The sequence below is a fragment of the Cupressus sempervirens genome, chromosome 8 (genome assembly GCF_028749045.1).
Source record: "Cupressus sempervirens isolate cs-2001-9-10 chromosome 8, ASM2874904v1, whole genome shotgun sequence".
NCBI classification, from domain to species: Eukaryota; Viridiplantae; Streptophyta; class Pinopsida; order Cupressales; family Cupressaceae; genus Cupressus; species Cupressus sempervirens.
Genome location: NC_143125.1, coordinates 502,857,443 through 503,001,621, shown reverse-complemented (window position 1 = coordinate 503,001,621; position 144,179 = coordinate 502,857,443). Strand labels below are relative to the sequence as shown.

At 34.4% G+C, this 144,179-nt stretch overlaps 2 protein-coding genes across 2 annotated transcripts; one reads left to right on the top strand and one right to left on the bottom strand.

Moving 5' to 3' along the window:
- Nucleotides 1–38,997: 38,997 nt before the first annotated feature.
- LOC149543394 (uncharacterized) lies at nt 38,998–128,283 on the bottom strand. Its single transcript, XM_089795798.1, has 8 exons — nt 126,103–128,283; nt 82,735–82,841; nt 81,936–81,991; nt 81,553–81,774; nt 39,969–40,175; nt 39,784–39,837; nt 39,550–39,645; nt 38,998–39,431 (listed from the first exon to the last, which is right to left on the bottom strand). The coding sequence occupies exons 1-8, from the start codon at nt 128,184–128,186 to the stop codon at nt 39,186–39,188; spliced, it is 3,072 nt and encodes a 1,023-aa protein (XP_089651924.1). The 5' UTR covers nt 128,187–128,283; the 3' UTR covers nt 38,998–39,185.
- LOC149543395 (uncharacterized) lies at nt 108,903–109,619 on the top strand. The gene is made up of 2 exons (XM_089798188.1): nt 108,903–108,986; nt 109,094–109,619. The coding sequence occupies exons 1-2, from the start codon at nt 108,906–108,908 to the stop codon at nt 109,478–109,480; spliced, it is 468 nt and encodes a 155-aa protein (XP_089654314.1). The 5' UTR covers nt 108,903–108,905; the 3' UTR covers nt 109,481–109,619.
- Nucleotides 128,284–144,179: the final 15,896 nt, after the last annotated feature.

Below are 144,179 nucleotides of genomic sequence, written 5' to 3'. Positions count from 1 at the left end.
CCATCCTTCTTATTTTCACATAGGATTCCTTTTTACCTCTTAACAATGCCTCATACTCTTTTATGTTCTCTTTAATTATTCTCTTCTCAACTTTCTCTTTGCTAACTTGCAGTCTTCATCAAGCCAAGAGTGTGATGGAAAGGTAATTTTCACTTCTTTCTGGGGTTTGGTTCTTTTACATTTTTCTAATTCTTTATGTATTAGAGGAACTAAGGTATTTTTTTTAAAAATTTTTTGTTCAATGTGTGAAACTTCTCTTTTGTGAATCCAAATCAACCTTTTAAGAGATTCATCAAATATTTTTTGACTTTCTTGGTTGATTATAATTTTGCCATGTAAGAATCCTTCCTTTATTTTAAAGTGGGTTTCTTCTCCTTGCTTCTCCTTTGAGTAAAAGGTCAATTTTTTAAAATATGGATTGTGATTTGACCTTATCTCTATAGGATATTCTCTTATCTGTATCTCTTTTATTCTCTTCATGTGATATTGAGAGCATAACACATAGTCAACAAACTTTTCCCATTATACATTTTACGAGTGATGCATCCTAAATTTGGCCACACTTTCATACCATTACATATTACCATATTATATGATCTACATAAGCCCTATAATTTTCCCCCATAATAGTTGTAATTTCCTTTGTTGTCCCCTAATGCCCTTTTCCAAAACAAATTGTTCTCTACTTCTAACCATAATGGGTCACTTCTTTCGTTGTAATTTCTTTTCAAATATGAGATTAATTATTTGTTTTTTTAGCATTAAAATCACCAATTATTAGAAATTCTCCTATTGTAATAAAAATAGAGATATCATCTTTCAGCAATATGTAAGGATCATCTCAATCTGGGTTCTACTTGTTATATGTTTTGTATCCCTTCAAGGCAAAGTAGCAAGATATCACTCTTATCCCAGCCTTATTTTCTTTGATTTTTAGTCATAAGTATTGTTTGTGTGGGTCTCTTTCTCTATACTTATACATCTAAACTGAGTCTCTTCAATTAAAATAGTGATTCCACCATGTACTTTTCCACTATCAATTCTTTCATTCCAAACTAAAAAATAATTATATCCGTCAAACTTTGACACTTTGCATCCGTCATGTTCATGCATCTCCATGAGCAAGATAAATTCTTTACCTTTATCTATTGGCCCTAAACTAGGTCCTGTTCTCCATGAGTGACCTCTACATCTCTACCTTTAGCTATGGGCCCTAAAGCAAGTCCTCTTCTCCAAGTCCCTAAAGGAACACTCATCCAACAATCACACTTATCTAAGCTTGTACATTAACATTAAATTATAACGTCTTTTATTTTACATAGTTTAACTAAACAATTTAACTTTTAAAATAATTTTTGCCCATCAATTTATACAATACAAATGTTATATTTTGAATAAATAAACAAATTTCAAGAATTCTTTACTTATAATTCATAAAAAAACAATAACTTATAATTATGACGACTCTCTTTAGACTACAACCAAGTTTATGACTCTATATAGACAATTCTTTTGACTTACATTAGACATGTATTTTGAATTAAATTTATTATCATTAACATAGAAATTGTTTACCAATAACATTAAAATTATTGTTACTAAGGGGTATGTGCAAGATCATGGTGGGTCAAACTATACCCTTAAGTGGTAGTGTAAAATCAAAAAATCAAGTTTATGTCAACTTGATGTGCAATTTTGAAGTAGTTATGAAGTGTATATTAAAAATTTGTAAGAATAAAATCTATATGAAATTGAATGTCGTTTCTAAAAGTTGGCCATTCTTCAAATGGAAAATAGGAACAATGAAAGGAAATATTTCTGGTTGATGCAAGATTGTCAAAGTACCCAAGATGCTCCTGCATCACTTGATATTTGAAACTCTCCACTAGACTAGTGGGTATCCTTTCTCTTTGATTTATTTCCTTCTAGAAACCTTTGAAGTATTCCCACAACATGAAATTTCCTTTTCCTTCCAACTTCTTGTAGAGTGCACATATCTATACAATGACTAGTTGCTCTTTACTCCATTTGTAGAGTTGGGATCCAGGAAAGTATCCTCTAAGGTAGAAGAACATGCATACATGTATTAATTCAACCTTAGGGTTTGATCCCTATGATAATTTATAATATTTCTTGTATTCTCCATTATCTACCTATGTATACATCCACATATGTCAATTTGAGACTTGTTATGAATAGTTTGAACTACCCTAAATGTTGTGTTACTATGGATATGATTCTCCTTGCCTATATGGAACATCTTGTACCCACTACCATAACCAAAAACCTTATTTATGGGTCTTGGATCTCATTCATTTGGCATCATATTCCATCTTGGGTTGGCTTTCCTCTAGTGATTATATTTTCTTGCTTCGTTGATATGACTTCCATAGATAGTTCAATGTTAAATGCACTGAAACTAGTTACCCTTTCTATTAGTTCCTTTGTAATCTTATCTATAGTGTTTCCAACCAAATGTATTGTTCATGAATTTAACTTAGAACAACCTTACCCATTCTTCGTGGAAGAATTGGGTGTGTCTACTACTCGACTCAACATGGAATTTTCTAGATCTTAGTGTTCATCTTTCAATACTCCATTAGAGAAGATTGAACTATACAACTCTTGTATCTCCTTGCCACTTATGTCCTAAATTTCAACTTCTAGGTACATACTTAAATCTTCTATAAGAAAAATATCATCATGAAGTGATGACAATCTAGTTTCGTCTTCCACTTCCCTTTTTCTATGATAGTCTCATACTCTGGATGATCACTTTATCAATTATCAATCAGATTGACCTTGTTGATTTCTTCTGCCAATTTTCTTTCTTAACTCTTTGAGTATACATTATGCACAATTGTGAAGGATTCTTCTTTTAGATATTACTCTAGCAAGTTCATCTTTGAGCTCTTAGAATTTAGTAGTATGAAAGCACGAGTGATTTCAATAGTACAAAGTATCAAATGATTTATAATTCATATATTTATGTCTTGGAATTGTAATGTTAGTGTTACAATGGTTAGAAAAATATTTACCTACCACAAGGCATATATCATTGATGCTCTTGACCTATCTGCAAACTTAGTTTTTCATCCTTTGATCTTCCATCAATAGGTTGTGCTAGCTTATAGCCTTAGCATATTTTATTCTCACTATTAGTCTATCAATTTCATTATGGGATAACTTTATGAATAATCCCTTTATCTTCTAACCCCTTTAAACTTCATGATCTTAGTCTATTTATAAAGTCTCACCACTGACTGGCGAGTTGGTGACATCATTTGGATTTGGTTCATCAACCACTTCACTCGTCTTTGCCCACTTGGTGGAAAAGTCCTTCCCATCTATTCACAATCTTATTCCTTTCTTTCCTGATTGGGGATTTAATGTCTGGTCTTCTACTGATTATTTAGTCTCTTGCACGATGGCCAATCTTGTGATAGATGTAAAAGATTATTTAGATACCTTTCCATGTTTGGTGTTATTCCTTGGGTTCATCCTTAATCTATAGTGCATCACAAGATGACCATTATTTCCAAAGGTTATTAAATAAATGAGAGGAGGGATTGAATCATTTATGACTAGCTAGCCTATAGGCCTTGAAACACTTTAAAATCTTAGATCACTAGATCAGTAAACATATTAAACATTCAACTTAATCTTTCTATTAAACTATTAAATTCATATACTAAAAATTAGAGTAATCTTTCTATATAAACCAAGTTGAAAAAATAAACAATAATCATGAAATGAACATGCAACACAATAAGCATCCAGACAATTTAACACTAGTATTTAATGTGGAAGCCTTGTTAAGAGAAAAACCACTTAGGATTGGTAACCCACAACATTTTTCTCTATTAGGAGCCAACTTTTTTAAAGGTTGCATACACATTGTTAATGTGACCTTGTTAGAAGATTTACACCAAAGATCATCTAGACCTTATCACTCCTAAAATATCTATAGAGCAGCCTTCTCTAAAAGACTTATAGATATTCAACAAAATTTCACCAGACAATAGATTTACGAATAAGACTTGTTAGGTCCACTTAGTTAAAAGATTTTATACTACAATGGTTAGAGAGTAATAGTGAAATGACATGTTTAGGATAACACTAACTTTTCTTTCTTAGATATCTATTTCACTCATCTTCTATCCTCTATTCATTCTATTTCTTTCTTCTCATCCCTTCTATTTGATCCACTCAATTACATATCAACTTAGCACTTCTCTTGTTTTATCTTCACAATGTAGTTCTGCTTGATTATCTTATAGCTATAAAATATTCTTCTTTAACTTAATAAAAAACAATAAACAATGTGTTCATCCCTTGAATAAAGAGCTTTTCGCTTCTTAATCATAGTCATATGACCTTTACCTAGCTTAGATTTCATTGAATCTAGCCACTCAGATATCACAACTTCACCTTGAACTTTGAGCTTTAATTCAAATCATAAAATCTCCTTCATCAGATCTTCTTTGAATTTCTCTAGTCATAACTAATTTCATCTTTATCTTCAAAACTTCTCAGAAAATCTTAATTTTCATCAAATATCAGCCTTAGATTAATTCATTTTCAAAGTGCTCTTTCTTTCCCTTTCTCAGTTAACATTACACTTCACTTGATCAATACTATGCTCAGTTAACATTGTTCTTCCTTCATTTACTTTGCATGCACTCAGTGACAACTATAGTAGCTCGATTGATAATAGTATTCTTCATTCATTGACCAAACTATCTTTCTTATACATGATCTCAACACTTAATCAAATCATGTAAAACAATCAGACCAACATTATACTATTAGAATCTAACTCATTCAAGTGCCCATTGAATACCATAAAATTATTAACACTTACATCATCATTATACTTTCTTTATATCCTCTTCATCAATAAAATGATATCATACTTTACTAAATTAATATAATGTCTAATCAATTATTCTTGACATCAATGACAACATAACAATTGATATGACTCTTCCATACACATTAACAACATTATCAATTGGGGATAACAATATCCCCCTTTGGCATTGATGGAAACACATTATTACATATCATGTTACATTATGAAATAATATACCATCAGATATGAACACATCTTCATATCTCTGACTTGACTTCATTCATGTACTCTACTCTACATCAGGTTCTCTTTCTTGGTCTACAACATTCTTATGCTCCCTCTTTGGATATGATTCTCCATTCAACAACAACTTCAACTCATTCTCCACTCTGACTTCAGTAATCAACATCATACAACATTAATCTTCCTTTATTACTTTTCATATCTTCCCCCTTTGTTTCATAGCTATACGTCTACTCCTTTTTCTAATTCACTCCCCCTTTACTCAAATATCTCTCTTTTGTTTCATATACATCATCTCCTTTATTTTTATTCTCCCCCTTTGACAACAATGCCAAACGTAACTATAAGCTTTAATGATAAACTTATAAAACCTTGTAGTTATACCATATACCTTTCATGTACTATTATATCTACTTCATTACAAACATTTTCGTAACTCTAGGACTATTCCTAAAGAGTGAACTCACACATCAACTCCATTAAGATATTCTAATCATATATGAATTGATGCAACATGCATCCTCACTTAGTGAATCTTGGATAGGGGAAGGACCCCTAAATTACCTCTCAGATACTTAAGAGAATCCTGAGGAAATAGCTTTATGAATATATCTACATTCTTCTCCTTGGACTTCACATACTCCAATCTGACTTATTTTTTCTTGAACTTGATCATTGAAGTAGTGATACTTGATAGACATTTGCTTGATCTCTGCATGCATCATAGGGTTCTTTGATATGTTAATAACACTTGTATTGTCACAATAGATAGTAATAGGTTCAGTGACTTCCTCTTGCATACCTTCCAAAAGCTGTTTGATCCATACAATATTTGAACATCTAATTGCAGCAAAAAACTACTCAACTTCAGTAGTAGACTAAGAAATACAACTTTGTTTCCTTCTTAACCAAGTGACCAATCTTTCTCCTAAAAATAATGTTCCTCCAATAGTACTCTTTATGTCACCAACATTTCTTACCCAGTTAGCATCAATATAGACTCTTAGCTCAAAAATCACTGTCTTTCTTTTACCATAAGCCATAATCTTTTGTCTATTTCAAATATCATAATATTCCCTTTAATACAATTAGATGAGTCTCCTTTAGATTGGCTGAAAGTCTTGCAACTATCCTAGTTGCATGTGCAATATCAAGTATATTGTGAACTACATACAACAACTTTCCAATCATTGATTTATATTGTGTCTCATTCACTTCAATCAAGCTTTCCTCCTTAGATAATTTACATCCAATGAGTCAACTAGTCTTGACTCATCCATATCAAATGTTTTCAATATCTCATTTATATTTTCAGACCAAGTCACATTTATTCCTCCTTTTATTTGATGAACTTGTAAACCAAAGAATAATTTTATCTCACCAAATATAGACATTTCAAATTATTTTCTCATCTGATTAGAAAATGACTTGCACAAAAAATCACTACCACCAAATATTATATCATCAAAAAATATTTCTACAATCAAGACCTTATCTTCATTTTCACTTTTTAAGAATGGGTTACTATTATCACTTGTTCTAACAAAACCAATTTTGATCAAATATGAATGCAATCTTTCATACCATGCTCTCAATTCTTTCTTCATTCCATATAGGGCCTTGTTCATTTTTTATACCAAGCATTTCTAATTAGGCTCCATAAATCCTTCAGATTGTTCAATATAGACCTCTTACTCTAGAATTTCATTAAAAAATTTAGACTTAACATCCATTTGATAGACTTTGAATCTTTCTTAAGTTCTATATGCCAATAGTGTTCTCACTTATTAAAATCTTGCAACAAGTGCAAAGGTCTCCCCATTGTCAATTCCTTCTTCTTGTGTGTAACCTTTACAAACAAGTTTGGCCTTGTTCCTCACAAATTCTCTATTCTCATTCAACTTTTTCTTGAATATCCATATAGTTCCAATTACATTCTTGTCTCTAGGTCTTAGTACTAGTGCCTAGGTATTGTTCTTTTCAATCTATAATATCTCCTCATTCATAACATTTATTTATTCATCATTCTGGAGTGCATCTCTTACAATTCTAGGCTCAAATCTAGTAATCAAATTGTTGGAAATGTAAGAGGAGCAACTGAGAGGGGAGGGGTGAATCAGTTACCACAAAAAAAAATCCAAGTCCCTTAGATGTCAACACAAACTTTTACTTAACAAACCAAATTCTTCTTCTGCTCAGTTAGAACAAAATATTTACTGTAATTTGGTTAACAAAGCAATTCTAATATATTAATGTCTGTTAACCTTTAGTAACTTACTTGAAGAAACATAAATCATAAAGAAAATAACATGAACACATGAGACACCAAGATTTAACTTGGAAACCCAATTTGGAAAAAACACCAATGCAACTAGTAGTCACAAATTTTTCACTCTTCTAAAGTGAGCCCTATTAGGAGCGAACCTTGTTAGGAGCGAACCCTGTCAAAGGTTACAAAACATATGGTTAAGTATGACCTTGTTAGAGGTCTTTAGACACTTCAATTTAGAAATGCCACCTTATTAGAGGATTTACAAAATTAATGTTAAGACAACTCTATTAAGAGATTTCTTTATTGCTACAATTGTTAGAGAGTAAAAATGATTGACCTAATTTTTGAAGCAACTAACTTTGTAGATTCATATCACTATTATGACTTGACCTTTGGATCCTTCTTGATTAGAATATTTTTTGCAACTCAATCTTCAAACTTGGATGCTCTATCCTTACTCAGATATCCTTCTCATTTTTCTTCTCTCATCTTTTTCCTATTACTTCTTTCTCAATCCACAACTTGATCTTGCATATATATGATACTTAATGTCAAGTCCTCTTGAATAACCTTCCATATAAATATTTAACATCTATTTAGTTGACTTGTATTAATCAAATAATTAACAAAATTAATCTACTACCAGTTGATTAACACTGGACTGAACACTCAATTAATACAAAACTTCCTTTGTTGACTAACCAAACTTGGTTAATACTATCTGCTTCGATGATGATCGACCAAGTTTGATTAACCTTGAATTTTGCCTGACTGATATTACAATCTCCTTTGGTGCCCAACTAAGCTCAAGTTACATTAATTGTGCTTGACCAAAGCTTGAAATTTGTGTAACATTAATGACAATATAAATTGGATAACTGTATTCAACACAAACATGTACCATGTCTTAACTTCTCATCATAACTCCAACACTCTTGTTTCCAATTATTTGATCTTGTGAATGATTCCTTCTGACATATTTTGCTAAAATAGGCTAGGTTCTATGTTCTCCAACATTATCATCACTTAGTTGAGGCTCAAAATTCTACTCAAGTTTCTCTATCTATGGCTTTGGTAATTTAGGTAGTTGCTTGGTTACTCTTTGTTGTTGCTCGGTGTACCATTGAAATGACTTGAACAAGTGCATGAGCACAGTATTAGGTGCATCATCTTGTACATAGACAAATATATTGTAGTCTTCAGGCTTTTTATTTCTCTCCTCATTGTTATTATTTGGAAACTCATCAATTCTTACATTTTCACTTTCAACCATAATGTCAATCACATTATTCAAACATTTGTATTCAATTATCCTAGTAGGGTAATCTAGGAATATACCTTCATCTCCTTTTGAATCAAACTTTTCATTTCTTATGTATTTATGAATATAACACCTATTGCCAGATAGTTTGAAATAACTTATATTTGGTGTATTACCACACCGTAGTTCATATGGTGTCTTGTTTCTTTCTTTCTTCTACTAAACTTGGTTGAGAGTGTAAACTACAATGCTTATATATTCTCTCAAGAATATTTGTACAACTCCCTTTTCAATCAACAACATTCTAGCACAATCAACAATAGAATTGTTCCTCCTTTTTGCAATACCATTATGTTATGGTGTTCTAGGTGTAGACAATTGCTTTTTAATTCCATGTTCAATACAATAGTAAGTAATTTCATTAGACATGAACTTACCACCTCAATTAGATCTCAAATATTTTGATTGTTTATTGGTTTCTTTCTCCACTCTTTCCTTGCACTACTTGAACATTTGAAATGCATCATATTTAACTTTTAGAAATATCATAGACATCATCCATGAAAAATCATCAAAAAATAGAATAAGTATCTATCACAGTAATAATTTTCAACTTTAATTGGACCACAAAGATTGGTATAAACCAAATCCATGTAATATCATTAGATGAATGTGACTTGCTTGATAAACTTGACTTAGTCATCTTACCAAGTTGACATTCTTTACACATAGCATTATTAAGTTTATGCAAGTTTGGTAACCCTCTTACTTTGTTCTTTCTACTCACTTTAACCATATTATCAAATTTCACATGAAAAATTATCTTATGTCACAACCATACATCTTCAACTATAGAAAACAAGTATATACTTATAGTAGAATTCAAATAAGATAAGTTACCTCTTGTTTATTCTCTAATTCAAATCAATTTTCCATCAACATCAAAGATTTTCACCTGATTAACTATCAATTCAGTGTCTCCCTTCACATTCAACAATTTGATCCGATTATGTCTGTCTTCCTATAAACCTAACAACAAAGCTTTATATTTGGTAGTGATATTTGTAGTTTTAAAATCTTATTTAAAAGAAAATGGGATACAAGTTCTAGTGGGGATATTAGTACCACTCCTACTCCTAAAACTAAGCTAGATGAACTCCCATTGAATTCCATATTCGATAACCCTTTTTTCTCTTGAACTAGGGTTGTAGGTTCATGAGTTGTTCGTAAAAAAATAACACAATTCCCAAACTAACATTTTTCATACAATAGTTGGGCTCTTGGATCATCAAAGAGAAATATGGTATGATAGCTTCGGACTAGTCCATCTTAAATTATCCTCCTATGTTGTTATAGAAAGATCTATTGAATAATGCCTTCCAAAGGTTTTTTAAGGATGAGTCCTAGAGCTTTAGCAATAGAAGCAAGCATCATATTTTTTGATCCTCCTAAGTTTATTATGCAATTGCTCAATTTCCTACCATTTTTAGCAAAGACACATAGAATGGATTAAGTTTACAATCCCCCCATTCGCTTTTGGTACATATGAATCTTTAGGATTTTTTGGTTATTCAAAAGAGTTGTTAGTAAAAAAATAAGGGTTTGATTAGGCAAGGAGTTTACTTCAAAATGGTTACTTTGAGACATGGAAGTAGCTTCAGCTTTAACATATTTGACCAATTTTTCTAATTTATTGGGATTTGATTTTAGGTATTTGGTAGTTGATATGGTTACAATAGATGTCTTACAAAATTTGATAATATCAAATGTGAAAGAAGGAGAAATTGCTATATTTCCTTGTTGAAATTTGGCATCCACCATTTTTGCATTAGAAGCAGAAATTATCTTTGCCTATTATTTCCTTTTAGGTGTCACATTTGGTGAGCTAGTGCTAGCTGAAATTTTTGGAGTCCTATAGAATCTAGTCAGTATGATGTAGGCATGGTCATTTAGAGTAGCTAGAATATCTCTCCTTTTTTCAGAACCTAACTCATGTTCCAAAAAGAATGGACCATGAATCCCATCACTTTCTAGATTCTCTTCTTCTCTATGAGCCTCCTCGAGTTGGTTCTTTGTGGAACTCAATTGTAAATATCTCCATCATGATCAGTAGTGAAGTGGAAAGAACACATAACCTCTTTGCCTGGTCAAGGGTGGATATTTTTCCCATGATGTGAATTTTATTGTCTATGACCCACATGTTGATAAGGAGTTTGGTAAGGAGAAGTAGATTCTCATTTTCTTTTTATAATAATCATGTTATTCACTAGTCTCTAGACAACAAGATTTGCGACAACTATTGATGAGACACTTGGCATCTAACATCCTGTTTCTACATATCAATGGTAATAAATACATCTTCAAGAATAGTAGTTGACCTCTGTGGTGCTACTAAATCTTGAACCCCATCTTTTCTAAGGTGAAAACAAATATCAGGAAGCATCACATTAAAAAAGAAGCCTTTCTAATTCTCACCATTTGGTCCTTGATGTCACATGGATCTTTTCTAAGGTTTTGTTAAATCTTGACACAAACTCCCTCGTTGGTTCTTGTATCTCCTTTTTTAACTATGTTAATTGGAGCATCAAAGTATGTTCATGGCATGGTGACTTGAACCTAGCTTTGAATACTGTAACCATCTCATTCCAAGTGGTTATGGATGCCTAAGGAAGGTTATGAAACCACTCAGCTGCAGGATTAGTAAGAGTTTGAACCAAAAGTTGAACCACCACACCTTCTGTGGGGACATCCAATATTCCACAAGATAAATGTTAGGTGTTCATTTGATCTTCAGTTATTATCTTACCATTGTTATTAAACTTTGGAAATACATCTTGAGCTCCCTTTGGTAGAGCCCCATGATTTTCTCCTAGGTTCAACTTGGGCCTCTTGTCTATCCCTAAGGATTAAGAACCATATTTGGTAACACAAAGTTCAAGGGTTGTATGTTTATATAGAGGGGTGCAAATATTATTGGTGTTGTCAATTCTTGTACTATTATTGAAGTGTGAGCAATCAAAGGTGGGGAAGAAGGTATACAAATTGATTTTATCCTCTTATTCCTCTTAAAAGTGTGATCAAGAGAGAAATTCAGACTTACTACAACTTCAAAATAGTTTTGTGTAACCCCTTGGTACCTCTTAATTCTAGTGTACTTTGGTTTGGCCAGCTTATCACATAGTTATTGAGTTTAGTTTCTTGCAGGGTTCTAAGCAATTCTATTAACAACTTCTCTTTTGTGAACAATTAGAATTCCTCTCAATCTTTCACCTATGTCTTCCTCTTCTTGAATGACTATCAATACTTGTTGATATTTTTGACTTCTCCTTCGTCATTCCTAAAATACCAAGTTCAAATCTAATATTAGGTCTTCTCGTGTATCATGCAATCCTAAATTAGGCTGCAATATAGGAAATTCAATGTCATGTGGTGGAACCATAGTTAATCATCATAAGAAATTTTAAAAGAGACTAGGCCATAAATTATTTGACTCCCCAATAGAGTCGCTGAAAAATCTATTGGAAATTTTTTTTTCTTCTCACAAATATTCTTTTCAATTGACCCTATAGCCCTTTGAAGATGATATGAGTTCATTATAGTAGGGTAAGCATATGTTTATTGCTTCCCTCTAAATTACATAAGGTACAACTCTCTTATTGGATTTATAATGAATCTCTATTCTAAAAAAACACATATATTTTAACTAAAAAGTACAAAGGCAACCTTAGATTTTCTTAGATAAGTGACTTCAATAAATACATTCTTAAACTAATCATAAGAACTTAGAGAAAGAACAAAGCTTTTGAGGCTCTCATGGAAATCATTAAAATGCATTAATAAAATAGGACAATTGAATATTAACCATGAACACATTCAAAATGGCAAGATAGCTCAGCATATGAAATCAAATATTCTCAAAATAATATCCCACTCATCAACATGAACAAAAAAGATTCATATCATAGCACTATCTTCTATTATTAACAAAGTTCAAAAGGCTAAGATAATTTCATTCATAACATGTAGATTGTATCAAATTCAACTTGTCTCGGAAAAATAGAGCAAAAACTACTAGTTCCAAAAATGAAATGGTCTTTTCCTCAATATCTACTTCTAACCCTTACTGTGTTTAGTTCATCATAGATATAGTTTTAGATTGTCAGGATATCTTCTTGAAAACTCGACCTCCTTGTGATAGTTAAGACAATTATAAAAACTAACAATGTATGGAGGACACCTATCCCAAGAGTTTACACATATCAAAAAATATAAAACATAGCCAAATTAAATGGGTGAATCACCCCCTACTTCTTTAGTTTGACTGTCCTCTCCAATGGTCCCACGTGTCAACTTCTAGATCTAGAATGTGTTCACCAATTCTTGAATGACACATGTACTTTGATTTTTCAAGGTTAGGATCCTCATCTTCCACTTGTCCTTGTCACATCTCATCTTTAGAATTTGGTGCACATAATTGGATAGGTGAGTTATACACAAACTCAACATTGACTCTGCCTATCCAACCTTAGTAAAATCTGCTATTATAAGGTGTATCTCTACCTTGATCACTTTCATGATGTCTTCAAAGGTATTGACAATTGTTTCCTAATCTAGAGTTCCTTTTTCATACTGTGTCAAACCTACTGGGTTGGAAATTTTCACATCTTTAATTAGATTATCATGCATATCTTTGATTTCACTTTCATAGTTTTGATCTTAACCAATTGAAGAAGAACATATATAGAGCATTTTCACTCCACATTTTTCTTCAGGACATAAAGCATTCTTGTATCCACTATCTTTAGGCGCTTCTTTGCTAGAAACTTAGCAGTTCCATACTCTTCTATTTTAGAAATATGAGTGACTATTGCTTTCCACTTAGCCTTATCTACCTCCCTGAGTGGTATTTGGGTTTGAACTTCTCCAAGAAAAGCCCTTGCATCATTGAAAACCACAATAGATTCCTAAACAAACTTCACCCCATCTTTAGTAATTTCATCAATATAATTATCCATTGCGGTAGCCATAGTTTTTCCTCTTTTTAGTTGGCTCAACATTTTTTTTCTATGGGGAGAATTGGGATCAAAGATTTGGGATTCCTACACCAGGGGTGATGCTCCAAATCCACCAAATGAATCTATGTATTCAAAAATGGTATAGATAATATGTTTAAGTTCATTTTTCTCTTTGTCATCTTTATATGATTGAACCAACATGTTCTGAGTATATTGTTCTAACTAGTGCTCTTCAGTCTCTCTGTTGAGCACCCCTAAATCCACTCTAGTTATTTCAAAGTCACTAGCACTTAAATGAATAGAATCTCCTTTTGGTTTTTAATGGGCAATTTTAGTAGTTACCTCCCCTGTTTTCGAGTCAGTAATCATCCTAGCAACTTTCTTGGTTCTCTTAGTCCTAGAAGTTTTAACAATGTACTTATTCACAACATCCTTGATAGGAATAGATGTTGGTACTAGACTACACTTTTTATTATTATGGAGTTAGATAACCATTTGGTACTGCTTCTGAGGTTTCTTTCATTGTTGTATATTTAACAAGGGTGACCATAGTGTCAATCACCTATGAAACTGTATCCATGGCCCCTTAAACTTAGAGTTTGTCGTCCATGGAAGTGGTGTCCTATTATATTTCTTGGTCTAAGTCCATATTGATGGAGTCCTAGGTTGTCATTCCCACTCACTTTCTAACCTTAGTGTGAGATTGGGTTCTATGGAAAATGGGTGGGTTGCAGGTTTTTTCATGGCTTGTCCCACCCGAACCTTATTTTACACCTGCATGATCAATCAAGATAACTTTATTAGCTATAGGGGAAGGTTGTGAACCTTTTTTATTTATTCTTTTGACTGTGTTTTGGGTGCTTTTTCCTTTCTCTTTTGTTTTAGCCAAGCACTTGTGCGCTCAACAATAGGCTTGATTCTTTGAGTGATATCAACCGTTCATCCTTTATCCAATCTTTAATAGGTAAAGTCACTTATTTATGGTTCAAATGCTCTAATTCAAAACCTTTTGAACTATCCTCTTGCAACCCATGTATATTGATTTTTTATTGGAAAAAATACAATTTGAGATAGTGAGAATCTTGAATGATCCCTTTTATCAATTTTTGTCTCATTGAGGCAATCTTCCCAAAAATATTCAAAGTGAGGTGAAGATGTTATTTATCCTTATAGTTCCAAGGTTTTCCTTGCGAACCCTTAATATCAAATCCTTCTCTTTCCTTATAAAACTTAAAATTAAAAGTACACTAATCACAACCAATGTTGATTGCATCTTTCACCAATTTCCATGAGAGCTTGCCTACTTTAACAACAAAAACAATTTCCCATTTTTCCTTAGGAAGGTATCTATTTACTACAAAAGTTAGTTATCTACATACTTATGCTAGTAATAAATAATCTATAGAATACCTAGGTAGTCTTGTAGGTTCCTCATTAAAAATCCCTACTCTAATGTAGGTGAACTTGGGAAATTGAATATATACACTACCGTAGGTTGAAACCAATTGATGGGCTTCAAGGGACATCCTTTATGCTTACATACCAATGAACCGAAGACAAAATTTTCTCACGAACCACACCATTTACCCTTCTATAATTAGAACACAATATTTTCTCAACAAGGAGCAGTACTCATAGATGACAATGTCACAGGTCTAGGGTTCATGGGGAATTGCTATCAAATTTTGTATACAAGGTAAACAATACATCAAGTAAGATGGCATGAAAAATTGCTTCTTGATTGTTTGAGTAAGCTTTAGTTGTTCCCTCAATGAACCAGGGATTAACTCTCTATAGTCCATATATTTGTTTCTATCCAATATGATTTCTATATAGCCATATATCCAATCTTCAAATAGGTAAGCTTTGGATGACCCCTTAACCTTATGCAAGAGCACCGCAAAATCATGTATATGGGGTTTCATTTGATCTTTGTTTAAACTTATGGGTAGACACAAACCTCCCTTATAAAATTCCTTTTCCCAAGTCCTAACTATGACACTACGATTTTTCTCAGGAGCTTCATTAAACATGGCTAGGGATTAGCTAGGCGTGTAATCTAATAAGGTCTCATTGGGAATTTGGAAAATAGACGTGATAGTTTCCCAATTTACCCAAAGAAAAACAATACCATCATTCCCCCTAATACATTTGGATCTAATGTAATGATGCCTTAAACATTACAAAATTAGTTTAGGGCTTATAACTACTAGTGGAAAAGTTGCAGCCAACAATAAACCACTATAAATAATTTTATCAAAATAAAGTTTATCTACCAGATCACACAACTTGGTCAAAATGTCTTCTACATCTACTCCCTTTAGGTTTTTATCTGTAATCAAGGTCTCTTTACACATCATATTGTAACCATTACCAAATGAATGTAGTGATGACATCATGAATTTTTAATAGAAAATCAACAATAATATGCAACTTCTATACAAAGATAACTGTAGGAAAAAATTAGTAAGTAGGGTTGTAGAGAAATTACCTTGAATTAGCCAAAAAAGCTAAAAGAAAAACCCCTTTGAACCTTTGTATCTCACCTCTTCCATTTCCAATTTTGAAATTTTGCAAGCTTTCATCTTGAAAATGAGGCTTTCAAACTAAAAAGATAATTAATAGAAAATCTCAAGGTTGGAGAGGAAAGATTCACATGTCGTGAAGTTCAATGGATTTGACAACTTACGGCTAGTGAAATAAATAATTGTATTTTTACTTTATGTTTCCTTACTTTGTAACAATTCACCTGCACATGAGAAGCTCCTTTTCTCACTTAAATCACCTGACATGCATTTTACCACTCAAATTAACGATTACCCTTAAATGTTGGCACTACAAAAAATGTTCAATTTTTCATGAGATTCTTGCACATCATAACATTTTGTCACACATTTCTTGAGTTTTCAGCCACTTCACCTTATGGTTATGTCATACATGTCAATCTAGCTTGGATTACGGAGTCCACCACCATTAACAATTTGTAAAATGCTTGTACCACTCGACTCGTTTGAACCATTTTAAACTTGGTTCAAGATGGCTCAAATAGTTTAAAGAAGATTCTACTCAAAATACCAAGGACTTGATGTTCAGGGGGAAAGGGGAGACACTTTAATAGGGTTGTAGATCTCCTCTTTTCCAAACCACTTAGCCATTCAAATACGTATGAAAGGGAAAGTGGGAAATTTCCAAATATGATTCCACTTATGATCCAAATTAGATTAGCTAGAACCCAAAGACAGAAGAGTGCTAGTGCTAAATTTCAATTATAAAGGGGAATGAAACACAAGGAAATGTATTCTTTGGCCCTTAATAGGATAATGTGAATTGAAATTAAACCAATTTCTTAAATAATGTAAATCTAGATGCTATGTGTGTACAATAAGCCCAATTAAGATATAGATCTAGGTTAAAGATATGAAAGAAAACAAGATATGAAAGACTCACCTTGAAATGTGTAGAGGAAGATGCATTTTAGCTCTTAAAGTCACATATCTAAACCTCTTTCTGAATATTTGACCATGGATCTTGCAATGAAACGTTGAAAGGAACAAAACCCAAAAATCTCTCAGCAAAAGGGCACTAAAGGACTAGGTCTACTTGGAAGGACGTTCTATAACCCATTTGACATAGTTTGATGACTTTGTAACAAAATATTCCAAAAAGCTCCCGAAGAGTAGGTTCCCAATATGTAAGCTTTGAGAGTTATCCTGCAAATAAACACAAAAAAGAAGGGTTTTTGTGGTTGGGTTGGATGAGGGCTTGCCTTGGTCAAGCCCTAGCTTAAGGAATTAATCATAAATTGAAATATAATTAGTAAGGGAAATGCTTGCATGTAGTAGATTTCAATAATATCAAATGAAAGATACAATTACCTTTGAAGATACAATTGACTTTAATATATGACCAAGTATGTAGACGTAATAGCCTTGACTTAAAGAAACCATAAATAATCAAAGAAGACAAAACCTCACGAAAGGAAATGTATGTGACATGCCATGGATGGATAATGGAAAATCTTGAATGGATTAGAATGACAGATCTTCTCCTTACAACCAAACTCTACTAATACCTTAAAGGAGGAAGCTTGATGCAAGAAGGAGATGCTTAGACTTGAATTCTTGAAGAAGAATGCCTTGATTACTTTCTTTTGGAAGTCTTGGCTTTTAAATATGAGTTAATGTGAGAGAGATATATGAAAATGAAGCCCTAAACCTCCTTTTATACTAGTTTTTGGGCATGAAAACAACTCTGGGCAATGGAGGTGTTAATTAAACTAATTGGTAAACTCGAGGACTTATGGGCCCCAAACTATCAACGTAGTCTAAACCAGGTCAACCTAGGTTGACCTCATCCTAGAGGTCAAAACAAGAAGGCCTTAGAAAGGCTTATAGAGATTTGTAGGTGAAACTGAAAGATAATGAGTTGATCAAGAGATATGGTCAAAAGGGTAGCAAAGAATCACCTAGAAGACCATGTTGAAAAGTGAGAGATGATGAAGAAGAGTGAAATGAAAGAGACAATGAGAAAAAGAAACCAAAACCATGATAAGGATGGATAAAAGGTCTCAAAATGAAGTGTGTCCATTTTAAGATGGTACACTTGGTACAAAAAGAATTGACTAAACTTAAAGATAAGACTCGACAAAGACTGAGAATGAGAACTAACTAACCCAAAATTATTGTGAGATCAAGGATCAGATGAGTGGTTCCAAACCATGAATTTTATTAACACTATGAAGAAAATATAAAGGTGACTACTAATAATAGGGCTAACAATATCCTACAATCCATGTGAAATTTAAGTTGCATGTATCTCTCAATTACCCCATAGGGGCTCTAACTCCTTTTCTTATGTTTAATTGATGTGAAATTTTCCTTCTCTAATCATTTACTACATTTTGTTGGTTATTTTAGAAAATATTTCTTGAATGATTCTCATTTCTATTAATCCCATTATAATTTCAATCTTTATATAGCTCATTTCCTCTATTTGGGTGATGTCTCCAATGACCATTAGTCTCTTCCCTTTATCTCTTTTATATAAAGGATTTCTATGTGAACTATTGAAAATAAACTCTTTATTTTTATGAGGAGGGCTATATTTTAATGACTTACTAGCTTCTTGGTTCTTGTTTTTATCATATTTTTTTTGGAGTAATGATCTCATGTCTTTTTACGCCAATCCTCTCCAATATCTCACTAGGTATTCATCTCAAGGCCTTCACTTCTTTTGTGGGAGAGATGCTACATAGTATTTGAAAGGTTGCATTCAATTGATGAGCATCTTTTTGATCCTCCTCATCACCTTCTTTTCACACTACATCTTCAACATTGTAACTCTCTATCTAGTTTTCATCATTAAGTGTTCTCATGTTAAATAATGCATCACTCCCCCCCCCCCCCCTCTCTCTCTCTCTCTCTCTCTCTCTCTCAAGTTTTGTCACTTGTTTTCTCACCTATATCCTATGAATGACATGCCTGAGGATTGATTCTTCTTGAAACTATTTCTCTACTTAGGACTCCACTCCAAATACTCCTCACCTATGTGGAGAGATCTTCTTCCCCAGATAAAATCCACAAAGAAATGCCTAAAATTCTCCTTTCTTTCAATACGACGAACTTGATCATTCATAAGACAAACATTTCACATAGAGTCACCACCTCTATCCAAGGAAAGATATTGTTTATTGGATATTTTGGGCTCATCCTTCCAACAAAAAATAATTTGAATAAATATTCTCTTTTGAATAAATCTAGGTAAAATTCTGAAATGTTTTATGAATTGTTCCCTAGTGGAGTCACCAATCTGTTGGTCACTCAATTGTTGGTTGAAATCCTATGAGCTTGCCAGTCAATCTTGGGATGTTCAACACAATTTGGCCAATGAATGAGTTTGATCCTTAGAGAATAAAATACCCTTACTCTTTAGGCCGTATAAAACCTAGGCGGGTGTACCTTCAATATGATCAATGCTTGCTAATGCAAGCTACTCAAATGATACTCTTCAAAATGGAAAGTAATCTTTCAAGGAGAAACCAAAACTAAAAATTAGATACTTTTGAAAAATTCTTGAGAATTTTTAGAATGCTTGTGAAGTATGCAAGATGGATATAGTACTGAATATCATCTTATCTGATTGGAAATGGAGTCCAATTCAAAACAAGTTGTGAACATGAGACTGTTTGGGGACAAACACACTACCATCAATCACATTAGAGAACACTAGTTAATTATTTTTAACTTCAATTTATAAAGACCAATTAAATAAAGCATACACATGCATATGAACTTTGATAATCAAGGGTTTGCACCAATTTCAATCTATCAACAATAATATGAATCCAGGATTGAAATCACAAAGGCCAATTATGAAGACCAATTCCTTCTTTGGAATAGAAAGCAAAAAAAAAAAAGTATGATTGGGCTGTGACTGGTTGTAATACTTATTTGAAAACTATAAACAACTTTTATCTTTTGGAGTAGTATCTATATGTTTATCTATATCATTGTTATGTCTTCTATTATCTATCTATCAAAGATCTTGGTACCCCTTCTTATAGAAAATAAAATGGTGCACAAAGATTTAGACCTTTGAAAAAATGTAACCAATTCTAAACTTATTTCAATTAGTCACTAATATTTATAATTATAAACAAAAAAAAAAAAACCCGATGAGGGCTAAAGTTTTCACATCATTTCAATAATTTCATCAACGTGTTTATTTCCCTACAAGTCTTGAAACTCTGCCAATAGCTATTGAACCTCAACTTTGTCTTCCTCAAGCTCCAACTCATGGAAAACACTGGTGAAGTTGGTGTAGCTTGCCCTTGATTCCCAAGTGGTAGCATATATGCCGTGAAGAATTTCCAATTCATACTCCTACTCTAGTGTAGGGTCTATCTGCATGACTAGTTTTGACTCTTCCTCCACTCAATGCTCCTAGATTGGAAGTCTCATCATTTCCAGATCAAATACTATGAACACAAAATGAAAACTATCCAACTTTTGTCTCAAAATATTTATTGTGATACTAAACTAGCTTGATTTCATAATATAACAGGCACATTTAACCATCCTTTAGTTTGAATATCACTTAAAAATATTGGTTATGGTTCCTCATTCATTTATCCCTTTAAATTTTTCACATCCATTAAATTATTTAATTTGAGTTGTACTTCCCAAGATAGATCACCACTTCTCATCATCTTGCACACTTCTCCCACCATGGGTTCCAAAAAATGTGATCAACGCTTCATGCATTTCATGATTTTTTCCAATTTAAAACTCTATCTAATGATCCTCTGTGATTCCATGAAATGTTTCCATTTTGGAACCTTTCTTGGTCATACCCTATGAAATTGTGATTTCAAAGGACCCCCATTGTCTCTTGTGAAATCACATAAAAATTTCTATTTCACTATACCTTGTTCATGTCTCATGCAAATTTTTGAAAATTTCCATCTTCGCTTAGTCATTGTCTTCTTGTTTGTGAAATGGAAATTTTTTGTTGTTTCTCTTGGCAATCAAATTTACCCTTCCTAAAATGTGAAAAAACCCTTTTTATGGCAATTTTCATGAAAATTTTGGAGGCTTCATCACAATGTGAGGGGATTTTGATGTATAGAAAATGCCATAATTTGTGGTGTCTTGAATGTACCTCAAGAAATATTTGGTTTCTTTCCAATGACTCTTAGGTGGTGAGAGACAAGGCCAACCATAAATGAAAGATCATAAAGTGGGTGTGCTAGGTACAAAAACTGTCAACCAACTACCTATATAATATAAAATCAACTAAAGGTGTAGCACAAGTGGAGGACAAAACAACACCTAAATGAAATGGTGTGGGTACATGATTGCAATCAAGCATTCACAATCACCGAAGCATATCAAGAGTATGCTTCTCCAGGAGTACTAAAATCCTACTATATATTGAATAACTTTTAGGCCCAAAAAATAGTGCAAAAAATCAAGATCTTTCATCTCAAACTGCTCCATCAAATCTCTCAAACACACTAAAGCATAGAGGATGAGCTACCTATATAAATAATGATATCATCAGCATATAGCACAAGTATCAAAAGATCGGCCCCATTATGTTGAATGTACACTATATGATTAGAATGATAGTGTGTGACATGTGAAACTAATAAAAATGAGTCCATCTTCCCATACCAAGATTGGGGGGCTGATTTGAGACCATATAATCATCACCAAACTCTACAAACCAAAGACTAGTCCTATAGAAAACCTTGAGGTTGTTCCATTCATGTAGGTCTCCATGCAAGAAGATGCTCTTTACATCCATCTAAAACATTATCCATCCCTTAGAAGCTACAAGAGAGAACACAAGACAACTATACTTTCTCTTGGTAATAGGAGAAAAGGTCTCAGAGTAATCAATGCACTCCATGTAAGAATTTTTTTTTGCAAAAAGATATGCCTTATGAATCAAACCATCTATAGAAAACTTGGTAAGGTACATCCACTCGCATCAAAGAAATTTTCTTCCTCTTGGAAGAGGACAAAGATCCCAAGTGTGAATCTTCATCAAAGAATAATATTCCTCATCCATGGCTCTATCCCACTCAAGGTGACTTTTTTGCCTCTAATTTTTTTTAGGATCATCTAAAAATGGTTGAGTCAAAATCACCTACCTCAAAAATAACATGGGCCCACTTGAGAAAATGTTAAATATCTAGTCAAGGTAGTGAAGGAGGGACATCATTAGTATCATCCTCAAAAGATATGTAAACTCAAAAGGTGAAGAGGAAGTACTTGGCGGTGAGGGAGAAATTGGTGATGGAGATTCATCTACATGGATAACGCTAATCAAACTAGACATCTTTTTTATAGAAGACCTCTCTAGAATCAGGATCACACAACATGTATGCCTTCAAATCCTTACAATAGCCAAAAAATATGAGTAGTTATTTCTTCCTCTCCATGGCTTTTCTTTGAACATCTTGAATAAATACCCAAGTTTCACTACCAAAAACTCGTAGTGTAGAAATAATAGGCTTAACATGAGTCCAAGCCTCCTCTAGAGTCATATATTGAAATAACTTGTGAGGCATTAGATCATGAATGTAATTGGAACAATTAACTACCTTAACCTAGAATAAAGAATCCATAGCTTAAGATTGTGCCAAAAAAATAGCCATCTCTTGTAAGATTTTGTTGTTTCTCTCAACAACAACCTTTTCCTAAGGGGTATGAGGAACTAAAAGTTGATATTGTAAACCATGCTGAATACAAAAGTCTCTAAAATCCTCATTCACATATTCCCTTCATTGTTCATGCATATCCACTTGATAGAAAGACCAAATTGCTTCTCCAAAAATGTTTTAAGGACTCGATATGAATCGAAGACATCAGACTTGTACTTCAAAAAGTACACCCACATGCATCTCAAAAATTCATCTATGAAAGTGAACACATAGTGGGCCCCAAGAAAGGAGTGGCACTTGACATAAGATTATTTTGCATCAACACCAAGGGTGTCTTAGCATAGGAGGCTCTACTTGTAGGAAAAGGATCTTAGTGGTGTTCAACAAGAATGCATCCTTCACAAACACCATCAATACAGGGTTATGTGGAATCTCAATCACTAGTTCCTATGTACTCATATGTTGTAGATATTTGTAGTTGACATGGCCAAAACTCTCATACCAAATCTTGATCATTGTATCTACAAGTGTAATAAGAGAAAAATGTGAAGTGTTTGTACTCTCAAAGCCATTAAATATGTATAAGAGAGTCTTAGAATCAACACTCCTAATAGCCACAACCAAATCAAGAGCATGGAGATCTCGAATAACACATCATGTAGAAATAACTCAATTGTTTTACCAGACCTAGAATGGAAATTTTGATAAAGGGAAAGGGGGTTCATAGAAATTTCAACAAACAAAAGAACATCTTGAAGAGAACCACCATCCAATGAAATGGTACCAAAACCTATAAATAAAAGCTTTTTTAAGTTACCAACTGTAATCTATGAAGTATCACTATCGGCAAGTGAGATGAACAAATAATGTGAGTTTCATCTAATGCAAAGCACCATAATCAATAATCTATCTAGAACTAGAATCAGAAAAGAAATTTTATGTTGATGCATGGCTTCCTCTAAAGCCTCTAATTGTTTCCAACATGTAGAAGATGGATATCCTTCCCTTTCACATTAATTACAAGGATCACCTGTGAACTTCTTAGCCTTCAAGGAAGACTCATCAGACTTAGAAGATTTTCCTTATTTTAGATTGATTTTTTTTGAGTTTGATTATTAAGGTGGCTTAGAGGAAATCTCATTCCCAATTGAATGTTCTCTGGGCTTTGGTTTTTTCTTTTTCTTCTCTTTTGATGTTTGAGAAACCAATGCTTGGTTCTTTGATTTCGTTAGAGATTCCAATTGTATACGATTAGCCTACTCTATAGTCAACAGATCACAAAAAAACCTCAAATGTAGGCATGGTAAATCTAGGACCCAAGGCATCCATAGTAGAATGGAAAGTGGATGATAATATCTGATAGTTCCCATGAAGCTTTGACAAAATCAAGTATATAAAATTTGCATCAATTTTATGCTTTGCACAACCTTGTAGTAGTGATCCTTTTTGTTTGAATTATATCATAATATCCTCAATTAAGGGAAAGAAATCAGATACAAGTAAATTGAGTTTAGCCTCAATCTCAAGTGCTCTAAATTCATTAATGGTACCAAATAAATCATTGAACTCGCTCCATATTCACGAGCACTATTACACCCATCAAGATGAAACAAGTTTTTTGAAGCATATAAGGAAACCAAACCCATAGCCTTATTCATCTTATTTCCATGTTGCATAACCTCAAATGACCATGTTAATACTAATTGAATCACATCTAAACATAGCCAAAAACCCTTAGATCTGAGAATTTGAGTATTGATGGTTTTCTATGTATGGTAGTTGTGACGTCTAAGAAGTTCAATAGAAGAAGTGTTTTTGCAGTGTTTAGAGTGGTTTAGTGAAATTTTAATGTGCAAAAGTTTTGGTTTTATAAAGTAAATGACATAAAGAAAGAAAAAAATTCCCCCACAATTGGATAAAGAGGAAAAAAAATTTAGATTGAATCTTGTGTAGTTGATTAATATTCTAAGAAAAATTAAAAAGTGACTTGAAAAGTGCACAAGAAGAGACTTTCAATGCCTATTTGAGATCAAAAAGTAGAGAAAAATTGAGACAAATATGACCTCCAGAGTGAAAAAAATCATATGAATTTGATTGCATAAAAAGGTCACCAAACTACAATATTTTTCAAAAACTCTTGTACCATCTCAACAGGCTTGGAACCAACTTTCCAACTATATCTCATTTACAAAAAATCTAAGCTAAACACCTAAAATATGCCCATTTGAATGAAGGTTGATCTAAAAGGCTCAAGCATGAGGTTTCAAGCCCACAAGGGCTAAGGATCTTCATCCCCTAGTCATATGGATGTCAAGGGGACTAGCAATTAGGTCCTTGGATTGGAGCCTGATCATCAATGTGAACCAATGTGACTATTGCAGTTGTTGTTAAAATCCTCAAGGGCTAATAGGCTAGGTTGAGGTCACTTTTCTGACTAAAATCTTGGTAGATGGGGCTTAACCCCCGACGACTCCCTAGAAACACTTGGTTGGTGCTCAAGTCATGCCTGGGTGGTGCTTTTCTTGTATGGAAGGTTGGCACCAATGTTGACTTGGGCAGTGTGATGGTGGTTGTTGGGCCTGTAGAAGGCGACACCTTTTTAAAGTAGGGTTCACTTTTTTTTAAAAGTAAATTTTTAATATTTTTTTAAATTTTTGACCTTGAAAAATGTGCTCTAGGCCATATGGCCTTAGGGAAAAAATCTTGCCTCTGAGGTTGATTGTGGCCAAAAAGGACAACTTTAATATGAAAATAAGGGATTTCAGGTGCTACAAACTCAACAATGAGCTATGTTAATTTGAGCCCAAAGTCCAAAAAAAAGGTTACCTCCAAATCCAACAAAAGCATTCTTAAAACATTGATCTACCTTGATCAAATCCCTATGACCTTGAATTCTTTAAAAATCAAAACAAGGTTTATAAAGTCAAAGATTTGATACTACGTAGAAGTTGTCAAACCAACTTCGTAAAGCTAAGATCACTTGCATGCAAAGAGAATGTGTTAGGGGAAAGAATGGAGTAAACACATAAGAGTTTGAGCTATAAATATATTGGAGAGATTATATTATGAGAGAATAGAATGATCAAATATAAAATGGATTAGTCATTTAAAAAGGAGACCATGCAACCTAAAAGAAACCATAATAGGTAAATATTTAATAATTAATATAACCATTTGATATCACGAATGCATAAAATAGAAATATTAAGATGGAAGTAAATATAATAAACATGATTAAGTTAAAAGTTTACTCTAGTAATTTCTAGTACAATCCAATTTCATCCACAATTCCTCATAGCCGAAGTTATTAACATTAATTTTGAGTTGGAGTGGAGAATTTGGATATTCAAAATACATTTCCTTTGCACATTGTACATCAAAATATTTAGAATTGCAAGATTCAATATCCATTAAATGAATGACATAAGTCCATTTGTAATAACTAGCATATTACATATAAAATCTAGTGAAGATCACAATTAGGAAGGAACCTTGAAGTCATTTCATGATCTTACATTGAAAGCTTAGCATGAGAGATGAAGTTATATCAAGAGAGGATTGAGTAGTTGATGTTTCATCTCAAAACATTAGGTATTTGATTGTGCATGTTGTAGTGGGACAAAACTCACATCGATAGAAATTGGTGCTAGAAGGAGGGTTGACTTGAAATTTGTTCTTGAAACAACTTAGAAAATTGGAAGTGTTGTAGGCATACATGTCTTCCATTTTCATGCCAAAAAAAACCACCAAAAAGGAGAGTGTGAACAAAGTTCATTTCTAGAAATTCTAACAAGTGATCTTTCAACTTGTATTTGAGATAGGTGATATCTTAAAGTGAAAACTTGAAAAATTAAAATAGAAAAGTTGTCTCAATGGATAGGGAGGTCGATGTTCTCCCTATTTGGTTTGAGTTGAACAAATGATAACATCCATTATATTTTAATCAACTTACAACATTAAGTCAATGTCACAGAGAATGAGGAAATACATTGTTTGATATTTATTTTGAGGGTGGACTTGGTATTACAAGGAATAATTTATTTTTCAGAAGTGTATGGGTTTGCAATGATTGTTAATTCTAAAGTGGGGAATTTTGAGTTTAAAGAGGATATTGTTAGAGCCCAATAAGTGTATATGAAGGTAACACTCCTTGCAGTGAAATATCCTTTCGCATTCAAAATCATTCTACCCATCTTGTCAAGACACCATTGACTTGATCAAGTTTCAAATGAGTTGGTATGAGGAAATATTAGTGGGGGTGGAAAGGATTTCTTCTAGCTTCTAAGTTGGATGTCGAATGAAGGTGGTAGTCATCACTCGTGTTGGGAACCAAAAGTTGAAGAAAGAAATCAATAACATCAAGGCAACATTGATGAGCATAATGACAATGCTAATCAAGAGGAAGAACTTTTATGCATCACATCTTAAGAATGTGTTGAACATAAAATAAAGGAAGCAATTAGTTTCATCCAAGGAAGAAAAGACATCGAAGACAAAGGCCAACATCATGAAAAGCTATGAGATCACCAAAAGTTTGAAGTAAAAATCCTTGATTAAATTTCAATCATGATTCAAGTCGAGGTGTTAAAGGATGAATTGCAAGAAATTTTAAGCACCCTTGGGGATGGAACCAATGAAGTAAATGTGTTAGACAATAAAGTTAAGATATCATAAGTGAATCCAAGTACAAAGAGAGATTTGATAGGGGATTTGCAAATGCCATCACCACTATGTTCTTTGGGGAGGTGCTAAAGGATATCATCAAGGAAGTTGATTCATTGCCAAAGTATTTTATGATAATAAACTAACTGCAAGTGGCATGATTCACCATCAGCCTCAACCCCCAAAGATTTTCCCACTCGAGACTAAATTAGATCAACTTGTAAGGATGTTTGACATTAATCGTCCTTCTAATTTCAAGGATTTATAGTTTGATGAGATTCTACATGAAGAATTGTGAGATGTTCCTAAAGATAAATCCACATGCAACCCTATGGTAGAAGAAGATGGAGAATAGCTTGGGATGATACTATAGTGGGAATTTGAATTGACCAACTCAGGGAGGTATTTGAAGGAGAACTAATGAAGGATTTTTTAATTTTTGAGGATGCACTTAGTGAGACTTACAAGGGTGCATGATTTAAGATACACAAGGAAAAGCCACCTAGGGCAGTATTCTCAAGATTGATCTTGCCTTGACTACCCATAATTTCAATCTTGATGCCACTAGGAGGACATGTCATTAATTGTGTCTTCCTAAAGCCATGGATAACCAATGCGGGTTTGGACAAGATTCTTCATTCGAATCACACAAGGTTGTTTCTTTCCCTAGTTTTTCTCTTGAAACTTTTGAAATCTATCATTTTGATTAGGGAGGTTTAGGAATGAAAACTTGTTTGTGGATTCATCATGGACCAAATGAACCTCCTCAAGTGTTGATCTTGCACGGTATATTTCATGAATTTGAATGTGAGGTGATACAATTTAGTTTCAAGTACAAGGCTAAAAATGTCAAACTAACAACCATCACAAAAGTCTTGCTTCTCTTGAACATCCTGAGAAATCATGTTAGATCAAGTGTATATATAAGTCTAGTCAGTGTCATCCCTTTCAAAGTCTTGTACATAGTTAGAATAAATTTTTCTTGAAACACTTGGTTCAAGAGGGTGAGAGTAGGCTTCCTTTTTGTTGGTTAGTTAATTATCTTAGAAGCCGAGAAATTATTTTTCCTTGAGCTATTTGACTTGAGATTTGTTTAGAGGGTGAGTCTTCTTTAGAGAGTTAGTTGTAGGTTTGCCTTGGGTCATTTGATCCAAGTAGTGGTTTTCTTTAATTGTTTAGTTTTCTTTAGTTCAATTTGTTTGTTTAGCTTGGGTTGAAGGGATCCCAATTTGTGGGAAGGGTGATGTCTAATGCAACACACTTCCACATTCTCTTGGTAGATTTTTTCAATTTATTTCTTAAATACCTCTTGCGAGGATACCTTGAATTGGAAATTGCTCCCAATAGTCATTCCTTTGAAAAGGGTTTGTATTAAATCAAGTCTTTCAATTACAATGTTTTTTACTCACACTTAATTTGTTTGAGTTATTCAAAAATTTTCAAAGTGAAGTTGTGATGAGTGAAAATCATACACCTGCTTTAGCACCACTATGGTTATCAAAACCCTCTGCAAGCTTCACTGCATGTAAGCCAAAATAAAAGATGAAAAAGAAAAAAGAAAAAAGAATGTTAAAAGAAAAAGAAAAGAAATAAAATGAAAATGAAATGTTTGGCTCTAGGTGTGTGGATGTCTCTACTGGTATCAATAAAAATCACTTAAGGAATAGCAATGTTCATGGTTGACCATAGCAATAACCTTGTCGGGGCTATGGAATGCCTAATTGGTAACAAGGCTCTAGCCAAGATGCTTTTGGAGTAATAAAAATAGCTATATCCAATGGCTATACAAATCTTTCTAGGTTCTTGTCGAGCAGGGATTAAACACTTGCACACACATGAGTAATTGAAGATTAAGATTCTTAGCGCAATTCATGTTTCCTCCCATCTTCAAGATAATTCATAGACATTAGATAGGTCAAAAAAGGATTTACCAAAAGGTTTTTGATTCTAAGTAAGTTCTATTCTTGAAATGTTTAGGAACATTTCTTTGGGTGAGTGTTAGATGTTGTGAGGTTTTCATAACATTTCCACATTACAAATGGGGACCCCCTCTTTTCACTGATAGGCTTAGGTGTTAAAGTGAGTATGAGAACAATATGGTGCAAGAGGCTATGTTTGGTTAAAAGTCTACATTTTTGGAAAGATTCAACACTAAGTTGGGTTTTAGATGGTTATGTTTAGTTTATGATTTGAGAAAACCGGCTAAGTGTCTAACTGGAGAAAAATTGTAGAATTTGTCTAAGTCTTGGAGATGGAACAAAGTTGAAGTTGAACTAGGAAGAGCTAAAATTTGGCTAAAGTATAAAATTTTGAGTTGAGCCTCTCCTTCGTTCCCATCTTGTCTCATTATTAAGTTGAGCCTTCTCTTCATTACCACCTTGCCTCATCTGTGAGTCAAGCCTCTCTTTGTTCCCATCTTGTCTCATCTTTGAGTTAAGTCTCTTCTTCATTCTCATCTTGTCCCATCTTTGAGATGAGACTTGCCTTCTTTCCCCTCAAATTTTGTCTCGTCTTTGAGCTGGGGCTTTTTCCTTACCATGAAATTTGTGTCTCATCTCATGGTTGTGCATTTTTATTTGAAATTGTTGTCTCATCCCAAGCCTTTGAGTTGGAACCCAGTCTTAGAACAATGAGCCTTGAAATTTGAGATGGAATGTTTGTGCATCTAGGGGTGATCTTTCTAGATGTCAGTGGGTCCAAAATTCTAGGTAAAAGAACCATGGAAAATAATGTATGAGAATAGGGATTAACATTAGAATTTTCCATTACAAGATAAATATTTAATGTAATTAAACCTTGAATTTAGCTTTGGATTAAATATTTCTAATGATAGTTGGGATAGAGATTAATTCCAAATAAGGTAAGGCCCACTTTGCATCAATTTTAAAAAGTGGAATTAAAATTTTAAAAAAAAATTGCGGAGAGAAAATGATGAAATTTTAAAATAAAATGAAAATGGGTGGTTAAATAGAGATGAGATTAAATATACCTTGATTTTTCAAAATATGGATTGATTTTAAATATGAATTAATTAATTCATCCATTGTTGCATTGAAATTTATCCAAATGAAATCATTTTTAAAAACATGAGAAATTGAAATTAATAGAACATAAATCATAAATGGTAATAAATTCAAAATTTTCCAATAAAATTTGCATTACCCCATCAAAATTATTTTTATTGGAAATTAAAAAATTGCAAGTTTGTGATGCTTTCTAAGTCTTATTGCAATTATCATTTAAAATGTTACAATTATTCACATGTGGTTATTTTCCTTGCAGGATAAACAAAGATGAGGTGGCATCCATATCTTCAATCAATATAAATATGTCAAGTGTCACATGGAGACGATTTGTTGAGATGATGTGGAGGCTCATATAATGAGAAAGAAGAGGATAAGGGACACCTTTCCGAAGATGATGAGGTGGTGTTGTCTACAATGGGCTCTCTTCTCATTGGTCCATGTGTCATTCATCCTTATCCAATGATTATGGATTTGATTTTTCTTAGTGACCCATGAAGGTGATGTAATCTTTCTATTTACCCACATGGTGGTGCTTGATTTTAATTGGGCGAGCATTTAATATTTGTAGTAGAAGGTTATGGAAATTCTAATTAGTGCTTATGTTGATTAATCTTGTCCCTTGACTTCAAATTGATCTTGGTCATTCATTGTAATTGAGCCCTCTATATAAAGGAATGCTCCTCTCATTTGTAAAGGTTAGTAGTTGAACTATTGCCAAAGTACTATCAAAATTGTTCTTTGTTCATTGCTAGTCTTCATGGTGAATATACATGATCATTTTGGAGTATTGCATGGTTTTTTGCATCTCTCACTTAGATTAAGATTTATTTTCAAAGTAGTTTGTTGAATGAAAGTATTTGTATATGTTCACTTGTTTGATTCGATACAAACTAGGCCGCTATCGTCTTGTTGATCGTAGCAGTACCTTGTGTGGTGAGCTAGTGATTGGTACTCAAATTCTATTAATATTCAATCATTAGTTTGCATCCATTTTATGGGATTGAAGAGGAGATATTGATATGAAAATAGTTTGAGTTCTGCTTAGAAGCTTGCACTAGGTAGGTGGAGTCGTTGATTAAGCTACATCCGGTAGAGTCCAAGTTCATCCATGCATCCTAGAATTCATATTTAGCAGAAGAATTAATCCAAGTTATTAAGCCCGATTTTGAGTTGGAGTTAAAATTTTGGAAAGTCAAAAATATATTTTTTGAATATTGTGAAGCCAAATCTTTTGAAGTGTAAGAGTTGACATCCATTGAATAAATAAATTTAGTCCCTTTGTGATAACAAAGATATCACATTATAAAACTAAGTGAAGTCCACGATTAAGAAGGAACCTTGAAGTCAATTCATGATCTTACATTACAAGATTAGCATAAGAGATGGCCTTATATGAAGAGAGGATTGAGTAGTTGATGTTTCATCTCAAAATATTAGGTATTTGATTATACATGTTGCAATGGAAAAAAACTCACATCAACAGGGACATTTTTTTTCCTAAAACTACTGACCTACATTATTTTGGCAATCTTGTAGATAGTGCACCAAATTGCATAATCAAAGTATTTAAAATATAAGATCGGCAGATATAGACAAAAAGATTTGACAAGTATTGAAAATTTCATTGAGAATCATAATTTAGGATTTTCAAGCCTTACAGAGTGATTTTTTAGTATCAAACTTTTAAATTATTTATTTGAAAAGATGGTTGAAGATATTTGATCCCAACATGCTAGTCATCACAAGATTATGTCGCAAACAATTGCTTGGGCCAATATTAATTTCTATAAGTCAAGATGGTCAACACTATAAAGTAGAACATTTAAAACACTTAATGTAGAATAAATTATTCGTAAATGAAACAATAATACAAACAAACAAAATTGTATTTTTAGAACAAAAAAAACCCAATCAATGGAGTTCACATATGTAGAAGAAAGTATTCATAAATGGAACAAAAATACAAACAAACAAAATTTGTATTTTTTGAACAAAAATCCAGTGAATGGAATTCACAATGGGTTAGCCAACACAATCAAAATCAACTACTAGGAAACTCTAAAAAAGTGGTATCTAATGCATGATGGACTAGGCCAAGAAATGACAAAATCTCTTGCATAGAACTCATAAATAAATGATAATAAACATGAATTCAAAAGGGATGTGTATCATATACAGTGAAAATTTCCAGATTCTCTTTACAGTTGCATACAAATCATTCAAAAACTTTAGAAACCACTATGAAAACTTCTTAAATGGTTTATTTTTTGCCACAAACCTAAGAAGCTCTAGGAGTCAAAAGTATTGAAAATGTTGAAGTAATAGCCTTGCCCCTCGAGAGGAATTTCATGAAGCCTTTGAAACATAGAAATATTTCAAAATCCCAAAAAAGGGTTGGGTTATGTTGTACACATGCCTCATTTCAAATAGGGACCCTCAATCTTTTGCTTGGTTGCCTCACTTTTTTCTTGGTTGTTTAGCAGTTTCATGAGATTAATCTTAGTTTTGCAATGATTTTGAGGTCTTAGATGCTAGTAAGGCATGGAATTTGGGCAATGTACAGATGCAAGCCAAATTCTCATTTGTGAGTAAGGGTCTTCAAGTGAGTGAGGAATTTCAATGATTAAACCATAATTCAAACACTTCAAGGATGTTCAACTCCCTTGAGTGGTTTGTACAACTAATCATGAGATGTCCAACCTACACAATGGAGTTGCATGAGTGAATTGCCAAGGTCTACTCTTTGTCTTGATCAAATTTCTCCAAGTGTAGGTCAAGTTTGGTGAAAATTTCCAATTAGTTGCTCACTTACATTTTACATTGTGAACAAAAATCCAAACAAGGTGAGAATTTTTGTCTAGCTTTGAGTGGACTTCTCAATAATTTTGAAGGTCATAAGATTAGTGTGTGAGAAAATCCTAATTTCCAATCTGAATTTGGATAAGGCCATGTCAAAATTGGATCAAGCTGCTAATTTCTACCCAACTTCATAAGAATTCCTAACACTAGGTGGAAACCAACCTGGACTTTATGTAAACTCCTAAAGCATGCCTCATCTTTTGAACTTCTCTTGGAGTGATGATTGCAAGCATTATGTCCTTGCCCTAACCACTACCTTATTTCCAATCTTGCATTGCAATCCTAAGATGACTTATTTCTGACTTCCCTACAAGAATTTCTTCACACTTGGTGGAATTTTCGATCTACTCCCAAGCAAGAAAATTAACAAACATGCAAATTCTTATTTGTACTTGAAGTGCAAACCCAAAACAAGATGGAAACCTTGAGATTTTAGTATTAATTTCTAGTACTCACCAATTTTTTTAACTGACTTTAGTGTGAATTCCTAAGGAAGGTCAAAAATCTAACCTCCCTTGGAATAAAATTCCTAAGAGAGGTTGAAAATTTGACCTTCCTTAGGATAAAATACTGTGTATAATGAAATATGCCCATCATACAAATTCCCAAATGCATGAGGAAATCCCATTTGCAAGTCAATGAAAAGGTTTAAGGGAGGGTGAAATCAAGTTATGTCAAGTTAATGAAATTTCCAAACTCAAGATGCAATTTAGCTTGATCACCATCCATTTGCCCAAACAAATATCAATACTTTCAAACAAGGGTGCAAATTCCAAGTTGAATGTCAAGGTAGAAATCAAAGAACAAGGTGAAAGATTTGACCTTTTCAAACACTTGGCAAGATTTTGGGATTGACCTTAACATAATTCTTAAGGTTAGAAATCAACCTCCCTAAGGGCAAAAGCCTAAGCACCTCAAGAAATTCACCCAACAATAAGTCAAAATTCAAACAATTAAAGAAAATTTGATTCAGTTAGAGAATTGGCAATGCATTTCCAAGTTTGATACAAGCCAATATCCTAAGCAAGAGTAAAAATCTGATGTCTCTTAGGATTCAATTAAAAAGCCTTTAGAAGAAAATTGCTTGCATTTAAGGGGTAAATTTAGGTTGCAAGGGAAGTTGGCCTATAGGAGAAAGTACACAAACTGCAAATAAATGGAGTTTGTAACCAACTTGGCCCTCCTTTACCCTCCTAAAAACAAGTTTATTTGAAAGGAGGCATATAAATGAGGATTCAACTCCCCAACTCAACCAAAACTTAATGTAAACAATGAGAAAATCAAGTGCACGAGAGATTTAAGGGATGCAAAAATCAAAATTGAAAGTGGAAGTTGAGTTTTTGACATCTAAGAAGGATTGAGATTGCAAGTTGGAGAGTACAAATTACACTTTATGAAAACACTTTTTTTCAAAATTTCAATCAGGACTGAGATTAAAGTTGACTATTCAATGTACAATCCTAATTGAACTAATGATTTGTTGGTTGTGCTTCAATGAGAAATTTGGTCTTTTAAACTAACAAAATCAAAATTCAAATCAAGGATAAAGATTGTTTTGGTTTAATGTCAATCTAATGGTAGCATTTAGATTGTGAGGATGTGAAATTTCATCCAAGTGCAACTTCAATGCAAAGTTGCAATCATATTATTCAGAAAGGAGGTTTATCATAAGAACATCTTAATTTTGTTCACATTCATTATCATAAACTTAGCACATGTGTTTTCTTTTGTTTGGCAAGGAACGATGCATGATGGTAAATTGGAGGTGATCACTGAAGGTGATGCTCAAGCGAGTGCACAGATGAGGGGAAGCTTGAAGATCAAATTTGACAGAGGAAGTTCCAAGTAATGTAGGATTTGCAAGTGAAGATGTCATGGGGACAAGCATTTCATGTGCAAGGATGATTACAACATAAAGGTCAACATGGAAACATCAACAAAGCAGTTGCAAGTCATTCATCAAGCAAGTGAAGAGATTGGTTGGAAATTATAAGTGCAAGTACAATAGCTTAAGTCATCAACTTAATGATATTGAAGGAATGATTATGAAATCCCTTGTTTGTACCTTGCCTTCTGAAATAACTTGGTGTTAATCAAGAAAACGTCATTGATATGATGTTCAATGTTACATATCCAAATTTGTTGGAAACCTCAACCAAGGGTGATGATTATTGCAAATATACACATTTCATGGAATAAAGGAAAAATCAAGGTCAAGGTATCAAGACGAGCATTTTCAAGAACATTTCAATGAGAAGATTTCCAAAATGAGGATTGAAAAGTGGAGTTGAAATAAAGTTTACAATATAAGTATGTTGAGGTAGTGCCTACTCGTCTTCAACCAATCAAAGGGTTCCAACTTCACATGTCCAAGTTCATCCAATGAAAATCATTCACAAGGGGCATGTGGAATACATTTATTGTATTCGCTCATCGAATTTTCTCATTGTCCATCCTCAAAGGGATATGTATCCAAAGAAACATAATTTTTTCATTGCTTAGTATATAATGCTTGTAAGTGGTTGTTAAGGAAAACCCTAATTGGGGTTTATTTTAAATAATTTGGATTATTGATATTGGATTAATTTGAGTCGTCCATTGTACTTGAAGCCTCTATATAAGGCTTGCTCATTTTATTTGTAAGAGATTATTGGAGACACTATAGCTGAGATACTGCCAAATTAATTGCAGATTCTTTGTTGTTTCATGGTGAATACTTGTGTTAATTTGGAGTGTTGCATGGTTTCCTACTACTCACTTAGATATATTTTTCTTACCTTGACTAGAATTTTTTTTGTTTAGGTAGTTGAGTAGATGATGAAAGATATTAGTGTCGATTTATGGTGAAACTTATGTTTCATACCTTTCGATACTTCTTGATGGCAAGTAATAATGTTAAGTTGAACTCATTGCAAAGTACTTAACTTCACTTGCTTCATGTTCATTGATTCATATGCTTTATTTTCTTATTTTCCATCCTAAAAAGGTTGTGTCCAAAGCAACGTAATTATTTTAATGGTCAACATATAATGGTTGTAAGTGGTAGTTAAGAAAAAGTCTAATTAGGGTTATTTTAAATAATGTGGATCATTGATCTTGGATCAATATGAGTCATCCATTGTACTTGAAGCCTCTATATAAGGCTTGAACTTTTCATTTGTAAGAGATTACTGGAGAAACTATCGTTGAGATACTACCAAAGTGGTTGTAGATTTATTGTTGTTTTGTGGTTAATAATTGTGTTATTTTGGACTGTTACATCATTTCCTACTTCTCACTTATATAGGATTTGCTTACCTTGAGTAGCAAAGTAGCTTTTTAAAGTAGTTGAATAGATAATGGAAGATATTATTGTTGACTTATGGTGAAACTTATGTTTCATACACTTTGGTACTTATTGATTGGAAGTAATAGTGTTAAGTTAGGTTGAACTCATTAGAAAGCCCTTAACTTCAATTGCTTCATGTTTGTTGATTTGTATGCTTTTTGGTTTTGATGTGCACAAATGATTTGAAAATCATCTGCGTGTCCTTAGAAGATAACACCTTCCTTTGCATAGTTGTTTAAGTTGGCAAAGAAAGAATTGAGAAGTTTTACCTCATCATCAATAGTCTCTTGCATCGATAGAGTTAGAGATAGAGGGTTAGCTTAGATTCCTCAACCCAATCCTTTTGCATTTTATTTTAAAATTCTCATTGCTAATAGTTGAAGCACTTGCATTGCCAAATCATTTGTCATTTGAAAAGTTAATAAATGTCCATGAATGAATAGCGTAAGTCCCTTTGTGATTACCAACAAATCACCTCATAAAATTGAGTTGTGTACAACAGTAAGTTGCAAGTACACATTATAAACTGTGTTAGTTGGGGATGCATCCCTGGCCTAGAAACCCTCTTCCCTATACCAGAAACATTTCAGGGACTTGGGGATGGCTAAGGGATGTCCCCACCCTGTCTCCCTTTTCTAAAAATTAGGAGGAAACGTCCCAGAAACTTGGGGGCTTCAATAATTTTTTTTGGGGATGTATGAACGTTAAGGGGGCAGTAGGAAACAACTTGGAAGTTTCTGATTTTATAGAAAACATCAATACTTATAAATATTTTTCTTTTATAAAACATTTTCTTTTTCAATTTTAAAGTGGGCCCCTCCTTCCAAGTTCACCCTAATATGCTTATTAATGTTTGGTAGTTTGGGACCCTCTGATTAGTATTTGACAACGTTACTTTAAAAATCATGGAATTAATATTGTTGGTACAGTCACGTTGCACACTCAAAATTATATAGCAAATTGTTTGCAAGGTGCTATGAAAGTCTGAAAAGTGCATTATAAACCTAGAACATGCATCCTTATGTCATTGTTTGGCAATACATCAATGCTCGGATTTGAGTCCTTTGTGGAAGATATGGTGAATATTGGAAGTTGCAACAAGATACCATCTTACTGTGACAAACCTATATCATGATCATAAATGAATAGAGGACCTTTTTGTATTAATATCAATCCACTTAAAATGAATTGGTAGTGTAATTTTAGAATTTAATGATAGTACCATGTTTCAATTTGAAAGGTGGGTTATTGCTCTTGTTGCTATTGAAAATGAATTCTAATTATGTTCTTAGGTATATTTCAAAATTTTATGTTATTATTTTAATATTGAATGCACATCAACAATAATTCTAAATCATGAATGCATTAAGCATATTGAGCATTGTGTTTGATTATTGAGGTTCTATGAAGTTTAAAATTTAAATGACATGTTTATCCAAGTCTTGATATGAATGTAATGTATGTATGCAAATTTTCTTTATGTTTATATTTTCCCTATACTTATATAGCCTTCCCCGTTTGCCATCCCCCATCCCCAACATTGGCAAAAACAATTGCTGTCCGTCCCTATCTTGGAAACTCAGGGGAACATAGATTATAAACTTTGGGTTTACTTCACTTACCACATTATCTTTTACGGTGTTTAACATTTGTTGTTTCTTGTTCAAGACAGGTTTGAACAATTCTATCCTGCACATTGGAGTGCTCACAAGACTCACATCAACAATTTCTTGTCTGGTATTTGAAGATTTCAAGTCTTGATGGATAGTGTGATCCTTACAGCTGTTGGGTCTAACAAGAATAAACAGTATACCTCCAAGAAAGATTTGTTCTCAAAATATGCAGGTCGGAGGAGATAGAAACTTGATTAGTGATTCATTTAACATTCATTTAATGATAACCATAGATCATAGCTGTAAAATTAGTGAATACTGCCTAGATAAGACTTTCACCAGCTTATTTATGTTTTCACCAACTTATTTATGTTGCATTAAATGTTATGTTGGGAAAGAGAGAGACTGATCTTTGCAATAAAGAATTCCAAAAAAATCATGGAAATCATACAGATGATGTCATCCTTCTTTCAGGACCAACTTAAAAAATCTATTCAGCTCTTCATGGAAATTTAATTGATTACTTAAATGGAGGCCTATTACAAAAAAAAATGCATTGTGTTCTGCGAAGAAATTTGAAAGATTTGAATTTCAAATTTTCCATAAAACTGGATTACTGTGTCGTAACAAGATTCTTGTTTCGATGATTCTATATTATGTACAGAAATCTATCAGGATAGTAAAGAAACCTAACTTTCCACTTCAATATAAAGATCAAATACATTAATTTATACAACACTTGTACAGTTTCACCTATAATGTAATGCCATAACTACAAAAACAAAACATCCATATATCTTAAGCCAAAATAACTACAAAAGAAAAATATAGCTGAGTCCAACCATAGCATAAAGGAACAGCTATAATGTCAACAATGGAAAATTAGTTAGAACAAATGAAAAGGCTGTTGCTCTGAATAACAAAAGAAACATCACGGTAAACAACTTGAGAAGCTGCAACATCAGCTGTAACAAGAATCAGACCATTTGAGTGCTGTAATTCAGCATACACGTGAGAAACATAAGCCTCAAACTTTCTAGGATTAATCTCCCCAATGTTCATAATTAATCCCAAGAAGAACTCACAAGAAATTGTTTCAATAGCTGGACTTGTGCAGAAAACCAGGACCTGTAGATAAAGTTATGAACATTAACTCAAGAAAATAAGCAATCAACCTAGTTTAGATGAAACTTTAACAAAATGTGATACTGGATTCCCTTCATCACACTTAAAAACCACATTTTACCTTGTGATCAGTCTTCCGAGTGATATCCTCCTTAAGTTCATCATTGAACACATTGGAAAGGTCTTCATATGAGATATCAATGCACCTCTGTACAATCTGATTGCACAGTCAAAACAAGTAGAGAAAACACATACATAAGATCTCTACAAGAATAAATAGCATATCTCAAGGGAAGAAATACAAAAGACTACAGAATAAACTTCTCAAGGACAACCTGGCAGAGGCTTATCCAACCGTGTTAATAAAAGAATGATATCTTCGTAAAACAATCTGAGATATTTGACGAACCTGCCAATGTTACACCATGAACCTTAAATTAATGGCGAAATGGATTATATTCAGGTACAAGGATTTAAAGATTGTTACACTGAAGCATCTCAAATGACTGGCGTTTCCATACATTCAAATTAAAAACCAACCTCCTGACGAACTGTAGCTGAAAAAATGAGTGACTGCCTCTGTCTTGGAACAACATCTATTATCTTGTGAAGGTCCTCATTAAACTCCAGGTTTAACAACCAATCGGCTTCATCAAGGACAAGTAATTCCAATCCCATTAAACGGTTCGAAAAGGCTGGTCCATTGTCAATATGTTCCAGTAGCCTCCTAGGTGTAGCTACTATGATCTGAATGATACAAGCAAACAGTTAACAGTAAACACATTACCAGCAAATTTTAATGCCTGTTTTTTTTTAAAGGTAGAATCACAAACATCTTAACAGTGGGAAGCTTAGATTTTACATAAACATAAGCATTTTCCAATGGCACTGTTATACACATATTTCAAAAATTACTCTCTTTTGAGATCAAGAGATTCAGCAGCCTTGTTTTAGAAATCACTTTTGTATATGATGATATTAGGGTATTACAAAAGTCTGCAATGAACTCAACTGCAAAGAACACACTGTGCGCACTTGTATGGGTGTGTGCGCGCATTTGCGCATTTGCAGGTGCATCCATGTGTGTGCACCCACACATGTACACACTGTGTGTGTACATGTGTACATATGTATTTATGACGTGTATATGTGCTTGGCATTTGAGATCATTGCAAAATTTCATAATACCTAAATATCACTGTGTACAAATTAATGTCTTGAACAAGAAATGTATATTACATAGTAAAAAATATAAAGAATTATGTATAAAAGGAACAATCTGAGGTAAATATACTATTTCCTGTAAACACTGTATCTCTATATTCAACATCAATATAACAGACAATTTTGTATTTTCTCTATAAATTATATTTTGAACTTCATCCATTGTCTCTATCCATCGTTAGATGAAGACCACAAATGGAAAGCAAAAGGCTGAACAAATATTATCCAACACCATCTGTAACACAATTCATAGCATCCATATATAATTTAAACATTGCTTGCCAAACTGTGAAGCCTCTCACATTTATCATGGTATTATCCATAGACCAAGGCAACAAACAAAATAATGTCCCAGATATCTAAGATTCTTCTAACATGCCAAATGAAGATACACATTACCCATGTGCATCATGTTGTGGTTGTTGATTTTATAACAGTAATGAAGATAAGCAGCAAAACAAAATAATGGACAATAAGACACAGCAAATACCCTGTAAAAACCCTCCAGCTTGAGGGAGACAAACCCAGCCATAAATATATCACTTATATATATAAAGAAAGAGCAGAAGACTGAATTGCAATTTAGCCAACACTAGGCTGAACTGAAGCAATAATAATAGCACCTCACTCTGGATATGAATATGCAGACGATCAAGAAATATCAATCTATGTATACATGTGAATGCCTTCTTGAAAAATATAAAATTTGTCTTGAGGGGTCAGCCTCTTACATGCAAAGATGACGTTACAAAGTAAGGTGTCATCTATGATGATTTGGCTTCAATAAAATATTATTTGAAATGAAGCGTCACTGCACATGAGTTGGCCATATAATTTATTTATTTATTTCAAATTTAGGGGAGAATGATAACTCCCACCACTATAACATCAACATTCCCTCTTAGCTAGGGAGGTATTTTTCCAAATATCCATGTCATGGAGTCTCTCAACATGACACCCACAATGGGTATACCCATTTGTTGAAAAGAGTTTATCACAGATTCTCTCATGTGATAATGTCATGAAGTCACTCGACATCCACCATGACACTTGTGTGTGGAAAGAAGCATGTGCACAAGAGCTCATCACGGAGTCACTCAACGTGATGTCGTCATGGAATTTCTAAACATGACGTCCACCATGGCTAGTTCCGTGAGTGGAAAGGGTAACATCACTTAGAGGGATTTCACCTCATATTTCTTCATCTCAAAGAAATATGCAATTTAGCAAGTAGGAAGGATTATTGATGCAGAGACTCCCTCTCAGCAAGGAAAACATAAAATTTGGGCAAGAAGACCCTGTATTTTGTCAGGATTTGTTTGTCTACAGAACAATACACAAAGATTTGTACATAATAATCATTGGGCAAGACCAAGCTCCCATCCCTTGGCTCCACCATCATCCTCACTAAGAAAACATCGGTGCTGCAAAGATTCCAACCAAATTGATGGTGTAAACATTCCAACCAAATAGGCAGTGCAAACATTCTAACCAAATAGATGGTGAAAACATTCCAACCAAACTTGCGGCTTGTTCTTCCTAACATTCCATTAAGAATTATGAATTTCAAAGAGGCGAAGTTCAATGTAACTTCAAGCCTTTTGAATAGAAGGATGTGATGCAATAACAAAAGTAGTGCTCATCACGGTCCACCAATTAGGCAAAATTGGAATCAAAGGCTCAAAAATTAATTCAAATGGTGCGAGCAATATCCTAGGAACAATGTCATACTTGGAAACCAAGTGACAGAATTTGCCCGACCAATTTTCATGGCCAAGTGCTTCCCCAAGCCTTAAATCTCCCACCAAAGGAGAACTGAAAGTAAAGCAAAACAGAGAGATGTGGCACACCTTCTACCTCTTTCCTAGGAGCTAGAGAATGGCCAAAGTTGCAACTGCACCTCCTATGTAATGACCCACAAAGATAATAGCCTCCTTGTTTCTATACAAAACTGCATACATCTGAGCTACAAAATCTGAATATAGAAAGATTGCAGGAATCGATTGAAGCCTACATCATAAACCATGGTCGGCCTATCATCATTACCCTTGAGGCAGCCAGAGAAAACATTGGTTTCATTTTGGATAATGCACTCTCTATCTTTCATCTTTGATTAGCATATCTTGTATATTGAAAAAAGGGAAACTCACATATACCACACCAACTACAAACTCTGGTAGGCTAGGCAAATCTAACTCCATACATAGAAACCTTGGGACTTTCCTTGTATTTAGTGGACATTTGAGTTATGGGAATATGATCAAATTTGCACACTTTAAGTACACAATTTTAATCAAAAGTCAAACAAATTAAAAAATGGGAATGTTCGTGGAAGCTACACCAAACCTAGCTCTAATAACTATTAATTTAATACAAGTAATGAAGATAAGAAACAAAGTAAAATAATCAATAAGACACAACAAATACCATAGGAAAACCTTTTAACATGAGGGAGAGAAACCCAGCCATAAAAATATCACTTATATATAAAGAAAGAGCAGAAGACTAAATTAAAATTTAGCCAACACTAGGCTGAACTGAAGCAATAATAATACCTCATGTAGAACACAATTACACTACCAAGAGAGGGGGAGGGGAGTGAATTGGAAGTATACAAACTTTTCAAATTGGATTAGTTGACTATCTCAACTTAGGAATTAAACCAAAAAAACAATAAACAAATAAACAACTATGCAACTCAAGCAACACAGTATGTGATGTGGAAACCCAATATGGGAGAGAACCATCAAGACAATGACTACTAGGATCCACTGCCCTAATCCAACCACACAACATTTGTTTAGTAACAACTTTCAAGGGCTTCAACCCTTAGGAGTCTTCAAACCCCAGTTCAAGAGCAACAACTCTTCAATTTGAGCATCTATCCAGTTACATTCAATAGCAACAACTCTTCACATTTTGAGAAACAACTCAATCAATCTGGAAATCAATCTTGTTACAGTTGAATGTGAAAGCTCTGAGAGTCACATTACAATTTCAAGTCAGAAACTGTCATTGAAGTTGTAAAATTGAAAAAGAACCTTGAGGAGAATAACATCAACTTGAATAACAGTCTCAAATTTGAAAAGAGCTCTGAAATTCTAATAGGTATCACTGATAGTCAAAGACCATCCACGAGCAAGACAGGAGTAGGTTATGAAGGGGAAGTAAACAATCAAGATGGTGCATTCAAAGGCTTTGTCAAGGAAGGGAGTTATATGGCAGATTCATTCACAAAATTTAAAGGAGTTGGACTTAAAAAGGATTATAGAAAGCAAGGATATAAGCCTAGTTTTTATGGATATTGCTACTTATGCAACTATTTTGGTCATTGCTAGCATGAATGTTGATAATATTCCTATGGGGGAGTATACTAGCATTGCTGAAGCATTTGGGAGATTGTTAGCATGACTATATGTTGCATTCATGATAGTGTTTGTCATTGATGTCAACATACTAGTTATTCTGTGCAGACTGAGAGAGCAGCAAACAAAGATTGAGATTGTGAGTTTTGAGGATTAAAGATGAGGTCAAACGCAATTAAGGATATGTTCTACAGATTGACTTGATGATGTGGTTAAGTGCGCATACAAAAAGTTGAAGATTGGTGACAGTTATTCGAGATTTTCTGAATACTGTATACAAACAGAGTTCCTGAGAAGCGGTTTCTGGGAATTGGATTATATCTCCTAACAAGAATAGAATCTAGTTAAGCGTAGTTAGATAAAGGTAGAAGACATCACAATGATGACAAGGTTAAGCGTGTGAAGTTCAAGGTTGCACGTGTGAAGATTTCTAAAGGCTGTTAGCCGACAGTGTTATGTAATTATGAAAAGATGTAATGTAACATGTATTGTATTATCTTCATGTGGTCCTATTGTAATTGTAAATTGAGAAAGCCTCAAGGCCAACTCAATAAATTAATTTGAAGACTTGGTATAAACGAAAGTTAGTTTCCTTGTGATTAAGTATGAAAAGTGTGAATGTAAGCGAATTGTATGTGTGAATTGTGAGTAAGTGATCTAAGGGATCTTTTATGTAATGCAAGAATGCAGATCTGGTATTGAGATTAGATAAGTGTTTGGTGCAGAAGAGGCACAGTGAAAGAGTGAAGTGATTCTATTTGGCATAGAGTGCTAGTGGACAGTTGATAACTTGGTATTGTTCTAAAAGGAATAACACAAAAGCTGGTTGGACAGTGAGTTCGGTGGTCTTGCCCCTGAAGCTGTTTGGACAATGGGTCCTTTTGCCTTCCATAACTCCTAGCAAGGTTGACACAAATCCTAACAGGGTTGGAATCTCCTCACAGGGATTCAAAGTCTCCTAACAGAGACGGATATGTACTGAATGTATTTCATTGACTCCTAATAGGGTCCATCATTTTGTGAGGAACTCATTTATTAGTACATCATTTTGTGGGTACCATCCCCACCGGGGTTTTCCCTCTGATCAAGGGTTTCCCTAGTTAACAAATCTATTGTTATTGTGTATGGTTATCTTCTTGTGGCCATTACACTTTCTAATTACATGTTTCAGCTTTAATAAGGTTAATAAGTGTTGTTTTAATTGAATAATTGATTCACCCCCCCTCCCCCCTCTCAATTATCGTGGTGGACTTCACTTTACTAACAATTGGTATCAGAGCATCAGGTCCTTGAAGGAATAGCTTAACAACTTAAGGAGATCTATGACGGGTCATTTCAGAAAGGATAGTCCAAGGTTTGATGGAACCAACTATAACAGTTGGAAAGAGAAGATGAAGACACATTTACTATGTGTGGGTCTAGGATATTGGCTAATTACTAAAAGTCATAAAGAAGTGATTGAAGAAGAAAAGCTTGAAGATTGTACTAAAAGAAAGAGAGAATTATTCATGTGTAACATGCTTGCTAGGGAAGTGCTTTTGACAACCCTTCCTAAAAATGAGTACAATCAAGTAAATCTTTAAGATTATCAAATGAAAATATGAAGAGTTTGGAATCTACTTGTGAAGGTGATAAACATGCTAAGAATGTTAGATTGCAGAATTGGGTATGTTTATTTCAAGAAGCTAAAATGATGGAAGTTGAATCTGTAAGAAGTTATTTTGGTAGAATATTAAAAATTGTTTGACTTAAGGCTTGTTGTTAGATCCCAATTTTTGCCCTAATTTCTCTTAGTTAAAATAGCCGTTGAACCAGAATAAATTTTCAAGTTCAAGTGAAGTTAGTCATTGTTCCATCATGGTAGTTATAGCCGTTGTTTTATTTATTCATGTGCATGTGAAATTGAAGTAGTTATCTTAAGGCGTTGCATCGATTTAAAGAACTAAATGAATATATATAGTTTTTAGCCGTTGTGTTCATGTGAAGTGAATATAGTTTCTAGCCGTTGTGATCATGAAAATATTTTTTTTTAAGCCGTTGTTCAGTCAGTTATTATTTATGATGAAATTCCTAACAATATTATTTAACAAATTATGAATATGAAATTGATGTTTTTGGCGAGAATGATTGTTTTGAAAGTTGCAGGATAAAGACTCGAGAAAGAGAAGCATTACGAAATGAGGTCATACGGAAATGGAATGATCATATGACCTAGTTATCAAGAATATCAAGTTCGATCAAAAGTCGCCATGGCAAGATTGTTAAAGCTTGACAACAAATTTCAAAGTGGGAAGTTACATGAGCTAAAATAATATAAGATTTTAAAAAAACTAAATAAGAAAATTCTTACCTTTATTCGTTAAATAGTAATATCATTTAATAATATATCATTATTTTGATTAAAATCACAATTAAATATTTGCAAAGTGGCACTATTATATTAGATCTTTAATACATTAATGTCACCTTGTATATACTTAATTATAATTTAACCAAAATAATAATACAACATTAAATTATATTAATAAAACTTTTTCCACCTTTGTTCCAACGATTCATATTTCCAATCGGTGGAAATTCAAATCGCATTATAGTCTTGTAACGGTAGAAGTTGTAAAGCCGTTCAATATCAATTTATATGTGGTCTTTGTCGTTTTCGGACAGTAACAACAATTTTCGTCTATTTATGATTCTGCCATAGTCTCAGAGCCTCTATATTCTGCAACCCGAGTCTGTCTTTTTTTTGCTTTGAATCCTGTTCTATCCGACTAGAATTCTTATTCGGCATATACATTTAACCCCTGTTAAGAATCATCGTCTATTCTGAAAGACATTATCACCTGCAACTTTAATTCTGCCAAGCGCAATATCATACTGCTGAGCAAAAACAAAATCATACTTGCGTATCGCTGAGCAGTATCATTTGCGGGTAATTTGAAGAGTTTACAAAGCAGGGCGCATTGAAATCCGTAGCCAAGTAAGGATATGATAAATCTTCTTAACTTCTTTCACTCATGTTTTTCTTTGTCATTTCTGGGTCGGGTTGATATTAAATGTAAGAGATGTGTGCACTGAATAGGGTTCTGCTGTTACCATGTGCTCATCATATTAGAAAATGCCAATAGAGCTTGTACCTATGATTAATAATAAAAGTAGTTGATGCTTATGATGGTGTCGATAAAGGAAGTAGTAAAACTTTTGTTCTCATCTCATTTTGTTTATTCTTACCACTTCACTCAACCATGTTTTTGATTGTAAAACTATACCATTGTCAAACTGTGTCATAAATCTGTAGAATTGTGTCATGAAATGTTCTGTCCCAATCAACCAAAATCAGTAATAATGACCAACTCTGAATACCAAAGAAATTCTGAGCATGCAAAGTCATAATCTTATGAAAAAGTATAAGATGTAGCAGATTTAGGTACCGAGGAATCACCGATCAAGAGATTTGTTGATGGTGTGAGGTGTAGATGAATCTGACAAAAAGTAAAACAAGAAAGACATCAGTAATTGATAATATACAAAATAATCTGAAAAGCTCATGTAATTCCACTTTGATAATTAATTGTCAAGCTGAGCGGTGGAGATCGGGTTATAAAAACCCACCTCTGAAAATCCCTGGCCAGGGCGATAAAAGGGCAAACATGCCACAACAAAATGATCGCGTTTTGTCGTGATACTTCAGCTATTCAATTGAATAGCTGTTGGGACCTCAACCCACCTAAGTACTTCGATGACTGGATTGATGAACATCCCAAGCCTGACCTCAGGGTAGGGAAGGCCGTTCTATTTATTTAGAACTTGTGGGGATAAGTAAAAAGGTCCGTGTTTGGGAGGTTAAGCCTACGTTAATGCTTCTTCTCTCACCAAAGTCAGAGCTTGGTCAATTAATTGGATAAGTCTCTCAAGTAAATCAGTACGTATCTTTGTTTTATTAAAAATTTCTTCATTTCTTTTATGCAATATATATAACTGAAATATTCTTTCTCTGTAAATAGATGTATCATAAATTGAATCTTTTTAGTATGTTAGATTGCAGTTTTACTTTACAATAATCTAGATCAGGGTTAAATTTCAGTATTCTCAAACGTTAGAATGAGTTTGAAATTCAGTAATTAAAATAGATTTAGAATTTAGATTAACTTCAGTATTAGTTTAGATATATCTCATCAGATAATTAGAATATTAAATTCAGCTGATTTTGTAGTTGTAAAAGAACCTAATGTTACACTTGTGATGGGAAAAAGGATGAAGATGAAATTGAATGGAAGATTTTGAAAACTTTTACACCTACATATAAGCAGATAGTGTGGATGATTGAACAAGTTATACCTTGCACAAAAAAGTTCACAAGAGACTCTTCTTGGAAGATTGGAATTAGCTGAGATAAGTTTGAGACAAAATGGAGACTTACACAGAGGTGAAACTGCATTCAGTGCATTAAGTGTATGGCCTACATTGACAAGGAGCGCAAGTACTAGTGGAGATTATGCTAGCACTAATAGAGGAAGATCAAAGAAAGACAAAAAGATTGAAGGAATTTCCCTACTTGTGAAAAGAGAACCTGAAAGTAAGAAAATCTTTAAATGTTGGACTTGTAATGAATATGGTCATTTTGCTTCTAAGTGCCCTTAGAGAGTAAAGAGGTATAAGAGGAATTTCAAACCTAGGACAGCTAGAGAATGTCTTTGTGCAAATTATGAAAATCTAGAAGCTAGTGTGGAAAGATTCTTGAGTGAAAGTGATAATGAGAGTGATGAACTAGGATTTGTTGCAATTAAAGAAGAAAGTCCTCAAAAAGAAGAAATTAGAGAAGAAAAGGCATTAGTGTCACAAGTTGAAAAGAAGAAATCTGATTGGATCATAAATAGTGGTTGTTCACACCATATGACTGGTGATTTGAATAAATTTTGAGTTCAACAGTTGTGATGGAGGAATTGTTAAGAGTTGGAAACAATCTAGCTTGTCATATAAAAGGAATAGGATCTACTACTCTTGATGGTAAAACTAACACTAATGATGTTTACTTTGTTGATGGTCTGAAACATAATCTTTTGAGTATTAGACAATTGGTTCTAAAGAACATGTATTATCAAAAAGAACATAATCTAGCTCACAAAAAGAACATGTATTATCAAGGATAAAGATGAGAAGATGATTGATTCTGGCACAAGACAAAGAGAAAATGTTTTTCAGGTGAATCCTACTGAAATGACATGTTTGGTTGCTAAAGTTGGTAACAGTTGGTGATGGTACAAAATGTCTTATATAAATTTTGATGAAATTGTGATAGTGAGCACTACACTTGTTAGAGATTTGCCTAAAATAATGAAGCCCACTAACATGGTATACAAGGAATGTGTTATGGCAAAGCAGAAGAAGCAAGAAATTTGCTACATCGGCTAAGTTGGAGATAGTACACATAGACTTGTGTGGTCCTACAAAGACAAGCATTCTACGGTGAAAGATACTTCATGATTCTTGTTGATGATTTTACTAGGATGAAGTGGGTAGCATTTCTTAGAGAGAAATCTGAAGCATTTGAAAATTTTAAGGTGTTTAAGAATAGAGTTGAAAATGAATTTGGATTAAAGATTAAGTGTTTAGGATTTAATAGAGGTGGAGAGTTTACTTCAAATAAGTAACAATTTTTGTGAAGTAAATGGCATTAAAAGACATCTTTCAGCCCCTAAGACACATGAGCATAATGGTATAGTAGAAAGGAGAAACAGATCAGTAATAGAGGTAGCAGGTGCTATGATGTTTGAGAATAATGTCTCAAAGACATTTTGGAGAGAAGCTGTAACAACTGGTTTTCTAGGGTCTAGTTTATCATTCAACATACTCAATGAAAATAGTTACTTCTTCGTTTCATAGGAAGACAATTATATCATTCATGTTCATGTGAATAAGATTTACTGTTAAAAACAGTTATACAAAATTTCTTAACTAAAAACTTGAATTACCATCAAATGAAATTACTACAGAAATTGAAAACCACACCTCGGAAAACTGAGTTCGAATCAAACTAGGGATGCTTCTACAACCACCCGGGTTAGTCCACAAATACGTTATAACAATTTCATATGACATCTATCATCTAAAAATCACTATCTTAAAATCAAATTAAATACTTCTATTATTTTAAGTTAGGGCATTACATACCGCTGTACCAAATAAGGCATTGTTTACCTTCAGTTCATTTAGGGCTTCTGATACAGCTATCTCACTTACGGCTTCAGATTTCTTTTCCTCTAATTACTTATCTGTAACAGTATCTCTAGATTAGAAAATATACCTATATTCATTATTCATATAAATGAAAGTAATATGAAGATAACAATGAAATACTTCAATTTAATCTTACCTCTTCATAAATAAAAATGATAATACCTGTTCCGATAAACAATTGAATGCATGGCTTATCTCTATCTGACACATATCCGACATCTTGAGAGAGGTGAAACATTGTCAGGGGCTTAACCACCCAACCTTGGACCACAACATATTCCCACACAATCTCTAACGAGAAAGGCCCTCCCTACCCAGAATTGACAGGGAACATCTTACCATTCATTGGGCATCAAGATATATATAACACGCCATACGACTTGACAACAGGAGATCACCATAACAGGAATATGCATGAGCTTTTAATTAATTCCTATTGAATGATAAATATTGAAATGTCATAACTGATACTACTTCATATTACTAATGATTTCTTTCTCACACCTCATCACCCATCTTGGCTACACAGCCGGTGAGTCCCAAGTGTTAGGAATTCTCAGAACAACCAGTTCTGTCGATTATTCAAGAAGATTACATGCATCCAACATCTCATTAAAATATTTTAAGTTGAATGTTTAGTTAATTAAATTAATCATAATCGATTTCTCTTTAACTCCATCTCTTCACCTTTGTTGGCATTCTTGCGAGTGAATTTCTTGGTGTCAAAATGTTCTAATTCATGACAGGCAATATGTTTTTTTCTAAACCTTGCAACATTTGAATACTTTCCAAGATACATGATTATCTCTGTTTTCAAGGTTTGATTTATTGATGAGATCTCAAAGCATTGTTATTAAGTTGAAAAGAAATCATACATACTTCATATATCAGCAGATGGCATAAAAGAATAATCTTTTCACTTCAGTCTTAACCATCTAAGAAGATTTAAAATAAAAATATCAAATAAAACATGCAAGAGATCAGATAATGATTTACTGATTATTTGAAGTCTCAATATTCCGTATACAGATTCAATGATTTAACATTGCAAACAAGAATACAACTTTCGAAATCAACTATACTCTCTAATAAACTTCTGGCTCAATATCATATATAGCTTCAAGGATTTAGGAATGACAAGCGAATTCTAGAAGATTGTTAGTTTGTTTTCAGATTGGAAAATAAATAAATAAATATGGAAATATAAAGCCAACCCAAAGAAATATAAGACAAGAAGTGCATAACCTTACTCTATAATAACTGTGGTATATAAAACAGTGAAATGGATGTGGATGATGGGTGATGGGCCAAATGGAAATTGCTTGGAATTGTGGGTATTATGAGTGGCAATAAACTATTTAAATAGATATGGGCCATATGAGAATAAAATCTAAAAAAACACTCGAAATCCATAAATCAACATTATATATTTATGAGTAATGACAGAATAAAACCGATTCAACCAACCTGAAATTATGAATTAATGAGTGAATAAGCATATAGAACAGATATGGGTAATCTGAGGTTAAAATTAATCCCATTCTCTTGAGATCCCAAAGTAGCTATGGCAGCAATTCATTTGAAACGTAAATGGCTGGAAGCAATTTCTATGTACTAATAAAATGAACCATAGTCAAGGAAGTTAACCTTTTCGACCACCTGCTCCTTCACCAATCTCACCTGCTCCACGGCAGCTTGTTTAGTTCGTCCACTAATGCCTTGCCTTGATCCGAAGCCATGTCTTAACGTAGGAGTCATGCCCTAACATAGGAGTAGTTAAGTAGATGAAAAACATGGGAATGTAGAAAGGAGAAACGATATATCAAATATGATCAAGGAAACTCTAATAAAAAAGGCGTTTGGCTCTAATTCGCCTCTCCATTCTGTATGCAACAGTGATTGGTAATATATAAAGGAATGCACTGCTATCAGATTTCGGTGCTAATGACACAACATTCTGGAAAACAGTGACTGCTCGAGCATGAAAGGTAAATGATTCAACCGTCCTCCCCGATACATGACAAAGGGTGCATAAATAAGTTTGAGCTGACCTTACGGCTGCCCAACAATTACAAAAGATCATACTCGATTCTTTATTCAATCGGCTAGAAAGAAAATAAAGGAGGGAAAAATTAAAAAGAAAGAAGATAAAGAGTTTATTTAAATAATTCATATTATCTTACATGTACTTATAAACATCATTTTATTAAATTATTTAATTTTAATGGTTCCAAATCATTTTATATTATATGCACATTTGTAAAATTAAGATAATATGATGAAAGATAAATTAAAATCCTTTAAGATACGTTTTTATATTTAAACTTAATTTATTTAATTAAATTATTAAATAACTCATGCAAGTCCTGCAGATGTATTCTATTTCAAATTGCTAGGTCCTTTACCCGTCTGCCCAGTGATGGTGACGCCTTGCCTAATTCTTTTTTGACAATGCTTCCACCCCTTCGGCATGCTCCCTGCAAGAATTTTCTTCGTAATTAAATTATAAATTATATAATCATAAATAATCATAATAGTTAACCTTTCATCCTAATTTCATGAATTCACGATTAACAATCAACTAACATGTCATCTGCACTTGAAATCATAATGACCAACTAACTTACCATTTCACCAAATTATATCAAATTAAACTGTCAACTGACTTCATGCAAACCTCAACGGCTATATTTCAAACTAGGTCAAAAATTGGGATGTAACAGAAGCAGTATATACAATGAACAAAGTACCAATCAGACAAGGTATTGATAAGACCCCTTATGAGCTTTGGTTTAGACATGCACCCTCGGTTAAGTATTTCAAATTTTTTGGAAGTGTTATATTAAGAGAGAAGATGACATTGGTAAATTTGATGCAAGAAGTGATGAATTTAAGTTTCTTGGTTGAGAGCATAAATGAGAGTTGATGAGAAGTTTGGAATTCAAGAAAGAATGCTTGCTTATGATTTTGATAAAGAGACCAATCCAAAGGCTAACCAAGAGAATGTTAAGTTGTTTTATGAAACTGACACAAAATTGTAGAATGACATATGGATTGTGGAACAAAGAGAAGAACCAAGGAGTGAACCTAGAGCTGAAGTAAGATTTAAGACAATGACACCTAATAAGACCCTGTTAAAGAATCATCCTATTGATCAAATAATTAGTAGCAAGGACGGAGGAGTAATGACAAGGAACAAGGTACAAAGAGAAGAACTATGTTTGATTTCTCAAGTAGAGCCTAAAAGTGTAGATGAAGCTGGTAAAGATGATTTTTGAATTCAAGTTATGAGAGAAGAACTAGATCAGATCGAGAAGAATGATACATGGGAATTGGTTTCTAGACCTAAGGACAAGAATGTTATAGGAACTAAATGGATTTTCAAAAACAAGGTGAGATTGTGAGAAATAAAGCAAGACTGGTATGTAAAGGTTATACGCAGCAACAAGCTATTGATTATGAGAAAACATTTGCACCGGTTGCTAGAATAGAAGCAATTAGAATGTTTTTGGCATATGTGGCTAACAAGAAATTCAAAGTGTATCAAATAGATGTGAAGTCAGCATTTCTGAATGGAGAACTTGAAGAAGAAGTTTATATTGAGCAGCTTGAAAGGTTTTCCTTTGACAAAAGAAGGAGATATGGTCTACAAGTTGATGAAAACATTGTATAAATTGAAACAAGCACCTAGAGCTTGGCATGCGAGGTTGGATAAATATTTGGCAAATTTAGGATTTGCTAAAGGTACTGCAGATAATAAACTGTATTTGAAGGAAATTGAGAATGGTTAATTGAATGTTGAAGTATTTGTGGATGATATAATTTTCGGAGGTGATGATGAAGCAAGTGACAAATTTGCTAGTGAAATGAAGAAGGAATATGAGATCAGCATAATTGGTGAGATGAAGCATTTCTTGGGTTTGCAGATTGTGCAAAACAATGATGGTATTTTCTTATCACAAACTAAGTATTTGAAAGACTTGTTGAAAAGATTTGGTTTGGAAAGTTGTAAACCTGTTGGTACACCTATGGTAATTGGTCATAAGTTATTGAGCAAAGATGAGGCACCTATTGTTGAGTAGAAGAAATAAATATCTATGATTGGAGATATGCAATATTTGACTCATACAAGACCGAATATAGCTAACACGGTTGGCACTATTGCAAGATGTCAAGCTAATCCTAAAGAATCACATTATACAACAGTAAAAAGGATTTTCAGATATTTGAAGGGTACACCTGATTTTGGGTTATGGTATGACTTTACCTTATTTGCATATACTAATGCAGATTGGGCAAGCAATATGGATGACAGAAAAAGTACAAGTGGTGGAGCATTCTTCTTAGAAGGAAGATTGGTTTCTTGGTTGCTAAGCAAGAAACAAGATTGCATTTCACAAAGCACAACACAAGCAGAGAATGTAGTAGCAACAAATAATTGCAATCAAATCATGTGGATGAAGCAGATGTTGAAGGACATTGGAGTTGAGTTTACAGAGCCTGTTATCATACATTGTGATAACACAAGTACGAGTATGTCTACGAATCTTGTGTTACATTCTCAAACAAAACACATATCTATTAAGTATCATGTTTTGAGAGAGAAAGTTGTAGAGAAAAAGATCAGATTGGAGTATAGTAGTACAAAGGAGCAGATAGCAGACATATTTACAAAGCCTTTGCTGAAGGATACATTTGATTATTTGAGAGGTATGCTTGGGGTTATGCCCTTGCCTACTTCTGAGTAGATGCAGAGATTGCATCAATCTAGGGGAATATAGCACTATTATTCATCTGGACTGGATGTTGGATGCTTCCTCTATGGGGGAGATGGGGGAGTATCTATGATTGAGCTGAGTCATGAAAGACTCTTGGTAGCTAGTATTTAATAGTGCCTTTGGACACTTGAGCTTGGTGAAGATATTTTGGCAGCAAAATTGACAAAATGATACCTTTGACATTGATGTCAATAGGGGAGAAGATGTACATGAAAAACATCTCATGGTATAGGGGAGAAGATGAAAAGAGTATTGATGTCAATAAGGGAAAGTATATATATGGGGGAGCAACAACACAGATGGAAAGTTGTTCCTAAGATTTAGATTGATTGATGAAGAGGATTTGAAAAGAAAGAGTATAGCAGCAGACTTGCATATTTGGTATTCTTGGAACTTAGATGTTTTTCATCTTGTTGCCATCAATGCCAAAGAGGGAGATTGTTAGCATGAATATTGATGATATTCCTATGGGGGAGTATCCTAGCATTGCTAGAGCATTTGGTATTGTTAGTATGACTATATGTTGCATTCATGGCAGCGTTTGTCATTGATGTCAACATATTGGTTATTTTGTGTAGATTGACAGAGCAACAGACAGAGATTGAGATTGTGAGGTTCGAGGATTAAAGATGAGGTCAAGTGCAATTGAGGATATGTTCTACAGATTGTCCTAATGACGTGGTTGGCTACGCATGCAAAAAGTGGAAGACTAGTAATAGTTATTCGAGATTTACTGAAGACAATATACAGAAAGAGTTCCTAAGAAGTGGTTTTCGGTAATTGGATTATATCTCCTAATAGGGATAGAATCTAGTTAAGCACAGTTAGACAGAGGCAAAAGACATCATGATGATGACGCAACAATAGGAAAACCCTTCAACATGAGGGAGAGAAACTCAGCCACAAAAATATCACTTATATATAAAGAAAGAGCAAAAGACTGAATTAAAATTAAGCCAACACTAGGCTGATCTAAAGCAATAATAATACCTCATGTTTTACACAATTACACTAAGAGGGGGAGGTGAATTAGGAGTATACAACCTTTTCAAATTGGATTAGTTGACTATCTCAACTTAGGAATTAAATGCAAAAAACAGTAAACAAATAAGCAACTATGCAACTCAAGCAACACAGTATGTGAAGTGGAAACCCAATACAGGAGAAAACCACCAAGATGATGACTGCTAGGATCCACTGCCCTAATCCAACCACAAAATATTTGTTTAGTAACAACTTTCAAGGGTTTCAACCCTTAGGAGTCTTCAAACCCCTGTTCAAAGAAAAATGACTCTTCAATTTGAGCAGCAACTTAATCAATTTGAACTCTATCCAGTTACATTCAATAGCAACAACTCTTCACAATTTGAGAAGCTGTAATTGAAGTTGAAAATATGAAAAAGGACCTAGAGGAGAGTAACATCAACTTGAATAACAGTCTCAAATTTGAAAAGACCTCTGAAATTCTAACAGGTATCATTGATAGTCAAAGACCATCCACAAGCAAGACAAGAGTAGGTTATGAAGGGGAAGTAAACAATCAAGATGATACATTCAAAGGCTTTGTCAAGGAAGGGAGTTATATGGCAGATTCATTCACGAAATTTAAAGGACTTGGCCATAAAAAGGATTGTAGAAAGCAAGGATATAAGCCTAGTTTTATGGATATTGCTACTCATGCAACTATTTTGGTCACAAGGTGAGAGAATGCATAACACAAATGAGGAATCCTCTTGGATGGAGAAGCAGAAATTATGATTCATATTGGAACTATAACTTTGTATGTCATGAGTGCAATAACTATGTATATATAGCAAAAAACTGCAGACTCAATGTTGGAAATTTCATAGAAGTCATGAGACAGGATGCCAAAGATAATCATAAAGGAAGAACTATAAAAGTTTGGAGAAGAAAGATAACTCAAGGAGAAGAACAAACAATTGCAAGTGCAACTTGCAGCTCACATACCTCCTAGTTAAGAGGAGAAGCATGAGTTCAAGGGGAGATATAAATGAGACTCTTCATGAAACCCTTGGAGAAACGAGTGAGATGGTTCAAGACATGTTGATGTTTTGAAGAGTATATTCAGGAGATTGTAAAATTGATTGCATTAATGTCAAAATTTGAAAGAACCTTCAACAATAAAGATGCATTAAGGGCAGCTTGCAGGAAGATTGAAGAATCTTTCTTAGGGGGAGTACTTCAAAGGGGAGTTTATATGCATACATTTGATGACTGATTTGTAGAGGAAGGTTTGATGATCATCCATTTTCCATTGATGTCAAAGGGGGGGAGAGATGGAAAGGAGGAGAGCTAGAAGAGATGAAGATGTATTGCCATCAATGACAAAGGGGGAGATTGATGGAAGTATTGTCTCTGATGTCAAAGGATTTCCAGAAAATGAACGAAACTACAAGCATTATCAATGTCAAAGGTCTGAAAGAAGTATGGATATACGATAGATAAAAAATATCTATACTAGAAGAAGATCTTGTCATTAATGTCAAGAGTGAAGACAAGGTTTATGTGTAAGTTTAAAGAAAGTTTTTCATAAGAAAGTGAGAAAAAGATATGAAACACTTCAAAGCTTTTATTGAAGAAACCAGTGGTGCTTATACCTTGATGCAAAAGAGCTACAGTATGAATATATATATGAAAAGAGACATATCGGGAGGTGCTTGCTTGTTAAGTGCCTGGAGATGCTGTCAAGAATCTTAAGAGTTTGATACGGTGAAAAAATATTTATTATAATGTTTATCAGGATTGTAATAAACTATTGAAATAGTATGAGAAAACGTTTATTGATGATCTGTATAAAATGGAAACTACAAACCATGATACAAACCACGATAGAAGCTATGAAATGAATATACACATCAGCATATATTAGCAACTGTTATCCGTGTATATGCAGCAATGAATGATGACGCTTATTGAAGATGAGCCATTAGGGACTTTGGTAAACAAAGAAATGAGCCAGCAATGTCATTGACAAAAATGATATATAGTCTATAAGAATCTTCAGCGGTAATTCAAAAGTACTATATTCAGAAATTGAGACTTGGCTCAATGAAAGACAGCAAACAGCGTATGAAGTCTTGATGGTAATGGAGTAAATAGATGAACAACAATATCACTTTGACGGTCAAAAATGCCATGGCACTCACCATATGCTGCTTGCCCAGTCAAAATGCATCAATAGCACGTGTGAGAGCTTGAGCGACAAAGCCCAGACTAAACACGTCAACCAATGAAGAGGAACCATCGTGGTATCAGAAATTATAACAGCGACCATTGGGCAGTAATATTATGGACAAGCGATGAGATGAAGTTATGATGGATACATCTTAGGATGAATTAATTGAAAGTATTACAGATTCTATGTAAGCACAATAGCATTTCAATAAAACACAAATTTAATAAAAAAGCATATACGCGGTGTTCATTTAAACAGCAATAAAAGAAATCAGTGGCTAAGAAAGATATATCCGTCTTCAATCTATGGGTGCACAAATAAACACCATGATAAAATATTACATGAGATAATATTTTGAGTGTGAGTCAACGGCAGTGTTAAAATATTGGTAAAGAATTACAAACAGCAGGGTTCAGCATTTCAAAGATTAAAGGTTGCGATTAGTAATTAAAAAGAAATCCTAATAATAACTATGATTAAATGAGAAGATTATTCATATTTGAGGAGTCATAACTTTCTATACATAAGTTATGAAAGGAAGATATATAAATAAGAAATTAGTTTTGAAGAAAGTAAATTAAGTGTAATGAGAAGAATATAAGGGAAGTGCTAGTTGAAAAGGGGAGTATTAAAAGGATATATTTGAGATAAGTCAAGGATATGTGAGTGGAGTAAATAGCAAAGTATATTTATATAATAATTTATCAATTGGATATTTGTGTGTGTGTGAAAGCATGATATAGAAAAATACAATAAAAAAGAAATAAATATATAGAAGGAAATAAATGAGTGATTCAAATTTTCCATCATCTATTGAAGTATAGCAACATTAAAGGTGGAAAACAAGTTTGTATGCAGTGAGTCGGTGCTCACGAAGACAGCAGTAGAGATTGGTGTTTCTAGTAGGTGCCTATGAAGAGTGGGAGTTAGAGCTTCCAGTGAGTTGGTGCTTATAAACATAGGGGTTGGAGCCTCTAGTAGATTTAAGCCTACAAAACATTGTAAAGAACAAGTTTATATATAAAACAATTATTTGTGGTGGTTTTCTCCCGCATTGGGTTTCCATGTAAATCTTTTTTCATTGTGTTCATGTGCATAATTATTGATTTCAGCATTTAATGTTATTAAAACAATTGTTTGGATAAAGAGTTTTAAATTGGTGAAGTTAATATTATACTGATTCACATCCCCTCTCAGTATAATCGAGTGCTCTTCACCTACATCCATCATATTCTTTATATCCAAAAACTAATCTCTATTGCAAGTCATAAGAAAAGATTCACCTAACTCAATTAACTATGTATCATTATCAGCACGAGTGGCCAAAGCTACAATGCACACATCACCATTTTCCTTCTCAAACTAAACATCATAATCAATCCCTTCTTTTTCTTCTTTTCTTCTTTGCGCTTCTTACAAAAGTGTCCAAGCTTGATGCAACTATAACAAATAATTTGGACTTTCCATGATATTTGGATCTCCCCTTGGATTTGCATGTATTACGCTTCTTGTTCTTATTTCCTTTCCCTTAGATCTTCCATGAACATTTGGGGCCTCCATGGCATTGATGGATATCTTCCTCATCTCTTCAAAAATTGAAAAACCCACATCTATAGTCTTGAACATAACAATGTTGTCAAAAGCCACTAAAAGAGCATCCCACAAATCAGGTAAAGGACAAATCAAGATCTAGTATTTTTCCTCATCCATCTTCACACCAAACAAAGAACAATAGAACCATCAACATATTGAATGCTTCTGCGTGTTCAATAATTCATTCACCTATTACAAAGTTTAAAATTTGATATATTAAAACAATGGAGATGAAGTCTCCTTATATAGATTTACAAAGACAATTTCTAAATGAAATAATTGGTAACTAAGACTGAAAAATAGAAATTAAATAGTATACTAGAGACTAATTAAGATGAGCATTTAAGAAACATTACAGTATTCTAATATCCTCCCTTAATGTTCATCGTCTAACTACCCTACAGAAGGTTGTGCATGTCTTGTGGTCATAAATTCTTCATTACATTTTTCTACTATTGAGGACCTCCTTGGATCTGCAAAATAACAATTACCAAGAGCCTAAATTTTTCTAAAAAACAAAGAAGATTGCCCCCCTTTTTCAAAATGCTCTTCAACAAGAGGTAAGAGCCTGTCACTAAATCTGCCATGGAGATGAGTTTGCAACTAACCCTCCTAGAATCGACAAAACTTCTAAACAAAAATCATCACAAAATATCCAACCTGATGTTGGATGATAGATTTGTCTCTCCCTATAGCTAGAGAGACACAGAGAACATTTTGATGAAAAATCGGCAAACCCTCCAAACTTTTGCAGATGAGCACAACACCCCAAAACAAAGTACAAAAAGTCAAGAAAAAGGAAAATTTTGAAAAAACAATTAGATAGTTGGAACAAAATCTGAGACACTGAGCAACATTGAAAACATCATTTTTAAGGAAAAAGGTAAACACTTTCCAAAAACCAAAGAGCCCTCTTGAATTGCGGACAACCCATTTTTTTGGAAGAAAAAATTATTAAAAACCTAAAATGTGCTTCACAAAACCATACATCGGAACTAGCAACAAAACGCTTTTACAAAACCCTATGTCAAAGATTTTTAGTGCAACAAATGTAGAAAATCTACAAAATAAATCCTTGCAGTGGTCTTCAGAAAAGTTGAACATATGTCAATAACCCTTGGCCAAAAAGAAAATTGCAAAACTCCGAGTTCATGGATCTAAAAACAGCAAAAAACAAGATCACAAATACGGATGTCTTTAGATGCGAGCAAAGGAGAGACATCAAGAAAAGAAAAACAATACATGATCGTATTTTGTTTTGCTATAGAAAACATTGATTCAAAACCATACTTTGTGAACTTGAAACTGCAAAGTTCAAACAAACAGTTGTGGCAAAAACTAAGACACTCCAAAGATGTAGAACAAGCAAAAACTAAAGACACTCCAATGATGTAGAACAAATATTAAGGTGCTCAAATAGAGAAACATGCAGAGAAAGAAAATAATTTATAAAAAATGCAAGAAGAAACCCTTTCGTCATCGCGGGTGAGCTAACAAAAAAAAGGAAAAATACATAATTGCGACATGTCTTTGAAAAAATGCAAACAAAGCCTATAATTTTCCAAAAAAACATCTCTAAATGATGTCAAAACGCAAATGTAAAACATGGGTTTCTCATAAAAAGTAGAGCACGCGTTAAAAAAACCATTCGAATAATGGACACAAGCTACAAAAGACAAGGCAAGAAACCTTCATAAGCGTCCAATTGAAGATGTGTCCAGAAAAGAAAAAGCTAAAAAACCCTAGTTGGGCCTTGCAAAATCCTCCACGAAAGAAGTTTGAATTTCTCAACCAAAAAAATCCAACAATTTGTTACACAAAAATGAAAACCAAATTTCTGGAAAAAATCTAAATTAAAGGAGGCTGCAAAATTTTAATTAAGAAATTCCCCAACATTTAACGAAATTCGTAACCCACGCTAATACCATGTTACAAAACTTAATTGTTTGAGATGACAAAGATTAAGTTTCTAAATGAACCAATAGATAACTAAGACTGAAAATAGAAACTCAATAATAAACTAAAGACTAATTTAGATGACCATTAAAAACATATTATAATATTCTAATACCACCCTCTTCCATTCTCAAGGAATAAATTTCTCCCTTTAAGGAAATCTTGTTCAATAAAGATTTGGCTTGATGCATCTCACCAAGTTTCTTCAATAAATTTTTTTGCAAAGGAATCTTTAGACACATTAATTAAAACAAAGTTTGTCAAGCACAATCTTATTAAACGCTTGGCTTCACGGTCCATTAGATCATATTGAGCTACTGAAGTAGCATTTGTAAGCCTAAATATTCTCATGAATAGCATCCCACAAATCTTGATCAATTCATTGGTCCTCCATCTACTTCCACCTCTATAAATTAGTTTCAAAAAATTATCCACCTCTATTCTCACTAGTCAAATTGCTATCTAGAACTTCCTACAACAAGATCACAAAGTATCTTCAACACAAATTCTAACTCAAATTCAGATTAGTTCAGAAAACTCAACAACCCACAGAAAAAACCAAAGGTGAACATGCTATAATACCACTAGAAAGGAAGTTAAGGTAGCAAAACAATTTCCTATAGTAACTTTGAGAGTGGAGTTACAAAAAAAATCAGATTTTAACAACAGCTACAGAAATAACATAGACAACATACATACCACAAAACAAACATTTGCATGGGGGAAACCCTTGTGGAGAAAAACCCCACACTCCAAAGGCCACCCAATCTATTATTTTGAAATCAACAATATTACAATATATTTGGAAAGCAAGATTCTTGCACGACTATTACCAAACAAAGATTTGGAAGTAACTTGGAACTATAAGACTCTTACACAACCTCCATCTAATGCACTTAAAAGCTAAGGAATACAATATACAAATCCATCAAACAAAATTACAAAACCATGAGCTAAAGCCACCCAAAGAAAAACCCAACTTATCTCCAATCGAAGATGCCATATGATGTGTCAAAACATACACCAACACATTGAATGGTGTAACTCCCATCTACAACTCATCTATGTGTCCAACACCATTTTATACTTCGCATTTCACAAGACCCAACTTTCAAAGGCCTTAACTTTTAATTCGTTAATTCTTTTTATAAATTTTATTTTGAATTCCATCAATTATCTCTATTCTTGGGTATAAAAAGACCACACATGGAAAATATTATCCAGCATCATTCATTACACTATAAACATAGCATCCATAAAAAGTTTTAACAATACTCACCAAATAGTAGCCTCACATTGATCGTGGTGTTATCTATAGACCAAGGCAACAAAGAAAATGCTTTCCTAGATATCTAAAATCCTTCTAACATGCCAAATGAAGAGATGCTACCTGATGCCATATAACTAGTCTTTCTCTTTGTCCTTTTGTGTGGCACAACCTTAATTTCAATGTGTACATCCCCATATTGAGTGGTTTGCTTAGGCAATCTACATTCCAGCAATTCTCATCGTGGTAATATCCATAGACCAAGGCAACAAACAAAATGAGAATTATCATTTCATTTTCCCATATATCCAAAATCCCTCTTAATACACCAAATAAAGACACAAACAACTTGTGAATCATGTACTGGTGCCTTTCTCTGTCTTTTTGCATATGGCAAAACCTTCAATTGAATACACATGTCCCATGTTGAGTGGTGCTCTCAAGTGATCCCGACATTGTAAATCCTAGATTCAAATTGTTGTGCACTTTGACCTTATTGTTATCGCAATCCTTTTATCCTCTCCCTATAGATTTGTCATCTCATATGCATCTCCCAAATAGAGAGAATGCCAAAACCAAATGAAATTGAAACTTGAATCAAATGCAACATTGACGAAAATTTCACATCAAATTACTTCAAATCCTTTCCAACCACTAACATAATTGGCAACCTCATAAATAAAATTCCTTTAAATATGGTTTACTTAATGAGCCAAATTAAATATACCTTCATAACCATATGGATAACTATGAGTATTGTTTGGTAAGATTTAGCTAACAAAAGCTTAGAGGTGCTTTGTGTTCTTTGTAGATCTCCTTGTCTTGCTAGAATCCTTGTCATCTGATAATGAGGGAGGACTCCCCTAGCAGATAGAGTAAGGCAAGAAACTGAAATTTCACATGCTCGAAGCTCATATCATTTCGTCATTAAGGAGGGGAAATGATTTTTATAAAGAAAAAAAATAGGGATTTTGAAGTGCTCAACACACATTCTTGTTACAATATTGAGAAGGATGATTTGGTTTGGATGAGTGATGCGTATGTATGGTTATTTGGTATGGTTGTCATTGGTGTCCAATTTAGCACATTGTTTCATTGATGTCAACATGCTTTTTTGTGCAGTTGAGCTAAGAATGTGTTGTGAGGTTTTCGCACCATCGCTCCAAAACTTTTGGGGACCCCCTTTTTCGAGCAAGACTTGGCAATTTTTGCGGATTTTTGGAATTTTTTCGATTGCCTTAGCAAATTTTTCGGAATTGTCCAGAGGTTTCGAGTTGGTAATTTTATAACTTGGATGCCTTCGGGTAAGGAGGGATTTGATTTTGTTTCCACCTGGTGCAAAACTTGATTTTTCGGAACATGTAATTTTGTCCTTTGGCCAAACAAAATTCAAAAACAACATTTTTTCGATGGTTAAAACGAATACTTGGCACGATAAAATTGCAACTTTTTGGACTTAGACGGATTTTGGAAATTGGATATAATTGTATAGACTTGAGCATTTTCAAAATGAATTTTTTTAGATTTAATTGTTTTGGAAAATCTTAAATTTTTGGTGAAAAAGGAAATTTTGTGATAGTGAAATTGAAATTGGAAAAATCAATTTTGAGCCCTAGGAAAAGGATTAACTTGGATAGAAGATTGAAATTGTTTACAAAATTAATATTAGATTAAATTGCAAAATCGCATTTATTTTGGTTGAAATATTGCCTACAAGATTTTAAATGTTGAAAGGAATTTGGTAAATTAAAATTGAAAATCGATTTTAGCTTGCTAAATTCGATTTTAATGATATTTTAATTGCCAAAACGTTGCTAAATGAAAATTTTGGCATCTCCTAGGCTCTCCTTGTTTTATTTTTGCAATTTTTTATTACAACCGGCTATTAAATGGGCTAATTTCACTTTAAGCTAAATAATTTTAGCATGGCATTTAAATCTGGGCCATTAATAAAGAGCTAATTTAATTTTTGCTTTCCTCCAGGGCAAGTTGGCCAACTTGGAGGGACAAGAAAATTTTGGTATAAGAGGGGCTCCCCCCCTTTTCATCTCCTCATTCCATCTTCCTCATGTGTTAAGTGATTTTTCTCTAGAAGGGCAACTTGTAGATTTAAGTGATTTTTGGGCAGATTTTTTCCTTGCTTGGGGGCATTTTCTTGTTCTATCTTGGGCAAATTTCTGCCCTAAGCAATTTTTGGGGCAGATCTGAATTTTCTTGCTTGGGGTGATTTTTGTTAAGGCAGATTTCTTCCATTTTCTTGGCAGCGAATTTCAAAATTGGTTGATTTTATTTGGTGGAGAGGCTATGTGATCCAAGGTCTGATTTTTTTGGCAAACGTGGGCAATTTGAAGGAAGTCAAAATTCTGATTTTTGCTAGGGCATCATTATTTGCAAAGTGGGTTGAATTTTTTAAGATCTGATCCGAACTTGAAGAGGGCCCGATTATTGGTAAAGACAAATTTAAGATAAAATTCAATTCATTTTTAGAGGTGAAGATTGTTAAAGGCGGATTCTATTCCTTGTTCTTGCTTGGTTCGTTTCCCATATATTCTTCTTGCATTCATCATCCACCACTTCATCATTCCATTTATAGGTTGAAGTTTGGAGAGATAAGTGTAGATTTCATGATAAGACAGTTGGCGAGGCAAAAATAAAATAGACCACCCTAAGTTGAAGTTGGGAGATATAAGTGTAGTCCATCCTAAGGTAATGAAGAGGCAGAAATAAGTGGTAGTCCCACCCCTAGGTTTAAGGTTGGAGATTGATAAGTGTAGAGACAGGACTTGGCAAGGCAGAAATAAGCTAGATTCCATCGATAGAAAGAAGGTTGGAGATCGATAAGTGTAGTCCATCCTAAGGTGATGAAGAGGCAAAAATAAGTGGTAGTCTCACCCCTAGGTTGAAGGTTGGAGATCGATAAGTGTAGAGATAGGACTTGGCGAGGTAGAAATAAGCTAGATTCCATCGATAGAAAGAAGGTTGGAGATCAATAAGTGTAGTCCATATCATTTAGAACGAAGGGGTATAAATAAGTGTCTATGATTGTAGAGGTTAGTGCAAGCAAGAACCCAAAGAGAACGAATACCAAAACAGACAAGGAAGACATGGTGCCTAAGACCACCTTCTTCTCGAAAGTGAGGCGAATAAGTGATACCAATATCGGTACAGTGAACATGGTACAGTTGAAGGACAATCCCCCATGGCAAAGAAAATCCACAAAAGTGGAAATGTACACGCGGCGGCCTTCCCTCCTACCTTGCCTCGTCTAGAATTGGTAATAGAGTGTGCATCTCGGTTTGATATTGTTACAAAGTCCATCATTTTTTATGAAGGGAAGAGAGTGTTAGCCAACATCGACAGACAAGTGGTCGAAGAAACATTTAATATCCCCCAGTACAAAGGCATGATAGTGATAATGATGGATCAGGTGGCCAAGTCATTTCAGGATAATCAGGAGGCTTGCTTCATTCACCTAAAGCAAAATTGGTTACACAAAGGCAAAAGGGGAGTTACCAGATCATCAATGCTCACCATGTCAGATTTCAAATCAGAGTATGGCGATCTCATTGTGTTTCTCAACCGGATCATGGGCTTAGCTCAAGGTATGCGATTCGAGAACTGGATGTATTATTTTATCGATGGAATTGAAAATGGAAAAAGAAGATTTGACTGGGCTAGGTTATAAGTGAGAATTTAGAATTGCAACTTAGGACCATGCAAAATCAAAAGCAATTCTATATGGGGTCCTATCTTTTCTATCTGATTGCAAGATTATATGAAAATCTTGGACTTAATGCCTTAGGAGTAATTGGCAATGGGCCAGGGCAATGTTTGGTGCATGAGTGTTATCCACAGCTTTATTTGCACAACACCAAGGATTATAAGATGTTTTGTGACGCCTTTGCCATGAAGACAGTAAGGATATTACAAGGGACACCTGCTAAGAGGCTCTCATCAGAAGCAAAAGCAAAAGTCAAGAAGTATGAGAGTTGGTTCATCCAATTTCCGCAATTCACTTATATTAGAGTAGTAGGAAGCATAGTATGTCCCAAGAGACTTCCAAGGTACCCACCCAACAAGGTAGTTTTAATGGAATTGGCTAGGCAACTTGAGCATTATGACAAAATGATGAAACTTAAAGGTGAGACAGGGATTACCTTCTCATTTGGAATTGGCAATGATAGTTGCCCCAATCCTGTCGCCTTTGCAGCTGCAGGGAAAGAATTAGAATGGTATCATCTGGCATAGTATAGAACAAGGCAAGGATTTGATCCTAATGGTTGTATCAAGGCATCTTACGAAAATACATTTAAACATGTTCCTACTATAGAAGATTTATGGGCCAATGCCCAAGATGACTTTCATTCGAGATTGTCAGTGAGCATGATGAGGGCAATCAGATGGAGAGGCCTTGATATTCCCGATCAACTGGAAGATGATGAAAATGTGTTGAGAGAAGATTATGATATAGTGAATGGAACGGAGTTGAGCCCAGTGGATTGGGATGATCACCAAGATCCTTCCGTGGAAGCAGTTACAAGGACAGTTGATCTGCACACCGAGTCATGGTAAAATGGGAAGTTAAGGAAATTACAAAGTCAGAGGGTACACCTTACTTATGAAAAGATGAAACCAAAGGAAGGTCCAGCAAAATTAGTTGGACAGAAAGGTGAAGGCAATAGCCAGCAGCAAAGAACAATTAAGAGCAAGAAGAGAGGTTTGGAGGTTGAGAAAAGTAGAGAACATCAGGAATCTCCAACAATGAAACAGAATATAGCGCCATCAAGAGAGAGCATAATTGAGGCTAGAAGCCAAGAAGATAATACAAGTGGACAAAGGGCCGTGGTAGAGGTGAGTTTTGATTCAAAATCAAGTGGGTACAGCGACAACATCGAATACTCTCCTCTATCGGAGAACCAACATGGAGAAGATGTGACAGTTACTAGTGAGGAAGAGGATAGGCCAATTGATATTGAGGAAATAAGCCAGCCACCCAAGGCCATTGGTGATGCTTTGCTAGTCGAACCAAATCCAGATCTGGGGAGATGCCCTGCACCACTATGGTTGAGGCAAATGCTTATGCCAAGAGGCGAGGTAGTGACTGCCCGAACAATTGAATATATCTAAGGATTAATGGAAAAGGGTGATAGCGAGAACCGGAAACAAATTGCAAAAACGACAGCAAAGGTAATCAAGAGCAACAATGATGGTCATCAAAAAGCTCAAATTGCTATACCAACGACTAACAAGGCATTGGACGAGATTGTAGCTTAGGAATATGAGATAGTTGAACATAACTTGGGAAGGATCATGGATGACATGGAATATGAGGAGATCCAGGAAGGCATCGTTTCAATCAGAGAAAGGTTAAGGAAGGCAAACGAAAGGATTGTAAAGTTGGAGGCCGAAAACAGGTATTGGAGAGATTGTTAGCCTATCCAACAATTGCATCAGACAGCCCTTCCTCAAGACAGTAAGAGCAACATGGAAGAGATAGCGGCTCAACTGCGTGAAGTCAAGGATTGGATCGATGATACAATCCAAGATGGGCGAAATTTCTTGGCTTCCTTTGTCTCGACATTCAAGTCATTAGTGGCTATTAGAGACAAATTCCGCACATTTGAAGGTGAATGGAAGGATTTCGTTCTAGTCAAGGACTTAGCCATTCCTAGGCTATAGACATTCATTGAGCTACTAGAGAAATATTTGGAAAGAGCCAAGTTGATAGATGAAGAAGGATTGAGTACGGTGGAGTCTTGGTTTGTTGCCTTGACTATCAGATTGAGAATACTTGAAGAGGTACAGAACGAGATTGCACTGCACAACACAGCCCAGGCGTTGACGCTTCCATTTCAACCATGATGAGCGATGTTGGGGCCAGCTTGATTTTGAAGATATCAAAGAGGAGAATGTCAATGAGACATAATTTGGATCAAGATTGGATGAGTTGGGGAAGGTTGCCATCAAGAAGAAACATTTGGGCACCCTTGCCTCCTTCAATGTCTTTATCGAATACGCAAAAGAATATGAGAAGGATCATGAGAAAACACTACAAGCAGCAAGCAACATGATGAATTCAGCTGAGCTCAAGATGAAACATACACCTTGCCCTCCTATGAAGGAAGTCAACGACAAGCTAGCCAAGTTCGCCACTTTGGCTAAAAAGATGAAAGAAAAGGGTAGAACTATATTAGAAGATCATTTGATGTAAGCCCAAGTGGAAAATTCTCTTTCTTGGGTAGGATAGGTGTCTAATTCTAATTGGCTACCATTTTGATGCCTTCTTATTGGTTGCCACTTTTCCTTTTTTTCATTGGTTCATTGATGAGGTGGCGTCTTCTCATTGGCTTATGGAGTGGCAACCCTAATTAGGGTTTCTAGGATCCAATATGGATCGTTGGTTTTGCCTCTTAATCTCTACCGTTGGTTGTAATTTTGGGCCTCTATATAAGGCCATTTGCTCTCATTTGTAAAGGGTCGGAGAAAATTGTTGCTAAGATAATACCCAAATTGCTTCTCTTTATCATTGTTGTGACTTGTATGGTGATGAAGAACATTTGGTGTTATTGCATGGTTTCTACTTCCAATAGTTAGAATTAGATTTCCTTTGAAGTTGTTAAAGTAGATTTCATTTCAAGAAGTTGTAAGTAAGAGTAAGAGTATCTATGGATAGTTGCATGGTGATATTAGTGGATAAGGATCTATAACTAGGCCACTAGCATCCTAGCGGCTTGTTGGGAAGCCTTGCGTGGTAATCTAGTCATTTTCCCTTGAATCATTGCATCTATGGAGGTAGAGCCGCTGGTTAGCTTTCATCAAATTCGATCCCCATCCATTTGCTAATCTTTCCATTCATAAGAGTAGGAGTAGAGTAGTGAGTAGTTTAGTATTTGGAGCTTTGAGGAAGGAAGTTAGGAGAAGCATCATTGGTAGACATAACCCCATCATCACCACCATCAACATTATCCGACACTCGTATATTTTAAAAACCCATCATCATCACCATGATCCCAAAATCCAAGTCATCATTGAATGAACAACGTAAGGCCGCCTACATGATTACCAACAAATCACATCAATATAACTGAGTTAGTATCCACAGGTGTAAGGAACATTGGAGTTTTTCTCATGTCTTCATGAGTATTAACTTTTCAAAAGAGGAATTGAGTGTTTGATATCCCATATCAAGTGTTGAATTGCTATATGTTATGTAGTGGTACAAAACTGACATCAATAGAATGTTGCTTTACATATTCCTCAAGTTGCATATATAATGATGAGGTTTTGTATGTTGTTGAAGATGTTTGAAGTCATTGGATTCAGAAATTTGTGCTTCAAATTGCAAAATAGTGGAAATCATATTAGTTTGAGTATGACTGTGTTTGAAACTATTTTCTATATTAAATGCATGTTTTGCATTTCTCCATATAATGGTCTCTATTATTGGCATTTTGGAGATAAGTATTTAAATTCACTTGAGTTGGCACTAGAATTTGAATTTTGGAGACATTGTTTCAAAGTTCAATGGTGTTCTTATTCGAGGTTTGGCCGACCTTTGGGTTTTACACTTCAATTAATTGTCTCAATAAATGCAAGTCAACATGTAAAGCGTATGATGATATTTTCGGTCCAGGATAAGGTGTATTGTGGTCCACTTCTCATTCCTTTCCACCACAAGAATGTTTAGTGCCAACCTAATTCAAAATTTGGTCATTTGCTTGGTCAACAATGGGAAACTCTACAATTGCAAGAATAGTATAAATAAAGGAAACACCATTCAAGGACGTGTGTAGCATATGCTTGTGTATGTGTGATGAGGACGTATAAAAGAGGATCAATCTCCCTATATGTAAGCAGTCCGAAGTGTGGTGCAGAGCAATGTGTACTTCAATGTGTTAGCTATCGGAAGCAGTAAGTTGAAGGCATCACAAATCTTTATGTTGCATTGCAGTTATATATCAGTGATGGATCTATTATCTTTTATTCCTTTTTATTCGGGCAATTAAATCTCCAACAATGAGTCTTCTATTTTTGGCTAGTAAGTCATTTGGCAGTGAGCCTTTCTTTGTAAATCACCTTGGTGTTCATATATTTGAAAATTAATCTTCTCCATGCTTTTTCTCTTAACAGGGTTGTCCACGCAAAACTAGTCTCTTGTGTGATTAATGGTGTGTGCTATTCATGTTTACATCTAAAAGAATTAAAGTTTGTTAAAATTGTTTAAAGATTTAATAGTATTATAACAACTAATTTGTTAATGTTTTTGAACCAGAATGCATAAATAAAAGGAACTCAAACATAAACACAAATAACCAGAGAACACAAGTCCTTATTCTAAGAAAACTCTCCTAGTTGAGGGAAAAACACATCCACACCAAAGAAATTCTCCTTTATTGAAATAAAGATCAAGACTGATTACAAGGCTCACAAGCTTAGTCAGAGAATTGAATCCTACTCTGAGATTGTTCCCACTTAGCAATCACATATAGAATGCCTTATAAAAAAATCAGAGCAGCTCAACACACTGTATGCAGGACTAATCACCCAATGAATACACCAAGAAAACAAAATATCATTGTTCATGAAAGGAAAACTAGAATCTCAATGATCAATTCAATTAACAGCGCAATGTGACTCAATGCACACCTTGAGAAAATAATAGACTTTGTACATTAAAAATTCCAATGGAGAAGCACGATAATAATATTGTCACTCTCTGATGAACAGCCCACCTTGAATTTGTCTTTATTAACCAAAGAGTACATGAAATGGTAAAACCAAAGACTACAGTTATGATCAGACTCTTTAACTCCAGAACCATTAATGCCTCGTAGTATTGGCGACAATACAGTAGTTAGTAATGACTCTTGGGATTCCAACTTTCGCATTTGAGTCGGGCCCTTCACATTCCAAATGTCAGCGTACATGAATATAGACATTTGGAAATGTGTCACGCATCCTGTCAACAGTAATCTATTGTCTATTCCATGTCAACCAACTCAATAATATGTAACAGTGCAAATAATATATGAAAGAATACTCTTCTATAGATGCTCATAATTTGGCACGAAAATGATGTCGAATTCTATGCACAACGAAGGCTATAACACAACATTATAATATGAATTGATATCATTAATGCAAAGATGAAAGACACGATGACACTTCCACAAAATCATGGTACAGTTATAGATTAACAGTAGAAAGCTTTGATAACAAAGAAATAACTGTAAAGCAATCATTTCAGGTAGATGATCTCTCTTGCAACTACATAACTTCAACACTCCCTCTTAGCATGTGAGAGATTATTCATATGTCATAGTGTGTCTCAACTTGACAAGCACAATGGAGTTGCAACCAAAAAATATCAACAAAAAAAATCCCATCACATATTTTCTCAATATAAATCTCCGCATAACAATATTCACTATAGCTAATCCTAGAGGGTGAGTCAAAAACACAAAAAATAAAGTCATGGAGTCACACACAACTTCCACCATGGCTACTCCCAAAGGGTGGGTCCACCATAGCTACTCCCAGAGGGTGGAATAAGGGATATTTCACCTTGAACTTCTCTCACAGAGAAGAACCATTAACAAGGGATTTCACCTCAAACTTCTCTAGCAAAGAAGAACTCGTTAAAAGGGATTTCACCTCAAATTTCTCTCATAAACAAGAACTCATTAACAAGGGATTTAACCTTGAACTTATCTCGCAGAGAACTCATTAACAAGGGATTGCACCTCAAATTTCTCCCACAAAGAACTCATTAACAAGGGATGGCACATCAAACTTCCCTTATGGAGAAGAACTCATTAAAGCGCATAAAGATCATCTAAATGCTGAAACCTGAGACTCCCTCTTAGCTGATACTCCCTCGCAAGAGGGGTGGAATACTCATAGTTTGAATATGACGATAAATTGGAGTCTAATGCTTGACCAAGCAACGAGCTTTTGCAATTACACTACTACACAAGCTCATTGATCCTCTACACAAGGATTTGCACTCTTCCTCTAACATACAAGCTCCCTCTAAATATCATTTCTTCCTCTTCGAAGAAACTAATATAATGACAACCTATATAGGATCTTCCTCTTTAATGAGGTTATGTATCACCAATTCAATCCCATGGCTACAAGCATTGTCTTTATGTTCATTTATATAGCCTACATGACTTTGCATGTAATATCTCATCATCTCGTTCCTTCTTGATCTATCCTGCAACCAATAGAGATTAATAATAATTCATAGAATCAACCTATCATGAATAGAAATATATAGATCAATGCTTTAAGCATATACTATTTCCAGTTTTATAAAAAAATTATGATCAATATTTAAAGGTATGATCATATAATACTTAGCTCTTTGTTGTCTAATCTTCCTTGAGAAAGATATCAGCATGCACGTAGATATGGGCTGATACACAACTATCTATTTTAACAACATTGAACAATAATCACAGACCAACATTCATACGATGATCATAGCACTGCATGCATACTATCTCGCACAATGAATACCAACAAACATCTACATGAATAGAATATCTTAAGGCTTAAGGATTCTGATTCTGAATCTTTTCTTCAGACCTGCTCTGGTACCATATTAATGTTTTTGAACCAGAATTCATAAATAAAAGAAACTGAAACACAAACAAAAATAACCAGAGAACACAAGTCCTTATCTTGGAAAAACCTCCTACTCGAGAGAGAAACCTAGCCACGCCAAAAAAGCTCTCCTTTATTGAAACAAAGATCAAGACTGATTACGAGGCTCACAAGCTCAGTCAGAGAATTGAATCTTACTCTGAGATTGTTCTGACATAGCAATCACACATAGAATGCCTTATAAAAAATCAGAGCAGCTCAGCACATTGTATGCAGAACTGATCACCCGATGAATACACAGAGAAAACAAAATACCATTGTCTCTGCAAGGCAGGATAGAATCTCAATGATCAATTCAATCAACAACGCAGTATGACTTGATGCACTCCTGCAGCCACACCTTGAGAAAATAATAGACTCTACATATTAACAGTTCCAATGTAGAAGCACGATAATAATACTGTCTCACTCAGCCGAACAGCCTGCCTTCAATTTGTCTTTATTAACCAAAGAGTACATGACATGGTAAAACCAAAAGACTACCATTATGATGAGACTCTTCAACTCTAGAACCATTGACACCTCATAGTATTGGTGACAACACAGCAGTTACTAATGAGTTGGAATTCCAACTTCCATGATAGACATTTAGAAATGTGTCACACATCCAGACAACAGTTCTAACAAATCTGACTTTCCGATGACCAACAGTAATCTATTGTCTATTCCATATCAACCAACTCGGCAATATTTAGAGGAAATAATATATAAAAGAATAATCTTCAGCAGATGCACATAATTTGGCAAGAACACAATGCCAAAGTGTATAGAAGAAGAAGGCTATAACACATAGTATTACAATAATAATTGATGTCATTAATGCAAAGATGAAAGACATGATGACACCACCACAAAGTCATTGTACATGTAATGTCCCCTTTTTGGGACATTAGAAATTTTAAAGACATATTCATATAATATTAAAATTGACTATGAGAGTGTGAATTAAATTTATAAAAGGTCAATTTAATATTATAAAGTGGGCTAAAAGTGACAAGGATAAGACGAAAAGACAGGAAGGGAGTCAAAGAGTCATAACTTTGAGAATTAAAAAAGAGAGAGTCCCATTCATTTAGGTATGCTTGGTTTATGATTCAGATTTCAGTTTCTCTCTTGCGAAAGTTATTCGGAAAGTGGGAGGACGAAAACCCTCGTGCTGGGAGGCAGTGGATGCAAACCCATTCTCTGCAGAGATGTCACATCAGGTATCTCGCGTGTGCTTAGAGGTTCTTTCTTAGTGTTCCAATCTAACTATAAATATGTGTTTAAGGTTGAACTTTAAATGCTGGTTATTGTATTGCTGATGTATAATGCAATAGTGTATTTCAAGGTATTTTATGAGAATCTACGGTTTTATATTATTGGTTTTTAATGCAACTTCATAAGTTTATGTTTTGAATATTATTTTGGGAAAGAGTCGAGTAAATATCTATTGGGGATATTTCAGTGGTATCAGAGCTAGTTTTCTTGCTAGCCTGTGAAGTTATAACAGAGCCAAATTTATGAAGGGTCAAATTTGCATATCTAAGTTTGATTCAAAAGGAACAATTGTTTTTTCTTAAAGGAACAGAACTAAGGAGCAATTGCAGCCCTGAGCTTTGTATTTGCATCAGTCGTGATCGTTTGACGAAGCAATTCAAATTCTGCTCTGTGGGTCTAGAAATATTTATGGTGACTATATGAAGCCTGGAGATTTATTGTTTATATAAGTTTTTCTTACTTTTCCCAAAGTCCAGAGAATATTTTGGCAAATACTTTGGAATGGATTAACCTTCATCTCGAAGTGGGCATTTTTGTGGGGCCAGATTTACTGAGTGATAAAGGTTATAGTACAGGCGGTGATTCTATAAAATAAGTATATGATCAAACATTGGGAAGTTATGCAACATTCAAAATAGGTATATTGAGATACAACAGATTGTTATCACGGATCAAACTATATCCTCACGAATCTTCACGGAGCCAGGTCTATTGAAAGGCAATGCATATGCAGTTCAAAACACTCTGAAGTAAACATTGGAGTGCCAAGAACAGAGGTTAATAGCCTCAATTTCATACGTCTGACTAAACTAACGACCAGTCTTTGTAAATAATATCTGCTTCACAAGATTGCATCAAAATCAGTATTGATGTATTGGTCTTTTCTGTGGCTTTGCTCTAACTAAGAGGCAACTAAAAATCTTAGAGTAGTATTCCCGAGACAAAATATCTTTCACCTTTGTAGAGGAGTTGTCATAAATTCATAATTACTTGTCGTGTATTATGAAGAAGCTAAGTCGAGACCAAGTTACACTTGTGCTGGTAAGGTTTATGTTGTGAATTGTTGCACAGAAGTGCTTGATTCCAAATGAGCACGAGAAACTCTTCACACAAATGCAGTAGGATGTAACACCTTTGTAAGAATGTTATGTTGCTAAGAACATCAAGAGGAATAACAGGAGTAATTGGGCCGATAAGACAAAAGCAGCAAAATTCATTTTGTATTTGAGGGATTGTAGTTAGAAAATAAATAGTTGGATACTCTCTAGTTTCTACTGAGTGGTCAATATCGATAGCACTTGAAGAAATTACGTAGTGGGAGTCCATTCATCTATGTGAATCGCAACAGTTGTAAGAGAAGAATCGAGCAAACCATAAATGTAACCCCTTCTCATTCGTGTCTGCCACCAAATTGTAACATGTCCTAGCTGGAATGTAAAGGACAACCGGTGATTATGGAATGTAACCGAAGGAGTTCTCCTCTAGCACAGAGGGGTTAAAAATAATGATTTTAAATAATGATAGTAAATAGGAATTGTCGGTTGTCCAAGTTGGCATTTAAGACAAACAAGTTGGAATCGTAAGAGCTTAACGGCAACAAGAACCTTTAATAAAGCGTGGAATAAAATTACTGCCATTTGTTTTTATATGCCCAGGTGTTGTTTTTTATTTGTGCCAAGTGTTGAGAAGTTGTTGAAGACAAAATTGCAGGGGCATCGGATAATTCACTATTTTCGAATTCTTAAAACACTCACGTGGATATTTGGAAGCATTGTTTCATATTCCAATGATGAGAAATATCGACTAGTCTTAGTTGGACAATTCTAACTACTAATAGTCATTTTCTTGGAAAATCTATGAGCCTGTGCAAAAAGACATGTCGTGAAGACTAAGGAGTCAGACAAATATGAAGTGATTGTTAGCTAGAACATTACAAGTGTATTCCAGTTACTTATTGGGCCTTATAAATGGTGCAAAACAATTTCTCGTGTTGATTTGAGCTGGCCAAATATATCCAAGGCTCATAGGAATGAAAATCTGATACTAGACACAATTTATATGTTACCAAAATGTCTTCTTGAAGCTAATATGATTAATTCTTGGTGAAGCTTTGTAAGTTTCTACAGAAGCAATCTATCTGGGTGTATCATTGGTTGGAGGATTGAGGATTATCTTTCGAGCAGATTGGAAAAAAAAAACTGGGCGACAACGATTCATAAATGGAGTGTTGAGACCTCATCAGAGTATAGAACAAGGATTTGACTGTTGCATGGTCCTATTTCTAAACATAGGAGCTGCAAAACCAAAATACAAGACTGCTTGAGTACGGGGAACCTCCAGTTTCTACATTTTCCTAAGGACTGTCAACCCAATCCTAAAACAAATTCATAAAACTGAGTTCATGTTGGCACCCACTCAGAATCCTATAACGTATGTACTCAAGAGGGCTGGAGCACGAAGAATTGTGCGAACTATTGACAAAAGATATCTTTCAAAGAAAGATATTCAAATTCTAGGAGACGCCCATACCTTGCAGAGATTCATTGCTTAAATTGGACACTCAAGGAGCATTGGAACTTAAATTTTTTGTATAAAATACTTACAAAGTCACTATGTGTTGGGAGTGTTTATTTGTGAAGGTAAGGAACTGTGTTATGAAATGTGGAATTGGGTTTACTTGAGGTTGAATTGTTCACAATTTGCTACAACTCAAACTCCATTACAACAAATCAGACTGATAATAGTATTAAGCCAGAAGTCATAATATCAGTTGCTAGCGGGTTAGTATAACATTTTGGGAAAAAAATGAAGCAAGAAGTATTAAACATAAGGGTTATTAGAATAATTTAGAAGCACATGAAATACTGGAATAGGAGTGAGTGTAATTTATTGCTGTTAGAATTTCCAGTGAATAGGGATTAATACTGGTGCAACCATTTGTGGAAGAAACAAAACAATGGAAGATTTGAAAAACAATGTCTTTTCAGATGAATTTAATAATACTTTCAATGGCCCTTAGCTAAGAAACTTGCAGGAAGAAAAACAATTGGGTCGGCTACACGTACTTGGGTTGCAATTAGAACAAATGGAATCTTCAAATGATGTTCTCTCCAAATTAGAAGAGATAGAAACTTATTTGACCAATGTAGAGCAGGCAGATTGTAAACTTTTAAATTGGACATTACAACCTTCAATGGTGACTTTGGTCCAACCCAAGTTTATGGAGCATCCAAATAAACGGGTAAACCTTGTGGTTGATTCTTGTCTCAATGAGATTATACGACTCATCTCCTACAATAGTCTACAATGGTGTAGTGTTGAAGAAAGTTTTGCAGCTAATAGTGATTTACAAGTTAAAGGAATCCCTATGAGGCAGCAATAGATTTGCTCGACATGTGAGGACATTAGTAAACCTAATCCTATTTGTGGGAATTGTAATAATGAAGAGGAGGCAAAAGAAATTCACACCAGCACAGGGAAAAATGTAGATAAGATGATTTCAGTTGTGGATAAGGAATATACAAGTTTTTACATTGGTGATTTGGAGTATAGCTTCAACAAACATGTTGATAAGGCCGATTGTACTCGAAGTAATAACATGTTGGAGTCTTTGTGTGATGAACCATATGTTTTTTATACACATGATATAAATTTAGAGGAACAATCTAAGATTACATTGCAAGACAATGAGCCGCTTCAACATGACAATAAAGAGATGCATGCCTTAGAGAACCAACTGAAGGTCAGTGAAGACATAGTTGTGGCATCCTTGGTACGTTATGACAACACTCATAGGATGGTTGATGGTCTCTATAGGAAGGCTCAAAAGGGAGTGGAAGGAGATTGGCTTGTTGCTGATTTGCAGGTAGTCAAAACAGCCCTTGAATCTATGAAATCAAATTATTTATGCTTGCTTTCTGACAGGGATTATATTCTTAAGGTTGTTGGAATATATGCTGATCAGTTGAGTAAAGGAAAGAATGAGATTATGGAGCTCAACATGGAGCTTAAGTATGCTCATAAGGCATTCGATGATGTGCAAATTGCTTTTCAAGAAGTAGAAAATCAGGTCAGAGAAACATGAGAGTAAATAGAGGAAGGCGTTTTTCCAAGAAGTAATTAATGAACTTGATAGCATTCAGCAAACTTATGACTTGGATAGTTGTCCCAAAAGACTAAGTACCAAAACTTCAGATCATACTCATCTTGTAGACAACCCGTTGTTTGAAGTAGATGCTGATTGGATAATGGAGAACCTGCTATTCGAGTCCGATGATGGCACACTCATTGATTTTGGTCAACAATTCCAGATTGACAATTGTTGTAACCAAGAGACTGCCTTGACAAAGGGACATAACGCTGATTACAAATCAGCCTGGGATAGAGATGGGGCGAGCGGTATAGCTAGGGTGCATATAGTGAGAGGGGCAACGTTGTGGCAATTGAGTAGTTGGAGTACTCCACCCACTATGGGCACAAAGCAGCAACATAGTACAGATAGTTGGGAAGATGGATGGCCCTTTTATTTGTGGGATCCGACAGGAACATTCCCATGGTTCGTAATGTTTCCAGGAGTTGGTTGGCACACAGTTGAGTTCCCACAATTATTTGACCACAATGGTGCTCATGATATCAATTGGAGTGAGATTCTCAATCAGACTAGGGATCCTCTTGTATATGATGGTAGCACATGTCAGGTTGTTCTAGTTGAACATGCACATGAGATGGTTTGGGATCCAAGTGTTGACCATATGTATCTATGGCATGTTGAGGATTTTTTTGTAGTTCTACTCATATTGAGACTAGATGCGATGATAATCAGAGTTGTACAGCCTACAAATGCAGCGATACTTCATCGATTAATATGGGATCCAGGGATCCGGTTGATGGATGGGTTGCATTTGGACACCTTGCTTCGCAGTGTGGTAGGATTTGTTTTCAGATTGGGCTACAGAGCTACCTGTAGATTCATATGGGATCCTGGTATTGATTGCTTTGAGGATTAAAAAGGAGAGTCTAATTCATTCAGGTATGCTTGGTTCATGATTCAGATTTAAGTTTCTCTCTTGCGAGAGTTATTCGAAAATTTTCAACTTTCATCCAACGGGAGGGCAAAAATCCTCACATGAAAACCCTTGTGCCGGAGACAGTGAACACAAACTCATTGTCTGCGGAGACGTCACATCAAGTGTCTCGCGTGTGCTTACAGGTTCTTTCTTAGTGTTCCAATATGACTGTAAATGAACTTTGAATGCTGGTTATTGTATTGTTGATGTATAACGCAATAGCATATTTCAAGGTATTTTATCAATGAGAATCCACGGTTTTATATTATTGGTTTTTAATGCAACTTCATAAGTTATGTTTTGAATATTATTTTGGGAAAGAGTCGGATAAATATCTATTGGGGATATTTCAATGTAGTTAATAGATTAACAGTAGAAAGCTCTGATAACAAAGGAATAACTGCAAAGCAATCATTTCAAGTAAATAATCTCTCTCACAACTACGTAACTTTAACATGATTCCCCGCCCACCATTTGTCTTGCACATTCAACAGCTCTTTCCCATGATTTTGACATGTTGCTAGTGCAGCGTGTCAAGTTGTCAAACGCAAGTCTCAGCAACGTTTTCCAAATACTCGGGAAGTAAACCATGTGAGTACATGAAAACCAAAAAAACTTGTAAATATTGACCACTTGAGAATTTCAGAATCAATGATAGGATCCATTTTTTTAGCTTCTTGGAAGCTACACCAACTAGCCTCCAGCTGTAATTTCAAATCAAACAGCCTATACCTAAGACGACCAAATTTCCCCTTAAGACATCATAATTCAATTTACACCAACCTGCTAGTGACAGACTCCATTTTATAATTAGCTCTTGTAACCCCATTGATTGGGTATGATCAATTTATATTTAGTTATAAATTATTATAATCTATAACAAATATATTTTATATTAGTAAGATATGATTATATATATTTAAATTATTATAAATATTTGTAGGGCTGACACCAACCATAGTAAACATGAGAGCTGAAAATTTGTTGTACCAGCAAACCCAACCCCATACCTGATTTGGTAACTTAGCTTTAAGCAATAGTGGAATCAAACTTTGATGTACCAACTATGACATATAACGATGGTTTTTTTTTTCATTTCATATCTCTCTAGATCAATTCGTTACTAGCAAGGTATACAAAAGTAATTAATGTATTGATGGTCCTAGTTTTCATTATATAACCCAGTGTCGCATCAATTGCAATTTCCTATAGCTCAGTCTGCTCAATCATGATTGCATGATAAACTTGGCATAGGACTGTTAGCATTCTACTTTGCACATTTCATAGCTGAAGACAACTCAATTAGAAGTGTGTACACTACTATTCAAATTACATAGCAAAGCTCCCTGAGACCTAACTAAATGTAAACTTACAACTAAAAGTAGAAGTTACAATCTTCAAATAAAAAACCAGCCTTCAGTTCCACAGGAGCCTTGGATCTCACGACTTGCAATTGGTTGCTAAAAAAGAAGATAATCTTTTATGTAAAAGTCAATAGATGTGAAAGCACAAACCTGACAAGTATTTGTTTCGAGCTTTATTTTCTCTTCATATAACTTAGTACCCTCAGTGACTACCTGGACGCCAATGTTATTATGGTATTTCAATAAGGCATTCGCCTCTGCAGCAGTCTGGATTGCAAGTTCTCGAGTAGGACACAAAATCAGTACAACAATGGGTTTCTTCAGATTTTGACTGGGTGGAGGCAACTTTACAACTGCCTCAATTGCTGGAAGCTGCAAAATAAAAACCATAATCAAATATTCTTCTAGAATGTCACAGAACTAAGTGTATGCACTGTCTTAGTAAAATTTATTGACAGAAAATTATTATAAAAACTAAAAGTCAGATCAAATTACAGTTCACTTCAAAAAAATTAATAAATCAATATGCATACCAAAAAGGCTAGAGTCTTGCCTGTTCCTCTTTTAGCTTTGACTAGTACATCCTTTCCTGCATCCAATGCCTCAAAATCACTAGACTGCTTTGAGTTGATTTGACTACAATAATATCAAATGCAGAGGTATACTATCTGTTTCTTCCAAAGTGGTAAATAAGTCACTCTCTAGGATTCTTTCAAGAGAGACCCTAGTTATCTGTAAGTATTTAAATCAATTCCGTTAGGTGAGCTTTCTTGATGCAAGAATTCTGTACTACATTGAAAACTTTCTGCTAATGGATCCTATGCCTTATTTTCTGAATGAGGCTCTTGCAATGCAGTACATCAAGAAATAATGTATGTTTATTATAAACAGAATTAATGTACAAATCTTGTATCAAAATTAGTTTCAGATTGGAAGGCAGCTCCAAAACAGGAAAAGGAATCTTAATATCCCAATCATCTGCATCTTTTAGAATTAATGTAGAAATCTTGTATCAAAATTGGTTTCAGATTGGACGGCAGCTCCAAAACAGGAAAAGGAATCAAAATATCCCAATCATCTGCATCTTTTGATATCCTTTAAAAACATAAACACATTTGCCAGTTTTTGGCATAGCTCGTATAACATCCCCTCCACAATGAAATACATAGTTACAGAGAGCTTTCCTATAAACAAATAAAATAAAAATTGGATTACAAATGTTAAGTAAATTCATCAGAAACACACTTACTAGAGACTTCCAGCGACAATTATGAATTTCTGTGCACGTAACAAGTATAGGCATTTAGGTGAAAGCTAACCGGCCAATCTCACCTTCTAGAATAATTGGAAGAGTGGCTTCCTGCATAACTGTCATTTGCACATACCCTGCTGATGAAAGGGCCTGAAGGGAAAATAGTGAGATATTACATTGATCAAATCTGCAAGAACAGTACAAGATCCATTAAAAGAAAAATCAAAACAAGCTTGCACAAGATATATGCACCTTGAGTACCAACCATACAATTTCTAGAGATATCAAAAAAGCAGTTTCCACAATTGCAGCTTACTAGGCAAGTCACAGATATTGAGTAGAACAGAGTACAGAGGACCAAAGGGAACTTGTCAATCAAAAACTAGTATAGAAAATATACAGCAAATCATGTATTTAAAAAATGCAATAATGTATGACAAGTTCACCTAGAAAAACTCAAAATATATTCATAAGTTGTAACTCATCTTGGAAAGTGTAGGATAGTCACTGCTTCATACTGGTTACATGCTTATCCATAATACAGTTAGCTAAGTTGCTGGTCCTAGTTTGAATTCAGACTTAAGTTCAAGATTGGGGCTTGCGGATTCAATCAAAATTTTCTTAGGGTGGGTTTGAGTTCGTTTTGGGTTCGTCTGTATATAAAAAATAAAAAATATATACATATATGCAGCAGCAAATTGTTCGTAGCACATACTAGACCACTCTACTAATAGTAAAGTAACATAGAAAAATACACTTAATGTTTTAGTCCAAATTACATTATAAAATGCAAAAATACACCACCATTTTGATATTTCAATACGAAAATAATAATGTCAACATTAACAATCAGCCATCACTGATCAATTATCAAGTCATCAAACATATAACCATTCTCTTGCTGTGGCTAATTAGAAGCCCAAACAATGCCACTAGCATTCATACTAGCAATCTCAGCCTCAGGATTAGCCTCAGGTTCAATAGGTAACTGATGAAAGAGTATATGCTCCAACTCCTCTTGGATATCGATGAACCAGTAACCTATCAAGATTTTCTATTTTGAAATTAAAGAGTTAAGAGTTATGAATTAATTTATTAAATTATAAGTATAAAGAGTTAAGAGTTATGAATTAAATTACAAGTATAAATTCAATATTCATCAACAAGAATTTAGAAATTAGAATCTTAAGAGTTAAGAACTTACTTGTGATAAAACTTTGATTGCAACGAGTTGTTACTGCTGGTATATTTCTCCATGGAAGCGTCACCATTTATCAGCATCAGCACCTTCCTTGCTTTCAAGAGTGTCAAGACCACAATCATTAGTGCATGTAAAACTCATGAATGTATACCTCACCATAGGTCGTATGTGATTGGGAAAGAGTCTACAAAGGGCTGCATTGTACCTGTGAGCAACTTCAGGATCTCTATATCAGGCAATTCTAGTGCTACTCTTATTAGGGACTGCTCGACAAAAGTGCCTAGGGCTCAATGTAATGGCAAGAAGATGCAAGGTGTAGTCCTTTAGTTCCATCAACTAAACCATGATTTTCTAGAGTTCCTTAAAAAATGTTTCTTCAGGATCTTGCTCTTTCTCATTTACTTATTTTTTCATATACTCAATCATGGAGTCAATGCCATAATATACCTCATCCAAACAAGGCCTATCCGTGTTAGTATATCGGATCACACTGAATAAGCTTAGTAAATCTCAGGAGGTACTTAGCACAATCCAACCAAGAGTCATATAGTATCATTGCATCAATAGCAGCTGCCCTTGTACAACTAGATTGCCTCCATATGCTCCAATTAGCATTGCTTACCATTCTAGACAATGCCTCCTTAACCTTTACAAAGCATCTTGAAACAATTGTGTTAGAGGCAAAACAAGTCTTAACAACCTATTTCAAAATCAAAATATAATAAGTTAAAATTAAAAACTTTGAAAGCTTACCAATCAAGTCTGAATTATATTTATATTTTAAATACTTAAACTAGCCTTTGAGAGCTCCAATCTCGAGAATTGTTTAAATATGACTTGTGACATATGGCAGTGCAAGATGAACATTTGGATCTCTTAGGAATCAGTATACATTTGTTTGATCCACTCAACTTTCTTGCCAATTTTCCGCAGCATTAGGTTGAGTGAGTGGCTAGCACAAGGTGGCCAAAAAATGTGTTTATAACATTCTTGCCAATTTTCTACTCAACTTTCTTGCCAATTTTCCGCAGCATTAGGTTGAGTGAATGGATAGCACAAGGTGGCAAGATGAACATTTGGATCTCTTAGGAATCAGCATACATTTGTTTGATCCACTCAACTTTCTTGCCAATTTTCCGCAGCATTAGGTTGAGTGAGTGGATAGCACAAGGTGGCCAAAAAATTTGTTTATAACACTCCTCAACCAATAACCCGCACGCCCTACAAATTTTGGCATTGTTTGTTATCACCTAGACAACATTTTGAGTGTCAACTTGCTCATTGGCTTGGAGAAGAATGTTTTCAATAAATCGATTGTCCTTTCTTTCCCTTCACAATTCACTGCTCTCAAAAATATTGCACCTCTTGTGGACAGTACAATAACATTGATCATGATCAAAGGGTGAGTTCTTGCATCTTCCAATCCATCAGATACTGTGGACACACCTATCTTGATCCAAGAATGATGAGCTTCAAAGAATCATCTACACACCTCACCTCTTTGTCCAATAAAGTGGTGTGCACCTTCTCATAACCTAGGCCCTTGAACCCCTTTGGAACCTCATTAATTAATCTCACCATTTTTTGCCAACATAGAGAACAAACAACATTAAATGTAAATCCATTTGCATAAATGCATCTTGCTATGTCTTACTCGACAATGTCTTGACCCTCATTGTGGAATTTCATTCAAAGGCTCCCACTAGACAATGTCTTTACCCTCATTGTGAAATTTCATTTCAAAGGCCACCACTCGACAATGTCTTTACCCTCATTGTGAAATTGCATTTCAAAGGCCACCACTCGACAATGTCTTTACACTCATTGTGGAATTCCATTTCAAAGGCTCCCTTGCTCTCTCATTTGACACTAGTTCTTGAGGAACACACAAGATGGATGGCCCTCTACGAATTGTTGATTGGAAACTAAAGCCATAGAGGCCTTTGATGCCTTTTTACTTCTAGACCTTTCCAAGGATGACTAATTACATTCTGATTTGTTTATCTAAGGATGGTATGACTGATTAGTATCACTGCATTGTATGACTATTGTATTCAGATGTGATAAAAATGAATTGATTCATGTCAATGTTGTGTTGATATTTATTTCACTGAAATGCATTGTGCATCAGAATTTGGAATGGTGTACCATTACATATGTAAAGAGAAGTGTGCATTTATTAAAAATGTGTAAATCACCACCATAGATCAATTGGGTCAATTACTTATGTCTCCGATTTGCATTGCTTTTATGTTCATGTGAGAACCATTGTGGTTGCACATGTGATTCATTGCTTATAGAATCATGAATAAATTATTCAATTCATTTGCATCGTGTGATCCTTATCACTGTGATCATGATGTTGAGATGTTCTTACCTTGCATAGTGTAGAATAAAATGTTCTTAAAGAGTGTTCTACATCATATACCATTCGAGATTGTAGCCATAACCTTGGCCTGGCCCTACTTTGCATAGCATGCAACCTATATTGTTGGCATACTTTGCATAGCATGCAACCTATATTGTTGGCATAAGTTCCACATAATGGTATCATTGTGTTGCGGGGGTAGAGTACCTCTTGTCAAGTTGTCCTTGTATAATATAACTCATTAGGTTGTAACATGTGTTGGTAATTCATGATGTGAGCATAACCATCTCCCTTGTGTGGGAAGTTTCTTATGTGGCCAAATGTTAATCATCCTGGTAGTAGTCAATGTGAAAGTTGTTAATTTTGAACCAGAATAATAGCCATATGGAATATACAGAAATAAATTTGCAACAACACAAAACAATATATCCTGGGAAAAAACCTACTCAGCGAGGGAAAGAACCCAACCCACCAGAAATAGATTTTTTTTAAAGTTTCTCAAAACAAGATTACGAGAGCTTCACTTCTTTTAAAGTCTTCAAAAGCTCATTGATCTCAACCAGATCAGAATTCATAAAACAGAGAACTTCAATATCAACTCACTTTATATCCACCAAAATAAACACACTATTGTTCATATATAAAGCATAGACCAAATAATATTATTCTCAGTTCTCAGAATATAAGCATGATACACTACTATCAATCTCAAGTTTTGATTATCAGAACTGGACTGTTATTGTGATATTGATATCAGGATTTGACTGAGTAGTTTTCAAGTCAAACTCATTGACCCATGTTTCACGAGTAGTGGTTCACATGAACCCATCGCTTATGAGAATGAATGGAACACTTAGCACTCGTTGGATCTAGGTGATGCCCACAAGGTGAAGCACCCAGACTTCCCAGGAGGTCACCCATCCCAGTACTACTCCAGCTCAAGCGCGCTTAAGTACAGAGTTTCCTCCATGGTTAAACCCACTCTGCTTACAACCCCATTTGCAAAACCTTTACCAATTGTTGAGCCTTATGAACCATTCATTAGAAAGCCCCTTAAGCTCATCAATTAGAATGATATTAATCATTCTACACCACGGAAACTTCTAGTGGAATATCTTTTCATACCATACAATAAGATAGACCAGAAAACGATCACTTCTTTCTGATATCCACCAATAGAGAAACCATATCTTCGGAGTGAAGAAGAAAACTCAAACAGCTGTCATTACATAACAACCTGTCATTTCATATTGATATTAATTTGCACTTATGTATAAAGAATGAACACCGACGACCCATAAGAAACATTAAAAAGCTGCCGTAAATGTTGAGGTGGATCGCATAAATGACATGTCATTGATAAGATAACAGTAATCTTCCACAACATTACAAACAGGCTATGGAGGAGATGGAAAGAATATAACTGGTGGATGAAAAGCACAAACAGATATATGAAAGGCACAAACAGAAATATGTAAGCCATCTTCAGCTGAGGGAGTGCGAACATGAATAGAGGAGGATGCAGGGTATACATAATGAATGATAGTCACCAAAGATGGAGAAACATAACCAAGCGATCATACAGCAGAGGATTCTCTTATAAGCACAACAAAATTGAAGCAGAGCTGGACTGAAGTTAGAACAACAGCAATAATTAGGTTACCAGATCTCTATCGCAGCTACTATTCTCAACAAAAGTACCCATGTGCTATCTTTCTTTTCTTGATTGGGACCCATGTGATCAAATTGACCTTTACTAAGAAAAAGAGTGAAAGACATCCACCTTGTGAAAATATTGGAATTTGCATTGTGTTGGTCTTCCATGGCCAGTATAAGACAAGGCGTCCGTGTGTATGCTACCTTGTGATTGTAACAAACCTTGTCAATGTGATACTCTTAAGTGGTCATATTTTGTCCATTAGGTGTATCTCTAGTGGATGTGCCATAACTCCCTTGCATAAGTACTTCATATACTAAAATGATTGCATTGCATTGAAAATTGTAAACATTTGCAGTTAATTAAAAAGCATAGTTGCATGGTTCAATATTTAAATGTTGCATGAAATCAGAATCATGGGTTACTCATTTGCCTTGCGTGTTTAGGCACATTCTATAATGCAATTGGAATTCTGTATTTTTAGGTGTTGCGTTGCAGTTACTCCCTCAAATGTAGTACCTTTAGTGAATTATGTGAAAGTATGACATGTTTGATGGAATGGATTATTTTAAATATTGGTGAACCATCCACATGTTATAAGGACTAGCATTGGCTTTTTGAATTTTTCGATGACTGGTATGTAATAGTCACCAAACTTCTCTTCCTATCAATTTAGCGACCCTCGCCATATTTGATTTAGTGTTTAAAAATGTTGGCATTTTTGTGATTTAATGTTGGAATTGATAATTCCCTCTCTTGGGTTTTTCTTTTTCAAATCCCATGGTGACTACTCAAAATGATGCTATTGCTGGTCCTTTATTATGTTATAATTGTAATGTCCCCATATTTGTGAACATCAAAATTCGAGAAATTAACCTAATTTTGACCCACATAGGCTAGCATGGTGGATTAGAGGGTCTAGTTTGGGAGTTTTGGAGCTCTTTAGGTGACTGTTTTAAGTGTTTAACTCACCATATCTTTCATTTGTTCTAAGGCATTGATATTCAAAGGTCTATGGCTCCATTTAAGGGAAGTTACTATTTATAGTAAGTCAGTGGATGGTAGAGAAGGACTCTTAGTGATGCAGGAGCATCTTGGGTTTGCTTGGTCACTACTTTGGAGTTCATGGGAGGAGGCTCAGTAGTTGCTTTGGAGGGTGCTTGGAGTGGTACTCGGTCAAAGGAGGACTGGTGCTTGGCATGGTCTGGGAACTCGGCATGGTCTTTGGTTGCTCGGCATGGTTTGGGAACTTGGCATGGTCTTTGGTTGCTTGGCATTGTTTGGGGACTCAGCATGGTCTTTGGTTGCTCGGCATGGTCTATGGAGCTTGGCCTTGCTTAGGAATTTAATTGCTGTTGTAGGCCGACTTGTGGCATTTAATTTATGTATTTGTATTTAATTTGTGTTCTGGTCTGACTTGTGGCTTAGATTAGTATAAGTAGGGGTTGTGGGGAAGTCTCAGTCATTATTCATCCATAATGAAGAATAGGAGGTGGTAGAGGAGCGAATTTGGAGAAGAGCTAGTAGCTGCGGCTTGGAAAACAAGGAGATTGCTTGGTGGGCTTGCGAGCACAAGTTGAGATCTTATTTGGGGGTTTTTTACCAGAGTGTGGATCTGGACTAGCTAAGGTTTGATTTGGATCTTGAGGGATCTTGTAGAACTATTACTTGCTTTGTATTTGGCCGTAACTAGGAAGGCCTTATAGCCCGGTACGTTGCATGTAATCAGTTATATTTTATGAATATATTATAGTAATTTGGTATCAAATCTTGCATTACTGCTTTTATTGTTGTGTTTCCACTGTGTGGTGATATTGCCAGGGCTAGGACATCTCCTTTGGGGATTCTCCTACCCTTACGCTGCGTCACTTAGTATTTTTAGTAAGGCATCTAGAGGGACTATGGGAATAGTGGATTAGCCAACGATGAAGTCAGAATCATTAAATAATGGTTATAAATGGAGTTATAGCATTTAATTACTTTTGGATTAATGTAAACACAGGTTTTGAGGGGACCTAAGACCCCATACAACAATTAACCAAGATAAAGCATTGAATTCAAAGTATCGGCAACAAAAACGAGTTTTACAAGGACCTGAAACCTCATATATAAAGCATTACAATTCAAAACAAAATCCTCAAAGGGGAAAACCTTATTGCTGTAAAAAAGACAAAGACCAGCAATATTGACCAAACACTACGACCAGAACTAGAAACGATTACCACACGATAGACCAAAAAGATCCATAGAACCAAAAAGGAAACCATAACCTCCTCAGATGAGTTCCTTCACTGCTTTAGCCAGGTTCTTACCAATGTTAGCCACTTCCTCAATAGAATCTTTAGCATTCGAACTCGTACCTACCTCAATAGCCTTCTTAGTGCTCTAATTGGCATGCTTGCTAGGACACCACTGAGAGAAACAACCACTGGAGAAACAATCTCATCCGCACTTCTCCTTCCCAAGCTAGCAGCGGCTGCACATAAATTGGAGGTAACTGCATTCATGTTCTGTTCACTGCTCTTAACAAGCTGCCTAAGTTTGGCCTCATAGTCCAAGAGCTTGCCGGGGATGTCCCCAACCTTAGCTTCCAACTCCATTCTAATTTTCTTTTCTGTCTCCAAATTGCTTTGCAAATCCCTGACCATCTTCCTTGGAGAATTTATTTCTTTATAGATCCACGTGTCAACCATGATGGATAGGTCAGCATGCATCTTAGCCTTATGGAGAAACTCAAGATTACCACCTCGCTCCTTCCCAGCCATCTCATCGGGGTCATCAATTACATAATTAACATTCTCACCGCATTGTCCCTTGTTCAGATCCTCTGGCCTAGTGTGCATGGTACCCTCTAACAAAGTCTTCTCATTCTCAGCGACAATATTATCCTCCGACTCCTCCACATTATGGCCCATCTCAGTTAGATCCTCCATAGGTTTTTTCAATGGGCTGCCTGGGATTTTCTGCAAATCCCAATTCTTCTTCTCAGTCAGCTCCATATCTTTCCTATTCTCATTACCCAAGAAAGAATCCTTCATGGGAATATCCCTAGACTCTGACAGGAGGACCTTATGAGATCTATCATGGACCCTTTTCTCCAAACCTGGGGTTTCACCGGTATCAACCTTACTATTAGACATTTCTTTGACTCACTCCCAGTTCTCATCGTTTTAACTGATGCCTCCTCCTGGCTTCCAAAGTACCCATCATTGTTTGAACTTCACCCACCACTCTTTGTAATTGCCTCTTCACCCTGACCTCCCACATTCTTCTTTTTTCCTTCCACCTCGGCTTCCATATCATCATCCGAATCTATATCCTTTTCTAGAATTTTAGATTTCTTCTTTCCAATTCCCATCTTCCTCTTTTTCTCCAATTTCTCCACCTCCTCTTCTATATCTTCAGACCCAATCTCCGACTCAATCTCCATGCCCCTAGCCTAAGCAGTCCTTTTACCTTTAGATTCCCCTTTTGCTTTTTTAACATCAGCCTTCTCCAGAGCACCATTAATCAATTTCCATTTTTTCTTCACAACCGACATTGATGCCCCCAGAGCCTCGTCTCTGCAGTGTTCTACAACCAACAATATTAAACCCTCATGAAGAACAAGCCTACTCTCTTTTTTGCGGTGAGCCCTTAACCCTTGCAGGAAAGAGTATTTTAGATAAAACGGAAATGAAATCCTGTCCTTGTACCTAAAATGGTTCAGGAAAAAAAAGTAGTAATTGTGAACTGTTACAACATTTTATTATTATTTAAGTGTTACTTAAATAATAATTAATTACTTTAAAGGATAATTAAATTGACTTAATGTGACTTTTAAATTTAAGGAGATTTAATATCATAAAGTCAAATTACTAAGTGAGAGCATTTAATTATTTTCTTTGACTTCATTATAAAAGGGGCATTTAATGATTATAGAGGTGCATTTGAGGAATAATTTGAAGTACCAATTTCAAGGGAGATAATATAAAGTTATTATCAAAAAAACCTAAGAGTGGATTTAAATGCTATTGAGGTGTTTGAGGTTATAAAGGGACTTGGAAAGAAAATTCTTTTTCATGGTGAGTGTTATTTGACTTGTGATTTTTTATATGAGAGCTAAGTGTAGAAATGCACAAAGGTTTCACTCCATTTTCAATGAAGAATGAAACTCTTCATTGTTAATGCAATTTTAAGGTTGTGGGAAACCAACCAGATTATGGCTATAGTTCAGGCTTCATGCAGTTATTTTAGAGCTTACAAGTGAATAATCAACATAAAGTTTGAAGGATTGGAAGGTATATTTAAAGCACACTTGGAGATTCATTGGCTGATATTATATATCATGAAATCAAGCATTTAATTGGTAGATTATATACAGCTACAGCAGGGATGTGTTAAATTTGCTAATTATATACATTGTAGATTGGAGACTATCATTTGCAGTGGGCGTTTTCATACCAGGTTAACTAATTTGCTGGCATAAGTTCTGAGAATTACATACTATATCTTTGTAAACTATTTCGCGTGAGAATTATCAATAAAATACTTCATTATGCTGCTGCCATATAATTTTTAGTTTGCATGCTAAGTGTTTGTTAAAATGCCAATGGTGATATAGATGCATATTCATCATCAGTTTATTAAAATTCTTGCATTATTATGTATTTGCATTGGATACATCATCGTAAGCCACGAGCCTTGGCCTTTGCTTGTCGTTCCAGTTTGTCAACAATCTCATTGCATTCTAATATTATTGTAGTCACAAGGAGTTTGAATGTCAAGAGTTGTCTCTTTCATATTTAGTTTGCATGCCAACTGCTTATATTAATGTCTAGCTGTTGTAAGTGCATATTTACATTGTGTGGGTCATCTATATGCATTCAAAATACAAAAGAATTGCATTTGCATTATGGTTCTTTGCTTAGACATCTTAGTAATCATTTGAAAGTATTCAAAGCATATTTGACATTATTTCAAATTTTCAAGCAATCTTTATCAGACTGAAACTTTGAAACAGCAAATCAAGAGATTGTATGCAGAGTGTTTGACGATATTCCTCAAGCCTATAATCAGCATTTTGAGGTTAGAATTGGCAAAGGATATTACAGTGGGTATCAGAGGGGTTTCCTGCCATCTTGTTGAGGTTGGAAACCATTAATCATGCCAGAGTTCATGCACTTTTTCAAAACTATAATTAGAATTTAAACAGACTTCTACAACATCCACACTTTTGGATCTTTTGTTTGCGAAGAAAATGAAAGCAAAAACTAAAGCAAATAACTTTATCAATACAAAGGAAGAAAGGGTGAAATTCAACGAGAATGTTAGTACTCTCGATGCTCAAGAAATTGTTATCAGTCATGATAACAAGTCTGATCTTTATGACAGCAGTCTTCAATTGAGAGTAATGATGATTTGAAAGTCAAGTTCAGAAAGTGTAATGGGAGTGACCTTGAATGAAGATTGCAAGGAAATATTGACCCATAACAGTTCTGATCTACATGACAGTAGTGATGAAACTTGGCATCAGCATGAGACGGCAGTGAATACGAGTGTGCAAGATGCTTCGATAAAAAATGTCACATGAAGGTACTTGAGATTTAGGTACGAATGGTGGAATGTGTGATGTAGATTCATGCCGTGGTGAGCCTGATCTTTCAGATCAGGCTGTACAAAACAAGCTAGAAGGTTCATATATTGACAAGGAATCTCAGGATCCTGAGTTAAATGAACATCCAGTTAACTTGGAAATGGAAGTGTGTGAGGATATTGTCATATTAGCAGCTTCCACCTTGTTAGTTGAGCCATCCGAAGAGGTGCTTAGCAGCAGTACCCTAGATGTTGTGATGTGCACTGATGATAACGCACAAGTTGCTGCTAATCATGAGGTGAATGATGTTGATACAACCTCATATCATCATGCAGATTTTGGGTCAGAACACTTGCATGGAAGTCATCGGTTTCAAAGTCCTCGTCATTTGGTTAGGCAACTTTAGGTAAATGACAGGATAATTGCCACACCCTTAGAGCACTTTGATGTTGCTTGTCAGAAGTTGGCTATGTTTGATTGGGGTACTCCTTTGTCAGATGAGAACAATGATAGTGATCTTTCCCTTGCAGAGTTACAAGCACTACTTACATTTATTTGCCTGTAGGAATTATCTTCTTGAGAGGGATTGCACTTATTACAATGCATTGAAGGGAAGGGAAGAGGAAGTAGAGGAGCTCACTTGGGAGCTTGAGGTGACTATGGACTCCTTGCAGAGTACACAGTCGGCCCTTCGTGAGTCTCAGTCACGGATTGAAGAGCTTATCGTGGAGTTGAGTTCAACAGAGCTTTCACCAGCTACAAATACAATGCAGTCTTTTACAATGGCAATTGGTGATAATCATATAGGTTATAGTGAGGATGTGGCTACATCCATTGTTGATATACTTGCAATAGTCACAAATGAGGTGAGCATTTTGGTTGAGAGTAGTAAATGACCATATCTTGCATTAGGTTCTCCTGAGCTTAGCACTATGACAGGTGATGTAGGTCAGATTACTGATAGCTCGCGTGGCAATGGTGGATCCTCCAAAGAGTAGTGTGTTAGTACATGAGACTACTCCATCTTCACAAGGGACTCAGCGTGTTATCTATGTCATGAGCCCTAATAATGTAATACAATAATGACTATAGGATTTATCCTTAGTCTAATGATATAATATATTCTTAAGAATTTACAAGTATATTCATAAAATATATAAAAATATAATCAAAGTCAATAATAATAATAATCATTATTAAAACAAAATATAATAAATTATTTTTATCTACCTAAATAATAAATGATAAATATAATAATGATAAAGTTATAATGATGAACTTACTTGAATAAGTGAAAAGTAAAATAACAAAACCTAACCAACTATTCTTCCTAAGTGTTGTGTCACTTCCACGTAAGGGCACAACCCATGAATTGTGAGATGCATATAATGAGTGACGAGGCTGACCAAGGAGGGCATCAGTTTTAAGACAGAGAAAAGGGAAGGAAGTAATAAGAAAAGAATTATGTATGTATGTATGAGTCTGCGAACATATTTGACTGCGAACTCATATCTTACCGCCACCTTTCCAAGCCAATTCACATTGCATGGGTCGTGACTTCTCATGGGTCCACGTCACTAAAGTCAGACAAGCATGACAATTAAAGGACAACAGTAAGATAATCATCATCGGAAGAAATGTGAAAAGGGAAATAGATAAAAGTGGGCAAGTTACTCAAATGATCGCCTCCACCTTCGAGCAAACCACAGGTATAGAAATAGTCTATGCACATGGATTTGGGAAGTTTAATATACTAAGCAATTGAAAAAGAACCTAAGGAGAAGCAACAATTAATAAACACAGTCCAATCCTAAATCGGTCTGCAAAAGCATCAGAGTAAAGTCAGTATGATCACAACATAACAAAGGGCATCGTACCCATACAAGGTGGGGGATAGTACCGATTTGACCTGACAATTTCTTTGGTAAGCATAATTTATCATTACTTGCATGTTAAAACAAAGTTTATAAATTATAATTTAGTTTATAATGCTGATTTAATTATTCATCGTGTCCACTAGAGGGTAAAGTAAAGATGATCTTTATTAATAGGAATTATAGATTCTATAGTATCTTTGTAAATCTAATATAGGTGCAACTTACAAACTTATGATTAAAGTAATATCGTTGTAGATCTGATATTATCATTAGTAACTAGGATAAGATCACAGAACTTCTTTATTCTGATTGTGTGATGGGTACGGAGTTTGCACAACGGAAAGAGTAATCCAATCATGTTGAGGAATTTGAGTCCCAATATGGGCGAGAACCATGAGAGAGCCTTTAATAGATTGTTTCTTTCTTCGAGCAGCAGTAATTCTACCATACATAATGCAATTAGACTATTAGGGAGGGAATGGCCTTATTTAATATTACTAATGGTGAGAAATGTGTTTGAACTCATACATTATAGACTAAATGATGAATTTGGATGCATTTCACATCCCTAGGAGCAAGGGTCATTACAAGTGGTATCAGAGCATGATCTTGCCATCCTGTGGGAGAAAACAAAATAGAGATGAACAAAGAAACATTATTTTTTATAGTCCATGTCTTCGTGTGCATAGTTCATGTCTTATATGCCTAGAAGATATTATTGCATTACTTTGTGTTTCACATGTTTGGCATGTATGCAAGTGTATTATTTTATGCTTAACATGTGCTCAACTGTAATATACTTATGTTTTGGCATGTTCAAGCACATTGCTTCCTGACTTATATGTATGACCTGTATTTATGGTTTACTTATCTGATATGTATTTATTGCTTGCTTCATGTGTATCTAAATAACGTTCATGCTTATATGTTTTGTGTGTACTCATGGGCTTATGAGAAAATTTATGACTTCATACCTAATGTATATTATTCATGTTTTATGTGCATTGGTAGGAATTCATGTATGACTTGGCCTTACATGTGTCCTTGTTCCCTGACTTGAGTGTGTTCAGAATTCATGATTTATGTGTATTCACATATCTTTGTGTACAAACTATATGTGTAATTGTGTGCATACCTTGTGCTTTTGTACTACATGTATTCATATGTATGATTTACGACTTAAGAAAGCTTATATGTACTAAGTAAATTCATGCTTGATAGGTATGCCTTACCGTATTCTTTTAGGACTTGAGTGAGTTCAAGTGTATACATCATGTGTATTTATGTGTCTTTGATAAATTTATGTTTATACTTCATGTTCCCTAAGTGTTTACCTGTGTGTGTCTTAAGTGAATACTCTTGTATGTTGTGTGCATGTTTCATGACTTACATATAATCAAATGTATGTGTAATGTTCCCTTTTTGGGACATTAGAAGATTTAAAGACATATTCATATAATATTAAAATTGACTATGAGGGTGTGAATTAAATTTATAAAAGGTCAATTTAATATTATGAAGTGAGCTAAAAGTGACAAGGAGGGATAAGACGAAAAGATAGGAAGGGAGCTGAGGAGTCACAACTGTGAGGATAAAAAGGAGAAGAGACTCATTCATTTGGATATGCTTAGTTTTATGATTCAAATTTCAGTTTCTCTCTTGCAAGAGTTATTCAGAAAGCTTCAGCCTTTAGCCAGCGTGAGGACGTGGCCCCTCGTGTCAATAGACAGTGGACACAAACCCATTGTCCATGGAGACGTCACTTTAGGTGTCTCGCATGTGCTTATAGGTTCTTTTCTTAGTATTCCAATCCGATTGTAAAACTGTGTTTAAGATTGGACTTTTAAATAATAGTTATTGTATTGCTGCTGTATAATGCAATAACATGTTTTGAGGTATTTTTTGAGAATCTACCGGTTTTATATTATTGGCTTATAATGCAACTTCATATGATTAAGTTCTGAATATTATTTTGAACAAGAAACGAGTAAATATATACTGGGGATATTTCAATGGTATTAGAGCTAAAAATTCTGCCATCCTATGGAAGAGTCCATAAATTTCTATTAGAAGTTCCATTAAAAACATTTGTATAGAAAAATTTATCAAATTTTTTATTTGATTATTTGAGACAAATGTGCAAAGTACTCTTGCCTGCCTAAAGATTAACATTGAAAATTTATATCTGGGTTGAGGAAATCCTTCTGGTGATTGAATTAAATTATGGGGAATGATTCAATACAGATGAAATATGTTTAGCAGCATGCAGAGAGAAAATTCTGAGCTGTAATATTTAAGGACAGTTTAAATTGTGGCCTTTGCGAGTTTTTCTACGAACTCCATAAAATTCTGGGAGACAAGTTTATTACTGCGTACCAAATTGTGCATCAGAAGTCTATATTTTAATGTTTTGAAAACCCTGTCTTGAATATGAGCAGACCAGATAGATTGAGTGAATTGTTTAATGTTTCTTGGGCACTTCTGTGAACTTTACCTTTTTTATGCGAACTAATATTAGCAGCAGTTTTGAAGAGGGAGGTGGCATATTTTTATCAAATCATATATTCAATTTCAAGGAGCGTAGTCAATTAAAATATCATTTGCGAATATTCTGGTTGCAAATGTTGTGTCTATTGGAAGCTGGTGTTTGATAATTTTATTATTTTAAATGCCCTTGAAATCTTTTCCGGAGCCAAGAAATTCAATGAAATAACTATTATATGGCCATAATATGTTTTTACCATAATTGTTTTTAAATCACACCCAAGAAAGACTTACAAGACTATAGTGCCAAAGCAAATTTAGGTGATTTTTTTAAATCGCTCCCAAAAAAAGTTACTTCACAAGACTATAGTGCCAAAGTGAATTTGGGTGAATTTTCGCACTTCTATTGCTTCTCGTGAGCTAGCGGTGACTTATTATGTTTTGCGGTATTAATGAAACACATTTGGGCACTTTCTAAAGCTAGAGTCCATATATTAACGGAGCATTTGTATTGTGTTGGAAAATTCATATATGGTTCAAAGAGCACTTAGCATAAACAAATTTTGATTTACCCTGACCATCATGGTGAAATTCTTAATTTTTCCTTAAGTTCTCGGGCTCAAAGTTACCGGACAAGGATTCTACAGTTGTCGCGAGAATTTCATATATGCAGAGTGAGCAAGGTGTTGTGTAGTAGGAAAGCATCAGTTTGATAATCGAGTGTCTTTTGAAAGCCAAACATCCAGGCGTTACCCTAAGCAGATTCATGGCGTTATTAAATATAGGAAATCATGGAAGCTAGTAGACAAGTGGAGTTTCTGTTGTTTCTATATTGGAAAAAAAAAATACAGGTGTAGTAACAACAAAGTATTCCAAGGACAAGTAAAAAGAAAATAAATCAAACTCGGTTAATGTTATGTGTGTGAAGGATTAACGATTTATTTTGAACCGAGGATTCAAATGTTTGGAGCGGTTCTTACCTACTCGCAAGCTATACCACACAAGATGGCAATGATGAAGTAACACTTGCCATGATCTCTAGTGTTCCCATAGAACAGTTGGTAACTATTCATGTGGCTTCATTGATATTTGAAGGCTTAGCCTTTGCCGTGCGAACTGTCCCTAATACAGAGTACAAGGAAGTCACCATATTCTGCAGTCTTTTGTTAACATGAAGTGGTAGAACGACTCTATAGATAATAGGAGAGGAAGTTAAAACAGATTTTGATTAGAATCACGACAATGGCAGATGCAGTAAAGTCTTGCAAGTATACAGAGGAGAATTGAGGAAACAGGAACTCTGCTCATTCTTAGAGACTACCAATCTGAGGACGACACCCCTCACACACTCAAGAATACTAAACGATAAGCCAGGTGCACTCAGAATAAGCTCATTTCAAGGTTGACCTTTGCAATTGACAGGATTGTGACCGCTATCGTGGAGCAAGAGGAAAGGGGTGATTTATCTTCATGTTGGAATGAGAATACAAGGGAAAGAATCGTTTGCAAAGTATTGTCATGAATAGCCTTGAAGACTTATGCGTTCCCTTTATCGCGAGGCTATTCTTTAATTTCAAAGTAGGCATTAACAATTGATATTCATATCATGCTATGAATTAGTTTCGAGGACCTAACTGCAGTTGCAAGAGTACTACAATAATTGAACAGGTCAAAATTCATTATTCGTAATTCTATGGTATCTTGTTATTTTTCCAGAAGTGCTTCTTTACTGTAAATTGCATTGGTCACTAATTGAGTCTCAAAGAAAGTTGGTAAACAATTCAAAATCTTGTGACTCTTATCACTGCAATCAAGTGTATGTTGTAAGATGGAAATTTAATGCCCCTACACTCTCATGAATTGTTTGTCAAAATTCCTAAGCATTTTGAGTTTGGAAGTTAGCTGAAAAGTGTGCGAATAAGTAAACAGGCATAACATATTACATTAACATTTTACACTTGTGAGAGGGCCTGATTCGGTCCAGTTTAGTTTAAATAATGAAAAATCTGAAACACATGGTATTTTCAAAGGATTTTAATGACACATTTAACGGTGAACAGCTAAGAAACTTGCAGAAAGAAAAACAAGTGGGTTAGCTATACGCACTTGGGTTGCAATTAGAACACATGGAATCTGCAAATGACGTTCTCTCCAAATTGGAAGAGATAGAAGCCTATTTGGCCAATGTAGAGCAAGCAGATTGTAGACTCTTAAATTGGACTTTACAACCCTCAATGGTGACCTTGGTCCAACCCAAGTTTATGGAGCATCCAAATAAACGAGTTAACCTTGTGGTAGCTTCTTGTCTCAATGAGATTATTGGAATAACATCTCCTACAACAGCTTACAATGATGTGGTGATAGAGAAAGTTTTGCAACTGATAGTGAAGAACTTGAAGGGTTTACAAGTTAAAGGAACCCCTATGAGGCAAGAAAAAATTTGCTTGACCAGTGAAACCACTAGCACAATTGATCCAGTTTGTTTGAACCGTAATGGCGAAGAGGAGGCTCAAGAAATTTAGACTAGCACAGGGAAAAATGTAGATAAGATGACTCCAGCTGTGAATAAGGAACATACAAGTTTCTACATTGTTGATTGGGAGGTTAGCCTTGCCAAACATGCTGATGAGGCTAGTTGTACTCAAAATAACAGGATGTTGGAGTCTTTGTGTGATAAACCATATGTTTCATATACCCATGATATTAACTTCAATAAACAGCCCATGATGACAACAAACATGCTGATGAGGCTAGTTGTACTCAAAGTAACAACATGTTGGAGTCTTTGTGTGATGAACCATATGTTTCGTATACGCATGATATTAACTTCACTAAACAGTCCAAGATGATACTACAAGACGATGAGTTGTATCAACATGATATTAATGAGATGCGTGCATTGAAGAACCAACTGAAGGTTAGTGAAGACATGGTTGTGGCATCTTTGGTACAGTATGACAACACTCATAGAATGGTTGGAGATCTCTATAGTAAGGCTCAAAGGGAAGTGGAAGGAGATTGGCCTGTTGCTGATTTACAAGTAATCAAAACAACTCTTGAAACTATGAAATCAAATTATTTATGTTTGCTTTCCGACAGGGATTATATTCTTAAGGTTGCTGAAATATATGTTGATCAGTCGAATAAAGGAAGGAATGAGATTATGGAGCTCAATAGGGGGCTTAAGTATACTCATGAGGCATTGGATGATACTCAGATTTCTCTTCAGGAAGCAAAAATTCAAGTTAGGATCACAAATCATTTTCGGGAGCATGAGGGCAAAGAGAGGCAAGAGTTTTTCCAATAATTAATTGATGAACTTGATAGCATTCAGCAAACTTATGACTTGGACAGCTGTCTCAAAAGACCAAGTACCAAAATTTCAGATCACATTCAGCTTATTGACAACCCCATGTTTGAAGTAGATGCTGATTGGACTGCCAATAATCCCCTTTTTGAGATAAATGAGGGAACTCTTTTTTATTATCATGAAGAGGATGATCTTCACTTCAGAATCTTGGTTCCAGGTACAGTTCCTAGTAGTGAATCTTGGTCACAAAATTGGTGTGGTGAATTGACTACAGTAGCTCGTCCTTTGATCATCCCAAATTTGATTCCTGATTTCAACCCATATAGGAGTCGGATGGATTTCATACATCAGCCATTGAATAGATCTTGGTAGAGTATTGATGAGAACTATGTTTCAATCATAGGGGTTGGTTTTTCAGCTTCATTCTTACTCATAGCACCTATGTACTTAGGGATTCTCCAGATTGATGATGATAGTATGATATTTGATGCGCCCATGGTGTTGTTTTCAACTTTTGAGTAGCTTGTTTGTTACATCAACTATTTAGGTTGGGTCGTCACCATCTACCGGGTTATACATAGCTCCTTGATACATTTCTACCTCACCGTATTAGATGGTCATGACATAAGGGTTTGGGATCCAGGTGTTGATTGTATGTATCTATGGCATTTTGAGGATCTTGTTGTTATTTTACACACCTTGAGATTGGATGCAATTATGATCAGAATTGTACGGCCTACAAATATAGCGATTTCATAGATTAACATGGGATCCAAGGATCTAGTTGATGGATAGGTTGTAGTTTGACACCTTGCTTCGCAATATGACAAAATTTGTTTTCAGATTGGGCTATAGAGCTACCTGCAGATTCATATGGGATACTGGTACTGATTGCTTGAGGACAAGTAATCTCGAGGAGGGAAGATTTGTAATGTCCCCTTTTTGGGACATTAGAAGATTTAAAGACATATTCATATACTATTGAAAGTGACTAAGAGACTGTCAATTAAATTTATAGGAGGTCAATTTAATATTATGAAGTGGGCTAAAAGTGACAAGGAGGGATAAGACGAAAAGACAGGAAGGGAGCCAAAGAGTCACATCTGTGAGGCTAAAAAGGAGAAGAGACTCATTCATTCGGATATCCTTGGTTTTATGATTCAAATTTCAGTTTCTCTCTTGCGGGAGTTCTTTAGAAAGCTTCAGCTTTCAATCAACGTGAGGACGTAGCCCCTTGTGCCGGTAGACAGTGGACGCAAACCCATTGTCCGTGGAGACGTCACTTTAGATGTCTCGCATGTGCTTACAGGTTCTTTTCTTAGTATTCCAATCCAATTGTAAAATTGTGTTTAAGATTGGACTTTTGAATAATAATTATTGTATTGCTGTTGTATAATGCAATAACATGTTTTGAGGTATTTTCTGAGAATGTAGCAGTTTTATATTATTTGGCTTATAATGCAGCTTCGTATGATTAAGTTTTGAATATTATTTTGAACAAGAAATGGGTAAATATCTATTAGGGATATTTCAATATGTCATATGGTGGTTTATGTGTGACATGTGCCTTACGTGTATGCTTTACTTTACATACCTTCAATATGTCTCTCCAAAAACACTGTTCATTCCATGTCATATGTGTATACCTCTTGAATCTATGCTTCTTGAATCAATGTGTATATTATGTGCTTTCAACATGTGTGCTTTGTGTCTTCAACATGTATGCTTTGTGTATTCCTCCATCAATGTGTATATGTTGTGTCTTCATGCATTGACGTGTATACATCTTGTATCTTCATGCTTCATGATTTTGTTGAGTATGATGATTATTTTAAATACCTAGACTAAAATAATCAAGGTATAAGAATCACTTTAAAAATAATCAAAGCTAATACATTTAAATCTAAAATGTCTAAGCTATATTAGAAGATGTTGTGTAAATAGAAATTGCTTGAGGGCAAGCAATTTGAGGAAGAGCGGACTTGTAATGAGCCCTAATAATGTAAAATAATAATGACTATAGGATCTATCCTTAGTCTAATGATATAATATATTACTAATAATATATTATTAAGAATATATAAGTATATTGATAAAATATATATAAATATAATCAAAGTTGATAATAGTAATAATAAATAATAATCATTATTAAGTTAATAATGAACTCTCATAAAACAAAATATAATAAATTATTTTTATCTACCTTAATTATAACTAATAAATATAATAATGATAAACGAACTTGAATAAGTGATAAAAATAAAATAATAGAACCTAACCAACTATTCTTCCTAAGTGTTGCGCCACTTCCACATAAAGGAACGACCCATGAACTGTGTGACGCATATAACGGGTGACGAGGCTGACCAAGGAGGTCATCAGTTTTTAGACAAAGAAAAGGGGAGGAAGTAATAAGAAAAAGAATTCAAAAAAACAATACCATATCAGTCTGTGAACATATCGGACTGCAAACTCATATCTTACCGCCACCTTTCCAGGCCAATTCACATTGCATGGGTTGTGACTTTCTCATGGGTCCACGTCACCAAAGTCAGACAAGCATGACAACAAAAGGACAATGGTAAGATAATCACCATTGGAGAAACATGCAAAGGGAAATGGATAAAAGCGAGCAAGTTACTCAAATGATCACCTCAACCTTTGAGCAAATCGAGAATAGAAATAGTCTATGCACATGGATTTGGGGAAGTTTAATATAATAAGTGATTGAAAAGGAACCTAAGGAGAAGTGGCAATTAATACAGTCCAATCCTAAATTGATCTGCAAAAGCATCAGCGTAAAGTCAGTATGACCACAACATAACAAAGGGCATCATACCCATACAAGGGAAGGATAGTACTGATTTGACCCGACATTTTCTTTGGTAAGCATAATTTATCATTACTTGCATGTTTAAAAAATAATTGTCAATTATAATTTAGTTTATAATGGCTGATTTAATTATTCATTGTGTTCACTAGAGGGTAAAGTAAAGATGATCTTTATTAATAGGAATTATGGATTCTATAGTATCTTTGTAAATCTAATACAGGTGCAACTTACAAACTTATGATTACATTAATATCATTGTAGATCTGATATTATCATTAGTAACTAGGATAAGATCACAGAACTTCTTAATTCTGATTACGTGATGGGTAGGGAGTTTGCCCAGGGGAAAGAGTAATATGATCATGCTAAGGAATTTGAGTCCAAATATGGGCGAGAGCCATGAGGGAGCCTTAGGTAGATTATTTCTTTCTTCGAACATTATGCAATTGGACTATTAGGGAGGGAATGGCCTTATTTAGTGTTACTAATGGTAAGAAATGTGTTATAACTCATAGAATTTAAACTAAATGATAATTTTGGACTCATTTACATCCCTAGGAGCAAGGGTCATTACAATCTAGTTGGGGATATGGCTCTCATGTACATTTGTTTCGCTCCCTTGGAAGCAAATTTGATACTTCATCGCGTGCAACTACTTTTGGACACTAGCTTCTTGTGTCGCAGAGTTAGAGTGATCAAATAAGGGTTGCAAAAGAACACAGTGATTCTGCCTCATATTGTTTTTATTGTACAAATTCATTTATTGAGTACCTACTTGAGAGTCTGAAGTTTCAAGAAGGGACCATTTGGAGTCACGAGGGATACTCTCATCTGAGTTCACGCAGCATTCAACATTTGGTGGGAGAAATTGTAGACACTCTTAACTATAATGCTCCCTCGTAAAGGTTCTCCGGTTATATTTGTCAAAAGGGTTACCAAAGGCCCTACCTAATCAATCATTCAGGATCAGAGGTTGGAGCCATCTCCCGATACTAGAGTTGTCAACAATGAACCATTGACAAAGATTGGAGATTTCTATTGTAACTACACAATGGGAGTGCTCATCATTTTTCTTTTAATCCACATGTGGAGGACTTGATGATGTGCCAGTGTGGATTGGCTTCGAGATTATACCATCCTTTGTGGGATGGGTATTCACCATCTGCACTAAATGGAATTAGTAGTTGCAAGGGGTGGGATACTTCTTGCAAAGTCAGCACATCAATGGTAGTTTAGCAAAGGATGGAGGTAGTCATTGTGTTACAGTCACCTATAGATGTTCTTATCTCCATAGTACAGTTGGATTTCATATCCATGGGGGACTGGCAGAGTGTAGAGTGTGATTTGGTGGGTGTGTTTAGCTCACTGTACGATATGAATATGTTTGGTGCCTTTAAGTATGCTTCTGTCTAGATACAAGTCCTGTATAGCTTAACAAATACAAATAATCCTGCCATATTAGATAATTTACCTTATGCTAGGAACCTAAATGGAGAAGTCCAGCTTCAGAAAGGTCATGTTAATACTATAGATATCCCAGCAGGATGGAAACTTGATTGGATGAAAAATGTTAAGCCTAGACTATTAGAAGCAACCAAACGAGTTCATCATGTATCCCAGAATGAGATAAATATCTTACCTAGAGCCTTGTCCATGAAAATGACAAATCCATTTGTGCCTGACTCACCATTCATAGATGCCCATTCCTCTTTCAGCTCACATAGTAGTACCTCTAGCCGGAAAAAGGCCCAACTCTATGTAGAAGTTGAGGATGAAGCACCACTAAATATTGGTCCTCAGATCCCTGAACCAGTACAAGCTAGAACCAGTAAGGGAAAAGAGAAAGTAAAAGGAGATCATCCTTTTGTCCATATGGTCGATCCCTTACCAAGAGCCGAAACTCTCAAATGGTATAAGGAACAAGAAAAGACATTATTAGAATGGAAGATGGTCGCCTGTGAAGGGACAGTTTAAACATGAACATGGGACAATTTCTATGTTTCAATATGCTTTCCAGCCCAAGAGTGTTGAGGAAAAGGAACACTCTTCTAATCACAAATAGAAGAATTTTATTGGAAAATTTTGTGATCATCTGCAACAAAACATAGATGATCTTTATACAGATGTGATTTCTCTCAAGCAATCTTTAGCTACCCTAAATACTAATGTACAAAAGCTTGGTAATATAGCTGTAGAAAACCATACTAGAATAGTTGAAACTAAGGACTCATTAAGCAAAATTAAGTTGCAAACAGAACAGCTCTTTAATAATGTACATAAGAATGTTGATGAGTTACAAGCTTAGTTACCGGATTCCGGACTCGGGTCCGATTCGGATCCGAATCCACGTATGGATCTGTGAGGATCCGGGCAGGATTCGTAATCCTGCCTGTGGATCCTTAAGGATCCGCAGGCCGCGGATTCTTACGGATCCACAGGCAGGATTACGAATCCTGCCCGGATCCTCGAGGATCCACACGCGGATCCGCGTGAATCCGCGGCAATGACAGCCGGAACTTGCAAAAACGTGGGCCCATTATCATTTTTTAATGTTTTTTTTTTGCCCTAAAGGCCCTAAACCCTAAAAACGACCCTCTAAATCACAATGCAAGTTCATTTGCTCTCTATTTTGCTCTCTCATACTTGCTAGTTTGAAGTGAAGTGCTTGGATTCGAAGGAGATCGGTTGTGGAGCTTCAAATACCTTGCAAGAAGTGTTTAAGGTATGCATTTCAACCATATTCTTGAATTCTTTCATAGATTATTGATTTATTTTTAGTTTTCCAAATTTTCAAGTTTTTGTTCAAGTGTGAAGCATGGTTTTCTTTCACTTTTTTTTTTCTAGATTGCAAGAATAGAACAATGAGTAGTCAAGGCTCAGTGGGTGGGGGTGGGGCTGCATCACCAAGCTTCAAAATTGATAAGGGGTCTCCTTTATGGAGACACACAACAAGAGTTGCACAATGTCCTAGGGGTGGGGCATACATATGGAAATGTAATTTTTGCAACATACAACACAGAAGCTCCTATTCCCGAGTGAAACTACATTTTTTGGGCCCTGCGGGTGAAGGAATTCACATGTGTCAAGGTAGTGATAAGAAGGGATTACCAGCTGCACAAATAGCAGCATTAGCAAAAGAGCAAGATGATGCTGATAGAGCAGTTGCAAAAGCAAAACATGGTGCTTCCAAAAAAACAAATATACCAACACCATCATCTGATCAAACAAACACAAGAACACATCCTTTTTTGCCTATGCCAACTACAAATGATGAAGATGAAGACCCATCTCCACTCACCCGCAAGAGAGGCCCACTAGATAGGGCATTCCAAATTGAAAAGAGAGACATTGCTGATCACAAAATTGGACGTTGTTTAATTGCAAATTTTAATTTTGCTAGATCACCTTATTTTAGGGAGATGGTGGAAGCAATAAATGATGCACCCCATGGTTACAAACCGCCTGGTTATGAGAAGTTGCGCACTACCATATTACATGATGAACGGAGAAATGTAAAGGCCCAACTTCAACCAATAAGAGATTTTTGGGTTCAATCGGGTGTGTCTATTATTTCGGATGGTTGGAAAGATTGTAGAAACCGTCTATTGATCAATGTTATTGCTGTATGCCCTAAGGGGGCAATGTTCTTGAAGGCAGTTGATTGTGAAGGGCAAGTGAAAGATGCAGAATTTATTTCATGCATTCTCATTGATGCCATAGAGTCAGTGGGTCCTGATAATGTTGTCCAAGTGGTCACGGACGATGCAAAAGTTTGCAGGGCTGCAGGGATAATTGTAGAGTCTAGATATGATCATATCTTTTGGACACTATGCACCGTCCACTCTCTCAATTTAGTGATGAAAGCAATTGGCACCGAAATAGATTGGGTGAAAAGGATATATGAGGAAGCTGAAGAGATTCAAATGTTTGTGACAAATCACCACATGTCACAAGCAATTTTTAGGAGTTTCTCGGACTTGGAGTTATTGAAGGTAAATTTTTATATTTAATATATAATTGAATATTATTGGATTCCACAATTATTAATTTTTGTTGTTGTTTACATTAACATGTTTTAATTTTTAAATGTTTTACTAACTTGAGTTTAACATGTTCTTAGGTTGCTGAAACCCGCTTTGCCTCTCACACAATCGTCTTGAGACGACTTGTGAAGGTAAAAGAAGCATTGAAGCATATGGTCATTAGCCCCCAATGGGGCATTTGGAAGAATTCCAATACAGCAAGGGCTTTAAATGTGAGAAGAATGATACTAGATGAGGATTGGTGGGGTCTTGTGAGTTATGTGTTGGAAATCACCGATCCAATAATGGCAATGCTTCGCTTCGCAGATAGTGATGAGCCATGCCTTGGGGATATTTATGATTCCATGGATAGTATGCTGGAAAAAATTAAAATGGTAAGTTTTACGCTCTTTTACAACAATTTTTTATTTGAGAGATATCTAGATTCTAAAGTTTAAATTGACATATTCAATAATTATAATTATTATTCATATTTCATATCTTAGGTCATACAGAGGAGGGAGAATGATCCTGAGGACACCCTTTACAAGAAGGTGGAAAAAATTGTTCATCATCGATGGAACAAGATGACCACACCTTTGCACCTCCTTGCATATGCTCTATCCCCGAGGTATTGTAGTTCTTATCAAATGTTTGTGCTTATTTTATCCAATGTTTGTGCTATTGATATTTGATAGTGTTCAATTGTCTTTTGTTATCCCTAGGTACTATAGTGCAGATGTACTTCGCCTTCCAGGTAGAGTGCCACCATTTAGAGATGCAAAGGTTGCAGATGGGTATAAGAGGGCACTAGCTAAGATATTCCAAGATCCAGAGATTGGGGCAATTGTGAGGAGTGAATTTGCTGCTTTCAACTCAAGTGAGGATTTCGACCCTATTGCCATAGCAAACCAAAGCAGGATGGGTGCCATCAAATGGTGGTACCTTCATGGGCAAGCCTTCACGTACCTCCAACCTCTTGCCATAAAGGTCCTATCCCAAGTAAGTTTGTAAAATTAAGCTTAAGGTTAACATTCTCAATTCCTTGAATTTATTATTTAATTTATTTATCTTGATTGTTGTATTGATAATTTTTAATTTCTCTTTAGGTTGCCAGCTCTTCTGCCGCTGAGCGGAATTGGAGTACTTACTCCTTTATCCACTCAATCAAACGCAACCGGTTGGCTCCAAAAAAATCAGAAGACCTTGTGTTCATTCACAACAATTTGCGCTTGTTGTCACGGAAGGGCCCTAAGTACAAGAAGGGGCCCGAAAAGCTTTGGGATGTAGCACCCGAGACTCCTGATTTAGATATGACCATCCGGGATCTTGCTAGATCCACTTTGATTGATGTGGATGATGAGGAGGAGGATTATGAGTTAACAATCCCCTCTACTACTAGTGGTTTGGGTTCCTCTACTGATACAGATGCAACACTTGCAGCTCACCAGTACCCCTCTGATGCGGATTTTCTTGAAAATCCATTTGATGATTAAATAAAAAACTTTAGTGTTGACTCTTGACTCTTTTATGAGTAAATCATGTTATAAACTTTAAGTTTAATAATCTATATTTTGAATGTTACAAACTTTCACTTTCAGTAATTCAATGTGAATGTGTTGATTTTCTTTATAATCGTGAAAATAGATTAATTATCAATGTCATTGATCAAGTATACTAGATTCATAGATGCATACTAGAATCATAGATTCATACTATGAAATGATTTAGTTTTAGAATCATGTATATTTCTCTTATTTTTTAGTATATATAATGCATTTATATATATATATATATATATATATGCACGAATCCTCCACGAATCATAATTGGGAAAAAAAAAAATCCCGAATCCACGGATCCGATTCACGTGCCCGAATCGGATTCGTGTCATGAATCGGCAACTAAGGTTACAAGTTGTTACAACCCATGTAGAACATGCACAACAAAATCATGATATACTAGTCAATAGTCTTTCACATGTAGATCATCCTTTGCAAGATCTAACTACATCTTTAGATTGGCTAGTTAACCAAGAAAAACAGACTGCTCAGACAGCCTTAGTACGACCCACATCTCTGCAAGCTCCAGAGAAGCGCTCTTGAAGAGATCACCTACTAATGATGCGAACAAGCTGCAATATACAACCTTGGTATTTAGATATTGACAATGATGATGATCCTCAATAGAAAATTGAAAGTTGGATCAATACTTTTCTGACCATAGGAACATTGTCTGGAACCGATCAAGACAATACCTATAGATTTGCAGTTAATTATTTATGGGGCATAACTAGAGTATGGTGGAACAGCAAGACAACTACTGAAAAGGACACCAAAGTCTATGAAAAGTTTGTACTTCAGATTGTTATTGATCTTGCAAGTAATACTATACAGCAACAAGTTCAACTAGTCCCCATTAATTGTTTGATGAATGAATTAGCTAACGAGTTTCTCCGGAACTAACAAATAAGCATGAAAGGATAGCCAAAGATATACTCAAAATGAAGTGTTGTGATTTAAAGGACTTCTTTGCATATTCAAAGCATTTTAGAAAGATTTTGTATCAATTAACTAGTGAAGAACAAGTCACTATGGCAAAAACAAAATATCTTGAAGGTTTGCCTTATAATATTTCTGATAAGGTCATGTAGTATCTGGATCTCCGATCCCTGACCCTCAATGAGTGTCCTATTTCTAATCTTATCCAATTTGCCAAGGATCAAATCCTCCAGTTTATTGATAACTGTAAATACCAACAGAAGTTTACAAAGCATGAAGCACAGCACATTGCTCCTACTTTCCTTGAAATTTTTGGCTGCAATCCTTTCACCCAAAACCAGTGCCGTGTAACCAAACAGCGCAAAAAGCACAAGAAAATCCGCTTTCAACCTCGCACTTATCCTCGCCATAAATCATATGCACCTAAGGATTGCTTTCTTCGCAAGCGTTCTCATCCTTGTTCACAGTCCAATCAGATTATTTGCTATATCTGTAATAAACCTGGTCATAAAGCCCCTGATTGCCACTGCAAAAATAAAGTTGTTAAAGCCGTTTACTTTGACCCAACCACAACAGCGTGGTGGGATGTAGTAGACGAAGAAGAAGATCTTACATGCAAGATAATATTTTTCAACCTATCTTAGAGGATGCAGAAGAAGTTCCTGAAGAAGATGAAGAGCTTCTAGAAGATCTTGTTAACACTTTGTAGTAGATGCTTCTCGATATTCTTACCTCCATATGATGGATGGATGTGAGTTCCCTTCATTCTAGGATCCAGGTGGTGACAAGGTGAGCATTGCAGGTCAAATGGGTTTGCTTGAGTTGCTTCACAATTTCCAGCATGGTAACGTTGTGATCACATTAGAGCAGCGAAAGTATGAGAGTGTTCTTCTTGGTAGACTTCTATTCTGGATTTGGGATCCAAGCATATTTGGTTGGACACTCTTCACTTGTTGTAGGATCCTTTGCATGCATCAAGGTTCCAATTTGGGTTCACTGGGAAGTATTGTTGTGTGTACATGGTGTGGATTACGTGCAGTTTCTCTTTTGATCTGCATGTACATAATTTATTTCAAATGCGCAGTTTCAGTACATGGAGATTTTAGAGATGGGTTGTTGTTTATTTCTGTGCAATTGTGCTTATGTTGGTGTTACATTTGTATTTCAGCGTGGGACTGTAATGTGCCCATTTTTGTGAGCATCAGAGTTTGGGGGATTTGCCTATTATTTTGACTCTCGTAGGTTAGTAAGGTGGATTAGCAGGTCTAGTGTGGTAGTTTTGGAGTTCATTAAGTGGTCCTTGTAAGTGTTTATCTCACCAAATCTTTCCTTTCTTCCGAGGCATTGATATTCACAGGTTTCTAGTTCTGTTTTGAGGGACTTACTATTATAGTAAGTTAGTGGGTGTTAAAGAGGGTCACTTACCATTTTTAGTAACGCATCCAGATTGACAATGGGAGTAATGGGTTAGCCAGTGATGAAGTCAGAATCATTAAATAATGGTTATTAATAGAGTTATGACATTTAATTATTATTAATGTGTTATTTTAATAAAAATTAATTATTTTAAAGGAACGTTAAATTGAATGCGAATTTATAATTAAAGGGGGTTTAATATCAAGTCAAATTATAAAGTGAGCATTTAATGATTATAAAGACAATTATAAAGTCCATATGAGGAATAATATGAGGTACCAATTTCAAGGGAGATCATATAAAATTATTATTAAAAGAACCTAAAAGTGGACTTAGATGACATTGAGGAGTTTTAGGTTATAAAAGGACTCAAAAAGAAAATGCTTTTTCATGGTGCATGTTATTTGATTTGTGCTTTTTATAGGAGAGCTGAGTATAGATATAGATAAGGGTTTCAGTGCATTTTCTACGGTGAAGAATAAAACTCTACATTGTTTATGCAATTTTGAGGTTGTGGGAGACCAACCGAACTATTGCCATAGTGTGGGCTTCATTCAAAAGTCCATTTAGAGCTTACGAGTGAATAATCAACACAGGGTTTGAAGGATTGGAAGGTACATCTACAAAAGACCAGGAGATTCATTGGGTACCATTATAACTTAGGAAATCAAGCATTAAATTGGCAGATTATATAGATCTACAGCAGGAACGTGTTAAACTAGTAGATTACATACATTGTAGAGTGGAGACCATCATTTGTAGCAGGTGTTTACATACCAAGAATTACATGCTATATCTAACTCTTTGGAGTGAGAATTATCAATAAAATACTTCATTATGTTGCTGCCATAATTTCTAGTTTGCGAGTGTTTGTTAAAATGTCAATGGTGATATAGATGCATATTCATCATCAATTCATTAAAATTCTTGCATTATTATATATCAGTTTGGTACTTGCATTGGATAAATCATTGCATAGCTGGCATAATTGCTGATTACTTGGCAATTTGCAACTAATCGTAGAGCTTCTTACCCAGGCGAGTATTTGGCAGAAAAAAACGTGACTTGGCCAGGGCAAAACATCACCGCTTTTTTTTGTGTTTACTGGCAGATTAATCGGCGAGTTTTTAACCACGGCTCGGCCACAAGAACAGACCACCGATAAAGGCAAAAAACATCATTTTTCCTATACCAATTTGTGTATCAGCATTTGGGGGCTTGAGGAGTGGAGAGAAAAAGGGTTCCAAGGCATTCTTAGGTGATACATCCACTTCAAGACACAGGACGAGTAAGTAGGGATGCTGATCAAGGAGGCACAGCCACGGACTTCACAATCACGCCCGCTCCTAGTGCGGGGCACCTCTTCGAGGCCTAAACCCCTCTCTTTTCTGCTAGTAGAGTTGGGAAGAGGAAGATGTGATTGTATTGATGTATTTAGTATTTACTTCTAGTTTGATAGAAACTGTTTACTATTTTGCTTCCCACCATCAGCATTCCGCATGAGAATGTGATTTTGTACCCACTATGAATTTGTATATATATCAACTCTACTTGTTTCTTTTGTGTTCTCTTTAATTAACTCATTTGATGCATGTTATCATTGAATTTTGCAAAAAAAAAAAGTATTTTTAATTAAATTTGAGCTGTTTTTTAGGTTCCCAAGTTTTTTTGAAAAATTGGCTGATTTTTCCCCAAATAAACATTTTGGGGTTTGGCGAGTTGTTGCCGAGTGAGAATTTTCCAACTATGCATCATTGTAAGCCAATTGTCTTGCCCTTTACTTGCCATTTCAGTTTTTCAACAATCTTATCACATTCTAATATCACTGTAATCGTGAGTTTAAATGTCAAGAGCTCTCTCTCTCATATTAGTTGGCATGCCAAATGTTTATATTAATGTCTAGCTGCTGTAAATGCATATTTAAATTGTGTGGCTCATCTATATGCATTCAAAAGACAAAAAGAATTGCATTAGCATTATGGTTCTTGGACTAGACATCTTAGTAACCATTTAATATTATTCAAAGCATGTTTGACATTATTTCTAGCTATCGGACTGAAACATTGAAACAGCAAATAAAAAGGTTGTATGCAAAGTGTTTAACAATATTCTTTGAGCCTCTAATCAGCATTTTGAGGATAGAATTGGCAAGGGATGTTAATAATGTTGTTATCTATCATGTTCATCACAATCCCCTAGTAGTACATGCAAGGGAATACGTCGCAGAGAATGTATTATATCTGTAGGTTGGTTGGTTAGAGTAATGGTTATATTATAGAGTAAAAAATTGTTTTTCCAATTAATCATGTTTGAAGTTTCTTGAGCTGTTTGCAAATGATTGTGAAGTGTGTTGATTATCATGCATGGTTGTGTAGTGTTGCATTGGAATCAAAATCATTATGAATTGCAATTTTCTGTTCATGTAAATGCAAGCGCATGCTTTGCGTGATGCTTATTATGTGAGAATGGTATAGATACTGACTTGAGTAAAGTGTATATGGACCTTCATGTAGTGTGCTCAATGTAAAATCATATGTTTATATCATGCATAACAGCTGTATTATTGCCTATCTCTGTGATCGTGGTGAGAAGGACATGTTTTCCTTGTGTTGCTCTTGCTTGTGTTGTGTTAAAACCATGTATTCCTTTATGTTTTGGCATTCATTCAGTATTGTAGAGGTGTTTCTACTTTGAACCATAGTTACAAGACTCAGACTCGGCATCTGGGCACAATAAGTACTCAGCAAATTGAAAACCCAAGAAATTCAAATATTTTTAAGGATTTAAAACTTTTTTAATGCATCATTTAGTGAATTAACATAAAAAATACAATCATTGAAATAAATAGAAGCTACTTTGCAAACATGCACAAGCTTGCATTGATCACATAAGTATCAATGCAAATTTCTAAAGAAAATTAGTTAAACTAATATTATAGAAGATAGATTATTTATCATCTTCATGTTGAGTGTTGTGTTCATATTGAAGATTGTTGGTGGTATCTCACTCTTCCTTGAAGTGGACTACAAGGTTGCTCCCTCGAAGTGCCATAATGTTATCAAGCGTTTACAAAAAAATCATATTATATTCTTCTACCATGTAAGTTATTTCAGAATTGCTTTGCTTAAAAAAATTTCCTTAGTAGATTAGAAAGATCATTATGAATTTTTGGAATGATATCATCAACTAAATAATTGCACAAATGTCATTATCTTTTAACTTTGTCAAATGGCTAGTTTAATAGACATTTGTTTTTTCAATCTTCTACAAACCTTAGAACTGTTCTTCTATTGTTTTGGAGATGTCCAACTCTTTAAAAGGAAAGCATTTTTTTGTTGCAATGCTTTCAAATTTGATAATGGTGTTTTAATTTTTTATACCTAGTTCCGGGACTTTGTGATATGACATTATTTTTTTGGCAAAATTTTTAGTGAAATCCTAATTGTAATCTGCTTTATAGACAAATTATTATGTTTTATACCTACTACATGTAAAACATTTTTTAATACTCCATACTAATTGCCTTATTGGAAATCACCATTGCAAGTTTTTGGAACTCGATATTGCAATACAATCCAAAAGGCCAATGAAAAATTTTTAAAATATATATTTTTTACTTTATGGCCTAGTTGGCCATGGAAACTTGGCTACAAGACCCTCCAAATCAGGAGAGTCCATGGACTCTGTGAGTCCTCTAGGACTCGACAGAGTCATAGTCTAGAGGCAAAAAAACTTTGGAGCCCTGACTTGGCTCAAGACTCTGCGAGTCTTGAAACACTGCTTTGAACACATCACTTCTATGTTATCTTTTGGTTTCTAGGTGCACACCATGTCACTTTGGATGTAAATTCCCTAACTACACATATGGTTGGCACAATGTAGTAGTGGGAAGAGTTTGGCTAGTGCTTCAATGCCTATATCATAGTAACATGGGGACGCATCTCCCCACCCTTTTTGCCCCACGTCCTGAAGACTTGGACACACTAGCGCCACCACATTCTGCCACCTCCGTCAAGGATGGGGGGTGTCCTGATGTTGAATATTTGGTGATTTGACTATTTGTGTTCAATGTTTGATGTTCCAATTCAATCCAATGTTCAAGTATTTACTCTTCTACATCTTTATATCTTATATTGCAATACATCTTTTTATAACTAGCATTTAAAGTACCATATGTATATATATCATCCCCTCCCGTCCCTCGCCATCCCCGCACCGCCCCCAAAATAAGCTCTCTCTGTCCCCCCGTCCTAGAAACTTGTCCCCCCCTTCCATCGTCCCCCTGTCCCCCAGGGTGGTGTAACTATGATATATATAGATATATATAATTGAACTCCTTGTTGGAGGTCAGTCTTGTGTTTGCAGTAGTCCTGCCTAGTGGTTTTGAGATGCCCCTAGCTCTAGTTTGGAAGAGGATGCAATTCTAGCCAATAGAATTGGTTACCCTAAGAGTGTTCTTGTAGCAAGTGTCTGATGTTGACCATGGTGATGGTTTATCATCACCATGTCACTCATATATTCTTGATCAACCTGTAACTTAATCCTTGTCGGTCATAGTTGATCTTAAGTAAATGGCCTTTGATCTTGTCTTGCTCTTATGTTTGGCATGCAACTGGCAATTGTGTGGCCTTCTAGTGAAATTTCTTGGGGTTGTTGAGCCCCCCTTAGCGTGAGTGCTCCTAGTTGTAAGAAATATTTCCCTTTATTCATACCTCTATGAAACATAAGTGTCCCTGCTATCTCGAAGAAAGGCAAGTGTGCCAACAAATCCTTATTGTTCTTTAGTAATGATTATGAAATGAGACTATTTTTTGGTAAAGGGGGGGTTGTACTCTAAAGGAGTACGATGGTTCTTTTTAATCTTCTAAGATGATCTTCTTCCCTAACCCTTGTGTTATAGTCATAAAGTTGTGAGCCTTGGTCTAGGAAAGACCATAGATGGCTCAGTTTTGTGTTCTTGTGGCCCCATGGTGAGGCAAGGTTCTTGAATCTTGTGTTGTTCTTGATCCCATGGGTGGCCCAATGGAGTTCCTAGCATCGGTAGTGGATCCCGGTATGGTAAATCGATGTTGTTGTAGTTGTATTAAACAAAGGAGATGAACGAAATCAATGTTTTTGTAGTTGTATTAAACAAATGAGATGAAAGCTACTTATATAGATTTACAAAGATGATGTTTCTAAAAGAAACAATCGTGAACTAAAGACGAAAATAGAAACTACTTATATTAACTAAAGACTAACTAAGATGATCATGAAAGAAACATTATAATATTCTAATACCCTCCCTTAATGGTCATTGTCTAATTGTTGTCTTTTGGTCACAAATTCTTCAATGTGTCAATGACCAAGAAGCCAAACTCCGTTCATAAAAGATCAAAAAGGGGTGTCCCCTTCTTTAGAATGTTTTGCAACAAGAAACAAGAGTCTGCCACAAACTCTATCATTGAGATAAGTCTGCCACTAACCCTCTCAGAATCAAATAAACATTTAACCAGAAATCATCACAAAATATCCAACCTAGTGTTGGATAACGAAGTTGCTCTTCCCTAGAGATTGAGACAAACGTTGAGAACAGCTAGCACGATGTTGAGCAAACCCTCCAAACTTTGCAGGTGAACATTATGCTTCAAAACAAAATGCAAAAGGCCAAGATTTTTTAGGAGAAAAATCGATGAAAACCCAACACAATTTTTGAGGTGAAAAATCAATCAAAACCAAACATAATCCGAGACAAGAATAATGGAATACTAAACTTCTTTTTTGAGGAAAAAAGGTAAACCCCAAAAGATAATTTTTGAGGAAAAAAATATAAACTCACAAAGGAATCCCACGCAACTTTGCGAATTACAAAATCAGAAATTTTTTAAGGGAAAAATTATATAAACCCATAAGAAAAAATTAAGAAAACCCATCAGAAATTTTTAAGGGTGGCAAAACACAAGACTTCAAATGTTAAACCAACCCATGCAACAAACACGCAAGTACACACAACCCTTAAAAATCATAGGCTTTTGCTGCAACCAAGAAATCGCAGGATCAAAACCCTTAACCAAGCTTGCTCTAATACCATGTTATGGCAAATCGATGTTGTTGTAGTTGTATTAAACAAAGGAAATTAAAGTTCCTTATATAGATATACAAAGACAAACAATCATGAACTAAAGACAAAAATAGAAACTACTTATATTAACTAAACACTAACTAAGATGACCATTAAACAGACATTATCATATTCTAATAGATCCCATATTGGACCATGAGAGATGTTACTCTAGTGGACCACCCAATGGGTACTTGTTTTTTGTTGTTTTGGTGTTTGGTGAGTTGCGCATTTGATTTGGGTGAGCTTAGTGGTTGTTCCAGTGTGTTGATGTGTTATTGAATCTGTTGGTTCCCAAAATCACAGATTGGAAATCCAAGAGCCTACCACTTCTCCGGTAGGATCTCTCAATCAAATTTTGGCCAACGAACGGAAATCGCTTAGATTCCCTTGCACTTCGGGCTCCGCGACACCTAGGCGGGTAGACTTTCACCTTGAACACTGACTACTCAATTCAAAGGTTTTCTATAGCGAATTTAAACTTTGCGAGTTGCTCGGTTGGCAAGGTACTTGAACTCGATCAGAATGAAACTGGATGTTGAGTATTTGGATAAAATTTTAATAACAATGAATTTGATTTTTTGTAAGAAGGATATTTTAAATTTTTTGACTTTAATAACAAAAGACCAGTGCTTTGTTAATCCGGGCGATAGAGTCAACTTCGGTGAACTTTCACATACAACTTCATAATGTTCAATGCACTTATACTGCCAACAATTTTAATAATCCAGATGCGACAAACTAATTGTAATGCAATCTTAAATTAGTCCAGATTGAATTTTAACTCCGCTGAGAAGGAGACAAATTGGACAGAGGTACGGAAACAACTTAACATTTCACAACACCTATGATGATCAAATCTAAAATGCTAATTGACCATGTCCACTTATCTGATATCAAAATCATATACATAATTCTAAAATATAATTACGAAGGACGATTCGCTTGTAATTTAAATCTCCATACCATTAATGATAAACAAAGAACGTTTTTTTTTTATTATTAAAATAAAATAATTTTATAATAATAAAATAATGAAATTTCATTATAAAGTCATATTGAGCCCTTATTCCTCCTTACAAAAATATATAAATATAAAAATGCTTCTTCTCAATATCTGAATGGATGTTCAAATATGTCTTTTTATTTTCCTTTGAGTATCTCCCTATTTATATTATAATGAGATAGGGATGTAACTTTTCAAAGTGAAAAGTCATATTATTAAAAATAATTGAAAATAAATGGTTGCGCCCTTTTAATAATAATTCTCCTTAAATTAACCGCACCTTTTATATCTTTCCCGTCAATTTCTTGAGTTTAGTTTAGAGGGCTACTTTTTAAATAAATTATACAATGATCTCTAATCATAGTCGAATCTTTTATCATGTTATTTTAATATAACTCCATCTTCTATAGTATGAGGAATTTATTTTTTCTGCGGCTCTGTTCATTCTCCTACACAGGCCTGAAAAGATCGATTCCTTCCTGTATAGTCCTTCGACTGGAAAATTATTCCATTCGTATACTCTTCGCATACCATTATTCGCATTGTGCATACTCGGTGACGTTTGACATGTTTGATGTGTATCGAATTTGTGAGACTTTCTTCAATGACTACTCCTTGTCAGGTTTCTTGCGTAGATGTTGTCCTCTTACTGATGCCGTTGAGTGGGCGAAAATCATTCTGCAAGCAACTCCCGACCTAAAGTATTCACTACGCATATGAGATAATATTATAATGGGTCCTTTTGTATAGAATCTACGGTGGCTTCTCTTCATATCATGGCTATATGCTTATTGCAGGTGCTGACATCTTTTATATAATCTTTAACAAAGACTCCTAATGACATATTCAAATACTTATAAGCCAGCAGTCACCTCCTGATATATTTGTATTTATGTTGTCTTCTTTATGCGATAGCCCTGGAACATATTTGCTGCATCAATGACACTTCAGTTTTATCTTTTCTAAGGTATTTTTTTCACTATCAGAATTATTCACTATGCAATATGATCTCCTATTTACTTGTTGGATGCATATATATTTCAATGACAATGACTTTCATGTCATTGTGTAGATATTGTGACTTTAGATTAGTTTGCTGCTTGAATAACATGGCAACCACTGTCTGCTACTTTCAACATGCTGTGGATAGATGGGTATCATGTGCTCTGTGATGTTTTTGCCATATACATACCAATTGCAGGGTCGTACATCTACAAGAAAAGTAGTCTATGACAGAGACTGTTACAAAAGTTTTGATATGAATCTGAAATACTCCAATAAGAGGGTCATCCATGCTGTTTGAGTTCTCAGATTATTGGTATAAGCGGCTCCTTCATAAATCTTTTATTTGTTGTAGCAAATCCCTTCAAATCTGAAAGCTCCCCAATATGTCTCTCAAAGATGGATTACTTGTTCTTCATCACCATTAACTACAAGGTCTTGATGAGAAATAAAAAACTAAATAAGTGAAAAGTGAATGTACACATGGAGGCCTAAAATTTAGGCTCCATCAGTGGCTCTCATTGGGGACATATGCCCCTTGTGGGCATAATGAGATTCCAGCTATCTCTGGAGGAGCAGACCAAGCATCCATGCTTAATATGATGCATGGTGAAATTTGGGTGGCCCCCGGCCCCCCAAAAGTGAACACCAACTCTTCCCTCTATCAAACACATAGTTTTGATTATGTAACACCTTCTTTCTTTTGATCATTGCATGCTGCTCCTTAGTAGAATCTGATCCATTAGCAAATGTTAGAAAACATTCATCATTCGTATAAATAATACATATTGCTTTTACTTCACCACTGCATTCTTTGACATCCGTCCCATGTTTAGCCTTTAAGGAATCATCAAGTGCCTTGTAGTCCTTACTGAATAGATGATCTTTACGCATTTGATTAGTCATACCAATATCTAGATCAACTTTCTTTGCTTGATTGTCCCTTTGCACACAATTTGACGTCTCTTCACAAAACGAATTTGAAGATGACTTGCATTCAAGAAATGTTACCTCTCCCTCGTTAAGAACCCCATCAAATATAACACTTGGAAAATTTTCAGAACTATCCTTCAACATATTTTCCTCATCATGCTTGGCTGATTCCACATCATCTTCATATGTTTGAGATGACCCTTGCTTATAGGATGAACTAGTGGATGTCTCACTCTCTGACTATTCAACTTCAAAATTAGGACTACTATCTTCATCATGATGCTGATGTGCTTGATCGCCCAAGAGATCTTCTTCAAACAATGGATTTGAGAACATGGTGAACTCAGGCATATCTCCTTCTGCTTGCTCCTCAAACAAAGGGTTTACGAACATAGAGAATTCAGGCATGGCTTCAGAAGAGCTTTCACCTGGATCATCAAGTGTTTCATCAAATAGTGTACTAACTTCATCGCTTTGAGAATCATAATTTGCTTGACCAGCAAGGGCGATATCTTCATCAGCAATATACTCTAAAACTTCTTCCTGTTCATACATTGTGTGCAATTCTATTTCATCTTCATAATATGATTCTTCAGAATGATCACTTCTTTCATCCAATACCTCCTTAGAATGCACTGATTGATCAACTTGCTCACCATGGTGATTTGAGAAAAAAATTGGACCATTTTTCTCAACATGCTTCTGATATTCTAAATCTAACAAGGCTGAAATCTCCTCCACACTAAGAGAATCCTCTTTCTCATTTTCACATTCACCGTCATCTACAGGCATATATGTATCATCATGGGCTGATTCTCCTTCAGAATTTTCAAAATTTTCATCTCCATTTGAATTTGAAACTTCATTTGACTCATATGTTATTTCAGTCTTACATTCATTCTCCTCTGCAACTAGTTCATTATCCATAAGTTCGAGAAAGTTAAGAAATTGATGATCATATAAGAGGCCTAATTCACGCATCCTATAGAGAAGATCAGATGATGGAGGTTTGTAGTCTGAAGGTATTTCTTGATAAGCATTAAACATTCTCATAAAGAATTCTATTGCAGATTCATTTTCTTGCTTTTCTAAATTCAAATATGCATCCGAAGGAGATATATAACTCAGACTTTCATCCAATATTTGGAAAAGAAGTATTAGATCAGGATCTTTTGGCGAAATTCCCAACTCACTAAACTTTCTTATCAATTCCTTGCGTGGAGGCATGATGTTTGAAGGTACTTCCCGAAAAATATCCACCATCCTTGTAAACAAATGTACCGATGTCTTGCCTTCATATCTTTCCAGATTGAAAAATGCATCTAAGGGGTGTATGTATTCTTCCTCCATGGTGTAACATAGATCCACCTCCTGATCATCGTATACTTTCTCCATGTTAGGTAATCAAATCATTTCCTTCTGAGTCCTTTCCCTTAGCAAAGTTACCAACTGAAACTTTATTAAATAGAGTCGCCACCTCTTTTGAGGAATGTATTAATTTTCCGAGTTCTCACATCCAACAGAGTACACTTCCAAACAAACTGATACAACTTCTTTTTGATATTAATCTACGAACTTAGAAATTCTAGGTAACTTCGCAATATGTATTGCAAGCAACTTCCCAGGTGGAGTCGCCAATCTGTTGGTTCCCAAAACTGCAGATTGGAAATCCAAGAGCCTACCACTTCTCCGGTAGGATCTCTCAATCAAATTTTGGCCAACGAATGGAAATGGCTTAGATTCCCCTGCACTTCGAGCTCCGCGACACCCAGGCGGGTAGACCTTCACCTTGAACATTGACTACTCGATTCAAAGGTTTTCTATAGCGAATTTAAACTTTGCGAGTTCCTCGACTAGCAAGATCCTTGAACTCGATTAGAATGAAACTGGATGCTAAGTATTTGGATAAAAATTTAATAACAATGAATTTGATTTTTTGTAAGACGGATATTTTAAATTTTCTAACTTTAATAACAAAAGACCAATGCTTTGTTAATCCAGGCGATAGAGTCAACTTCGGTGAACTTTCACATACAACTTCATAATGTTCAATGCACTTATACTGCCAACAAATTTTATAATCCAGATGCGACAAACCAATTGTAATGCAATCTTAAATTAGTCCAGATTGAATTTTAACTCCGCTGAGAAAGAGACAAACTGGACAGAGGTACGGAAACAATTTAATATTTCACAACGCCTATGACGATCAAATCTAAAATGCTAATTGGTCATATCCACTTATCTGATATCAAAATCATATACAGAATTCTAAAATATAATTACGAAGGACGATTCGCTTGTAGTTTAAATCTCCATACCATTAACGATAAACAAAGAACATTTTTTTATTATTATTAAAATAAAATAATTTTATAATAATAAAATAATGAAATTTCATTATAAAGTCATATTGAGCCCTTATTCCTCCTTACAAAAATATATAAATATAAAAATGCTTCTTCTCAATATGTAAATGGATGTTTGAATATGTCTTTTTATTTTCCTTTGAGTATCTCCCTATTTATATTATAATGAGATAGGGATGTGACTTTTCAAAGTGAAAAGTCATATTATTAAAAATAATTGAAAATAAATGGTTGCGCCCTTTTGATAATAATTCTCCTTAAATTAACCGCACCTTTTATATCTTTCCCGTCAATTTCTTGAGTTTAGTTTAGAGGGCTCCTTTTTAAATAAATTATACGATGATCTCTAATCATAGTCAAATCTTTTATCATGTTATTTTAATATAACTCCATCTTCTATAGTATGAGGAATTTAATTTTTCTGTGGCTCTGTTCATTCTCCTACACGGGCGTGAAAAGATCGATTCCTTCCTGTATAGTGCTTCGACTGGAGAATTATTCCATTCGTATACTCTTTGCATACCATTATTCACATTGTGCATACTCGGTGATGTTTGACATGTTTGATGTGTATCGAATTTGTGAGACTTTCTTCAATGACTACTCCTTGTCAGGTTTCTTGCGTAGATGTTGTCCTCTTACTGATGCCGCTGAGTGGGCGAAAATCATTCTGCAAGCAGCTCCCAACCCAAAGTATTCACTATGCATATGAGATAATATTATAATGGGTCCTTTTGTATAGAATCTACAGTGGCTTCTCTTCATATCGTGGCTATATGCTTATTGCAGGTGCTGACGTCTTTTATATAATCTCTAACAAAGACTCCTAATGACATATTCAAATACTTATAAGCCGGCAGTCACCTCCTGATTTATCTGTATTTATGTTGTCTTCTTTATGCGATAGCCTTGGAACATATTTGCTGCATCAATGACACTTCAATTTTATCTTTTCTAAGGTATTATTTTCACTATCAGAATTTATTCACTATACAATATGATCTCCTGTTTACTTGCTGGATGCATATATATTTCAATGACAATGACTTTCATGTCATTGTGTAGATATTGTGACTTTAGATTAGTTTGCTGCTTGAATAACATAGCAACCACTGTCTGCTACTTTCAAAATGCTGTGGATAGACGGGTATCATGTGCTCTGTGATGTTTTTGCCATATACATACCAATTGCAGGGTCATACATCTGCCAAAAAAGTAGTCTATGACAGGGACTGTTACAAAAGTTTTGATATAAATCTGAAATACTCCGATAAGAGTGTCATCCACACTGTTTGAGTTCTCAGATTATTGGTATAAGTGGCTCCTTCATAAATCTTTTATTTGTTGTAGCAAATCCCTTCAAATCTGAAAGCTCCCCAATATGCCTCTCAAAGATGGATTACTTGTTCTTCATCACCATTAACTACAAGGTCTTGATGAGAAATAAAAAACTAAATAAGTGAAAAGTGAATGTACACATGGAGGCCTAAAATTTAGGCTCCATCAGAATCGAGCTTTGTTTGTACCCTATTCTTGGTTGCAGCTTCCAAGAGTAAGCCTACTTTTGGTGGGGAGGATGTAGTGCCTCTTCTGTTTGCAGCTTTGTGATGTATTTATTCTGATTTTTGCTTTGGCATCGTGCCTTTGGATGTTTCATCTGACATTTATCGTTCTTGGATTCTTATTTTAAGTTCAGCTTTCATATGTATTATGAGATTATGATGACCCGATGACGAGTTTGGTCTGCTTCATGGTGATTTCGATTGTGTTATGTCAATGAGATGCGTGCATACTTCCTTGTGCTCAGGTGTGAGAATGTATGTGTTGTGGCTGATTATTCTCTTCCAATTCACGAAATTTGATATCCCATCTAATTTGTTGGTAAATCTATTGATTTTGTTACATTGGCTAAATGAGATCTAATGATGATTTGGGCATTGTAGTGCATATTGAGATAGAATAATGTGATTCTGGATTACCTTATTTGGAGATATAAATGCTAATGTTGAAATGTGATTCTGGATTATGCAGCTAGAAGAGCGGAAGCAGCGGTTGGCCTGGATTTCTTGAAAATAGTGATTGGAGTTGGGCATTTTTGAGGAGGTCCCACTGGCTATCAGTTGGGATGGCGATGATGAGGTTGCAGGTAAGTGTCTATGGTTTCATGACAGCGTGAATTTTTTGTTCTTCTGGACACCATGGTTGTCTAAGTAAATAAATGGCTATGTATGTTGAAGTTAGGCTGATCCTGAGCTTCTACAAAGCCTTCGATGTAAATGGGCATGACCCTTTGCCACTTTCATATATCGTAAAAAAAGAATCTAACCAAAGTGAATGAAAAGCCTTTCATCGAAAAGAGAAATGAAAGACCCAATAATAAAGGCCTAATGGTTAATCAGAAGTTAGATCTCTATCACTCTTATCATAACCTTCTCAACTTGCACGGTCAAGTGACTAATAGTTCTCCCTCTTCACGTCCAGTCACACAAGTTCCCTCTCACCAACTTTCTCTCCATTTTGGTCAAAATTCTTTGTTGAATAAAATGCACGTCGTAAATATTCAACATCTCGACAAGAAAACAATGAAGAAAAATTCCCCACAAATAATCTGATTAGCATTGAAATAAATTCTTTAAGTACATTACATAGAAAATCTTAAAAGCTTGAGAACTTGAATGTCATCTTTTTTACCATTTCTTTTTCAGACCCATGCCGAAACAAGTTTCCTTATTTCAAACAGAAAACAATTTTGTTTACAAATATTTGGCGCATTTCAAGCTATTTTTCAAACCTGCCCAATTTAGGAATTGCAGCAACTAATTCAGCAAACTTGATATACTTGGCCTCAACACACCTTGATGAACTTAAGTAAGATTCCTCTGCACTGGCATTCCGGGTCCAGTAATTCTTTGCATGGTAAACTCTGCCATTTGGTTGCTCTCTCTTGCAGGACTCATGTGGTAATGTCTGTGTAGCCAATTCCTCTTCTTTATCTTCAGACATCTCCATGATTATTGAGGTTTCACTTTTCAACCTCGAACCAAATTTTAGCCAATTGTCACCAGCCACGGTCTGTCCATGCCCACTCTCCGTGTCCTCACACACTGCCTTTTCTCTTAAAGATTCCCTCCTTGGCTTTTGAACAGAATGCCGTGCCGTGAAATCTCCAATTCTGCTAGGTTTGGGCTGAGTAAATTCTACTTCCTTTTCAAAATCAAAATATCTCCCCATGGTTCTTTTTGCCCCTGAGAAAGATGAAAATGATCTTCCCCTTCTATTGGATCCAAGCTGTCGAAATCCCATCTCCCCTGTTCCTGTTTTGTCAAAACTGCCCATAGATTGCCTCTTTGATCTTGAACCCCACTGAGATGGCGTTGATCCCTCAACTCTGCCAGTTTTTGGATTCCTGGAGACTCGCCTGCCCTCATTCTCATTGAAAAATCTTTCTCTCGATTTGTGACTGGAATAAGCATCTGTCAACTCGCCCGTCCTAATAGATTTGGATTGTCTGAAAACCTTCTCACCATCATCATTATGCCACCTGGAATAACTCTTGCTTGAATTCGACAACTCTTCCCTAGAACCACGCACAAACTGCCTCTTTGATCCCATGGAACCTCTAACCCTGCCAGGTTTTGGGTACCTCGACTCTCTCCACTCATTTTCCTCGTCAGAAGAATCTTCTCCTGACTTGGGATCAGAAAAATTATCCATGGAATCTACCATACTAAGGAATCTGGATCTTCTGAAAGCTTCCTTATCGTTGTCATAAAACTGCCCGGATCGCTTCCCAGTCAACAACTCTTCTTCAAACCTCATACCAGCTGTCATCTCCTTGTCGATAATATTATCCAAATCAATTTCATCCTCAATCAAACTCTTCGGTATGGTACTGTTCTTCCTAATCTTCCGTTCCGTTTCCTCTTCATCACTATAGCTCCCTAACCTTTCAAACTCCCTGTTCTTTCTCCAATTCGACTTTGATTTGGAGCTGCTGAATCCAGTATCCTCTTCCTTGTTATGACTTTTAACGCTACCAAAAGGTCGATTCCCATACCACTCCTCATCCAATTCTTCTTCTTCACTAGATGTTCCTACTCTTTTAAATCTTCTACTACTTCCACTCGAAAAACTCTTCCTGAATAAAACTGATCCATTATTGCCCAAACTATTGTCCATAGCGTCTTGGCCATCCAAAGCCCGCTCCTCGGTAAATATCCTTGCCGCATTAAATCCCCTAGGGAAAGCTCTCCTACACATAACCGATGCTCTCTTGCCCAAACTATCCATAAGAGTGTCCCCATCATCCAAATCATCAGCCTTCATAAGTATTTCCAATCCATTAAATCTACTTATACTACAAAAACCTCTCTTGAATCCAACCGACCCAACTCTCCCTGAACCATCTTTTACAGTGTACTTCCTTTGTACTTTGTCCCCATTTAATGCATCCCTCGTCTTGCTAGAGTCAGTAGGCGGAGGAACAGTAGTTAAGGGCCCATCGTTTTCATTCCATAAATCAACAGCACCCATCTTTAGAAATTTATCGGAGGGCACGTTATTTTGATCCTTGCAACCTTCTTTGGCAGAGATTTTACTTCTCTTAACAGAATTGGAGTTATTAATATTGCTCTCGGCAAGTAACTTACCCTTTTTAAGTTTATTTATAGCTCTCTTCTCCTCCAGTCTTCTCTGTTGCCATTTGTTCAACGCCCCACCAGAGCTCCCCATGTAGCGAGTGTCCTCCCATCTCCCCAGTTTAGCAGAGAAAGTTGAGGAAACGGAACATAGGAAATCAAACCTACATGCGTTGAAGATAGTGGTATCTGAGAGACAGATTCTGCGTAAATGTAATGACAATACGCGTCCTACCATTGCAAATTTATGAGCTCTGTAGTCTGCCAAAGGACTGGATTGGCTTCCTCAGCCGAGTTGGCCAGAGGTTTAAGCCCTGTGTTTAGGGTATTTGTAAATCTTCAATTCCGAATGTGGCCGTCGAGATGTATATATTTTTTATATTGACAATATTTTCATTTCTTAATATTTTAAACATATGTACTTAGGAAACATTTTATAAAGCATAATAAAGCATAATGTGTCTTCCGTAGGGGGAGACACTAGATGAAATAAGTTTAAAACATGATATATCTTAAAAATGAAATTCAAATCATCATGGTAGCATCAATAATATAGGTAAGTTTATAAAATTCCTCATTGTAAACTTCTTACACTTACAGTAAACTATGTTCTACATTAGAACCAATTTTATAACATCATTTGATTTCACATCCAAATATGCATTCAATTATATTGAAATTTTAAAAATATTGATAATTTTGGTTTATAATAGCCATTATATGTCGAATATTTTGGACAATCTTGCCTTTACAATTCACTCCTTCTAAACTCTAATTTTAAAAGAGATCTAAAGTCTTCAACAATCAAGACATAAGTATAGTATACTAATTATTCCAAAATGTGTTGATTGTGATCCTCCATGTTCATATCACCATCACCTACAAATACGTTGAGTTAGTTAAGATAGTTAAATGCACATAAGTTTCAAATAAAAGAATCATGATTGGTTGAAGTTTATTTTATTTTTTTCTTACCATAGTCACTTTGCATTTTGTTGATTTCTTACATTGATTGATTAAGATCAATAGAAAATAGTTGACTATATTTTTGAGTGTTTTGTTGATCATCTAAATCTACAAAACTAAAAATTAATTTAATATATGTTCTAAATGTATACAATTAATTTATAAGTTAATTATTCAAAAGTATTGAATTCTTTATCATAATTTTATTACCTTTTCTAACATGCATTGCCTCAATTGTTCATGTCTTCTTAGAATCATCAAAAATAGAATTAAAAGAAAAATAATAAAGTAAATTAATAGTAAATAGCTTACCACTTGTAACTTCAATCCCATATGTTGTTGTTTGGTTTGGATCAAGGGAGAAAGGTAATAGACGTCCTCGAGCACTTTCTTGATCAATCAAATCTACAATTACATATGTTTAACATAATAAATTGAAAGAAAAAAAGTATTTTATGTAAATTACTAAAATAATTTTGAATAATGACATATTTTAACATAAGAAGTAGAAATAAGAAGTATCAATCATGTAGATACTAAAATAATTTTGAATAAATGAACTCACCTTGTTTCCTTATAGTCTCTCTTTCTTCTTGTATTGCTCTGCCTGAGCGATTAGTAACCTTCTTTTTCTTTTTTTTCCTACACCTTATAGATGGGAATTGAAACTTTTCATGTTCCTCGAGTTTTTCCTTTAAGTTTCTAGATACAACATTGGGTCTCTGATGAGTAGAATGACTTTTATGCATTTTGCTAGGACTAAACCATGGTGCTATTCATTTCAAAGACATGTTGTCTGAACCAAGGAGTGATTTAAATTTGGAACATGAATCAATAAATGCATGGATATCCTTTACAAATATCTCAACACATTGACTACAAATATTTTTTTCATCTTCGCTAGTAGGTAAATTTTGGAGTAATGAGTTTAAAGAGTCAATGGATTTCTGAAACTTATCATTGGTACTATTAGATGATTCCCAACCATCTACAATATGAATAACAAAGATTAAGAAAGAACATTATATATATATATATATATATATCATTATAAAATGATATTCTTAAAACTTGCCAATTTTATGAACTTCCCCATCAATTTCTAGGGCGCGCACATACACACACACACACAGATATATATATATATATATATATATATATATATATATATATATATGTCATTATAAAATGATATTCTTAAAACTTGCCAATTTTATGAACTTCCCCATCAATTTCTAGCACATCTTGATCTTCTAAATGTATACAGTCATCTACAATTGAAATATGAACTAGTTAATTTGTTTAGAGCCATAAAATAATTGAATATTTAAATATAAATATCTTATTATAATTACCAGTGACATTAATTCCATGACTTGAACTCTCTCTAACTTTGTTATTATCATCAACCAATGGAGTAGAAGCTTCTGCAATTTGGAAAAAATAATAATTTAGTTAGCATTGGGAAACAATAATAATACATACATATGTATGTATGTATTAAACCTAAATTTTAAATGACACTTACCAACAACATGATCGTGCTCATTTGTTGTCTTCTTCTTTAGAATATCTATGATCTTCAACACATGTTTGCACTTGTTTCGTCTATTTGCCCACTCACAATCACATGCATGCAAATTTAGCCCAAATTTTCTTACAAAGTACCATTTTGTTGGATTTTTTTGACTTCTTACTTTATATGTGTTTGGTAGGAGATCGTATGGATAACAATCTGAATCTAATATTATTTTTTATCTCTTTAAAGAAGTTATGTAATATCTTTCCTTTTTGAAGTTGGTTAAAAATCCTGATAGCTGCAAATATCTTTTGTTTTTATAGAATGGCTCTACCCTATGAAGAATTGTATGAATGAGCTAATCCATTCTTCTTGTGCATTTTTTAGAAAGGTTACTTAAATAGTGACTCTTGATGCGAGTGATATGATTCAATTGAAGCATTAGTTTCTTGATTTGCATGAGGAAAGCTTCGATAGTTTTTTGCCCACATTGCTATACAAAAAAACATAATGATATCTTAGTATATAAAATGAGTAACCTAGATTATATAAATACGTAAAAAATATTAAGTATAACTTTGATAATCTTACCAATACGACTCTCATCATAACATCAAATCTTTTGAAAGTACTCAATAAATTTATTTTCTTCTTTGAATTCCTCCATAAATTCTTTTATCAAGTGAGAAGTAACATCTTCATTGTCACTCATTGCATACATTATATCACCTAATCTATCAAATATTTTTGTCCCGACATCTTTATTGCTGACAAATCTGGATTTTATAACATAATACAAAGTTACGGTATTGACATATGTAAATTTTCATAAATTATAATTAAATATTGACTTACTTGTATACATTCTTCAACCATGCTCTACATGCATGCCAAATGCATAGCAATACTCGATAACCAAAGAATAATCTACAAGTTTCATGTTATGAAAGTTCACAAGTAGAAGTCTAATCAAGTAATTGTTAAATTGAAACTATTTTATGTTGAAAAGTTGAAAACATATCTTTGTGTAACCTGGATATTAAGCAATTACATTCTTATAAATATAAAGTAAGGATAGTAAAACCTGATTGCTTCAATTTCTGCACTATAATCATCTGCCATAAATGCATTAATATGCCAATCCTCTTTATATTTTTTTCCTCTTTTATACACCTCAGTTAACCATTCATTTATATCCTCAACTTTGTTTCTTGAGGATATGGCCCATGCAACAGGTACACTAGCCTCTTGTTCATCAAATACAAGCAAGGTATATAATTCGTATTGCACATGGATAAGTCAATAATAAATAAATTTCTAAGATACATTACTCTAATAATTGAATTAACATCGCCAAATAAAATTAGCATTGTTCTACTTACAACATATTTGTTTGTTGAAAATGTAGAATCCATTGCAATAATGGAATCATGTGAATGTTTCACCATCATCTCTAACATCCATGGTGTTTGCGTGCCTATGATAAATGGAATACATTCTTCATTTTTTGGTGTTTTATAGTAGAAGAAGTTATCTTTCTCCTCTATATGCCACAACATACACTTTTGGCATCATCTTCATTTTTTTGTGAACATAGGGAACACACTCTATTCCATGCATTTAATACATCTTTTCTCAACAAGTATGTGTCCCTCTTTTTCATCAACTTTGTCATACCATAATCCAAATAATGTTGCTCACATATTGTGTCAATCCCCACACCCATCAGTAATAGGGATTCAATATATGATTTACATTCATTTGACAGTCTTGGTGCAACATTAGTCCTTAGATCACCAAAAGGGTCATCAATTCCATGAAAAAAATCACCGTTGGCATCTTGATGACTATATTGGTTATATGCAATAATTGCAACATTTGGCCTGCCATACAAAACCTTAATATGAAAGTGGGTTTGACAACCCCTCTTTTGGATAAATTTTTGTTTCATTTTCAGATTTTGATGTTTATTTTCTTTAATCTCGGGCCCAAAAGCACAATGATAAGCTATTTATACATGTAAAAAATAAATTAATCAATATAATAAATAAACAAAAAGAGTTGGAAAGCTTAATTAACATATTGAATTTAAATAAACCTGAATAGATCTTTGTGGTATGGTCAATAGGTTTCATCACATTATACTCCCTATATTTTTTGCATATAAATGTTGTTTCTTTACCATCTAATAAACCTTCCCCTTTGACAAAGTGAGGGAGTCTCTCAAGAGGGGTAGCAGCAGACCAATCTATTTGGTGAGTAGTATCTTCTCCAATAGGTGTCCATTCAAGTTCGTAGCTTGAAAAATGATTTCCTTCATTAGAGATATCTTGCACATCTAGCTTGACAAGTGATTCCCATTTATTCTTTCTACCCATCCTGAATAATATTAATATGGTTAATGACATTCTATCTTGTTCAAATATGTACAAAAAGATCTCTACACATACCATTATATCTATATTTTCGTATCCTCAACAAAATATTTTACTATTATCAAAATCATACAAATACATTCATCTCATCAATAAGATAAAATGATATATCCCATAGTTGATAAAATAAAATGATATATCCCATAGTTAAAATGGTTGTTTGATATTTTATTGCAATCTATTCTATTTATCCACACTCCCTAATGAAAAAGCTATGATAGTTGAAAAGATATAATAGTTGATCTTTCTATGACATGGAATAATAACAAAAATATTGTTATGAGTATTGGCATGATCTTCATATGAATTTTTCATATTTGAAAAGGTGAATATATAACATGTCCATTTTAAGGTATTCATATTAACAAAGGTTGCAGTAACACATGGAGGCAAAGTACTAAAATCTTGGGCATTACAATTTTTTTTTTCATATTATTGATTTCTAAGATATGATACGATCCAAAGGAAAAACGAGTATCAAACCTAGCATTAATAAACTATTTATTTGTTAAATTAATATTTTTACTTGTTCATTCCTTTGGTCAATATGTGAGTTTACATTATCCTAAAAAAATATTAATTATTATTTCTTAATATAGTGGAAATTATGAATTCTAACTTAGAAAATCAATTCTTGCTCAAGTTAATTAATCATATTGTAATGAAGAAAAATAGAGTTCTATTTTAATTAACAAAATATATAGTTGCATTATTATTTTAAAATTATATTATTTGAAATATATCTATATAATAAATTATAAAGCTTTGAACAAGAGCCTATAACATAATGGTGAATTTTGATCTAAGAAGAGCATTACTTATTTCTCACATATAAAGTATTGCTAATCAAATTGACATATAAAGATAATATATTTAATAGATTTGAGATTTATCTTTAGTTATCTTTCCTATAAAAAAAATTATAATTGCAAGCATGACAATTTTTTTAAAATAAAATAAAATTTGATTGTTCATCATAAAAATTTAGCAAAATTTAATAGAGAAGTAGCTTTTTTGTTCATTAATTTTTTAACATTGTGAATGTTAATTTTGTTCATATTATTTTTTAACATTTGTTATTGAAACATACTAGAGAAAGTGAAGAAATCGGTAGTCTTTTCTTTCAAAAATCAAATTTCTAATTTCAAGATGGAGGCAAAGTACTAAAATCTTAGGTATTGTAATATTTTTTCATATTATTGATTTCTAAGTATGATATGATTCAAAGGAAAAATGAGTATCAAACCTAACATTAATAAACTATTTATTTATTAAATTAATATTTTTACTTATTCATTCCTTTGGTCAATATGTGAGTTTACATTATCCTAAAAAAAATTAATTATTATTTCTTAATATAGTGGAAAATTATTAATTTTAACTTAGAAAATCAATTCTTGCTCAAGTTAATTAATCATATTCTAATGAAGAAAAAATAGAGTTCTATTTCAATTAACAAAATATATAGTTGCAATTATTATTTTAAAATTATATTATTTGAAATATATCTATATAATCAATTATAAAGCTTTGAACAAGAGCCTATAACATAATGGTGAATTTTGATCTATGAAGAGCATTACTTATTTCTCACATATAAAGTATTGCTAATCAAATTGACATATAACGATAATACATTTAATAGATTTGAGATTTATCTTTAGTTATCTTTCCTATACAAAATTATAATTGTAAGCATGGTAGTTTTTTTTAAAAAAATTTTATTTTAATTTTATAAATTGATTCTTCATCATAAAATTTTTAACAAAATTTAATAAAAAAGTAACTTTTTTGTTCATTAATTTTTTAACATTTTGAATGTTAATTTTGTTCATATTGTTTTTTAACATTTGTTATTGAAACATACTAGACAAAGTGAAAAATCAGTAATTTTTTCTTTCAAAAATGAAATATCTAATTTCAAGATGGAGGCAAAGTACTGAATTCTTGGGTATTATAATATTTTTTCATATTATTGATTTCTAAGATATGATATGATCCAAAGGAAAAATGAGTATCAAACCTAGCATTAATAAACTATTTATTTGTTAAATTAATATTTTTACTTATTCATTCCTTTAGTTAATATGCGAGTTTACATTATTCTAAAAAAATATTAATTATTATTTCTTAATATAGTGGAAAATTATTAATTCTAACTTAGAAAATTAATTATTGCTCAAGTTAATTAATCATATTCTAATGAAGAAAAGATAGAGTTTTATTTTAATTAAGAAAATATATAGTTACAATTATTATTTTTAAATTATATTATTTGAAATATATCTATATAATAATTTTTTAGAGAAAGTGAAAAAATTAGTAATTTTTTGTTTCAAAAATCAAATTTTTGTTTCCAAGGTTTTGATAATTTAATAAATATAAATGAAAAAAATAACTTATCTTATAAAAATATTTAACAAATAAGAGAAAATCCAAATTCTACCACCATACCTTTCTAAAGCGATATATGAGTTCTTGAAAAACTTGATAGTATCATATTGATGTCCACATTAGAAGTTGTAGATCAAATAATACCAAAAACTATGAATGTCAAATTTTTTCATAACAGAGAAAGAGTAAAAATATTTAAAATATGAAAAGAAATAATTTAAATTTAAATTATACCACCATACCTTTCTGGAGAAAATTTAATAATATCATATGTATATCCACGCTAGAAGGTTACAGAACAAAATAAACCCCAAAAAAAAATTAACAAAAGACCATTGAAAAAAAAGATAACGTAAAAACATGTCTTCACACAATTATATAGAACATTGGATTTAGCGTGGAAAAGGAGTTGGCATTTGGCGTGAAAATTTAATGCCATTTTAATCTGCTTGGTGCTTGTTACCGCTGGCAAAGAGGAAGTGACAGACAATTTGGTAGCAAAAGACAGATCGAGTTTCCCATGCCATCATCCCATGGGCATGCGAAGCCCAACAATGGGGGGGTGCATTTTGGCCCTCCCATAGCTAGTGCCATAAAGGATTGTCAATCACTATCTTGGTATATGCCTTTAAACTCCAAACATGATTACATGCCTTAAAACTTTTAACAAAAACAACAAGAGCTCTTGGTGAGCTTGAGTCCCTTTAGAATTATAGTTAACATTTTTATAGAAAGGAAACCTTTTTGTAATGTTTATGTATAAAACAAAATGATTTTAAAATATGAAAAGAAATAATTTAAATTTAAATTATACCACCATACCTTTCTGGAGAAAATCTAATAATATCATATGTATGTCCACGCTAGAAGGTTGCAGAATGAAATAAACCCCAAAAAAAACAATTAACAAAAGACCATTAAAAAAAAAGATAACAGAAAACCATGTCTTCACACAATAATATAGAACATTGGATTTAGCATGGGAAAGGAGTTGGCATTTGGCATGAAAATTTAATGCCACTTTAATCTACTTGGTGCTTGTTACCGTTGGTAAAGAGGAAGTGACAGACAGTTTGGTAGCAAAAGGTATACCAAATTTCCCATGCCATCATCCCATGGGCATGCGAAGCCCAACAATGGGGGGGTGCATTTTGGCCCTCCCATAACCAGTGCCATAAAGGATTGTCAATCACTATCTTGGTATATGCCTTTAAACTCCAAACATGATTACATGCCTTAAAACTTTTAACAAAAACAACAAGAGCTCTTGGTGAGCTGGAGTCCCTTTAGAATTAGAGTTAACATTTTTATAGAAAGGAAAACTTTTTGTAATGTTTATGTATAAAACAAAATGATTTTTAGTACAATCTGGCTTTAGAAGGTTTACATTCTTGGTGAGCTAGAGTCCCTTTAGAATTATAGTTAACATTTTTATAGAAAGGAAACCTTTTTGTAATGTTTATGTGTAAAACAAAATGATTTGTAGTATAATCCGGCTTTAGAAGGTTTACATTTGAATAAAAACTCATAGGTTTTAATATTTTTACATTTGAATGAGGATTTCCAAATAGATATATAAAGATGAAAACTAAATTTAAACTTTTATATGTTAATTAAATCAATTTTTGTTTTCTATAAGATGTTAAAAATATATATAATTTGACATAAATATTCTACAAAGAGTAGAATACTTACGAAACAAAATCTAAAGAACTTGAGGTAGAAAAAGTTAGAATCAAGGAAAAAAATTAATTATCTTTTTAGTTAGCTTATATGCACGAAACACATTGATACACATAACTCAGAATTAAAGTTGAACATCACAAATTAAAACAAAATAATTTTTGAAAAATAAAGTTGCCAAAACAAAAATATGCACTTAAATAAGTTCAAGAACTTTTGAACAGATTTACACATCCAATTTTGTGAGTGCATTAATACATAGCAATCTCAATAAATTTGATTATAATTTTTTTAATGAAAAATAAAATAAATATCAAAGTATTACTAAGAACAATAAAATTAAATTTTAGCTAGAAATAAACCACACAAAATGACCTACCAATGAATCGAAAAATTAAAATTAGTTCCTAATAACTGATTTTTAAAATTGCACCTTAAGTTTACTTGAATCTAATCCTAAATTTGATTGAATAATAAAATAAAATATAATTATTTAATATTATTTACACTCTTCATAGTGAATCATTCAAATTTAACAATTATATATGTACATAGCTTCTTTCTTAAATCAATAATTGAAAAATTAAATGTCAACAATAAATTATAACATAATATAATTATAACCTATAATGTAATAATACATTTATTTGAAAACTAGTGCTATTTTATATTATCATCATTATAAATATTATTATAAGTCTTATCATTATCAATAATCTAAAAAAGAGCACACAAAAAAATATCTATGGTCCACACAGTAAAATAAAATAAAACAACAAAATTAGAGGATTGCAATTTTTATAGTTGTCTTACAATGTTGTCCTATAACACTTCAACTAGTTCCTCTCATATGTGAAACAATTTGGCCTGTTTTGAAAGTTTTAAAAAAAAATTATCATTCTCTACGACACTTTGCAACTGACGTATGTTTAACAGTCTAATAAATGCATGTTGATCTTTCCAACATTTTTTAAAAGTTATTTTATGTATTAAAAAAGAAAAACAATTCCCAGGAAAATTGTATCTAACCAATAAGAAATAAGAAATTATGTGTCAAAAATAGATTTTAAAAATACTTTTGTCAAAACCTTGTGAAAACTTTAGCTTTTAAAATTTGTTTGTCATGCAAATTAATTGCAAGGGTCTAATGAAAACATTAGTTGCCTGCCTATATATAGGCAGGGACTCACAATAGTAATTTTAATTGTGATAAATATCATTTACATATTTTATTTTGCAACATAAGCAATAAATGCTTATAATAAATTTATTTTTAAAATATAATTTTCATTTTAATTTAAATAACATAATTATTTTAATGGAACAGTGTCATATAGTAGCATGTATTTGCCACATAATAGCTTAATTAGATAGAGTAATAAAATTAAAATTTGATAATATTTTATTAATATTTAATTAATATTATAAAATTTGATTAATTTTTCAAATTATACTTTTACATTACAAATTTAATTTTTAATTTGGAAAAATAATATTTTTAATAAAAAAATGTATAATTAAAGATAATTTATAATTAAATATAAATGTCATTGTACTATTATAACTAGATAAGTTGTATCTTAATGTATTAATATTTTATTGAAACTAGAAAATATTACATAAAATGTTATTCATAAACTATAATCACAAGTTATTATAAAAGAAAAATATGTTAATACAATAATTGTACAATAATAACATATTATTGATATAATAGTTTTACATAATAAAATATTTTTGCATTCTAAAATATCGGGTAGTGCTTCCTCAAAATCCGCTCCTATAAGACCCAGATTTATAAGCCAATGAAACTCAAGTAAATTAAATTTTAAAAATTAAAAATCTCATAAATAAACTTTACAAAAATTAGAAGTTAAAATTAAAATGAAAAATACTTACATCTAATTAGAGGTAGTGCTTCCTCAAAATCCGCTCCTATAAGACCCAGATTTATAAGCCAATGAAACTCAAGTAAATTAAATTTTAAAAATTAAAAATCTCATAAATAAACTTTACAAAAATTAGAAGTTAAAATTAAAATGAAAAATACTTACATCTAATTGGTTGAGATAAAAAAATTTAATAACTAGTTAAGTAGAACTGATTGCAATAGTATAGCCTACAATAAATACAATAATACATATTATTTATTTAAATTTTAATTTATTATATATGAATAAAATAATCAATTTATTTTACTTTTATAATAAATTGGAGGCTTGTATTATTCAAGTAGCTAAAAATAATCTTAGAAACTCATATAAAGAAGAAGGTTCCTTTTATATGCATAAAAATTGATTTAAACTAATTAATCCACGTATACACAAAATCCAACAAGATCATTAGAAAAGAATGTAAATGGGATTCTCCTCCTATAGGATGGTCAAAGTTAAATTTTGATGGGGCCTCTGGAGGTAATCATGGTCCAACATGCTTAGGATGTATTATTTGTTCAAATAACAGATCATGCATAACTAAATGTGTCAAACCTTTAGGAGTAATGTCTAATAACTTAGTCAAGTTAGAGGCCCTTATACAAGGCTTAACTCTAAGTAGAGAGATAGGTATTAACAAATTAGTTACCAAAGGAGACTCACAAATTATCCTAAATGTGTTAAAAAAAAGAAAGACCTCGAATTAGATCCTTAATTATAAACTTGAATATGTTCTACCATCGTTGATCAATTCAAAGAAACAATAATAAAATGTGTTTATAGAGAAGGTAATAGAGAAGTAGATAATCTCGCTAACAAAGGAGTAGATGGTTGCTAGGAAATGGTAAAAGAATAAGATTTTCGAGGACAACTAGCTAGGGCAAACCATTAATCTACTGCAAGTTCAACGATCTATAGGAACCTTTAAAAAGAATGGTGGGAGAGAAGGTGGTTGAGTATATTGATGTCCAAAGGAAATGGAAACGTTTATCCACTACTGATATTCCTAACAAAGAGGACCATCTGGTTAAACAATTGGAGGAAATGATAAGCTACCACAAACTCCCCTTGCATGCTCAGCTTGATAAGGTGGTTTGGGATAGGAGGACTAAAGGTCAGTTCTCGGTTAATTTTGCCTACCAGCTTATATTTGAAAAGGATTAGATCCCCATCAATTGGACAAAGATCTAGAATAGTCACTTGTTGCCAAAAGTCAATTTCTTTCAGTGGACAGTCATGCATGGCAAGATCTTAACAATTGACAACCTAAGGAGGAGAGGCATTTTGATTACTAACAGATGTTATCTCTACAAGGAGGAAGAGGAAAGCATAGTGCATGTCTTTCTTGAATGCCCCTATACTTTAAGGGTGTGGTCCTACATTTGGATCAAATTCCCATTGGTTTGGGTCATGAATAGAGGAATGGAACAACTTCTGGGGAATTGGAATTGTCCCTTCGATCACTGCCGACTTAGAATCCTTTGGAATATCCTCCCCCAACATGTTTGTTGGGGTGTCTAGAAGGAGAGGAATAATTGGGCCTTCAGGGATGAAGAAAGGGGGGAAGAGGTAGTGGGAGAGATATTAAGGAAGCTTGTTATAGAGAATGTTATGGTGGCCAAGTTCAAAGCTCCATAGGAACCCCTGACCATGAAGGATGGGGAGATTGCTAGAAATTGGAACATTATCCCCAACTTCTAGCACTTTGACAACTTAAAAATTTTAGCCAGAAGAAGTACTTGTTGGATCCCTCCAACCATGTCTACTCTCAAGCTCAACTTCGATGGTGTGGTAAGAGATGGTTTGGCGGTAGCTAGAGGTGTGTTGCAAAATGATAGGGGAGAAGTGTTGTTAGCCTACTTGGGGAATTGGGACAAGGAACTAATAACGTGGCAGAGGCCATTGCCTTACTTTGGGGTCTTAAATTTGTTGTGGAGATGAAGGTTAGGAAATTAACCATAGAAGGTGATTCTAAACTCATCATAGACTTTGTCCAAGGGCATTCTCAACTGGGTTGGGCTTTACATTGCATATTGGGGGACATTTGGAAATTTCTAATGACCCTTGATCAATATGAGTTACAACACACTTTCAAGGAAGGCAATGCAATGGGAGATGCTATGGTAGGCTTGGGATTTGATATGGATAGCCTAAAAAGTTGGATGAGTACTAAAATGCTACCAAAATACTTAAATTCCCTCATAAGTAGGAAATGACCCCTCTAAACTCTGCTTGATGACTACCCAAATTCGGAGAACTATCATTTATGGTAGCTTTCCTATTATTATGATGGTTAACATCATCTTAAATATGACAAGACATTTAGCAAGGATTGATTATGTAGATTTCATCACACAAGGGCACATAAAAAGGAAAGAAATTAATAACCCTGACTTTTAAAAAAGAGCCATCATTTTTTTGCAATATGGGATGATTACGGAAAAAAGTCATCATTATTATTACTGTCAAATCATAAAGGTATTATGCTTGGATCATTTGCACTCCTCATAATGATGTTTTAAGATGGTCTGAACATTCTAGATATTACATCCCCATGAAGTGTAAGGAAGAAGCCATTTTAACTGTTAGATTGTGGTGACTGATCAGGAAAGTACTATACATACTTCATAAATAGTGGGGTTCGGGGCATCGCCCTGAAATTTTTTTTTTTGGGCAGTAGCCGACATATTATGGCCGATATATGGCCGACATGTTATAACCCTAAAGCAGTTTAATACTTGTATAAAAAGGGCTTAGGGTTGGGTATTTTTCATAATGTTGTGATACGAAATTGGTTCTTGCGGCGGTATTGAGCTGTAAGGGATTACAAATTGTAATCAGGTTGTAATCACTGGATTGTAATAAGATCGGACTTGCTGTTTGGTGGACGTAGCCCAGAGATTGGGTGAACCACGTTAAATCTTGGTGCCTTGTGTTCATTTCTGTGTGTTCTATTATTTTCTGTTATTGGTTATATTTGCATGTAGTTTTTATTTCTATCTGTGGTTTATCCTAACATTAACTATCGGACACCCCATTTTTAGCCCTACTTCTATGTTTTCCTAGGTGGTGTTTTTCTTGCAAATGAAAATTATCAAGCTCATGGAAAGTGATATTGTTTAGGAGCAAGTTTCCATGGGTGGGGACCTCAATGGACTGGATCCCATGACTTCTTCAGAGGCAAGCAACTTGGATAATGTTGAAGGAAGGGGGGTTTGTCCCATACATGTAGGCCATGGTTGCCTATGATGAGAATTGCTCTCAACAATTTGTCAATAGCTGGAAGGATAGAAGGGTCACAATCAATGGTATCACCTTCCAAGTGAATGAGGAGACCATAGATATGGTGATGGACCTTGCCATAACTAGTAAGAAGTGGAAAAAGATCACGAAGGTGATCGATGAAACCAATCTATCTAGTTTTTTTAGAGGTAATGAAGCTTGACAGGTATTGTGGCAATTTTTAGAGGGATAAGTTATCGAAGCCCTAGGATGACGTGTGCCTAGTCATAATGAAGTATCTCACCCTAGAAGGAAGATATGGTGTGTATTATTTTTACCATTTCTCTTTGCTTAATCACTTTCATAATAAAGAGTTAGTCCACATTCCCTTTTTTCTAATGCATGCCCTAGAAGAGACAATTATGGATGTCAGGGAGGAAAAAAGGAAAAGGGGCTAATTTGACTATTCTGTACCAAGGGTTCATGTTTCATTTATTCCAGTTCCACCTAACCCTTTTCCCTCCCAAAGTGATAGCCATTGATAATTTCCTCCTCATTGGGCTCCCCCTTCGTCTTGAGTTTGTGGGTGGTAGCTATGCCCCTAGTCCACAACCCTCACCATGCCAAACCTCAAGAAAGAGTAGGAAAACAAAACCTTGGTTTTGGAGCCGGTTGCCAATAAAAAAGTTAAAATTGAAAAGAGGGTGGAGGTGGAGATTGGGGACTTAGATGATGAGTGTTGTAGGAATAGAAGAAGATCGAGTAGGCTTGCTAAGACCAAGGGTAGATTTAAACAAATGGCCAAATGCTCTTAGGAGGAGGAGAAGGAAGAGACTAATTCAAAGGAGAGTGCTAAGATCTCGAGGGATGATAAGGAGAAGTTGAAGGAGGATATTGATAACAAAGAGGAGGAGAAGTGGGATGACACTATTGATGACACCTAGGATTTTGAGGTGGATAACCCTACCGAGGACCCCTCCCAAGACCCCACCCATGTTTCTGCCACTTTCACTCTATTATTTGTTGTTAACCAAGCAGACCCCAAGTCTGACAAAGCCTCCCCTGACACTTTCTCTTCCCCTATAAGGACTGGTGGTCTGTAAATCTTAAGGGCTCCCACTAACACTCTAGATGTGTAGGATAAGAGGAAGTCTCCTATGAATTACAACAAAGATCTAAAGATAGGTACTATGGAGGAGGTGGTTGTTACTCCCAAAGACCTCCAAGAACTGAAGGACTGATGTCATGCGTTGGAGGAAGGGTTCACCATCTTCTCCAAATTCACTCTGAAGGTGATCCATGTGGCGATGACCACCCTCTAGTTATTGGCTTATGAGAAGGAGGAGGAAGGCCTTGGAGAAGATGATATGAAGCTAGTCTACAATTTCCTTGCGGAGGACTGGGCTAAAGTTATGTTGGCTGGGAAAGGCAAGAAGAAAGATGCCAATTTGTGGCATTTCCCGTGCTTAGTGTTTTTTTGGTGATCTATTAGTTGTTTCTTCCCATCCAGTTTAGATGGTTTTGGTTTTCCTGTGGAACTTGGGTTTTGGCCATGGGTGGTATGATGCGCTGACCACCTACACGCCTTATGTTAATTTGTTAAACTTTGTTAGTTTTAAGAGCATGCACTCTAGTAACTTTATTTTACTTCTTATTTTGATGTAATTCGTTAAGGGGCTTGTTTGGTTTTCTGCCAATTTTTTGTTGGTAGTTTCACCACTACTGTATAGGGCCAACCCCCTTTTTTTGGCTTCTTTTATATCAAAAACAAAAGAGTAGATGGAGAAGAGATTCTAATAAGATAAGCTAATATGATAAGTATAAGTTAGTCATTTGTTCTTGAAGCAAAATTGGTTTAGAAATTTTACTGTCAAAATAAACATGTTAAGCTTATATTATGAAAGTCTAATGTTAATTAGTTACATATTTTCAATTATTCAAAAATTTTCTTTATATATCATTTGATTTTAAAAATAAAGTTAACAGGAGATAAATTTCATATTTTATTATGAAGCATGCTTCTTTTCGTTCTAACAACTTGATTGTAGCCAAGTTTAATTCCATGTATATTAAGTATC

Excerpts from the sequence above, each read along its gene's own strand:
- LOC149543395 (XM_089798188.1), top strand. The coding sequence starts at position 108,906 with ATGGGTGCCATCAAATGGTGGTACCTTCATGGGCAAGCCTTCACGTAC. Across the intron at positions 108,987-109,093 it reads CCATAAAGGTCCTATCCCAA|GTTGCCAGCTCTTCTGCCGC; the intron begins GTAAGTTTGTAA and ends ATTTCTCTTTAG.
- LOC149543394 (XM_089795798.1), bottom strand. The coding sequence starts at position 128,186 with ATGGTAGGACGCGTATTGTCATTACATTTACGCAGAATCTGTCTCTCA. Across the intron at positions 82,842-126,102 it reads GCAATTCCTAAATTGGGCAG|ATTTGATCAATGTAATATCT; the intron begins GTTTGAAAAATA and ends CTGTTCTTGCAG. Across the intron at positions 40,176-81,552 it reads TCGAAACAAATACTTGTCAG|ATCATAGTAGCTACACCTAG; the intron begins GTTTGTGCTTTC and ends TGTATCATTCAG.